At 48.2% G+C, this 132,396-nt stretch overlaps 2 protein-coding genes, 3 long non-coding RNA genes and 1 other non-coding gene across 24 annotated transcripts in view; 4 read left to right on the forward strand and 2 right to left on the reverse strand.

The window, feature by feature from the left end:
* The window catches only part of Cdk18 (cyclin-dependent kinase 18), a 26,152-nt gene extending 22,446 nt beyond the window's left edge, over positions 1-3,706 (reverse strand). For 2 of the 5 annotated variants that reach the window (XR_003953745.1, XR_387152.4), the window contains exon 1: positions 3,418-3,706. The gene's annotated coding sequence lies outside the window, so the exon portion shown is untranslated. The remainder of the gene's footprint in view (positions 1-3,417) is intronic. The other 3 variants (XR_001783189.2, NM_008795.2, XM_011247940.3) reach the window with 3 other exon arrangements.
* A 5,056-nt stretch (positions 3,707-8,762) lies between these two features.
* On the reverse strand, positions 8,763-9,234 carry Gm30153. The gene is made up of 2 exons (XR_387379.2): positions 9,169-9,234; positions 8,763-8,894 (listed from the first exon to the last, which is right to left on the reverse strand). It is a non-coding gene; the product is annotated as a predicted gene, 30153 (long non-coding RNA).
* A 5,368-nt stretch (positions 9,235-14,602) lies between these two features.
* On the forward strand, positions 14,603-18,150 carry Gm30242. Its single transcript, XR_387381.4, has 3 exons — positions 14,603-14,961; positions 17,130-17,333; positions 17,706-18,150. It is a non-coding gene; the product is annotated as a predicted gene, 30242 (long non-coding RNA).
* A 34,078-nt stretch (positions 18,151-52,228) lies between these two features.
* Gm29695 lies at positions 52,229-73,555 on the forward strand. 3 transcript variants are annotated; one of them, XR_387385.4, is made up of 2 exons: positions 52,229-54,624; positions 67,965-73,555. It is a non-coding gene; the product is annotated as a predicted gene, 29695 (long non-coding RNA). The 3 variants fall into 3 exon arrangements; XR_387382.1 differs by lacking the exon at positions 52,229-54,624 and adding an exon at positions 64,415-65,080; XR_387384.2 differs by lacking the exon at positions 52,229-54,624 and adding an exon at positions 65,094-65,561.
* Positions 54,637-121,390, forward strand: Lemd1 (LEM domain containing 1). Of its 13 annotated transcripts, none has more exons than XM_006529349.3 (7): positions 54,637-55,497; positions 84,613-84,763; positions 92,192-92,311; positions 92,922-93,044; positions 96,275-96,345; positions 119,429-119,502; positions 120,705-121,390. In XM_006529349.3, exons 3-7 carry the CDS (start codon positions 92,230-92,232, stop codon positions 120,964-120,966), a joined length of 612 nt encoding a protein of 203 aa, XP_006529412.1. In that variant the 5' UTR covers positions 54,637-55,497; positions 84,613-84,763; positions 92,192-92,229; the 3' UTR covers positions 120,967-121,390. The 13 variants fall into 13 exon arrangements, 11 of the variants coding, with proteins under 11 accessions (XP_006529412.1, XP_006529410.1, XP_006529411.1 ...); XM_006529348.4 differs by lacking the exon at positions 84,613-84,763 and having other exon boundaries at positions 54,694-54,716; positions 55,389-55,497; XM_011247970.2 differs by lacking the exon at positions 54,637-55,497 and adding an exon at positions 84,277-84,406.
* Mir135b (microRNA 135b) lies at positions 62,096-62,192 on the forward strand. Its single transcript, NR_029777.1, has one exon. It is a non-coding gene; the product is annotated as a microRNA 135b (primary transcript).
* Positions 121,391-132,396: the final 11,006 nt, after the last annotated feature.

Here is a 132,396-nt window from a genome sequence, read left to right on the forward strand (position 1 = left end):
TCTTCCCACTTTGCCTGTTCCCAAGGAACACATCAGCTAATGGGGGTAGGGGTGGGGGTGGGGAGAGGACGAGTTCAAATCCCCAGCATCTATGGAAAGGTCAGTGCAGCCCTGTAACCCCATTAATAGGCAGCAGAAACAGGGGAGCCCAAGGACAGGTGGCTGGCCAGTTAGCCTGACCAAAAGGATGAGCTCCAAGCTCAGCAAGAGCCTGTCTCAAGGAAAGATTAAAACACAAAACAAAACAAAACAAAACAAAACAAAACAAAACAAAACAGCCATAAGCATAATTAAGAAGATATCTGACAATACCAACCTCTGGCCTAAACACACATAATTAAAAATAAATAAATAAATAAATAAATAAATAAATAAATAAGAGTCAGCCCAGCATGATGGCACTTGCCTTTAGTCTCCTAGCATTTGGGAGGTAGAGAGCAAGTGGATCTCTGTAAGTTCAAAACCAGCCTGGCCTGCATTCTGAGGACAACCAGGACAACGAGGAGAGACCCTGAGTCAAAAGGAGGGCATGGCATATCCAGGGTGTACATACCCAGAAAGTTTGGGCCAGTGTCTTCCCTGGAAGTGTGTCCTGACTTACCAGGGTCCTGCTTGCTACCAGGCAGCTCTGGGACCCTTTTCAATCCAAAGCCAAACCTCAGACCCTGCCTCCCGATCCCACCCCCTCAGCTGACAGGGCCTTCGGAACATTCTGCACACGGCTCCAGCAGACTGACCAGGCTGAAATGCACCCGGATCCTCTGTCCTTCCCCCTGATACTCTGCCACAGGCCTGCTGGGTCTGGCCTCCAGCCCTATAGTGATATACAGCCTCTGGGTCTAGGTCTGTGTGTGTGTGTGTGTGTGTGTGTGTGTACGTGAGCACACTCAGGTATAGGAGCCAGTGCTAACCTTGGTGTGTTCCTACCCTCTGAGATGGGAAAGTGCCAGCTCAGCAGTGAATGCCTAGAGAGCGAAGGTGAAGGGTCCAGGGAAGAGGAGAGAAAGGGTTACTGGGGGACACACAGCCCAGGGAAAGAAATGTGACTTATTCCCAAAGGAGTGGAGCTAAGCAGGTAGACCTGGAACTCAGCCAGTCAGTCCCTTGTGGACAGCAGAGCAGAACAAGGACTGCAAATAATTAAGTCCCAGGAAAGGGTCCTCTTACCCCAGGCGCAGGGTCCTGCCAAAGTCCTGCAGCCTACCTGACCCACCAGTACCCAGAAGGCTTAGTACCTGGCACAGACTGCTGGCCTTTCCTGACATGTTTCCATTCAGCCCACCCACCCACCCATTTCTTATAGAGAACTCTCCTCTCCAACCAAAAGGGGGGAAACTTCTAGCCAAGGCCTTGGCTTGCCGGGGTTTCATGGTCTTCCGCCCCAGAGTCAGCCACGGGGTATGACTAGGACATCGCCTTTCCCAGGCCTCACCACCACATGATCACCTCGGCTTCCATGTGTTATACAATAACAGCCCTCCCTACCAGGAGCCCCTCTCCAAACAGAACACTGAGCAAGTTCGAGAGTTTGCTGGGAGCCACAAAATCAATAGGAGGATTCTAGAAATGGCTTAGATTTGACCATCCTTTCTCATCTTCAGGTCCCAAACTCAGAGAAGGAAAGATGGAATCAGGAGAGGAGGAGGAAGAAGACGAGGAGGAGGAGGAGGAGGAGGAGGAGGAGGAAGAGGAGGAGGAGGAGGAGGGAGAGGAGGAAGAGAAGGGAGAGGAGGAGAAAGAGGAAGAGGAAGAGGAGGAGGGGCAGAAGAGAAGGCTAGAGTGAGGTAGGAGTCAGAAGACCCAAGCCAGGCTTTTTCCCTATGAAGAGCGGCCTCTTCCCCTGGGAGCAGGATCAATTAACTGACAGAGAACACAGGGTTTGGAGAGAAACACAATCCCATTCCCTCTGGATCTCAGGGCAGCTATCCCCTCCCCGAACAATCCCAGACTAGGAATCCACTTGTTTCTCAGATTATTGTCCCTCTGGTAAAGCCTGGGTCTGCCTGGGGAGCCTGATTACTTAGAGAACTACCCCTGTCCTCCCTGGGAATTCCAGCCCAGGAAGAGCAGGAGTTGGGACCGGGCTTGGGGTCAGATAGATGTAGACCGGATTGAACCCGTTACATCACTCTCACCCACCCCTCCCCCAGTCTGTTCCTTGGCTAGTGCATTAGTGATCATAACACTCATGAACTATCATAACATTATTATGACACCTTGCTTGGCACATTGCAGAGATTGGAGACAGGAGCTGGGGCAGAGGGAGCCTCCGATGCAGCCCAAGTCCACAGGCATAGCTGCCTGTTGGCCACACCCCAGAAGCTATCCCAGGCCCAAGGCATGACAAAGACATGCGTTCTTGAGACACAAGGATTTGGATCCCCACCTACCCCGCCTCACTGTGGGCTATGTGCCTCCATTGAATCTCACATCTGATAGGGTGGGGGCTTTGCGACCCACGGGGCCCAGGCCACACAACACAGCTGGGTAGGCTGGGGAAGATTGCTCAAGGCCGAGCTGGGATGACAAAGAGGGGCAGATGGCAGCAGCCAGAACTCAGAAGGTTCTGAGGACTGCCCCTATCCCACAATTCTACCCCTGCTCCTGGGAAAGCTTAAGAGAAATATATGAGGCCGCTGGAGCCTAGAGGGGTGCTGACCCCTCAGTACAGGGAAAACAACCCCAAGGCCATCAGGGGCCTGTCCCCCAACCGCGTGGAACAGAGCCTCTGACCCACCCCATTTTCAGAGTCCTGTTTGTGACCTCCAAACAGAGCAGTCAAGCCATGCGTTTGAAGAGCGAGCCACCCACCCTCCTTTCCCACACGCTATCAACCGCTGTCCACAGGAGGGGAGGATCATTGCTTCTCTGGACTTAGCCCAAGAGAAGAGACACGTTCCCTAGCGACTCTCCTCACCACGCAGCCAGCGCTCGGGGCTTCACCTGTCCTCAGTTTTCCCCAGGTCTCTGGCCTACCACCCATGGCCTGTGGGGCTGGAAAGTTCACGAAAGCCCAGAAAGCTCTTCGAGGTGGCAATCTGGCCCTACACTCTCCTGAATCCCTTCGTTATCGGGACTCCTGACCCTTGTCCTTCCCATAAGGAAAGCACTTAGCGTCTGGCTTGTGCCTGGGAGGGGAACTTTTGCGTTTGTAGGGTTCCGACGGAGGTCAGGGCCAAAGGGAGTCCGGGATCCAGAGTCCCCGCGGGGCACGCGTTCTGCCTCAGCACCTGGAACTTGGGAGTGGCTTTCCCAGGGCATCCTTCACCCCACACACACACCAAAAAAATAAATAAATAATAAAAAAATAAAACGCAAGCGCGCCTGCCGAGCGCCCATCGCCTATGGCAGCTGGGGAATTCTGCCCAAATCTCCAGCGCAAAGGCAGTCGGCCCCTTTAAGGACCGCCCGGCTTACCTTTGCTCAGCTTGCCCGGCGCGGTGCCCCTCTCTGGCCGCCGCGGCGGACTCTGCGCGTGTCCCGGTCGTGGCGAGCCGGCTCCCGCCCTCCGCGGCCGCGCTGCCAGGCTTAGGTGCCCTGCCCCGCGCCCCGCCGGGGTCCCTACTCGGGACCCTGGCTCTTCCTGGCCCTGGAAAGGTGAGCGGTTTTCCCCCCAAAGAAGCTGTAACCTGAGCTGCGGGAGAAGGGAGAAGGGAGGGGTGCAGGAAGGTGGGTAAGAGGAGGAGGAAGGCAAAAGCCGGGCCCCAGCCAGAGTTTTTCACGTGTACAAGTTGACTCCGCCTTTGTCCGGACCGGCCCTGCCCACAGTCACTGCCAATCCCTTGCTCTCCCTCTGTCCCAGGGCCACCCCTTTCTCCCACTCTGGGAACTAAGGCCTGTGCTTCTTCCTGTTCCCCTCATAAGCTGGCCCTAAACTAAGTACAGGGTGAGGCCCTTTAGCCTGGACCACACCGGACAGGTCTCTGTCTCTACCCAACCTGCTGAGTGCCAATTTCGGGGGGTGGGGGGAGGGTAGTGGGGGCAGCGCCTAGCACCTAAGAGCTAATGTGCGATCTCAGGGCACAGGGCCTCGCCTATTCTCCTCTCTTTTATGGAGTGTGAAATTGTCACTTACCTGATAATATCTCCCTGATCCCTTCCCCCATCTCTGCCTCTCCATGGCCTGGAGGAAGAGTTCCTTCCCACATAGCATCCCTCTTCCACTATGAAGAGGAACAACTCTGTCCTTTTTGGCCAAGTGAATCAACTAAGAAGCTTTGCAGATAGGCAATGCTAAGTCAGGTCTCGGTTTACACAAGGGGAAACTAAGTCTCAGAAAGGAGACTGAAGAAGCCCAAAGTCCTACAAGGCTTAGAACCCAGGTCAAACATCATTCTCCCACACTGTCTAACGTCAGGGGTCAAAAACCACCACCAGGGGCGCTGGAGAGATGGTTAAGCAGTCCTGAGCAGTTACTGCTCTTGCAGAGGACCCCGGTTCCGTTTCCAGCACCCGCATGACTGCTCACAACTGTCTATAGCTCCAGTTCTAGGGAATCTGACACCTTCTGATCCATGGTGCCAAGAACATATGTGTTAGATACACACAGCTGTGGGCGAAATTCGCGCGTGCACACAAGCTAAATATAAATAAACCTTTTGTTTGTTTAAAGCACGCCACAAAAACGCTGGGGTGGGCTGAGGGTCAGCCTTCTTATGCTGGGGCCTTTTTATCCTTGCTTCCGGTGCTCTGCCGGGACTACATCAAAGAGGTCCTTGCCCTCTGTTCTTTTAGCAGATATGGCACATAGCTTCTGCAATCTGGGTGCCCTTGAGAAGGCTGCTTTGAGGAGAATGTGGTGTTGGAAAGAGGACAGTTTTCTTCTAAAAGACAGAGTCCTGAGGTCACAGCCACATGAGAGTGACTTATGGGTGGCTGACATCCCACAAGGGCCTACCAGCTCTTTGCTACCTTCCCTACCAGGGCATGGAGATTTTTCTGGGAATGAGTGTTTTATGCAGCTGTGGCTGCTACAAGCTGAAGGGCTGCAAAGAGTGCCTACAGCCAAGCCTCTGGATTTGGGACAGAGGATACCTGTCCTGTTCCATGAGTAACTAGGAAAACCTAGGCTTAGGCGTGGTGGGGAGGGCCTGCACTCAGGAGGAAGAGGCAGGAGGATCACTATAAGTTCAAGATCAGCCTGGTTTCCCCAATGAATTCTAGGCCAGCCACGGAGTGAGACATGCTCTCTAGAAGAGGAGGAGGAAAAGAAAGGGGGAGGGGGAGGAGAAGGAGGGAGGAGGAGGAGGAAGACAATGACAAAGACAGGGAGCAGGGAGGCTATGTCAATGCCAGGGAAGGTTGGAGGGCTGGACTATGCCTAAGTATTTAGAGGATTAGAGAAGATGGGGCCAAAGGGTAGAATTTCAGAGAGCCAGGGGGTAAGGTCAAAAGGTCTCAATAAACAGTTTCTGAACATCTTCTGCATGTCAAGCAGTAATCAGGTTTCTGAGCCCAGAGGATAAATAACACCCTGGACCCTCCCCTCCAGGAGTTTGTACGGAAGGGAAGCAAATGAGAAAGACGCTTAAGTCTGCTTTCCATTGCTATAACAAGCACCTGAGGTAACCAGCTTATAAAGAGAATGTGGAGGGGGGAAGAGGGAGGAAGGGGGAGGAGAGCATGCTTTTGGAGGGTCCAGTCTGTGAACAAATGACTGTCGCTTTTGGAACTATGGCAGTGTATGTCATGATTGGGAACAGGTGGAAGATTGAAGTCACTCATCTCGGAGCTTGAGAGTCAAAGAGAAGAGAGGGTGGTCTGGGGCCCCACTACCCTCAGGGGTCCATGCTCAGTGACCATCGGACCCTGACTCCAGGGTTTTGCCCCCTGCAGCCACAGGATGGCAACTGAGCCTTCAGAACACGGTCCCGTTGTGCACTAATACAGTGCAGAGGTCAGTGCTGGGTGACCGCCGGGGACAGTCCCCGTGCTCCGTCTGAGCTGAGGGTCACAGGAAGAGAACAGAGGTGATTCACGGTTCAGCAGGGTGACACGGAGCAGCACGGAGCAGCTCAGGAAAGAGATCTCACCAGGTCACCTTAGGGCACCCTCTCCAGCGGCCGGGGTCAAGGTCAGAAGTCAAGCCTGGTGACGAGTGATACAGTCTTAGACTGTGGCACCCCAGTAGCAGAGAGAGGAGGACCTGATTTGAGGGATGGTTAGAACATTCGTAGAACCGTATGCCTGTGCTACCAGAAAAAAAAAGAGTAAAGAGAGTCCAGGCTGGACAGGGCCCTGGGGCTTTAGTGTGCCTTCATACTCAGCTCTCTTTACTACTGTGTGACCTTGGGCAAGTGACCTAACCTTTCTGAGCCTGATTTTACACCCTATAGGACAAAGACACTAAAGTTAATCTCATGCATCTGTGGTGCAAATCAGAGACAATAAATGCTAAAGACCTAGCCCAGGGCTTGGTTCACAGACTTGACAAGCAGTAAAGATGGTTACCGTCATTGGTCCACCCAACAAGCATTTAAGAAGCCCTCGCTGTATACTACTGTCCTAGGTCCTTCTGCTCAAGCCCTGTTCTCATGCAGTTCACTGTCCACGGAGAGAGAGGTGTGAAGAGGGACCGTCATGTGTCAAGGCGACATTGTCCGGAGCAGAGGGCAGAAGCTTTATTCTGTCCCAGCACAGCTTCTCAAAGGACAGGTAACAGTGGAGACAGTATAAGGCCAGCGACCTGGCCCAAGACTGTCAAATCATCCTGTCTCCAGCGTGTATTTGCCCTCAGAATTCTGAGCTCACCTCCCTTTAAAGGCATTGTCTAAGAGGGGCTCATGGCTGTGATTCCAGCTCCTTGGGAGGCAGAGGCAAAACTGTGGAAAGCTCAAGACATATCTGGTCTAGGGATTGAGTCCAAGCTGGATATCTAAAGGATAAAGAGCTAGAGCTGTAATGTAGTTAGAGAGCTTACCCAGCAGTCACAAAGCCCTAGGTTCAAATCCCAGTACCAATAATAAAAAATGATAAAAATGTAAATTGAGGCATTGTCTTAGCTGTGTGGTGGAACACCTGTTATCCCAACTCTAGGAAAACTGAGGCGAGAGGATAGTGAGCTGGGGGCTAACATGGGCTACTTAGAGCTTGTTTCAAAAACAAACAAACAGACAAACAAACATAAAGGCACCAATGGCTTCAGATGGTGGAGCCCAGTCACACAGGGCCTTGGCATTCCCTGACATGTAAGTGGGGAGAAGGGCTAACTAGGTAAGAGTGAGTGTCTGATGTTGGCAGGACTCCAGCTGGGTCACGAGTATGCAGTGGGCACTTCACGCCCATCCGGGCATAGGAAGTGACATGTGGAGCTTGAACCATCATTTCCTGCTGTCTGTCTGCATCCTTCCAAGACTTCCTTTAAAGCTCTCGTGTCCCCCACTCAACCACACCTATCTTCTTGCACATATCTCTTCAGACAGCTCAGTTGTTGGCAGTACTAAACGGTGCCTCCTGCTACTGTGGGACATCTATTCTGCTGCCCTCTGATCAAGACCTCGGGCTGTGAAGCCCCACAGTCTGTGTCACCTTGGTCTGTCCTAGCTCTGGCTTATTTTCTATCTATGGTAACGATCCACCCCCCACGAGGCTGCCGTGAGTTCCGAGATGTAAATATGCCCCCCATCCATACTTCTCCCCTTCTTGCAGACTGTCGACCCCTGTCCTAAGAGCCCCACTCCTCGGGTCCTTCCTTCAGCATCCCCTTCCCTCCTCTTGGGGAGAACTTGAGGACTCGTGGGAGGCCAGGGTGGCCCTTGCAGTGCTGCGATTCTGGCAGACCTGAGCATCACAGGGTCCGAGTGAGGAGCAGGGCAACCCCTCCCTCTTTGTCAGTGCTCTGCAGATTGGATGGCATCCTTAGGTGCCTGAGGGATATATGGGGAATCTGGAAACCGCTCTGCCTCCCAGACTGTGTGGGCAGCACATTTGAATAATTTCTGTAAACCCAAAGTTCAAGCATGTTCCACTTCTTTCCCCAGAAGGCTCACAGCATCCAACAGGGAGAGCTTGGCCAGCTGTAAAGCTCTTCTGGCACACACACATACACACACACACACACATACACACACACACACACACACACACACACACACATGCACACACACGCTCACATACACACATGCTCACACTCACACACACTTGCACTCACATATACATATGCTCACACTCACACATGCTCACACACACACACACACACACACACACACACACACACACACAACTCTAGACTTCAGTGGAATGATAACTGTGTCCCCAGAAGGCTTTAAGTCAGGGTAGACACACCTGCCTTGTTGACCCTGGCAATCATCAAATTAGAACCCCACCCCTGCATTCAGCAGTAGTCCCAACACTTACCACACACAAGAGTATGCTCTCTCTCCCTCTCCCTCTCCACATTGATGCATTGCCATGGCAACAAAGCCATCCCACAGAGCCTGAGTAAATGGGAAGGTGTCCCTTAGCAACAAGACTGGAGCAGTGTTTGGTGAGGATGCTGGTGAGGCCGGCAGGGCAGGCAGGGCACTGAGAGGCTCTCCCGGCAAGATTGGGTAGGACAGTTCTTGAAGGTGGGGCTGGGGCTTGCTCACCCCTGGAATGGGGTCAAAGACTCATCCCTGTATTACTGTGGGTGCTCAGAGCAACCAATCACTTTCCAGCAATGAGGATGGTAGCAATAGGTTATCTTAGAAAACCTTAAGAAATCTGAAACTTGGATAAAAGAGTTCATTGATTGCTAGAAAGATCAAAGACGAACCCTAAAACTCATTGTGTAAGTTCATTGTAGAGCTGGCCTCAAGTCCAGTGGAAAACATCTGCTCAGTGGTTTACTCTGAAGAATCCAGGTATTGTTTCCAGATGTGGTCAGGTGGACTGTGGGGGGCCAGGAGAAGGACCTGGTGAGAACATAGGGACGTGTTCAGGGGAGTATTGGATGGGCCAGGGGACAGGCAGATGGAGGTGACACACTGCCCCAGAGATGCCAAAACCTATTAGCTGTACTTGGAAACTGTCCCCAGCATGCACCTGTCACAGTTCTTGCCTCAGTGGGCCACCAGAGACCATAACCGAAACCAGAGCTCTGACAGAAGGCTCCCCTCCTCCTCCAGTAATTCCCAGCAGAGGCTTTGGAGTCACCAAGCACATCCCTGGAATTTGATGGCCGCTTACCAATATCAAACCCACATATACACAGCTTTCTCTCTTCATTTTCAGTCTGTGGGACTTGTCTGGCTCAAGCAGGGGTTTTGTCATAGAGGCATGACACATCAGGTCCTTTGTGACCTGGTTCTGCCTTCCTCACCAACTCATATTGACTTTTCCCCCTTATGGTACACGTCTGTCACTTGTATTGTATACAGGTCTATGACTCATTCTTAAACTTCCCACACATTCCTCACCCACTAGAGAGGCTTTCTCCTTCACCTCTAGCCTAGTAAACTCCTATTCATACTTCAAAACCCTTGCCAAGTTACTGTCTCCCTGACATACATGGTTCTTGATGCTGTGTAGACAGGCTTGGTCAGTCCTCAGCCTGAAACACTCGTCTTCTACATAGGGTTCTCGTATATCTTCCAAGCACTATGTCTCCGTGTCTGCTCTTTTATTCACTTGTGAGTTTCTTTCTTTTTTTTTTAAAGGTATATTTATTTATTTTATGCATATGAATACACACTGTAGCTGTCTTCAGACACACCAGAAGAGGGCATCAGATCCCATTACAGATGGTTGTGAGCCACCATGTGGTTGCTGGGAATTGAACTCAGGACCTTTGGAAGAGCAGTCAGCGCTCTTCACCGCTCAGCTATCTCTCCAGCCGCCACACTTGTGAGTTTCTAAGACTCACTAGAGACTATGTCTTGGGCCATCACATCCCTGAGGTCCAACACAGAACACACCAGGATTCTCCAGGGTCTGGAGAACCAAGATGGTGGAACTGAAGATCAGAAGCTAACCAGAGGAGAGAGGAGGAAGTGGGAAGATAGAACAGGAGCCAAGAGGAGAAAGAAGGCAGTGAGGGAAAAGGAGTCAGGAGGAGCTGGAGGTCCAGACTGTTAATGACCACAAGGTAGCATTGAACTTGCCAACTTGGAAGCTTTGGGTGGGTGACCCGCTCGCTGTCTCGGTTTGCTCAGCACTTGCCCAACCCTGGAGTGAGATGGGCTTAGTCACCTGACTGGTGGCCTCTTCCAGGGCAGATGTGGAGTAAGGAGCATAAGTGTAAGTCTGAGAGGTGAACGGAGGGTTGCAGAGGAAGTCTGCCAGTGCTGTGGATGCTAAGTTGCTTGTAGCCGGAGGAGGAGGGGCTTGACAGTGTGCCAGCCTCCCAGGCCATCTCCTGCCTTCTACCCTGCAGAGAAAAGCAAACAAAGCAGGAACATCCTGTTCACACTCAATGGCTTCCTCCTTAATGCCAGGCCCCAAGCCTGCTACCTGGGTCACTTGCCTAGTCCTGCCACCACTTCTGTCCCTACAGGACTAGTGTGGCCCTGTGTCTTCTGACACACTGGGCTGGCATCTGTGGGCTTTATTCAGTTGGCACGATGATTCCTGCTTGAATTAAGGCAGTTCTTCTCTGTAGAAGTGTTGTCTAGAATCTTGCTTGGGGGCTGGAGTGTGGCTCAATAGTAGAGCAATTACCTGGCATACGAAAGGCTTTGAGTTCCATCCATCTTCAACACTATGCAAGCACACGTACATCGAATTGTGTGGATGACCAAGCATGAAGGCAAGAAAGGGCCTACCTGCTTCTCTCTCCACCTCCCCTTTCCTTCCCGTCGTAGACACTACAGGCTGCTTATTCGATGGTCAAGATGGCATACCTGAAGAACTTCTCCTGGGGATCCAGACACCTCAACCCTAAGGGTGAGGAGTGTTACATCCCTGAACTGTAGGAGGGTTCCAGATATGACTTCAGCAAACATAGTGTACAAATTCATCCTGTAGACTTAGAAGAGGGAGGGACATATGAAATACAGGGACAAGGGCCGGGCGTGGTGGTGCACGCCTTTAATCCCAGCACTCGGGAGGCAGAGGCAGGCGGATTTCTGAATTCGAGGCCAGCCTGGTCTACAAAGTGAGGTCCAGGACAGCCAGGGCTACACAGAGAAACCCTGTCTCGAAAAACAAAACAAAACAAAAACAAAAACAAAAAAAAAAACAAAAAACAAAAACAAAACAAAAAAAAAAAAAAGAAATACAGGGACAAGAGACTTGTTTACCTAAAGGGAGCTGCATATTTGCATGCCCAAGCAGTCATCTTGCTGGGTGCTAGTCTATCCCTGTGAAAAATTACTACTTTATTCTCAGTCTCTCAGTGTGTAGGATGGGGTCGATTTGTTCTTACGGGGTCACCTGATGGTGGATGGCATATGAAGAATATATAAGTCACTGTCTTCTGGGTCAAACTGAGATCAGCTGTATCTATTTTTGAGAGTCCATCATGTTCAAGGCCTGTAGACCACCGACATTCCCTTCTGTCTTAGTTAGGGTTTATTGCTGGAAAGAGACACCATGACCATGGCAACTCTTAAAAAGAAAAACATTTAATTGCGTCCGGCTTACAGTCTCAGAGGTTTAGTCCATTATCATCATGGCAGGAAGCCTGGCAGCATGCAGACATTGTGCTGGAGAAGGAGCTGAGAGTTCTACTTGAACCTTAGGCAGCAGAAGTGAGCTGCCTGAGACCTTAAAGCCTGCCCCCATGGTGACACATTTCCTCCAACAGGCCACACCTACTCCAACAAGGCCATACCTTCTAATAGTGCCACTCATATGAGCCAAGCATTCACACATGAGTCTCTGGGGGCCATTCCTATTCAAACCACATCTCCTAAAAGGATAAGACCAGTAGTCATTGGGCCAACCACTCCTCCCAGCCAACCATATGTAAATTATGTGCAGTCTTGGGGTCTCAGGTAGGAACAAGAGCGCACAGATTGGGAAAGACTAGAGGAGAGGTGGCCATCTGTGCAGTTATGGGGAAACCATCATCCATGCTGGAGCCAGACCTTCATGTCCAGTTGCTTTGGGTCATCCGTGACCCTGTCAGGAGCTGTCATCTGTGTCCTACAATGAAACCCAATCAACTCATTGGATGAAATGTGGTAGAACTGAGCTTTGGTTTGTCATCAAGACCTTGGGAGGAGGGAGCAGGTGTTGTTCGAATCTCCCCCCCAGGGAAGGAATTTTAGTGACAGGCTAACCAAGATGAATCACTCACTAACTGTTGTCAGGTTTCAGAGAGAAAGTTTCTGTGAGGGTCTCAGAAGGTTGTCAGAGCTTCCTGCCTGCTGTCAGTGACAGACACTCTTGCTGACGGTGGCAGCTTTGAGGCAGGTGCCTATGAAGACTTGGCCTGAGGTGCAGTTGGGGACCTTGACTTTCTTTTCTGCATCGTCTGTCACCAAGCAGCTCAGGACAGTGCCTTACACAGCCACTTTGAACTAGAGGCCACTGGAACTTACCCACCATACCACTGAGATGCTTGCCATGTTGCAACACGTTAGACAGAGACCAGAACTCAGCCCCCCACCCCCACCCCACAACCCTTAGTTGAGTCAGAAAAAGTCAGAGGCGTTTGCCCTGATCAAGTTAAAGGCACTCGCCGCCTCTGCAATCAGGCCCCTAAATTACAGAGCCCACCTGCCAGCTGCCTGGTACCGTCTCATTAGCTGGGTGCGGGGAGAAGGTGTCATATGCCTTATGGGAGCACCTGATAACCAAGTTCTTGCTCCATAATTAAACCCAAAACCCCAACCTCACCCCCACCTACCCCTTCTTAGGGAAAACAGCAAAGTTGAGGCCTTTCCCCTGCCCTGCTCCAGGGAAGGAAAACTAAAGGTGTGAATTATAAGTCTCCAGCCTGGGCCTCTTGTGACTGTGGGATGGAGGGAGACTTAGAGAGGTGCAGTAGAAGGACAGGAGGGAGCCCCAAGTCTTGACACATGGATACCCGGAATCCAGCAAAGCCTGAAGGACAGACTAGCCTCTAGGGGGTTCTGAGGATGGACGTTAGGAAGGGAGGTCCTAGGGAGAGGGATCAGAGGCTGTAGGTTGTGAGATGGCTCAGCAGGTAAAAGGCTTTTCATGTAACTCCATGTCCCCCGAATTGCATCACATAGAAAGGGAGAATCAAGTCAACTCCTGAAAGGTGTCCTCTGACTTTCGAATGTGTGTTATTGTATGGCAGGCACCTTTGTTGTACACATAGCACACCACACACACACACACACACACACACACACACACACACACACACACACATGCGTACTACATAAAAGTAAATTTTAAAGGAAAAGAGGGTGGCGGGTGGGGGAAATCCTGGGACCTAGGACAGGATCACCTACACATAGCCTCCCCCATACCGTCCCCCACTCTCCACTCCACTGAAGGATGGATGGATGCAGGGTGACTGACAGAGTCATCTGTGATACTCCCAGAGCCTTAAAGCCAGAGCTGTGTGAGGTGTTTCTGGCTGACAGGTACACAGAGCACCCTGGCCAGGAGCAAAAGTGTGGTAAGAGAAATAGATTTGCAAGCCTGTGGGAATGCAGGTGACTGTCCCTCGCTAAAGAGGCTCCCCTGAGACAGAATGGGGAACTGGTGTTAGCATTGCTGAATGAGGAAAATCAACCGCAGAGGGGAGGTTAAGTGGACCACAGCTAGCCCATAATTCCTTGCCCTCCCCATATGATGCATAGCCTCTCTTCTGCAACTCTTGTGGGCAAACCTTGAAAAGATGGCTCTGGTGAAAAGGTACCAAGTGGGTTGCTTGCCATGGATACTCCCCTGGCTCCAGCCAGCCATGACTACCAGCCAGGAAATAGAGGAATGGACAACCCAAGCCTCTAGCTCCGATGCGGATTCTGCTGCCTAGAGAAAGGATGGGGCTGGAGGAGAGGAGAAAGGTCAGTGGCCCCGGCCTGTGGAGAGACACCTCTTCCCCATCCTTGCCCCACAGTTCTCTGGTCTGAGCCTGCAGGGTGCCAAGCGCCATGCCCCTGCTCTGGATTTGGAGAGAGCTATAAAAAAAACCAAAACTATCCAGCTGAAGGGAGAAGGTGAATTTACTGGGATAGAAACGATCAGGGCTTCTGGACCTCTGCAGCAGAGATAAAAGATGTGGCTTTGGTTGGTATATAATTGTGTGGCATTTTATATTAAAGCCAAGCCCTTGATTGTGCTCAGTACCCAGCCAGAGCCCAGGAACCTGCCTCTCTCTGCTATCACAGCCAGGAAGTGCCCAGAGCCCTCTCTAGCCCTACCACTCCCCAGGGTGATTGGCTTTGATTGGCACCATGCCAGTGCTGACTTTGTCCCCCACCCCCAATCTGTGGCTGGAGAGAAGAAGATAGCCTATGGCCATGAGTCATGCCTCTGAGGATTAGCACAACCCAGAGAAATGCCTGGGCAGAATGTGCCCCCTTGCTCAAAGTCCCAACTCACGGACATAGCTGAGCTAGGCCAGACTGGACCTAGGGCTAGGGAGGAAGCTACTCTCTGAGGCCCAGCACTAGACCTGCTGATAGCAGGGAGTCCAGTGAACCCAGCCCTGGGGAGATTGTAGCCTTGGAGTCATTGCTGGTTTCCCTAAGTTCCTTTCAGGCCAGTTTCCTGTTTTCTCTAACTCCTGGGAGCCCCTGGGACCCCAGCACAGCCAGGGGTGGCTTGACATAGAAGAGGGAGGGGCACACAAAGGTCAGCATCTGGGGTCACAGTGGATGGGCCCAGGATACTAAAGAGTAAGGAAGAGGAAGGAGTTTAGCTTTATATTCGGCTTCGTCTGGAATGAGTCCTGTGACCTGAGTGCAGTAAGCCACTCGTGTCTCCCAGGAACACAACCCGACTACATGGTGTGACAGATACCAGACCTACTCACTGGAACTCACCTGACCGATCAGCGTGGTTCAGGGACCTTATACCTGAATGATCAGGCATGCCTGAATGTGCGGTCACTGACAGGTGAGTGCCCAGGTGACCAAACGACGGTGGCGTGACCAGGTACAATACCTAAAATACCAGGCTATCCTGAGTTAGACACGTGCCAAATGGCCTGGCAAGAAACCGACCTCTCCAGAGGCCTGCATTCCAAGTGTCCAGCCCAGCCTCACAAGTTGGTGGCATTGGACAGAGGCTCACGTAGCTAGGGGAAGAAAGGGTTTTGTGGCCTGCACTTCCCTGGGGAGCCTGCCCATGGGTCCCCTGGGTGCTGCTATCTCTGAGTACTTCTTCCCACCACTCAGGAGCCCTTACTGACTTTGCTCTTAATTAAACAGCCGGTAAATGAATTTATTCCAATATTTACTCCTGGAGAGACAGAGGGAGCACACGTCATCCAGGTAGCCTGGAGGTGAGTTGGCCAGGCTTCCTCCTCTCCTGGAGTGCCAGGGCAGGCTCAGACGTGAGATAGCTTCCACCTATCCATTTGCCTTCTCTTCCTGGCAGAGCAGGAAGGACCCAGAGGGGATCTTTGTCCCTGAGAAAAACGAAAGCTGAGAAGATGGGAGATTTCAAGGCTCAGCAGAAACACAAACTGCCCTCTTGAGACCAGACCTGGCTCCCCGTGGGAGCCCTCAGAGGAGGCAAGGTGCAAGGCCTTTGTGGTAGAATGGAATAGAGAGCCCTTCATGAGTACCTGAGTCAGCTGCTGCCTGCCTCAGAAGGGAGGTTTGTGGGGACTGTAAGGATCCAGCAATGGCCACTTCCCCCATAGTTATCATTTTTTTTTACTTCCCTGTGGTGTGAGTAGCAGTAACCCTTGAAGTCCAAGGGACACTGGCAGCTGCTCAGGGGAAGCCACCGAGGACCCCTGGCTGGTGCACCTGGGGGAGAGGCAAAGCAGAGAGAACAGATCCTCACTGCTTCAGAGAAAGGCAGGGCGGGGAGCGTGCAGACCCGGAGATGATGGAGGGGAGCAGCCCTTGGAGGCAGTTATTTAGCAGGTCACTTTAACCCAAGGGTTAAACAAATGCTATGACATCATCTTAGAGATAAGAAGACTGGGCTGGCAGAGGTGAGTGACTTGAAATCCAGAGCTGGTGTGCTCTTTGTCTGTGGCTGAGGTCAGGGGAGGCAGCCAGGTTCCACTGCAAGGCAGCCAGGAGCAGGGCAAACTCCAGGATGTGGGGATCTCTGCCACACATCAGGGTGCAGCTCCATTCCCAATGGGACTCTGTGAGTCACAGACCACAGAGCCACTCCAGAGAGAAATGGTGCCTGGCCGTAGGAGGGTCTGGCTTAGATGCTCTCGGGACTCCTGTGGCCTTGGCAGTGGGGTTGATTTCTCCAAAGTCTGCTTTTCATAAAAAAAAAAAAAAAAAAAAAAAAAAAAAAAAAAAAAAAAGTGATCTGACTACTTCTAGGGTTGTGTGGAAGTTCAATGAAATATTGTTTATGAAACGTCTAGCATGGACTGGGGACATGGCTCACAGCTGTGCAGCCACGAGGACCTGAATTCCCAGCACCTACAGTGAAAGTAGTGTAACTGTGCACACACATGCCTCTAACCCTAGTGCGGGGGTGGGGGGTGGGGAGGTTGGGGTGGGGCAGAGACAAGGGAGATTCCCTCAGGCATTCTGGCTAGCTCTGGATTTCAGTGAGAGACACTGTCTCAAAGGAATAAGGTGGTGGTGGTGCACACCTTTAATACCAGCTCTTGGGAGGCAGATGGATTTCTGAGTTCAAGGCCAGCCTGGTCCACAGAGTAAGTTCCAGGACAGCCAGGGCTACACAGAGAAACCCTGTCTCAAAAAACAAACAAACAAACAAACAAACAAACAAACAAACAAACAAACAAAGGAATAAGGTGGAGGTCGATAGAAGACACCAAGCATCTTCCACTGGCCTTGTGTGTGGCTGTCCAGGAACTCACTCTTTAGACCAGGCTGGTCTCAAACTCAGAGATCTGCCAGCCTCTGGCTCCTGAGTGCTGGGACTAACCCCAGCGTCTGACTAAATTCTTCAGACCACTGGACAAAAGTCCCTGCGCTTTCTCTTTCCTGTGTCTCCCCCACAGGACATAGCTCATCCTGGGTCTCACTTTGGGTTCAGTTCCCTGGACCTAGAAGGATTATGGTGTCCAGCTGGAACCAAAGCTCCATCTCTCCCTCTTGTGATGCCCCGAAACACAGGCTCTGCCCTCCTCCAGCATACTTCCGGCTCTTATAAGAAATCAGAGTCAAACAGAAGTGCATCTGCCTTTGGCCATCTGGACTCTGCAGAGTGATGCATCCAAGGAGAGGGACTTCACCCAAAGCTCGAGTCCTGGTACCTGGCCATCAAGAAGGATCTCCCCAAATGCCACCCGCTTGATTAGGGATCAAGCGCCTTTCAGAGTGAGCAGTCTGCGGGTCCCAGGGGACTGTGGCAAGGGCTCCTGGAAGGGCAGACAGAGGAGCTGAAGCATCAGGTCGGGAACCAGTTTGCAGGCCTGCGCACGGGAGGCTAGCCTACCACCGCCTTTCTCGATTTTTACTGCTCCAGGCCTCTGACCTCCTCGGTTGTCGTTTAGTTGTTTTTAGATTTCTGCTCCCAGGGGTTCCTGCAGATGCTAATTTGGCAGTCTGGCCTCCTTATTCTGGAGAAGCCGAACACCCTGACTGCCCCGAGGACCAGGGTGGGGGTGGGGGATGGGATGGTGGTGGGAAGGGCTAGAGTGGGGATGGGGAATGGGACTGGGCCACTTTCCTTTTTAACCAATTTTCTAGGTCTAGGGGACACTGGAACGCCAGCTTTCCCTTTTCCTGGTGCCACCCACTGTGAGGGCTGAGAGAGGAGACAGATGAACAAGTTGCCTCCGGAGAATCTGCAAAGTCAGGCAGAGAGAATCTCAGGACTCCAAGATAGGAAATTCTTGAGCAGGAAGTCACCACTCTCCGAGCTATATCGAGCCTCTCCTCGGGCCAGAGCAAGCTCCGCGTCCTTTTTGCTTGTCTGAATATCTGATGCTGTTGGAAAGCAGCACGTGGGTCAGGAGACCTGGGGGCAGCTTCTAGCTCCAAGGCACAGAATTAGGAAGGAGTAAGATCAAAGAGCATCCCTAAGGGTCTCAAACAGGCTGGTGCTGGGAGGGGGAGGCTGGTGGAGGGGGAGCTGACCCCAGCCAGGCACCGGCCTTATCCCAACCACCCCACCTCACTATCCAAAACTCAAGGCTCCTGGCATGCAACACTGCTGCTTCTGCACTTAGGTGAGTCCCAGGCTTAGATCCTGGGAATGAGGGACCTGAAAGCTCCCATTCAGGAATGATCCTAAAAGATAGTCTTTTTTTTTTTTTTTTTTTTTTTTTTTTTTTTTGAGACAGGGTTTCTCTGTTGTAGCCCTGGCTGTCCTAGAACTCACTCTGTAGACCAGGCTGGCCTCAAACTCAGAAATCCACTTGCCTCTGCCTCCTAAGTGCTGGGATTAAAGGCGTGTGCCACCACTGCCTGGCAAAGATAATCATCTTATGCTGGACCTGGTGGTGCAAGGCAGGAAAGTCACAAGTTCAAGGCCTGCCGAGCTATAAAATGAGTTCCAAGATCAGCTTGGGCAACTGAGACTTTCTCAGCCGGGCGGTGGTGGCACATGTTTTTAATCCCAGCACTTGGGAGGCAGAGGCAGGTGGATTTCTGAGTTCGAGGCCAGCCTGGTCTACAGAGTGAGTTCCAGGACAGCCAGGGCTACACAGAGAAACCCTGTCTCGAAAAACAAAAACCAAAAACCAACAACAACAAAAAAAGTGGAAAAAATTAATTGTTTTAAATGTTTCTAAGCATTCTCCAAGTGTCAGATACTTTCATGTTTACCCACTTCTCAATCCCATGAGCTAATGCCACCAGTGTTGTATTTTATAAAAAGAAAGAAACCAGGGATATGTTTGGTGGAAGTGTGGGAAGGGGGGGGGGGAAGGGGTTCTTCTGCGAGCCCATGCTGAGGCATCCCTTCACCCCGAGGGACCAGCCACGCCACACTATAGTATAGAATAGAGTTTATTCAGGACATAGAGAGGGGAGTTGAGAGAAAGGCAGAGAGAGAGAGAGAGAGAGAGAGAGAGAGAGAGAGAGAGAGAGAGAGAAGAGAGACGAGAAGAGAAGAGAAGAAGAGGAGCAGAGGTCGGTCATGAGCACATGGAGAGAGAGGGGAGTGGGGAAAGAGGGTAAGGAGCGAGAGCAAAGCAAGAGAGAGCAAGAGAGAGGGCTGGAGAGATGGCTCAGCGTTTAAGAGCACTGACTGCTTTTCCCAAGGTCCTGAGTTCAAATCCCAGCAACCACATCATGGCTCACAACCATCTGTAATAGGATCTGATGGCCTTTCTGGTGTGTCTGAAGACAGCTATAGTGTACTTAGACATAATAATAAGTAAATAAATCTTTAAGAAAAAAAAGAGCAAGAGAGAGAGGAGGGGACAAGCAGAGCCCCTTTTATAATGAGTCAGGTAACCGTGGGGGTGGAGCTTAGACTAAATACCAATAATCAGCATTGTCCATATATATATTCAATTGTTCATATATCAGACATATCCATATATTTCATAATTAGTTAATTAATTAGAAATTCTCAGGCTGGCCTATAAACTCAAAATCCTCCTGCTTCTTCAATCTCCCTAGCGTTGGGGTCACCCACATGCTCCACTATGCCTGGCTCTGTCTCTAAGACTGAAACGTGAACACAAGGCTCCATAGCTAGTAGCCCATCCATTTGAGATTTGGACCCAGGGACCTGGATGTGTGTGTGTGTTTGGGGGGGTGGGGGAGGGGAGCCAAGGATTGCGGCTTTGAGATTCTACCTCAGTGTTCTCATCCATATACCAATTGATCCTATCCAGTAAGTTTTTAGTTGAAAAGCACTAGAACAACCACTTCCTTCTGACTTAGTGTCCCCTTTCCTGCCTTGTAGGACACAGTTGCCCGAATAGGAAGTAAACAACAGCATCCCTTCTCAGGCCCGGAGAACGCTGCTCCATGGCCTCTGCTGCCACCTGCTGGTTGTAGAGAGTAAGATCGGTCTTGGGGCATTTTTTTAGAGTTTTCTCTATGTGACGTCATCCTTTCTCCTTAGCTATGGGACCATTTCTGGTGTCATAGGACTATTTGACTCCCAAGCCTCCTTCTCTTCTGAGATCCAGGTTGGTAAATCCCAGTGCAAAAGGCTCTACCCCTTCAGCACCCCATAACTCCCCCCCCACACACACCGTCAAGTAGCATGCTTCTGAGTGTAGACTTGGCCAGGGGGCTGCATATTTATCACACCCAGAGTTCCCCAGAGGGAAATGATACAGACCCTGCTCAGACTGGTGGTGAAGCAGGGTTAAGATCCAAACCAGAGAGGTGATAAAACTGTTGCTTTCTCTAGCATCCTGTGTCGCTCCAGAGACCCCTAAACCAAACAGAGATGGAGGTGAGAGCCCAAGGTTTTCGGAGTAGTTGGGCACAGGCTCTACGGCTGAGGTGTGGCCTGAGGCTCCCAAGAGTGGAAACTAGAAATGAATTAGGTCCCACGAAGAGAAGACAGAGTGGTGGGCAGGACCACGAAGAAACAGAACAACGAAAAGGGACTGAAAAGGAGCAGTCAGACAGGAGCTGAACATGAATGAATTTGGTGGAGACTCCCACATCTTAGAGCAAAGTTTGGGGGTTTCACCCAGCTTCCAGGTTTTTGTTCGCCTGCAAGCTAAGAGCAGTTACACTTTTTCTTTGGGTTCTAAGTGCTCAGCCGCTCCAAAAACCTTGGGCTCTCACTTCCATCTCTGTTTGGTTCAGGGGTCCCTGGAGTGACACAGGATGCAACAGCTTTATCAGATACTTAACAGAACTCACGGCTCTGGACAAAGTTTTTCATTTAAAAAAAAATGCTTGAAAAAGATATAAGAAGCCGGGCATGGTGGTGCACGCCTTTAATCCCAGCACTCAGGAGGCAGAGGCAGGCGGATTTCTGAGTTCAAGGCCAGCCTGGTCTACAAAGTGAGTTCCAGGACAGCCAGGGTTATACAGAGAAACCCTGTCTCGAAAAACCAAAAAAAAAAAAAAAAAGGTATAAGAGATAATTTTTTTTGTAATGACTGAAATAATACGAGGCTCCAATTTCAACGTCAGTTAATAAAGTTTTATTGGCACACAGCCATGCCGTTAGGCTTTGTCCTTGACTAATTCCTGCTACACCGGTGGACAGAGGTGGGTAGTTCCAACACAGGGCTCACAGGTTTAGAGCATTTATTATTTGTCCCCTGACCTCAAAGCTTGCAGTCCTTTACCCTAGAAGAAAAGGGTGGTGGGCCCTGGAAAGAAGGGGGACCTTGAGCTTCTGATGGAGGTGGGGACACAGGAGCAGTGGCCTCTCCAAGAGCCTTCCTAGATTCTGCCACAATAAAAACATTCCCCACTTAAGAACCCGAATCTTCCCAGTCCTGTTTCCCACAGCCTGATCCACCACTACGAAGGCAAGTATATACCTCTAACTCTTAAGATCTCTATCAGCACAGGGAAAGATAATGGCAGACCTTGAAGGTTTGTTGACACTTCTGAAAGATACCAGCAGCTCAGCGGCTTGTGAGGTGAATGTACTTCCAGGCTCGGCCACTAGAGGGCAGGAAGGCCCTGCTGGCTGCTCGGAGGTCTGCAGGATTCCCGACCTGGGAAGAGATGCCCTCCCCTGCTGTTTACAACCGTGCCCTTTGATCAGCTCACAGCCTGCCAAGGACCAGGCTAATGCAGAGCTTCCCACTGCGTCGAGGCAGGTCTCCTTCTTGCCTTTTCTCTGTTTCTGCCTTGCAGAACAGACTGACGGGAACCATGAAGGTAAATGGTCCCTGCACAGGTCTATATCATATAAAGGACGCTTTACTCACACCCCAACACCGGACCGTTTGGCATAAATCTAACTCCATTCTCTCTTCAGAGAATATCCTGCCTCCCTCCCACCAACCCATCCTTGTTGATAGGGCTGTAGGGATCCTGAGGATGACCTGTTGGGCGAGGGAGATCGGCAAGAGGGAGGCAGGCCAGAAGGTGCAGTTCCAGAGGTAGCAGGCACCAGGGCACACAGCTGCCATGAGGAGTAGGCTCTTCTAGACAGCTCGGCATTGTGGTGTAGTGCCTGACTGCTGAGAACACACCGCTGCAAGGCAGCGGGGCTTCCCCACAGGTAGATGCCTGGCATGGCCTGACAGGTAAGGAAAGTAGAGAGAACAGCTCCAGGAACCAGCCACTTTAGCTCAGAGTATACTGAAACACCTCACTGAAACAAGGGCGCCCACTGCGGGGCTGTGATGTTCTGGGCCCTGTGGGCTCTTTGCCATACAGGATGGCGAGCCAGTCAGGAGAGTCTAGGCTATTTGTTCTCAGAGGAAAACTCTCTCAGTTCAAAGTGCTGCCTGTCACATCCCCCACACCCCTCCACCCCAGACTCCACATTCCCAGCTTCCCCTATCCAAGCACCAACATGGGACTTGTCGGTTGGCTGCTTTGCAACTCCTGTTGCAGATCCCCACGGAATCTCCTTCAGCCTGCCGCATGTTCACTCTGGGGCTAGAGTCTCACTCCATGATCTTGTTACATGGAAGAGAATGCATCCCACAGTATCAGAGAAAACCTTGGAAAGCAACATCTTTACTCTGAAGAGCCTCTGAAGAGCTCAGGGGCTGGCAGGAATTTGGTGGAGGGTCTATCTTGCTCCTCCAGAGGAGACACATGTTGCAGGAGGGCGGGGAGGGAGGACGCCACACCAGGAGCAGAGGGTCTGGGAAATTCAGGGTTCTTCAAGAAATGGTGGTTCTGCTGTGAAGGAACAGGGGATGGGGATGGGGGTGGGGGAGGAGAATGAGACAGGGAGGGAGGTACCGGGGAGCATGAGGTAGCATCTCTATTATCTGGGTGACCTACAGGGTAATAATGTCCCAGGCTGAACCCAGTGACCTCCTGAAGACCTTTCTCTGTTCCTGCAGCCTGCCTGGCTGGTGACACACCCTCCTCTAAGCACCCTGCCAGGAACAGGCAAATTCCCCCTCGCCCCTCCCTCTTCCCAGCTCAGCAGTCCCTGCCAGCTCCACAGTTTGCCAAGTTTACCTCTCAGTTTTCTCAAATCCACCCCAGCAGCTCCCCTTGCCTTGCTCTCAGCAAAGGCCTCCTGTCTCCCCTGACTGCTCCTGTCCCTGGGGGATGGCAGGCTAAAGGGATTCTGTCCTTTGCCTTCTGCCTGCCTAGGTAGCACACTGTGGGGTTAGGTGCTAAAGCCAGACGCCTTAGGTTCAAACCCACCCTGCAGATTCATAGCTGGGCAAGCCCACTTCATATCTAGAGAAAGCGAGTCTCATTAGTTGCTGTTCCTCATTAGCAAAATCAGAACTTGACAAAATAGGTCTCAGACCTGCTGGGAGGAATACCGGGCTTTTCTATGTGTGCGTTCCTAGCTCCAGCTTCACTACCTCTCCTGCTTCCTCCTTGCTCTGTGCTCAGTCCTCTTCTTCCTCCCTCCCCTGTCACTCCTCCCTCTATGGACCAGCATGTTCTGTCTCCTTCCTCTGCTCACTGCATACTACTGGCCCCATCATGGTGCCCTGCTTCCCTGGTCAGTGGCCTCTGCATTCTTCTTGCTCTCCCCTCACCCCCTAAGATTGTGTGCCTCAGACCCAGGTCCCCAGAGTTCTCAGTCTTGTCTGCCCTTGCAGCCATTAGGGGATCTTGCAAGTGCAGCTTGCAACCACAGTGCTTGCAAGCACTAAGGGATCTGTGAGCTACAGTCCAGGGATGCTTGCAGCATCGGAGCACCACCTCTCTGTACCTGCTCCACTGCTTAGGGCACTGAGGATGCAGTGAGGACCAAGCAAAAAGGGATTATACACCATGGCCTCCAGGTTCCCCTTGGGGCTTCTGAGCAGAGCAGCCAGCAGTGGGATGGGGCAAAAGGAAAGGAACGCCAATCTGGTGTGGCCAGAGGCTCTGGCTCTGATTTTCCTTTGGCCATGAGAGGGTCCTGAGATCCTTGGGACTGTTCCCACCGTGATGTAACAGTGTTTTCTGAGCTGGTATTAGAGCCAGAACTAAAGCTAAGCCACACAAGCCAGGAGCCCAGAGACGGGTGATGTCTGCTAGACTAGTTGGGGTGGGGGGCAGGGCTATGATTCATTCATTCATGCTTTTCCCTCATCTAACCCATCCTTCAGAAACTTTGTGCATATGTGAATGTGTGTGCACATATGTGTGCTGGTGTGCCATGAACATGGAGACACCAGGCATCAACTTTGGGCATTCTTTTCTCTACCCTGGTAGCAAGCCCGTAGGATCTGCCTGTCTCTCTCTTCTGGGTGGCCGTGCCCTGCCTTTCATTCGAGCGCTAGGAATCCCAACTCAACATCCTCACACTTTTGTGCCATGAACAGCCCAGTAATGTTTATGTTACCATGGCCACCATAATCAGTCCCTTCTGACAATGGAGCCCACAACCCCCTGCTTGCTAGGCAAACATCTCCAGAGATTCATTCCTAGCCTCACGCACTAATTTTATTGCGTCATTATTTGGGGAGCTGGGTATGGCAGCAGGTGCAAGAAAGAGAATATTGGATAATACTCCCTCTGCACTGACACCCCCCCCCCCGCCATGTAAATGTCATGAGGGACAAGTGTCAGGGAAGGAAGCTGCACTGTGCACATCCTAATGGAGTAGGACAGCAGGCTGTTTGCCACTCAGTGGTGATATCATTGCCTAAGACTGTCTCTGTAGTCATCCTGTGACAAGGCTCAATCCTGACCTGCAAGATTTAACTTAAGGTAGCGTGGTGAGGCTGCCAGGCCGCTCCGGCTCTAAGAGTCCAGAGCCAGGATCAAGCTGCTCAAGGTATCTGAAAAGCAAAACCCAAGATCCAGCGTTGCCCAGTTGCCCCCAAGCAGCTGCAACCTCTGCCTCTGTGCCTCTCCCCTGTGTTCACCTAGTACAGATCAAACATTTTATAAACCTTGGCCCAGAAGCTGGACAGCCTGCATTTTAATACCACTTCCACCCTTTACTAACTATGTGACCGTGGACAAACCTCCTAACCTCTCTGAGCTGCGGTATTGCCCAGTAGAGCCTGCCTGTGGGTAACTAGCTCTGTTTAATGGGACCTGCACTTGCTTTTGCTACATTGCATGCTGTGAGTCTTGTCTTCCTGTCTCAAGGCTCTAGAGCATTAGGATATAGTTTGATGTCTTCAATCTTCTTCATGCCCCAGGGAGTGGCATGGAACTTCGCTCAGAGCAGGCTGGCCCGAAATACTTGTTGAATGACTTTAAACGATCAGTATAAGTGTTGGCTGAAGTCATTGCACCCTGGCTCTCCAGGAGTGGGCAGGGGTCCTCTGCAAGTCACAGGGAGCTGGCAAGGGCAATGCCAGGCCATCTGGCAGGGAAGGGCAGGGTAGGTGTATCCTCTGAAGCAGGTGTTCCAGGAAGGAGAGTGGAGCCAGCCTAGAGGATTGACTGGCCCACCACCGAGCTTCTGGACCTGGGACAGAAAAGGGACAATCCGCATGGCCCTTCTCGGAGGAGGGCAGCCTGCCAGTTAAGTACCAAAAAAGGCTACCTTAGGAATTCTGAGGCTTCAGGAAAGACAGGGTACACCTGGTAGTTGCCACAATAAAGAAAAGAGGGTGGTTGTGCCTTGAGGGCAGAATATGGAGTGCTGCAGAGCCGGCCCCCTGAGAGGCAGGGAAGTGGAGAGGCCCTTCAGTGTCCCAGCTGGCTCAGGGCTCAGTCTCCAGTCACACTGTGCTTCTTGGCTTCCTGGAGCACAAAGAGGCTGCCTGCTCTCGGGTCTGGAAGCTCAAGAGATCCTTGGGTAAGCTCGGGTAGGGCAGGGGCTCCTGGTGCACCTCCTGGGAGGATAATAGCACAGTCTCATGGGGACTGTGTTCTGAGTAAGTTGAAAACTAGGTTTCTTCTTGTCTAGTTATGTGTGAGGCCTTGAGTCCTGAGGTCAACTCCAGAACCTAAAAAAGAAAAGAAAACAAAACAAAACAACAACAACAAAAAAAGATAAAGCAGGATACAGGAAGGATCGGAGGGGTTTCTTTGTGAATGGTCAAGAAAGATACGGAGTGTTTGATTTCAAGTGAGGGCAGTTGTTCTCCTGCTCATACCTGCCCATACCTGCTTAGAAAACAGCTAAGGCTAAACCTCTGTTTTCTTCTCTCAGCCTGTAACCACAATAGCTGGAACTGTGGATTGGACCAAAGGACCCCAAGAGGCAGAGACTCACAGGAGCGGCTTGCTCGAGCATGCACCCTTTGTTCATTTTGTTACCCTGTATTAATGTATAAACTCATGGACATCATTTCTACATTTTGATTATTACACATTCTACTCCAGTGACCATGTGTGTGCAACTGCTTGTTTAAACATGTGTTTTCCATGGGAGTGGAAGTGCTGGGTCATAGGCTAACTCCACGTCTTACATTTTAAAGAAATTGCCAAACGGCGTCCATTCCTTATCTATCTATAGACCTATCTATCATCTATCTACCCACCTATCCATCTTTCATCCATCTAACTATCTATCCATCTACCTACATATCTATTTATCTATTTTGAGTTTTTGAGACAGGGTTTTCTCTGTGTAGCCCTGGCTGTCCTGGAACTCACTCTGTAGACCAGGCTGGCCTCAAACTCAGAAATCTTCCTGCCTCTCTGTCTCCCAAGTGCTGGGATTAAAAGCATGCGCTACCACTGCCCAGATAAGGTTTTCCTTCCTTCCTTCCTTCCTTCCTTCCTTCCTTCCTTCCTTCCTTCCTTCCTTTTTAACATTCATTTATTTATTATAAGTATACTGTAGCCGTCTTCAGACACTCCAGAAGAGGGCGCCAGATCTCGTTACGGATGGTTGTGAGTCACCACGTGGTTGGTGGGATTTGAATTTAGGACCTTCGGAAGAGCAGTCAGTGCTCTTAACCGCTGAGCCATCTCTCCAGCCCCCAAATCCCCGCCAAGGTTTTCTTAATTAACCAGTTTGTTTGGGGTTTATTTTAAGTCTTGTTTTTGAGAAAAGGCCTTGCTCCATCTCCCAGGCTGCCCTGGAACTCTCCATCCCCTGCCTTCATCTTCCTAGCACTGGGATTACAGAATGCATCAGTGTGCCCTTGCCGAAGTAAAGTTTTCTTTGTAGAATGTTATTTAAGGAGTGATCCCAGAAAACAAGTAGAAGAGTATGGAAGGAGAGGGGAGGAGAGCCAGTAACAGTTATTGAGTCGTAGAAACACCAGACTACTGCATGACTCTGAAGCCAGCATTGGGAACTTGAATTTCAGCATTGAGAAGCAGTCAGGAGATGGGTACAATGTACCCCGAACTCCACCAGCTCCTGGCTGGGGATGTCTGAATGTGTGTGTGTTCATTTCTGCTAATTCTCTTTTGCTAGATGCATAGGTAAGGAAGCAGGCTCTGCTGGAGAAACCCACCTGGCAAAGAGGCAGCACTGTGTGCAGAGGAAGTGCAAACCTGATTAGTGTGGATAGGCAGAGAGGAGTGGGCACCTTCAGCACCTACAATGTGACAGAACCCAAGTTCTTTCTCATGTGGGGTTTACCTTCTCCTGAGAGAGTCACAGACAAACATATGGGTCAGGAAGCAGCATGGGAAAACAGGTGTGGGCAACGGTGGTCCACGTCTATAACCCCAGCACTCGGGAGTCAAGGGTAGGAGAGTCAGGAGTTCAAGGCTAGCCTTGACTATATAGTGAATTCCAAGTCAACTTGGGCTACTTGAGACCCATTTTCAAAAGAAAAAAAATGCAAGTAGGTAAGTGTGCAGCAGGCAGAGTGGGAGATCACACGAGCTCATGGTGGGTATCCCTGCATTTTGATACCTGAAGAGAGATGTCAGCAAAGACCCCAGTAAGCAATAGACTGCAGGAAGCCCTGTATGTCTGCCTTAGAAACCAGGCAGGGGGAGCAGCAGGAGTGAAAGGCAGATCTGTAGAGTCCCAGCCAGTGTGGCAGAGTGCAGAGGAGCAAACAGACCTGAAGGTGAGGAGAGGGGTGGGGGTGGGGTGGGAGGAGCTCAACTGGGTTGGGGACAAGATTAGATTGGGGAACCCTTTTCTTGAATTGTTTGTTGTTTTTATCTTTGAGACAATATCTCACTACGGAGCCTTGGTTGGCTGCAAGTTCACAGCTATTCTCCTGCCTCAGCCTCCTGAGGGCTTGCATTTCAGGCACCTGCCAACATGACCAGCAATTGTTTGGATTTTGTTCTAAAGGTAACCAGCCACCTGGTAGCTAGGATTGGTCTTGTTTATATATTTGTTTCCTGCTGTTGGATTTCAGAAACTTGGGAACTCCGGGCCCTGTTAGCCTGTTAGGCCCTCGGGCCATAGCAAAACTTGCTCTCCTGCCGGACTCAGCTCTGTTGTCAGGAGCTGGCCCTCAATGTAGGGGGAGAGGGAGGGGGCTGAAGGGTAAAAGACAAGGCAAAAACAAACAACAACAAAAACCCCAGCAAGCTTGTATACCATCACACTCCTGGAAAGCTGTCATGCAGTGTCCAGAGGAGCCTTTGTCCCTCCTCCAGAGAACGTGTCCCTTCCCTTTGTAGCAGAGGGGAAGCCACAGTGGAATCTCCAGAGGTGGCAGGAGACAGGCACTTCAAAGTGAAGGCACAGGTTGGGCTCCTGAGCTGATCCACACACAGCCTTGAAGGGTGAGGGGTTTGTGTGTGAGAGCGGGGACAGGGGAAGGGGGAGGAGAAGGAGGAGAGGAAAAAGTAGGGAGGGATGAAGAGGGGAAAGAGGGAGGAGGAAGGAAGAGAGGGATGAGAGGGGGGAGGAGGGGAAGAACAGGAGGAAGAGAAATGGCAGGAAGGGGAGATGGAAGCGAAGAGGAGGGGAAAGGAAGAAACCAGGGAAGGGAGAAAGAGAAGACAGTGCGGAGGGGAGGGGGAGAGGTGAGAGGCAAGGAGGGCCTTAGGGCTGACAACCACAGGGGAATATTGATGAGCTTTCTGGCAAGAAGTGACAGAGCTGGTCGGGGTAGTGTAATGAAGACAGATGATCATGGGCCAGCCCTGCCAGCTCCCCGTGGTGTAACGGGGAGAGTCACAACTTAGGTTAGGGTGGGTGGGGTGGGCTTGCCAAGAGCCTGCCATGTCCTCTCCTCTGGCAGCTCCAGCTCCTCGCCAGCTGCCCAACTTCAGACTGTGACCCTGCTCTTTCCTCAGCCAGCCTGCTTCTCCTCCCCCACCCCCACAGCTTCCCCCATCGCCCCCAGGATGAGGCAGACTCTACCTCACCTCACAGCCTCCAGACAATTTCAGAAGAGCCTGCTGCTTTCTCTCCGAGGGACCCTAAGTGCCAATTCTCACACCCGAGGGACCCTAAGAGCAGCCAATTCTCACACCTCTCGGCTGTGTATTGATTGTCCCTGGGTGGTGGCACTCGCCCCGCAGCCTATAAACAAGGAGCAAAGAGCCTGGAATTTAGTTTTTCCCTTATCCATTTACTCTTTGTGGTTTTGTGTTTTCCTCTTCTTTTTTGGCAAGTTCCTTCATAGCCTGGTTTGACTGCAATCTCTTGAAGTCCAGGATGACGTTGAATTTCTGAGCTCACTGTTTCCTGTTCCTAAGTGCTGGGATTGTAGGCCTGCACGGCCAAACATTGTATAGGATGCAGGGTTTCGTACACATTAGGCAAGCACTCTACAAACTAAGATACATCCTCAGCCCTTTCCTTGTTTTCTTCTTAAAAAAAAAATTTTTATTTATAGATGGTGCTTGATACATTGGATCTTGCAGCATAGATTATGCTAGCCATGATCTTGCAGAGATCCTCCTGTCTCTGCCTCCCAAGTACTGGCATTACAAATGTGCCACAGTGTCCTAGTCTGTCTGTCTGTTTTTTTGTTTTTCGAGACAGGGTTTCTCTGTATTGCCCTGGCTGTCCTGGAACTCACTCTGTAGACCAGGCTGGCCTTGAACTCAGAAATCTGCCTGCCTCTGCCTCCCTAGTGCTGGGATTAAAGGCTTGAGCCACCACACCCGGCTAAGATTTTTTTTGTTGTTGTTGTTTTAATGTGTATGAGTGCTTTGTCTGCGGATATGGATGCATACCACATGTATGCAGTGCCTGCAGAGGCCAGAAGAGGGCGCAAAATCCCTGGATTTAGAGTTTTAGAGATTAATGAGTGTGTAGGTGCTGGGAACACCAAGTTCCCTTTAGAACTCCCACTAAGAACAGCAAATGCTCCCAATGGCCCAGCCAGCTCCCAGGCCCCCCTTTCCTTTTATTAACTGTGTCACAAATACCTCCTAATATAAAAGGTACTATGTACATTGATGGTGGTTTGCATCCTGAGTGATCTTGAAAGACTCAAAAGCTTGATTGAGGTGGAGCACGGACCACAAAAAACTTCTTTTTATGTATAGGAGTCCACTGTCGCTGTCTTCAGACACACACCAGAAGAGGGCATGGGATCCCATTACAGAGGGTTGTGAGCCACCATGTGGTTGCTGGGAATTGAACTCAGGACCTCTGGGAGAGCAGTCAGTGTTCTTAACCGCTGAGCCATTTTTTCAGCCCCTCAAAAGAAAACTTAATCCCAGATGGTGCCAGTGGGAGGTGGTGTGACCTACTGGGATGTTATTGACAGGGGAGTGTGGCACACCAAGTGTTTCTTTTCTTTCTCTTCCTCCTCCCCCTCTCTTCCTCTTTCTCCTCTTCCTCATCCTCCTCTTGATTTCTGCCTATGAAATGATTGGTTTTGTGTCTATCCCTACCCTGACTTTCCACCATGCTAGTTACTCTCCACAGGCCCAAAGCAATAGGTCAGACAGACAAGTTCCCTCAGAGGTTTGTTGTAGTGAGAGAGGGAGATCTGACTGACAGGACATTGCTGTGCATAATCACCAGTGTGTTTGTCTAACTGTTCGTGTCTAGCTTCCTGTATTTAATATGATATATTAAAAGTTCACCCTTGTTTTAATACATTCAATGCATTATCTTTTTGTCTATCTGAAAAATATTTCACTTCTAGGATTATGCTCTATTTCGTTACCCATCAGTCTATTGGTGGGAAATTGGGTTGTTTTCGGACAGTCAATTTTGAAACATCAACCCAAACACTGAGATTCCCGTACTTATGTGGCCGTGAGTAGCCATGTACCAAGTGTGTGAGTCACACAATCATTCTTATTGCAGAACGCAATGAGACATGCCTTTAATCCCAGCACTCGGGAGGCAGAGGCAGGTGGATCTTTGTGAGTTCAAGGGCAGCCTGATCTACAAGGTGTGTTCCAGGACAGTCAGAGCTACACAGTGAACTCTGTCTTGAAGCAAACACACACACACACACACACACACACACACACCAGTTGAGGAGACAGAATCACACTGTGTAGCACTCCTGGTTTAGACACTAGGCTGCGCTCAGACCAGGGATATTCTTCTTGCCTCTGGTTCCTGAAGACTCTGGGATCACAAGCCTGACTCAGTCTTGACAGCCATCAATAGAACCAAACATACATGTTTAAATCATTGCTATTCTTTAGAGCACAATAGACAATAAACTGAAGCTCACCAACTGGGAAGCTCATCTCGCTCTCTAGACCGTCTTTTCATTTGCTATGGAATCTGGGATCAATATACAAAAAAGGATTCGAAAGCCAAAGACGGCTGAGCCAATATCTACTGCTTTGCCTCTGTCACCTAGATCACCTTAACAGTTCTGAAAAATGTTATTCCCGTATGTGTATGGGTGTTTGCCTGGGTGTGTTTACCAAGAAGGACAGAAGGGTCAGATCCTCTGGGCCTGGAGTTACCGATGGTTGTGAGCCACCATGTGGGTGCTGGGAATCAAATCCCAGGTCTCTGGAAGAGTATCCAGTGGTCTTAGCCACAGAGCCATCTTCAGCCCCTCATGTGATCAGCTTTATCACACCTTGATTTTCAAGCTTTAATATCTTTGAAATAATTGTCACGCAGCTTGGGAATGCTCATTGCTTTCTCAGTGGTTTGATTGTGCTTATTATAGTCACCCGTCTAGGTAAGTGTGATATGCTAGGCGCGGGTCAAGGGAACAAAAGCAGAAGAAGCTGACAGCCTGAGAAAGCATCGCCCCGGTGGGGTTGGGAGCGAGTCCTTCAGCCTGTCTTTCTGGTCTGTGAACTCCCTGCTGAATGAGCTGCGTGAGATGGAAATACTGACTTACTCTAGCTGACAGGATGTCTACCTCATTTTCAAAGCCAAGCGGGCACAGCTCTCAGGCATCAGTGTTTCTAAAGCCTACGTCTGCCTTGGCTGTCACAGCAGAGCAGTGATTCCGTGAGAAATGTGTGTGAGCAGACTTGTGAGCTGAGACTCTCACTGCAAAGGCCAGGACGGCTGTTCACTCATTCCTCTTCCGCAGCCATCCTCCTGCCCCGCCCTCCCAGCCTGCCGTCCTGCCCCGCCCTCCCAGCCTGTCCTCCTGCCCCGCCCTCCCAGCCTTCTCCCACCCCGGAGAAGCAACATACAACCGTGGAATACTTTTTGCCTTCATTAAAATGGGCCAGATATTGTAATTACTTCCCAGGGAGCAAAGGGCTTTGCATAAGGGAGGAAGGGATGTGGCTGAAAGTCAGCACCACATGCAGAATTCATGAGTAGGGCTAATTGGGCTCCACTCTGAAGCTGATCTTAGCTGCTTGGGGGAAGAAGATTACCTGAGCCTGGCTGGCCTGGCCCTGCTCAAACCTCCATTCCTTCCAGAGCCTTCCATGGGCTCAGGGAGCCTCTAAATTTAGAGTCTGGATGCTATGGCAGACCAACAGTCAAACCTTAGCCCTCGGGGCTCCTGGAGTCATTTTTTTGTAACCCACAGGTGTTTACAGGTACACAGAACAGATATGGGGAAAAGTCAGAAAACGGGATGGCTCTCAGTGTCTCCCAGGCCACGTACACAGCCTGCCACTTTGCCTACCTTGGCAAGAAGCAAAATCCCCAGGAATCCACCCAGAAGATGTTGGTTTAAGCAGGAGGAGCAGGCTCCGCTGTTTACCACGTTTCTCAGGAATTATGCTCAGTGAATCAAGAGTTCTGCAGAGGTTGGTCACGGAGCTGGGGGACCTTGGGGTGCTTTTCTTCCCTGATGGCCTATTATGGTCTGGAAATGAAGTGCCCTCCAAAGGATCATGTCTTGCAAGCTTGGTCCCAAGCTGGTGATTGGCTGATGAAGGCTAATTTAGTCAATTCACTGATCATTGATGGATTCATAATCTGGTGGCTTTATGGAGAGGTGAGAGAAAGCAGGAGTTGTGGCCAGGTCGGTTTAGGATCGTTTGAAGGGTGTCTTGCCCCTGGCCCTTTTCTGTCTTCCTGATTCCTGCTGCTGAGAGGTGACCGCGCCCCTCCCCAACACACACACTGCCATATGCCCTCCTCTCCTTCCCCTCCAGCTTCTCTTGGTTTCCTAGTTGTGTTTTTCCTGCGCTGACATCTTCTGGATGACGTCTTCTGTCACCCACTTGACCATGTTTGAACTTAGTGGCAAAGAGGACATGGGATTCTTTGAAGAAAGAATGACCCAGGCCAAGTGATGGTAGCACCTACTCTTAAATCCAGCACTCAGGAGACAGAGGCGTATGGATCTCTGAGTCTGAGGGCAGCCTGGTGTACAGGGTGAGCTCCAGTGTGGCCAGAACTGTACAGAGAAACCACCTTGAAAAAAAATACAAAGAAAGAAAGAAAGAAAGAAAGAAAGAAAGAAAGAAAGAAAGAAAGGAAGAAAGAAAGAAAGAAAGAAAGGAAATAAAAGAAGGCACAATCCAGTTCCTTTACTGTACAAATGACATAACCCAGTCCCTTCTGCTGTCCCTCATGGATTCATCCTGACACTCTACCATCTTCCTTCTCAGCTCCCACAGCAGGAGGGGCCCAGCCTCCAGCCTGTGCCTTCATAGCTCCCTGTTGGGTCCTTAGCTGAGACCCAGGCAGCAGGGGAAGTCTCCAGCACACCAAGGTTAGCTACTCAGGCCCCTCCTGGGGCCCATTGCATGGAGAAAAGTAGATAAAAAGCCAGGCCACTATGCTGACCACATTTTCACTTTCTTCATCCAAATCCAGAATTTCTCCCATGGGCTTGCTGGGAGCAACTCAGAAGAAAAAAAGTGGAAACCACCTCTGGCCAGTCGGGGAGGAGGAAGCCTGTCCTGGTAGTTGAAGAAGCTCTGTTCAGCTGAGCTACTGCAAGGGAGATCAGGCAGGATTTAACATCTCTGAATCTCTAACCTCCAGTCAGTCACCACCTTTGCCTCTCTACTATGGAAACCCTGAGCCCTGCCCAGCCAGGTCAGGGACAGCCAGGTCAGGGACAGCTAGGGCAGGCACAGCCAGGACAGGGACAACCAGGACAGGGACAGCCTGTCCAGGTTACCAAAGTCCATTTTCCAGTAAAAGGAAGGGATCTTGCATAGCTAGCATTCTTTTAAAATAAGGAAAAATGTGTGTGTGTGTGTGCTATATGACACTATGTAGACAGAATGACAGGTCATTGGAAGCAAAATCGCAATTAAATTAATGTAACATCATTAAAATGACATTGGATTGTCTTTCTGTTAGTCTTTTATAGCAGGGATCCCTGGGATTAGAGATCAAGATGTGAGGTTTGTTTCTTTGGGGTCTGCCCTTGTGTAGGGAAGGCATCTGGCAGATCTGATAGGTTGAACTGGACTTCAGGCCAATCTGTCAATCAGGCTGTGCTGGCAGACTGGTCACTGAGCATCCATGAGAAGATAGGCCCCCACCCCCACCCCTGTGACTGAGGGGGCCTTAACGACCCAGTGCAGATGCTGTGCTCCTTGTCTTTATAGACAAGGAAACTGAGCGTCAAAGGAAAAGCAGATGTAAATAAAAATGAGCCCACTCTTACCAGAAGGGCCAACAAGAAGAACGAAAAGAGGAAAGAGGAGGGGCCGCGAGGCTGGGGTCTGATTCCTGGTCTCTGTGAAACAGGAAGCAAGATCATCTCCTGCCATGGGGAGGCAGGAAGTGGCAGGTATGGTGCAGGTCTGAAAGGACTTCTGCAGTTCTGGCACAGGGAGATGTCCTCAGAGACACCATGGTTAAGAGGTGGCTCAGCAGATGGTTTCTCTGTCACATGCGACAAGGAAGGGTCATTGTCATGCTTAGGCAAATACATTCATTTTTGCTGTTTGCTTATCCCTAGTACAGTGCCTGGGGCCCAGTAGCAAACTGATTTTACTCAATATTAAAGTGCTCTTATTCCCGGGCAGTGGTGGTGCATGCCATTAATCCCAGCACTTGGGAGGCAGAGGCAGGCGGACTTCTGAGTTCGAGGCCAGCCTGGTCTACAGAGTGAGTCCCAGGACAGCCAGGGCTACACAGAGAAACCCTGTCTCAAAAAAAAAAAAAAAAAAAAAAAAAAAAAGCTCTTACTACATAAAGAGCTGCTTCGAAAGAGAAGCTGGAATCCAGCAGGAACAAAGGCAGAGGTCTAATACATTATTAGAAGAGTCATATTGTAAACACAGAAAGCAGCAAATGAAGTGATTGCAGGGCAGGTTGTGTATGCAGTGAGACAGAGTAATGGGTAGCCAGTACAGTGAGCATGGGGGTGGGGGCTTTTCCTGGGAATAGCTCTGCAGACTGGAACGGGGAGTGAGGTTCAGGCAGAAGAAACAGAAAACTCGACTCCTTTGGTCAGGAACAACCTGAAATATTCCAGGGAACCAAGAAAGGCTGGGCAGCTGGGGAGGAGAAGGGGGTGGGGTGGGGTGTAGGAAATGAGAGGAGAGGGGTCAGGCCATGTAAAACCTCATAAACCCAGTTAAGAAGCTTGGGTTTTATTCTAATTCCAGTAAGAACTCTTTGGAAGGCATTAAACAGTGGGAGGGCTGTGATCTAATTTATGCCTCATAACATTCATTCTGGCTCTAGGGGGAAAGTGGACCACACAGGGAGGTGGATAGAGGTGGGAGAAGAGGGGGGGGGGCGGGGGGGGGAGGCTGCAGAAGCTCAGGCGAGAGAAGGTTCTAGGCTTCCTGGGTATGGGAGGTAGGGGCTGGATTGGGGGTCAGGTCTTATTGATAGATCCTCTGAAGGATGAAAGAGAGAGATCAGGATGTTCTCTGGCTTTCTGAACAGAGCTGATAGCACTATGAAATGTGATGGGGAAAACAGGGAGAGGAGTGGGCTGGAGGCAAGGGGTGTAGAAACCAGGGATGCTATTACAGACATGCTAGGTTAGACATATACAGTAGACTGTGGTTGTGGGTTCCCTAAGAGCATGTGTTGGAGTCCTAATTCCCAATAACAGTGAATGCAACTGTATTAGTCAGGGTTCTCTAGAGTCACAGAGCTTATGTCTTTATATAGTAAGGGAATTTGTTGTGATGACTTACAGTCTGTAGTCCAACTCCCCAGCAATGGTCAGCTGTGAAAGGGAAGTCCAAGGATCTAGTAGTTGCACACGGCTAGTAGATGCCAACAGATGTGCTGGCAAGTAAATGCAAGCTGGCAAAAAGTGAATCTTCCTTCTTCCAATGTCCTTACATAGGCCTCCAGCAGAAAGTGTGGCCCTGATTAAAGGTGTGTACCACCACGCCTGGATCTGGGACTTGTTTTGTCCCAGGCTGACCTTGAATTCAGAGATCTCTTTGCCTTAGTCTCCTGGGATTCATAGCCACTATGCCTCAAGATCTCCATGCCAAGATCCAAGTCAGAAACTTGTGTCTCCCAGCCTCAAGATTTGGATCACAGGTGAGTCTTCCAATTCTGGATTGTAGTTCATTCCAGATATAGTCAAGTTGACAACCAGGAATAGCCATTACAGAGACTTTACTCAGCAATCATAGAGTTATGTATGTAGCTCAGTTGGTAAGAGTGTCTGTCTAGCATGCATGAAGTCTTGAGTTCCATCCGAATGAACCAGGCAGAGTGGTACATGCCTTTAGTCTCACTATGTAAGAGTTAGAAGCAAGAAGACTACAAGTTCAAAGCCATCCTTGAATACACAAGGAGTTCAGGGCCAGCCTGGGCTACAAGAGACCCTGTCAGTAATAGCGAGTTGGGTTAGAGGAGGGAAAGAAGGAGGAAGGGAGAGAGAAAATAAGATCCTTGTTGGATATAAGTCAGTGTGGGAAGACCTAGAGTGGTCCTGACCTAGAATGTGATAAACATCTTCATAAGAAGAGGAATCTGGGGCTGGTGAGATGGCTCAGTGGGTAAGAGCACCTGACTGCTCTTCCGAAGGTCCAGAGTTCAAATCCCAGCAACCACATGGTGGCTCACAACCATCTGTAACAAGATCTGACGCCCTCTTCTGGAGTGTCTGAAGACAACTACAGTGTACTTACATATAATAAATAAATAAATCTTTAAAAAAAAAAAAAAAAAAAAAGAAGAAGAAGAGGAATCTGGCCCCAGCCACCCACGCAGAGGATGACATGTGAAGATACAGACACAGGGGAATGACCACCATGCCAAACAGAGATGATGAATCGGCATAATGGTACCACACAGAGGAAGAGAAGACTAGGGCCACCCGAAGCTAGAAGAGACAAGGAAGCACTCATCTCTAGAGGTTCAGGGGAGTCAGTCTGTCGGCATGTTGTTTCTGAATTTCTGACTTCCATATCTATAAGACAGTAAATGTCTGTTGTTCCAAGATGATTCATCTGTGCTGTCCTATAACAGAAGCACCAAGAAAATAGCACTGCGTCCTAGCAGAGGTTCAGTGGCCCTGGGATAGTTGAGCCTAGAGCTCAGCGGACACTTGTTTTGTTGTTTGATTTCTAATTATTTTATGTATGCGTTTTGGCGTTTTGGCTGCATATATCTGTGTGAGGGTGTCGGATCCTTTGGAACTGGGGTTGCTGACAGTTGAGAGCTACCACGTGGGTGCTGGGAATAGAAACCGAGTCCTCTAAAAGAGCAGCCAGTGCTCTTAACCACTGAGCCATCTCTCCAGTCCCAACAGTTGGTGTTTAAGGCCACCCAGAGGACTAGATAAAACTATCAGAAGATTGAGTTAGGAAAGCTGGGAAGAAGGTCTGGTGAGGAAGGCATAGGACTGGCCAGAGAGACAGAGCACGAGGACATTTCCAGAAAAAGACAGTTCTTTGTGACACAGAGTGTGTGTGGTTCAAATCAGGTTGCTTTCACCTTCAATTTTGGCAAGATGGAGGGTGATTACACAGAATGATTGCAATGGTGTTGAGGGGAGATGTTAAACTAGAGTAAGCTGAAGAGACAACACAGCAGGGAAATGCCGAGTAACTCTAGAGAACTAGAGTATCGCTGAAAACTTACAAAGAAGAGTTTGGCTCAGTGGCAGAGGTCTTGCCCAGTATGTGGATGGTCTCGGGCTTCATCCTTAGCACTGAAAAGAAAGTTACTTAAAAAAAATCTATTTACTTATTTTACTTATTTATTTGTTTTACACCAGAAGAGGGCATCAGATCCCATTACAGATGGTTATGAGCCACCATGTGGTTGCTGGGAATTGAACTCAGGACCTCTGGAAGAGCAGTCAGTGCTCTTAACCTCTGAGTCATCTCTCCAGCTCCCCCCTCCCCCAAATCTATATATGTTTTGGTGTGCATGTGTTTATGTGTTTTTTTGTGTGTTTGCGTGTGCATGTGTTCATGTGTGCATGTGTGTATGTGTGTACTGTGTGTGTGTGTGTGTGTGTGTGTGTGTGTGTGTGATATAAAATGAGGCTTCACCCGGGAAAAGATGAGGGAGTCAAGGGAAGATAGTTCTTATTTTTCTTTTTCTATTTTTGTTTTGTTTTGTTTTGTTTTGTTTTTCGAGACAGGGTTTCTCTGTATAGTCCTGACTGATCCTGGAACTCACTCTGTAGACCAGGCTGGCCTCGAACTCAGAAATCCACCTGCCTCTGCCTCCTGAGTATTGTGCCACCACACCCGGCTCTTTTTTGTTTGTTTGTTTGTTTGTTTGTTTGTAACAGGTTTGTCTGTTTTTAGTAAATGTGCATGAATGTTTTGCCTGCATGTATGAATCTGCCTGGTGTCTGCAGAGATCAGAAGAAAGTGTTGGATCCTCTGCAACCGTAGTTACATACAGTTATTAGACACAGAATGGTTGTTGGGAACCAAACTTGGTCCTCTACAAGACTGGTAAGTTCTCTTCACTGTGAAGGCATCTCTCCAGCACTCAGAAGATAGTTTTTAGAAGGGGGAAAACTTGACGGCATCATTTTCCATTCATGGCAACGGCCTTGGGATGAAGAAGAGGCTGATGCCTGTGGTGCACAGGAAGCAGAAACAAGAAGCAGAAACGGAAGGATCCAAGGGCACACATGGGGATCAGTCTCAGGACTATAGACTTCAACTTTCATGACTGAAAGAATGTTGCAAATGGAGATCTCTCTGGATGGGGCTAGATTTTGTGGTGGGAAGCTGAGGAAACCCCTTTTGTATGAAGTTTTCTTGTGGAGGATGCTGGAGACTCTAAGAGAGAGGGGTGACAGCAGAGAGAACTCTGTCTGTGGAGAAAGGAAGAACAATACTCTGGGGACCTGTAGGAAGCCGTCTTTAAGATCTAAAATGCTGAGCTCAGAGGGAAACCTCTCAGTCCTACCAAATGAGGGTAAAGACCTTTACCCAAAGACTTTGGTCAAATTAAACAAACTTTATTTTGTGTCAGGTAGGCCTGTGTCCCTAAAGTGGAGTTTGAGAAATTAGCATCAAACACGGAAGACAGTGGAGTTTATATAATCCCCCCAAACTGCAAGACTAGGATGTTTTTAAAGGTTGGGGGATTTCTAAAGGAATTTTGGTTGCAATGGAACACGACAGAACATCTTATCAGGGTGGAAGTCAAGATATAGGAACACGCCAAATTCCAGAAAACAGGTCAAAACCTGGTCAAATCCAAGAAAACAGAAATGAGCTTATTTTTTGACCTTCTAAGAAGATGTTTTTTTTGGGGGGGGGTTTAATTGTACTTTCTCTATCTATCTAGCTCTTGTCAAATTTCTTTCTTTTTTCCTTTCTCTTTCTCTCTCTCTCTCTCTCTCTCTCTCTCTCTCTCTCTCTCTCTCTTTCTCTCTCTCTCTTTCTTTTAAAGATTTATGTATTATTATATCTAAGTTCACTGTAGCTGTCTTCAGATGCACCGGAAGAGGGTGTCAGATCTCATTATGAATGGTTGTGAGCTACCATGTGGTTGCTGGGATTTGAACTCAGGACCTTCAGAAGAGCAGTCAGTGCTCTTAACCACTGAGCCATCTCTCCAGCCCAAGAAGATGTTTTTTTGTTTGTTTGGTTGGTTGGTTGGCTTTTTTTGTTTGTTTGTTTGGTTGGTTGGCTTTTTTTGTTTTGTTTTTTGTTTTTGTTTTTGTTTTGTTTTGTTTGGTTTGGTTTTTCAAGACAGGGTTTTCTGTGTAGTCCTGGCTGTCCGGGAACTTACTCTGTAGACCAGGCTGGCCTCAAACTCAAAAATTCGCCTGCCTCTGCCTCCCAAGTGCTGGGATTAAAGGCATGCGCCACCACGCCCAGCTAAGAAGATGGTTTTTAATCTTAAGATGGAGTCAGGCTGATCCATCATTCTTATCTCATATGTCCCTTTCAAATCCTTGGTAGAAACTGGTCATTTCTATCTGTTGTATGGGTTGATAACGTCAGGGGTGGGGGACAAATTTTTATCATGCTAGCTAGAGCCTCTCTAATTATGTCTGATTGGTTAGCATAGGAAGTATATATTTTTAAACTATCCTCTTTGTTTTGCATAGAGCAGGTCAAGTACCTTATATCTTAGAACCATTTCAGCTAATGAATCTACCTGTTGATAGGTCTTGTTCTATTTTTGTTTTAGCAGGTACCTTTTTGACAACGAGAGAGGCTGGTGTGCCAATAGGCATTATATGTAGCTATTTTGTCCCCTTTGCCAGGACGTTTCTTTTGGATCTAACATTCCAGCTGTTGTTGAGGATAAGGGGCAACATAACTGCTTCCCAGCTAAAGTTATGATGTCCTTGTTAGGGCCCAGGAAAGCTGGAATGTTACCTAAAGACCGGAAGGGGATTCAGACACCAGGGCACTCATTACAAGCATCTGATTTACTGGTCCAGCTGAAAAGACAGAGAGCAATTATGTCAGGGATGGAGTGGTAGGAAATCCAGGGCTCTCTGGTTTGTAGGACAACTTGGGGCTAGTGTCATGTAGATCATCTTTGGAATAATTTATAGTCCATAAATTATTCCAAAGATGATCTACAACTCTGTTGGGACAGATAAAGACTAGGGATAGGAATTAACATTAAGAAACTTAAAGGCAAGCCATATTTGGAGCTTTCCCTCTAGGAATAGGTAATAGGAAGGAAAGCTTAGGTTGTTGATTGACATGACCTTTGATTGACAAGATTGCTCTGGAGTCCATTTGACCTGTGATTGGTGGATTCAGGTTGTGATTCCTTGAAGTTTATATGAATCTTTAAGTTTACAAAAAGAGGATAAAATTTTGAACAATTTTTTGTTTTTGTTTTTTTGAGAAAGGTTTCTCTGTATAGTCCTGGCTGTCCTGGAACTCACTTTGTAGACCAGGCTGGCCTCGAACTCAGAGATCCACCTGCCTCTGCCTCCCAAGTGCTGGGATTAAAGGCGTGAGCCACCACTGCCTGGCAACATACATAAATTTAATACTTCTTCTTCTTCTTCTTTTTTTTTTTTTTTTGAGACAGGGTTTCTCTGTGTAGCCCTGGCTGTCCTGGAACTCACTCTGTAGACCAGGCTGGCCTCGAACTCAGAAATCCACCTGCCTCTGCCTCCCAAGTGCTGGGATTAAAGGCGTGCGCCACCATGCCCGGCTTAATACTTCTTAAAATCCAACCATTTACCACAAGACACAAGTGGTTGGTGACTGAGCACAGTCACTGCAAAGCAAGCTCCTTTAAATAGTTGAAGTTACACACGAAATCTGTTTGTCCATTAATATGAAGCCCGTTAGGAAGGCAAACCTGTCTCTGAGTTTGTCTTTTTCATCAGGTGACCTAATATCTCTATGAGAGTAAAACTTGGTTTTAATATATGAAATGAACTACGAAGATACCTACAGGCTTGGGAAGGGAGCTGGTTGCCTGCCAATGACAAATGGACAGAGCTACAGTTGGCCATCAAAGTCATTAGAGATATGAAAGGAATAAATTATAACAGGAAGAATAAACCAAATGGACTATGTAGCAATTAAAGTGACATAGGCTTACCAGCTACCTGGATGATTACCCTAATAGGCTTCCATGGTCTCAATGGGTTCACTGGGGGTCATAGGTCATAGGTCATGGCTCTCACACAGGACTGCATTGAATCTTTTGTTGCTGCATTGGACAGCATAGGCCTTAGGCTGACAGACATGGAAGGTCTGAGAGATTTTCCTGTGGAGGAGGAACTTGGGAAACCTGGCACACTTTGACTTATGGAGAGTAGGGCAATCAACCAATCTAACAGTGTCCACAGTTTATGTAGGGCCCTGGCAGCAAGCAAGGCATGGGGCAGGTTTTATAGTGATTAGTGTCATCACAATCCAAGTCTGTGCCCCATCTGTCATCTTTGGAGACCTTAGGGTCACCTCTAGGCATTGGAAGTTTTGTCTACTATAGAAAGCTTTTTCCATTAGACTTTTATTTTGACATGATTTTTCTTTGTATCCCTGGCTTTTCTAGAACCAGTTCTATAGACCAGGCTGGCCTCCAACTCACAGAGATCCACCTGCCCCTGCATCCAGAGCACTGGGATTAAAAGAGACACCAGCATCATTAGACATTTTAAAGCCACATTCAGCAGCTCTCTCAAGTTTTAAAGGCCATCTATTTATTAAGTATACCTTATTTTTAAATAAACTTTACTTGGTTTTAGTTCCTGGCTTGAGGTTTAATCTAGAAAAATGATACAGAATCTTCAATAAACTTTACCCCTACAAATGAAATACATTTCTAATTAGCATGACTATAAGTATAATTTTGAGTACATTAAGGATTTTGATCATTTATAAGATTAGCTTATAAGTGGCTAATTTTTTTTCAAGATTTATGTATTTATTATTATATGTAAGTACACTGTAGCTGTCATCAGAAGAGGGTGTCAGATCTCATGATGGGTGGTCGCAAGCCACCATGTGGTTGCTGGGATTTGAACTTAGGACCTATGGAAGAGCAGTCAGTGCTCTCAACCACTGAGCCATCTCACCAGCCCTTATAAATGACTATTAACTTGCATGTCTTAATTTTCTTACAACAAGTTAGTAGCTTTTATAAGATTAGTATTCAAACTCAATTATAAACTTATTAGCATTTTCATTTAACACTAGCTGTGAGAAAGGTTGAACTTGCACTGAGAGTTTTAGACTGGGTGCTCTAAGCACAGTAGAATTTAATAGAAAACAGTAGTGGGCTGGATAGATGGCTCAGTGGTTAAGACCACTGACTGCTCTTCCAGAGGTCCTGAGTTCAATTCCCAGCACCCACATGGTGGCTGACGACCATCTGTAGTGGGATCCAATGCCCTCTTCTGGTGTGTCTAAAGACAGCTATAGTGTACTCATATACATAAAATAAATAAATCTTTAAAAAGAAAAGAAAAGAAAACATAGTAGCTATGGATGCCCTCCTTATACTCAGCAACAAAAGCCATTCCTTAGGTTTTGGACAGTTTGCTACCAATCATGGCGCCTGCACATCAAAGCATCTGTGCTCTCATCTATTACATAGTCCTGCAGCCAGCAACAGGCTTGTGCGCATCACCAGAGTCACCATCTTTGTTTCAAGGCAAAACAAACATTAAGATGTTGTCTTCTCTCTAGAGCTCCCTGTGGGGCCAGCATTTTTAAATTCCTCATTCCCACCTCACTTCCTTCCTTCCTTCCTTCCTTCCTTCCTTCCTTCCTTCCTTCCTTCCTTCCTTTCTTTCTTTCTTTCTTCCTTCCTTCCTTCCTTCCTTCCTTCCTTCCTTCCTTCCTTCCTTCCTTCCTTTCTTTCTGGTTTTTCAAGACGATTTTTCTGTGTAACCTGGCTGTCCTGGAACTCACTTTGTAAATCAGGCTGGCCTTGAACTCAGAAATCCCCCTGCCTCTACCTCCCAAGTGCTGGGATTAAAGGCATATGCCACCACTGCCCTGCTTTATTTATTTATTTATTTTTAAACTCCATCATCTTCCTACTGTTTTGGAGAACTTTTTTAGCCATTTTTCATCTAGATTCTTAGTTTAGGAGCCTGCTTCTATGAGGGACTTTTAAGATATTCATTGGCTCTTCTAATGATGAAAATCGAATGAACATTTGTAGATAGCTAAAGTTACCTAGAAGTGATTTCATGTAATGTTCTGGCAATGTCTGGTGGCAAGAGACCTCCTTTTTAATATGTGTGTAAAAATAACAAGGAGCAATTAACCCATGAGGCAGAGGGAGAAGCTTGCTAGGAACAGTGAGACTTCAATTGGGCCCGTTTGCTTCACCAAAACCAAAATGTCGAAAATATCTTGAGGGTTTTTCGTTGTTGTTGTTCTTTTTGTTTGTTTGTTTGTTTTTAGATTTATTTTATTTTTTATATGTAAGTACACTATAGCTGTCTTCAGACACCAGAAGAGGGAATCAGGTCTTGTTACAGATGGTGAGCCACCATGTGCTTGCTGGAAATTGAACTCAGGACCTCTAGAAGAGCAGTCAGTGCTCTTAACTACTGAGCCATCTCTCCAGCTCCTTTTTTGGTTTTTTTGAGACATGGTTTCTCTGTGTAGCCCTAGCTGTCCTGGAACTCACTCTGTAGACCAGGCTGGCCTCAAACTCAGAAATATGCCTGCCTCTGCTTCCAAAGTGCCAGGATTAAAGGCGTGTGCCACCACTGCCTGGCATACCTTGAGTTTTTGTGTGTATATTTGTGGCCTTCTTTAACTTTTTATTTTTTATCTAGAATAAAATATATTTTTGCTATCTTCCTCTGTCCAAAACCCTGGCCAGATCCTTATCTCATGACATTAAACCTCTGCTGGTCCTTCTAGGTTATAATTTAATCAGAAGACCCAACTAAGGATGCCAGTCCCTGGTAGTAACTGTCAGGTTGGCATCAACGTCTGGGCAGAGAGGCAAGCAGCCCTAAGCCAGGAAGTGGCCGTGGTGCTTTTCCCCATGAGACAGTTTCTTTTCTCTGCTCCCTTAGCTGGTTTTGCTTTTGGTAGCAATTTTGTCTTGACTTTTTTTTTAATGGATATCCCCCCCCCCCCCCCCCGTTTTGCTAACCGTTGACTCAATGAGTTTGAGGACATTTGAGGATAAACATTTTGGCTCAGTCTGTAACATTTGAGGTAAAGTTGACATCCACAAGACCTGTTATTTAATTTCTTTTTAGGCGCTAATAGTTATTGACCATAGTAAACAAAACTTCATTTTTGTTACTTTTAATGTGGAATAAATATTATTAAAGGCTTTTAGTTACATCCTTAACTATTATAGTCTTTTAGTGTTGTTTTGAAAATTTTTTCAAACGAGAGTTGAATCCAAGTCATATATACAGTATGTTGTAGTAAATTAAAATTACCCATGCATAGATTAAATATTAAGCCTTTTTGTTATAAGTTTTTTGGTTTTTGTTTTTGTTTTTTGTTTTTGTTTTTTGGTTTTTTTGAGACAGGGTTTCTCTGTATAGCCCTGGCTGTTCTGGAACTCACTTTGTAGACCAGGCAGGCTTCAAACTCAGAAATCTGCCTACCTCTGCCTCCCGAGTGCTGGGATTAAAGGCGTATGCCACCACACCCAGCTTGTTATAAGTTTTAAGTATACTTTTTGTATAGACTTTATTAATACCTAATAATCATACCCAGTAAATTTATAAATCTTGAGGTACAGAAAGTTCATATAATAGTTTTATAAATCTTGAGATAAACATGTTTTAGCAAAAGTCTCAGAAATTCAAGTGAAGCCATAATCTATTTTTGTTGTGATTTGTTTTGTTTTACTCTCTCTCTTTTTATTTGTCACAAAATCAGGTGTCTCACCTGTCACAGGACAGACAGGAAACTTTTAAGTAAGCATGCCTGGGTCTAGAGAAGGAGGAGCCAGAGCCCAACTCCAGAGTTTTTCAATAAAGCAGAACTGTGTAAAACAATATTTCAATATTATCCATATCTAAAAACCGAATTCTGGGATCATGGAGAGCAACCTGAGAACAGAGGCGGCTCGGGGATAGAAATTCCAAGTCCTACTTATTAAAGCAGCCATGGCAAGCAGCCAAAGCCACCCCCTCCTCAGAGCTCGGTGGTGCTTGGTCTTCTGCGACCAGGTCAGCTCCTCCTCCCCCATCTTTGCGCTTCAGTTTTGTTTTGTTTTGTTTTTCTCTGATTTCTGGCAGCCCTTGAGTGCTTTCTGCTGCTCACCCTTCTGCCTGCCACAGTATGGCATTTTATCCCAGGCACATCCAGCAGCAGACCCAGGAGAGGAAAGCAAAGCAACACAAAAGTTTTCAGTCAGCAGAGGCAGGGCAGTGACCCTCCATAGCAGATTTAAAGAAACAGATACAGGGAAAAAAGAAAAAGGAAGGAAGAAAAGAAGGAAGGGAGGGAGGGAGGGAGGGAGGAAGGAAGGAAGGAGGGAAGGAAGGAAGGAAGGAAGGAAGGAAGGAAGGAAGGAAGGAAGGAAGCTGTAAACACAAAACATTCAAGGGGCAGAGAATCAGCAAAGATGCAGCCAGCAAACAGAATGCAGAACATGCACAGAGTCAAAGAGACCCGTGTAGCCACTTTCATTCATACATTTAGCCGCACTTGGCCACCTTGGTTCTCAGTATCCAAGACAGCGTGCCTTTACACCAGTGCCCTGGGCAGGAGACAAACACAACACAGAACAAAACATGGGACCAAGAACCAGGTGCAAGACAAAAGCAAAACAAAATAAACAAAGACAAACACACAAATAAGAAACAGATGGCCACCAGCAGCAGCTACTGCTGGACAGGGCAACATCTTGCTAGTGCCCTGGACAGGATTTTCAGGGATCTCTCTGTACCCCAGACAGGATCGCAACAGAACCAGGACCAGAAGTCACAGGAGGAGACTAAGCAAGGTTTATTTTCTGTTGGATGGGACTTTTTCCCTAAAGTAGGGTTTACATAACCCTCCAAACTGTAAGATCAGGGGGTTTCAAGGGTTGAGGTATTTCTAGAGGAAATCTGGTTATGTAGGAACTTGGCTGAACATTTCAAAAGTATTTGGCAGAACATTTTATCTTATCAGAGTGGAAGTTAGGGTATAGGGTCAAATTCCAGAAAATGGGCTAAGACCTAGTAAAATCCAAGTTTTACAGAAAACAGGAATGCACTTGGGTTTTGACCTTGTTACAAGATGGCTTTTAATCTTAAGTTGGAGTCAGGCTAGCCCACCAACCAGTCACTCAGAGTGATGGTGAGACTTCCTTCAGTACAGGTGAAGGTTGAGAAGCTTCTGGATTTAACCAAAAGTGGATGTTTGTCCAGCAAATCAATGGAGGAGAGGATGCATGAAAAGGGCAGGGAGTCGGTAAGGGACGAAGTATGGGACTCACAGGAGGCTGAGCTGATGCAGGGAGGGGCTCATGTGGGCGTGGCAAACAGCGAGCTTTATCAATGAATTAGATCCCTGTGAGTTGGAAGGAACATATCGATATCAAGAAAGGTGTTAGGGGAAAGGCAGGAGAATCAGTGACAGATGCCTGGCAAGGATGGCATTGAGGATGTAGAGAACGGTGTTCCTAGATATCAACAAGCCTCTGGTCACATGACGAATGGCCACGAGGGCAGCAAAGCAGGGGTCTAATGCACTCCTATGGGGGGTGCCGCGTTTCTGCAGGAGGAGGTCAGCAAATAGCTCAGATCTGCCTACCTCACTGTTCTCTGCACTACAGCCCTGTCTATGGAAGGAGCGTCTTCTGTCATAAGAATTTGGTTTCTTTATATACAGGAATGTGATAGGCATATGGTTTTGTATTAATCCTGGGGGTGGGAAACAGGACTGGTTTAAATTGTCCACTGCAGCAGACTATGACTTGCCTCATGCTCTAGCAGGGGCGGGCGTGTTGGGTGGTTGGAAGGGATTGAGGTGGAGAAGGGTAGACCATAAAAGGATCTCATAAAAATAGTCAAAAGTCTGTTTACAGTCTTCTGTGGTCAGGCAGGGGTCAGCATGGCAGGACAGAAAAGGGCATGCTAAGGCCAGAGTTTAAGGATATTTCCAGAGGACAAGTTAGGAAGGCTTGAGAAGGCAATGAGAAGCGGGTCATGGGGTTTGATCAGCAGCTCTTACAGAGAGGTGTGTGGCTTCTAGAGCATGATTGTGGAGGACACGGGAGAGGATAGGACATGTGACAAGAGAAGTGGTGGGTCTTCTGACACTGTTGCTGAGCAAGGTGGTTCATTAGTTAAAGCTACATACAGGGGCTACGAAAGTGGTTTGGCCTGCGTCTAATCCTCTGCATAAAAGCTAAAGCACAGGCCAAAGTTAGTTGGCCAGTATGAATGAAGCCTGGTCAGAAAGTTAATGAAACTGATTTCCGTAGCCGTGTGAAGAACTATGTCAGGTACTGTTCCCTAAGCTACGGCTGCATATAGATAGTTATGTTCTCAGTAGAAGAACCAGGGCCAGGCCTCGGTATTGCTGTTGGATCAGGCCCTGGCCCCAGGTGGAGAACACAGCAACTTCACAGAATTCCGTGGGTGATGATAATCTCTAAGTACCTCTGACAGCCTAACATGGAAAAGAATTGTACTTTGTCCCTTCCATGAAAGTCACAAATGTTTTCAAGACTGAAGGCTGGGCTCTAGTTAGATTTTTGCCTTAATTAGGACAAGGTGGGCAAGAAGAAACAAACAAACAAATGAGGAAATGCAGTGTTGAAACTGCAGCACCTTCCGGTCTTCTGACCAAACCCTGGCCCACACTAAAACAGCCCAGCCCTCAACACAGGCATTTTTCTGGGAAATTGCTGAGATAGAAGATTCTTTCTTTCCTTCTCTCTCTCTCTCTTTCTTTCTTTCTTTCTTTCTTTCTTTCTTTCTTTCTTTCTTTCTTTCTTTCTTTCTTTCCTTTTCTCTTTCCTTCTCTCTTTCTTTCTCTCTTTCCTTCTCTCTTTCCTTCTCTCTCTCTTTCTTTCTTTCTTTCTCTCTTTCTTTCTTTCTTTCTTTCTTTCCTTTTCTCTTTCCTTCTCTCTTTCTTTCTCTCTTTCCTTCTCTCTTTCCTTCTCTCTTTCTTTCTTTCTTTCTTTCTTTCTTTCTTTCTTTCTTTCTTTCTTTCTTTCTTTCTTTCTTTCAGATTTATTAACTTTATACACGTGAGTACACTGTTGCTGTCTTCAGCCATAACAGAAGAGGGCATCAGATCCCATTACAGATGGTTGTGAGCCACCATGTGGTTGCTGGAAATTGAACTCATGACCTCTGGAAGAGCAGTCAGTGCTCTTAACCACCAAGCAGTCTCTCCAGCCCAGAAGATGTTTTCTTCACTCTGGAAAACAGCCATTCCAGCCCCAGGCTGCTCACATATTTACTTGTTTGTTTGTTTATTGATCGAGCTGTTAATTTATGTATTCATTTGAGACTCCCTTAGGCCTGTGGTTTTGTTTGTTTGTTTGTTTGAGACAGGGTCTCACTGTGTGGTCCCTGCCTGACTTGTAATTTTCTATGTAAACCAGTCTGGCCTCAGATTCACAGAGATCTGCCTACCTTTAACCCCCTGAATGCTGGAATTAAAATAATATACTGCCACACTTCAACCCTCTCCCTAAAACAAAACAAACAAACAAAAAACAGAGAGAGGGGCTGGAGAGAAGGCTCAGAGTTAAGAGCACTGATTGTTCTTTCAGAGGTCCTGAGTTCAATTCCCAGCAAGCACATGGTGGCTCACAACCATATTATAATATGATCTGATGCTCTCTTCTGGTGTGTCTAAAGACAGTGACAGTGTACTCATATACATAAAATTAATTAATTAATTAATTAATAAAAAAGATAGGGTCTCGTTGTGTAGCCCAGGCCTAGAACTCATGATCTCCCTGCTTCCACCTCTCAAATGGTGTGCTGCACCACCATACTTGGCACTTCTCATTTCTATGGAAGGATTATTCTACTTGATGTGTGTGTGTGTGTGTGTGTGTGTGTGTGTGTGTGTGTGTGTGTTTACAGTGTACACATGTATGGAGGTCAAGGGTCAATGTCAAATGTCTTCCTCTATAGCTTTAGTTTTTCAAACAAGATTTCTTATCAAACCTGAAGCTCTCTAAACTCACTGAAGTCACAGACTGGCCAGACTGAAAGCCCTCAGGACCACAGTGTCTCTGTCTCCCAGGACTAGGGGGAGCATGTTCGTTCTTTCTAAAATGTGGGTAGCTAGGGTCTGAATTCAGGTACTCAGGAGTTACCCACCAAGCCATTTCCTTAGCCTCCTATACTTTTTTTTTTCTGTGTACCCGTGTGTGTGTGTGTGTGTGTGTGTGTGTGTGTGCAGGTGTGGATACCCATGTGTGTACTGAGACCAGAGGGGATGCCTGGGCACCCTGCCTTATCACTCACTACCTTATTAGATGGAGCCTCTCATTGAACCCGGAGATAGGCTGGCAGCCAATGAGCCCAGTAACCATATTGTCTCCACCCACACACAGTTGTAGGCTCAGATTTTTCTCTAAACCTACTTTATTTAGTGTCTTAGATGTTTCAACCTCCCTTCTAGCCGACTATCAGAGGTACGGGAGGAAGAAGGTTAATATGAAAAGGGGGTCATGGATCTGTTTAGTAGTAGTTCTTCAAGGTGATTCAACTTAATGTTGTCAGGATACCAGCAGTCCAGCCCAATAGCACACATCAGACACGAATCAATAGCAGTGGCTTGATCCAGCAGAAACCGCAAGACTCGGCTGAATCTGCACCCGCCAGCTGAAAAGACAAAAACCAGCCAGAATACCACAAGAAGCCTCTTCGGTACATTCCTCTCTATGAAGTGAAGATCAGTGAGTCGTTGCAAAGAGCAGCAAGGCAAGAGTATCCTCTCTCTGTTTGTGGGGGCCCTACTTATACTCTTTGCAAACATCATGTGCCCTCTTAAGCTCCTACTCCAGCAAAACACCCTCTCACGTGTCTGTGTCAGGAAAACATCCCCTCTGAAGACAGCATCCAGAAAAACATCCCAGGACCTCTCATAAGACAGCATCCAGAACCGAGTTTCCAAAGAAACCAGACATTTCCACTTCACACAGTAGTGGGATTACAGGTGTCCCTTTCCACACCTGGATTTTTACATGGGTTATGGGACTTGAACTCGGGGTCCTTAAGAGTGTTTAGCAAGTGCTCTTACCCTATGAACCATCTTTCCAGCTCCCCTGAACTTATTTTAATTTCTACCTTTCTAGTCTCTCCCATCATATCTGCCCTTTTCCTTGGGACCACAGCAGGCTTTTCCTTCTCTAGGGTGCTTCCTTCCTCTTCCAACCCCTCCCCCAGCACCACCAGTTATCAGTCCAATGCTTTCCTCCGGGAGGCCTCTAAGATTCCCACTGATGTTCTGCCAGTGTCTGAGGTGACCTGGCCTGGTCATCATGTAGCTGAGAGACTGTCTCTTTGTGTTGCCCGATGAATAGCTGCCCTGTCCTGGCTCAGGATGCAGTACGTGCAGGTAACAGGAGAAGGTGCCCTCTCTTCTTAGGTTTGCACCTGCTGCTCTCAGCTTTTCTGCAAGCCACAGGCTGCCAGGCAGGAAACTGGATTGCTCAGCTTAAGAAACACAATGCAAGTTTCCAGACCCAAATGTTTCCCATCTGTCTTCTCTGGACATAAGGGCCCACTGGGGTGGGGGCAGGGGAAATGGCTCAGACCTCTGTCTGTTGCACCCTGACCTTTCTGTCCTCTACAGGGATTTGGGTCTCTCAATAACAGCAGCATGCTCCGCAGATACTCTTTTCCTCTGTGACCCAGGGTTTGAACTGCAAAGCTTCTAGGCTAGAAAACATGAGAGCTGGTTAACCATCTCTACCTGTGCCCGGGTTGTGTGCAAATGCCCCGGTGGCATTCACTCTCTAAGAGACGGTGCCCTTCCTCACAGCTCACTTTGGTGTTTAGACTACAAAACGCCACCCAGTTCAACAAAGGTGCATCAAGTGTTGTTGTATTGTTTTACTATCTCATAAAAATGTGGCATTATGCCGGGCGTGGTGGCACACACCTTTAATCTCAGCACTTGGGAGGCAGAGGCAGGTGAATTTCTGAGTTTGAGGCCAGCCTGGTCTACAGAGTGAGTTCCAAGACAGCCAGGACTATACAGAGAAACCCTTTCTCGAAAAACCAAAAGAAAAAAAAATGTGGCATTATTTATTTTGCACAGATAATACAGGCTCAGTCTTGCAACTACTAACCAATACATTTTATATGTAGGCACTGCCCCCTTCCCCAGTCCTTCCCAGCAGTAACTACTGTTTCCGATCAATGGCTTGTGTTTTTCCACAGGTGCTCCACACATTACAACTTTAGTCTTCATGAGAACTTCCCATCGTTGTGAGTACCATTTGGGGGATGAAGGAATGAACCATAGCTCAGAAAGGCAGTAAGCAAATCCAAAGTTCAAGGTTCATCCAGTGTCCCCAGCGACTTGCTCCTAATTTTATTCTTCAATTATCCCTTCTCTTGGAAAACTGGTTGGGGTGAGAAAAGGCGTGTAGAGCCCTGTCCCAGGTGCTGAAGGTTCTGGCAGAGCCAGAGGACCCCTTAGCTCTTGTCCTCCTCAGGATCACTGACAGCAGCAGGGAGGGATGCTGTTTGCTAGTAGAGAAGGCAGAAAGCCACAAACTCCGCTCGAGCATTGAATCTGTGTGTGGCACCAGGCAGCCCGCTTTCTCTTGTTGACTCAGTTTCTCGTTTATCCGCAGGACGGAAACTTAGTCACAGGACTGTTGTGAGAACCCACACTTGACAAAGGCAGAAGTGCTGAGCAAGCTAATTTTCCCAGCTCATGGAAAGGGGTCCAGGCCAGTGCATGGTAGGTTCTCCCACATGATGGCCCAGTGTTACAGATGAAGTGGAGTCTCTCCACTAGGATGTCTGGATTAGCAAACATCCGTTTGGCTCAGTTGTAGCAGACAGCAGCAGGATAGATATGAGCTACTTTAAAAAATGGCAATACAGGAATGATTCTCTGGGTGTTACTTTGCAGAACCTGAAGAATAACTCTAAGGACCACCCCTAATTTCCCCAGGCCTCCCTCCCTCTGTGCACCCTGTCTATTATTTGGACATATGGTTGCTTAAAAACAAGCAGTTTCTAGCAGCCCATGGGCCTACAAATCCCTCTGTTTAGAACTCTCTCTTCCCTCCACATCCCATCTTTCATCCTTTAGCTCTTCCTTTTTTTCAGAGAAACCTTTCTGGGCTCCTCATCTCTATCTCTCTCTCTCTCTCTCTCTCTCAGATACACACATACACAGATACACACTTCCTAATTAGTTCCTATCACACTAGTGTCCATCTTGCCTGTGTGCCCCAGGGGACTGGGTATGTCCTCAATGCTCACCCCAGAACTTGATGTGAAAGACATGCTAAATCATTTATTGTATAAATGACTGAAGGGAAACGATTCATTTCCTGCTTTGGGGTTCAGATCTTTCCGAACAGTAGAGGCGCACCACCTCCCAAGCTGGGGCCTGCTCTCAGTCTTGCTACTTTGCTTGGTACTCCTGATGCCTCCTTAGTCGATGCCACCGCGCAGGATGGTCTAAGTGTTCCTTGCTAAATAAATGAATGGGTTCTTGGCAAGGAGCTCCCAGGGGGCATTTCCTATGCAAGTAGTTTTAAGTTCTCTTCTCTGGAGCGTCAAAGGCAGGTCCAGGAAGTATGCAGAGCGAGCCTGGGTTGGGACTGAACAGGCTAGAGGACAGATAGAGGAATCCTTTCTGTCCTTCTTCTTGTCCGTAGGAATAGAGGCCAGGTTCCGGGTCACTGAAGCAATCCCCTAGTAGGGCCCTCTAAGTCCTCTGGTTGTGATGGCTGAGGCCCAGGTGTTGGTCCTCAGTTATCCAGCACTGTCCTCCTTCGGAGGAGGGGATGTGAAGGAAAGGAGGAGAGGTAACGAGCTCTTGCTCCCCGAGACCCCTAGCCCAGCCCCCCAGTCTCTTGTCACTAGACACACTGGGAAGGGAGTAGGGGTCAGGCTAGGTCGGAGGAGGGGCGGCGTGGCCAGACGACTGGTGTTCTCTGGTGTCTGGAGTCCAGCCCCGGGCTCTCAGCCCCCGCGAAGAGAGGCGAGCCGGAGCTGTGCAGTGAATGCAAAGAGCTGGGCGAGCTCCCAGCCCGGCGCCGCCGACGGCGTCCTCAACCACGGCCCAATGAGAAGACAGCAGATAATTTATTCTCTAATCCCGGTTCGGGTGCCGAGCGCGGGCGAGTGGCGTGGGCTGGGGGGTGGGGTGGTCCCCTCGTCCTCTCTCTCGTTCCCGCGGCCACCCCTCCCCCGCCCGCGGGCTCGGGCCGCGCACACACACATTTCCTGACAATTAGCGAGCACACCTTGGCCGCGCGGCCTCCGGCAGCGCTGCCGCTTTTGTCTCCCGCCCGCCGGGCGCAAAGTTGCCGCCGCGCCGCGCCGCTCCGGCTGCCGGCCGCCCGCCGCCGTCGGGGGGCGTGGAGGGCGGGTGGGCCGGGCGCCGGGCCGGGGCTGGGGGGCTGCAAAAGAGAAGCGGAAGAAAAGTAAGGCAGCGCTGGCCCCTTCCTTTGTTACAGCCTGAGTGTGAGCGGGCGTGAGCGCGCGCGGGAGTGCCGATGCGCGCCGGGCGGTGCGTGTGAGTGTGCGTGTGTGCGCGCGCGTGTGTAAGGGCGCGTGTGTGCATGCGGGTCGGGACCCGAAGGCGCGAGGTGGCAGCGCGGGGCAGAGAGCGGGACCGGCTTCGCGGTCTTTCTCGCCCGCGCAGAACTCGGGCAGGTAGCCGGCCGCCTCCGGCTCCTCCCCAGACGCAGCTAGCGGCTGCTCTTAGATGGAAACCCGACCCGGGCCGGGATCAGGCGGGCTGCGGGACGAGGGCTGGAGGGAGGCGGCCCGCGGGGGTCTGCCCCACCGCAGGGGGCGCCGGAGGTGCGGGGAGTTCCCGGAGGAGCCGGCGATGGCCCCTGCGAGCCCCGGAGGGCGCGAGGCTTTGGAGGTGGTTTGTGCGGCCAGGGAGCAAGCGGGAGAGGGGCGGGGGCGAGGCGAAGTCTGTCTAAATGCCAGTTCCCTGAAGTTCAGCGCGTCGGTTGTCATTTCATCCCTTAATGCATATTTATGCCATGCCGAAATAGGCTTCATAATTAACTCCTGGAGTCATCCGCAGAGGTTAAAGGGACCCCGAAGATTTGTGCATTGATTGGGTACCCAGGCAGTGTGTGTGTGCATGTGTGTGTGTGTGTGTGTGTGTGTGTACGCGCGCGCGCCCCGTGCGAACCCATTGAGAAGAATAATTATTTTTCTCCGCTGGAAGCTACAGCCGAGAATCAGACCGGGAGGGAAGAGAGAGGTTGGAGAGGGAGAGGGAAAGAGGGAGACAAAGGAAGTGAGTGCAAGAGAGGAGCCGGCTCAGCATCCGAACTGTGAGTACAGAGCGGAAACAGGCAGAAAGTGCTGGGAGTCGGCGACCCCTCTGCGGGCCGGGTTGGGGGGCCGGGAACCGCCAAGGACTGGCGTCTCTGCTTTGGGCTGGGCAGGGCTCCTCCAGCTCCGGCAAGCTCACCTGAAAGCCAGATCTGCCCCGCTGCTGCCTGCGCCAACCACTGTCCTGGCTAGGCAAAAACGAAGCCCCCCATCCAGGCTCCACTGCCTTTGTTCCTTCTAAAGGGTTTCACAGCCAGTGCGCTTCAGGAGGGAATGTGAGGGAGCTAGCTCTCTAAAAGCTTGGGTCTACCTCCCCTGGCTTAGTGAAAGCCACTCTGAGTGCTTCCCTCTTTCCTTCGCCGCCTGGTGGAATGAGATGAAGGGGCTCTAACTGAGGCAGGGAACAGGACTTTGTGGCACCTGTGCATTCGGCCCATAGAAGGGAGAAACAGCGGTGTCTGGTACCCCAGGAGCAGAGAGAGGTCCTGGAAGCCCTTGTGCAAGAGGCGGGGAGGAGCCATGACCAGTGCAAAACCACCAACTCCCGCAAATGTGAGGCAAATATATACCCGGGAGGAGGGGTAGACCAGCTTCTTCATTCTCCCTCCAATCCTTTCCAGTCACTGTGGCTTCGGGGTTTGATAGGACCTCTGGGCTTTGAGCTTTCTCCCACCCCTCTTCCCCCTCGGGGGCCCTTGCATACCTAACAAGGTCCGCAGAGAGGCCACCCAGGAGGAGGAACCCTGGCGAGGATAGAGGCCCAGCAAGGCAGCCTTGGCGAAAATAGATACTCCCCCTCTTGAGAAAGGGTCCCTGAACATGGATAGAGTACCCTTAAAGGAAGGCCCCTGCCTCCCCAGAGCTGATCAGGAGAGGGCGCCTGGGGGCTAGAGGGAGAGCCCTTCTTCCCAGCCCACATTCCACAACCTCCCTTTGGAAGCACGGGTGTTCAGCCTTCATTAGCTGACTCTTCTCTCCTGGTCTGATTCAATCTTCCCTGGTGAATTTTCAAAGGTGCTTTCCTCTGCCAGTGAGCAACTTAGCTCAGGGCTAACTTAGCAGCGGAAGTCAGCTCCTTGGTGCCTAGGTTCTCTATTGAGAGAAAAAGGACTGTCCCTCCAAGAAGTCCCCAGGGTGCCAGTTTATCGACCTGTAAGGGTGCCCCATCAGAGGCAGGCCTAAGGCTGGAAACAGTTTTTGCTTTTCAAAAGGTCCAGTTCCATCAAAGCTGTGACAGATACTGGCTCTTCTCCACACCCTCCTCAGACTCTAGACACAGCTTCCTCCGTGGGGTTACTGGGTACCTCCTCCTGCTTCCACTCTCTTGCCATACATAACCGGGTATGATTACCCAGGAGGCAGGCTTCAGAAGCCAGGTCCGTGATGAGGACACAGAGGCCTGAGAGTAGATATGGCTATGTCTAACCCTGTCCCTTGGAGTCATGTCATAAGACTTATGGATGGAGCCCTCCAGCAGTTCTGGCTTACAGTGGTTTGTCCCCCACTGGACTGCCAGCATGAGTCCTATCCCAGGGTCTTGCACAGTGTCTGACCATGAGCTTAATGCAAACTCACTGAAGGGGCAGCTGTCCCTGTCCTCACCATCTTTTGAGGGTTAGGGGACATGGCTGAAAGGGCAGGACTAGGCCTGGGCAGACATGAGAACCTTTTGATTTTATTCATGATATTCTCGGGCAAACTGCATGCAAATTTGCCAGTGGCCCATTATCCTATTTTTCTTTAGCCACATGGTTGACTGAGAACCAGAACTGTAACCTGGGTTCTGTGCTCAGGAAGCCTGAACTCTGGTGACGTAAGCTCCTTGAACTCTTTCTCCTATCAACCAGCCAACAGGCTCAGTAGGGCTTAGAGAGCTGATTGCACTAAGGCCGGAGAGACCTGTCCCTCTGGCTTCCACCCTGCAGTCTCCTCAGGGCTTCTCTACTTTGATTTGCCTAAAACTGTTATCAGTCTGCTGTATCCTCCTCCTCTTCCTCTTCCTCCTCCTCCTCTTTCTCCTCTTTTTCTTCCTTCTCTTCACTCTTCTCTAAGAGCCCAAGGACCTGCCAGGCTAGAAGCTGCCTCTCTTTGCCTGGAAATGTTCAGAAAAGGGCAACTAGAGAAAGAAAGCCCCTGGGCAAAAGAAAATGCATGCCTGACTTCTTTGTGGTTTCCTGCTCCATGGAGCAGCATCTGTCTCCTCCAGGGGATCTCAAGCTGTTTGTTCATGCTTTGGGGGCTTGAAATGGAGGGTGTACAGGGTAGACTCAGACCACGGAGAACGCTACCTAGTGGCTTAGAGAGAGGGAATCCATCCTGTCTTCTGTGGCAAGCGCACTGTTGATCTCATTCTGGTCTGGAAGACAATGTATGGGAGGCTGAACATCCTTCAGGACCTAGCTGTCTGGGTCAGTTACTTAGCCAGGATGTACAAGGATGTGCTCACAGATCAATCCCAAACACATTTCCATATTGGGAGGGTCTATTTGGAGCAGAAGCAACAGATTGAATCGCTTGAGGTTCCTTTGAACCTTCAGCAGCGCCTCCCACCATGGTGGGTGGAGTCAGATTGCCATCCTGCTCTTCACCTCATCACACAGCCTTGGTCCTACAAGCATGCAGGCTGGTGAGAGCAAATACCTTAGCATCTCCCTAATGCCCCATTACTCTGCCACCATGGGCTCAGACAGGTCTGCTGGCCTTGAAGTACCCCCAGAAGACACATAGGTCTAGAAGAACCTCTGAAAATTACTTCTATTGTGGACCCATGAATCTTGACGGAAACATGGGGTTGGTTAATTGAACTTTGAAAGACCTCCACACAAGCCTCCCATTTATTATGGGCCCACTGGGTGTCCCATGTAGATCTGGAGAATGGTTGTGTGCATGGGGCTGTCTCTGGGAACACTGAGCCCCTGGCCCCTGTGTATTCTATGGTTGGGCCAAGCTGAATGTATCCTGACCTTTCTCTGACTCTCCTTTTCTTGTCTTTAGCTTGAACCATTGTCAATCCCAAGACCCAGAAGCATTCCGAAGCTCTTTGAGGAGGTGTTATAAGAGGGAATCCCTAAAAAATGTGTATTTTCCCAGTGACATGGCTTCGATTCTAGCTCAACCTGGGTTCTCCAGTTTGTGCAGAGTTGAAGAAAGAGTGCCCCACCTGCCCTCAGTGTCGGCTTTCCCAATGGGCAGAGGGCCCCTCTGGGAAGGGCTGAAGGTCAGGGACACTGTAGATCTCTATTCTGGGCCCTCTCCCTCCCTCCCTCCCTTCCTCCTCTGCTTCCCTGGCACCCACAAGTGCTACTTCAGCCCAGGGTTCTCAGCACATTCTTGTGCTTTTATGTTTCCCCTCCCCCCACCCCCACTCCACTCCCTTTATTCTCTTCCCCTATCACACTTCCCTCTAGTACAGGGGGTGGGAAAGCCCCAAGAAAGTCTCAGTTTCCTTAGCTGTAACTATGTGTTGACATTACTGGATATAATTAATAGACGCCGGGTACATACACAAGAGTTTCCACTCAGAAAAGATAAGCTCCTTTTACCTATGAGAGATGTTTTAACATTTCCATGTCCCCTCACCTGCATCTCCTTCATTCGTTTCCTCTGGGCATCTCTGCTCTGCCTTGACCTACCATCCTGCCCCTGCATTTGTCCCCCCACCTGCTTTTTCTTCCCTCTCTTTTTTGGCCCCGCATACTCTCCCCCAGCGCCTGCCACGGACCACAGCGTTACCCTGACAAGGGCAGGGCAGGGCAGGGCAGGGCTGATGGCAGTCTCAGCTTCTCATTAGAGGCCCAAGAATGTGTGGAGTCATGAGGACAATGAGAGTCAGCCACAGGAAGAATGGGGCCTCTGTCAAATGAGAAGTTTCCCAAATCCTGGCCTTAGCTGAACGGAACACCTGAGGGTTAAGCAAAGTGTACTCACTCTCCACCTAAGGCGCCGGAGACAGGCAGCCAGAGCTTTTTACAAACCTACGTTTATTTATTTTGTGAGCATGCGTGCTTGTGGGCATATGATCCATAACGCACACGTGGAGGTCAGAGGACAATCTGAGGACCAAAGTCAGGCATCGGGCTTGGTGGCAAACAGCTTTAACCACTGAGCCTTCACACTGCTTCTGGTGTGGCCTCATGAGTCATTTACCCTGGGAATTCTTAGAATTTGGGAGAGACGGGAGCCAGACCTGAGGATGTGTTGAGGCCGGGACAAGGAGTCTATACAGTGGCCTGTGTGTACACAGAATGCATCTTGGGCCACCTGGGCTCAGGCTCCATTCCTAGCAGAGCTGACAGCTTAGGGGTGAACTCAGAGGGAAGAAACAGTGGAAATGGCACCTGTGAGAAAGGTTGAGGCCTTGCATTCTCGCTGAACTGTGTCCTTGTACTGCCTTAGGGACAGAGGAAGCGGCCCCAGGAGGCAGGGTTTTCCTGGCTAAAGGAGGTGGGGCCCATTTGACCTGCCTTCCCTCCCTCAGCCAGGCCCGAACCAGATGCATTGCCATCTCCACCCCACAAGATTTTTGGTCCCAGAAACAGCTTCAGGGACCCCCCCACCCCATTCCCGGGCTTTCTTGGGGCTTGTCAGGTGTGTGCTAGGTCTGGCAGTCAGGACATATTCCAGAAATTAAAAGCCACACTTGAGTTGCCTGAAGAAGGGACAGGACTGAGCAGTGCTGACCTGTGGTTCTGGGACAGGGGAATGACAGGAACAGGGTGTGTGTGTTGGGGGGAGTGAGAAGGGAAAGGGCCTGCAGGGAGCTGCCTCGGGTCTCTTGCCAAAAATTAAACCATTAAAAAAAAAAAAAAACTGGAGGGGAGCGGCAGGGGAAGGAAGGAGAAAAAGGAGATGGGAGAGGAGGGAGGGGACCAAACACCCCCTCCACACCAATAGCCCGGCAGGGAATGTGAGTAATACCCGTCTGGTTCAGAGGGAGTGAGATCAAAAGCTAGTAGATACAAGAGGTTTGTGCTTCACCGACCAGACAGCCAGAGGCTCAATGAGACCTTTGTTAACCCAAGCCCAAGTCAGAATTGAAGGAATACCTGACTACCCACCCGCCCCCACCAGCCTGGTAGGAGGAGAGGCAGGTCATCAGAGAGTCAACGCAAGTTGGGCACAGCTAGGCCTAGCCAAGAGTGGGTGGAGGAGTGGGGAGGCCTGGGTTTGGAGGGAGCTGAGGAGTGAACCGCTGCCAGGGAGGCAGGAAGTGGCTCTTGTGGAATTATAAAGGGAACTTCGGGGGGGGGGGGAAGCGGGGGCTTCACCTGGTGAACCTGCCATCCCAGGCCCTTGGTTTCTTTCAGGGGGACTGGACATTTGGCCTCAAGCACACAGCTTTCTGTAGGTCTGGGATTCTGGGGGCAGAGAAAAGGACAGGCTACAGAAGTAAGGATTGGTGAGCCAAGAGTTCAAGTGTGGAACTGGTGGGTGCTCTCCTGTTTGACATTCAGGTAGGATGAGTCTAGGGTGTGTGTGTGTGTGTTGTACTGTTGGTGTCCAGTGGGAGTTCAATTAGGAGGGTGGTGGCCTCACCATGCTGTTTCAGAGAGCCTCTGGCACACCTGGCACAGGTTGGGGCTAGGACTAAAGTAGGGTGCTAGCTACTTCTTGAAAGAGAAATGTTCTGAGCCGGACCCCGCCCATTGAAGGTCCCTGGGAGAGATGGATCCAGGTTGAGTCTGGAGGTCTGAGTTCCCCTGAGGCTTCCCTGGTTTTAGGTGCTTTGGGGGCACAGATGCTTACAGCTGACCCACAGTAGGAGAGGGGACAGGAAATTCACCTGTATTTAGAATATACTTTCCTTAGGGTCCTGAGACCTTGATGAGTCCTCTCCCCCAGCTCACCAGATGGATTGCTCAAAGGTGGCTGCCCTTAGCTGGTGGGGATTTCAGCCCTGGCAGGCCCTTTCTCAAACTACTAAGTCTAGAGCAGCGTTTCCCAACCTGTGGGTCATAGGTCGCCTATCATACCAGTAGCAAAATTGCAGTTACAAAGTAGTAGTGAAAAATAATTTTATGGTTGGGGGTCACCACAAGAGGGGGAACTGTATTAAAGGGTTTCAGCTTTAGGAAGTTTGAGAACCACTGGTTTAGAAAATGGTGTAACTCCCTGCACCAATTTGGGAAGCTTGGGACACCCAAAACTGGGCGGGGTGTGTGGGGGAGCTCAACTCTGGGTCCTCTAAGCAAAGCATACTGCAGTAATGAAAGGGTTAATTACGCCTTTTGTGCCCTCCCCGCCCCAAGGAGCCCACTATGGGGTCTGGGCGTCTTGAAAGGATTGCCCTTATTTGCTAGAGGAGAGGGCAGTTAGGGACCTGGGAGGGGGCTGGATGCTAATTAGAGGAATCAGAGGAGGTCCTTTATGGCCAGGAAGCCGCACCTCCCTGTACCCACCACGAGGGCCATTGTGTGAGGCCTTTGAAGGACTGGACTGGAAACTCATTACTGCTGTAGCTTTAGTGTTCTTGGGGCCCACCAGGTGGTGGGAGACGGTGAGAGAATGCGTTCCGTGGGGGGAGGCCAGGTCGGGAGGAGGGAGGTGTGAGATTCCCCAGTTTCCTGCTTTTTTAAGATTGCTGCCACTGGACCCCTCCGCTCTGCTGTGGCCTATGGCTTTTCATTCCTATGTGATTGCTGCTCCGAACTCATGTAGGGCTAAAAGCCATGGGCTACAGTGAGGGGCAAGCTCCTGCACAGCTACACATCCCTAAGGACCAGCCACAGAGGGCACCAGAGGGAGGGGCCGCCATTGCTAGGAACTCCTGGTTTGGGGCTAGGCTGTGTGATCTTAGCCACATGTCACTTATCTCTCTGTCAGGTCCCTTCGTTCTGAAGGGTTAGGCTGATGAGCCTACTGGGTGAGATATAAGGTCTTATTTAGGGCTTTTTCCTCTTCCCAAGTTTTTGAGGCCTGGCTTGGAGATGTAGGGCTGGTATCAGCCACGGTGTCTTGGACCTCTCTTCTGTCCAGCCATAATCTGCTTCTTGGTCTTGGTCTTCCTCCTCCCTCTGTGCAGCTCCAGATCCTACTTGCTCTGGTCCACCGGGGCTCTTTCGAGACCGAAATGAGAATTCAGGCCAGCTACGCTGGTGGTGCGGTAGCAGCGGTGTGTTCCAGAATAAATCTAGGAAGACCATAGCTCACCTGGGTACCATGCTGGAGCCCTGAGTCCCAGCTTCCGGCCCTTACCCTGAGGACCTGTGCCTTTCCTGTTCACTCGGGCTGGGACCTCGGCCTTCCCTGCATCTTCCACCAACCTGGTTCTATTCCCACTCTGAAACCGGCATGACTCTGTCCCTTCAATCCTGAAAAACTTCACAGATGGAGATGAAACACGAAGTTTGGCTGGAATGGCAAGGGAATCACCCCACCTACACTGGGCTCCCCCATTCCAGCTCCAGCTTGCCTGACATAGACCACTGAGGGAGCATGGCACGCCGTGTATGTTCTTCAGCATCGGAAGGCAGCTTACTTCCTTGTCTAATTTAGGTGGAGTTTTCCTATCCCCAATTAGCATTTACCAAGTGCCTACCACATACCACAGCTCTAGCCTACTTGCCTAGATTGCCGTTTAGTCTCCAAGACAGCCCTATTTATTATTAGCCCATTTTATTTATGGGAAATCTAAAACACAAGGTCAGCTGGAAAACTGCCCTGGCGCATATGGCTAATAAGATGCGGAGCTGGGAATCGAACCCAGATTCTCCGTGCCAGAACCCACCCCATGGTCCTACGCCGTGCTCTCAGGAATCAAAGCAGTGTGTCGGGAATGCCCAGGGTCTGGGCAGTGCTGTGTGCATGAGGGCTTTTTCCGCAGAGGCCCGTGGGAGGATGCGTTGCCTTGAATTTTACCCAGTTCCACCGCTTGTTAGATATGCCTGATTTTCTTTATCCAAGGTGGGCAGAGGGGTAAGTCAGAACAACAGAAGGAAAGCATATGCCCACACCAGCTGGAGTTTAACTGTGGCTGAGTCAGGCTACTTATCCACGTGGCTAGGTTTGGAAAGAGTCAGGGGTGCCTAGCCCATGACTCAGCCCCCTCTCTGGAGTTGGCCATGGTTTGGTTTTTTTTTTGTTTTTGTTTTGTTTCTTGTTTTTATTCTGCTCTAGGAACCTATTGTTTTCACTTCTCTCTGCCTGCTGCCAGTTTCCTAATTGGAACGCTAGGGCAGAAGACTCACCTCCCCTGCCCCCTGCCTCTGGGCCTGCCTCAGGAATCCTGTTTCACAGTTTGTCCAGGAAAGCCTCAGCATCGAGTAGGGGGACAAGTGAACGTGAATGGGAACGGCTTCAAAGGAAGATTCTACCTCCTGTGAAGGCACTTAGTAGGACTGCACAATAAATCTTAAGGGAAGAAATGGTGACCTGGGGGGGGGGGGAAGGTGAGAGATAGCCCCCTTCTAGCCTGGGGCTAGGGGGTGGGCGCTGTGCTGGGATAGCAGGCTCCTCTGCAGTCCCCGCACCTTGCCATTATGGGTGGGGCTGGCTTGGAGAAGATCCGCAATGGCGCATCTCCCATAATTGTTGAGATCCTCCGAATAGGCAAGCTGGCCTCATGCCCTCTTTCCCTGAGGATTCACAGAGCAGCCCTGCGTCTCTCCTGTGCCTGCCTGCAGACAGCTGAAACCAAAAATATCATAACTGAGCAATCTAGTCTCCTACAGTATCAGCTCGACTCAGCCTGAGGCTCCCCTAGGGAGACGGGTCCGTGTTTAACGACACTGAGAACCGGGCGATTTTCTTTGGTGGTATTTGTCCGTTTCTAGTGGAAATGGAATTTGATGGCTAAGCTTCCTTTCTAAATGCAAAGAAGATTGGAAAGATTGCTGGCTGGTTCCCTCTTTTTAGGGGATAAGACCTTCTACGTCAGGTTCCTGGCTCCTCCTCTCCAGCCAGGAGTCAGCGGTAAGCTCTGCTGACCCCTGACTCGGGGTGCAATGACATTATTGTTATCCTGATCCTTACTCCCAGCTACCATGCCCTCTAAGTCCCTCAGAACAACTCTCTGTCCTTGTAGGGGCCACTTGGCTGTCCTTGTAGTCTTGCGGAGGGGGCTTTTTTTTTTTCAATAAGTAGACAAGCAAGCTATTAGGAGGAGGGAAGGCAGACCAGGTACTGCGGCCTCTACAGGCCAAGGGAGGCAGAGAGGCCTTGGATCCCAGATTCATGGTGCTCCTTCTCTCACAATCTAAGAAAGGGTTAACTTCCAAGGAGAACACGGGCTTCTCCAGAGGAGTGCCCTGTGCCCAGCTTGGCAGATGGCAGCTTTGGGAAGAGGTCTTGGGATCTGTAGTTTGTGCCCCACCCACCCTGGGTCTGCCTGTTTATCAACACTGCCTTGCAGACTACAGTTCCCAGAAACCTGGAGGCCAGGCTTTGGGGGGAAGGGGTGGGTGTGAAGCACGGAGCTGGCTGGGGAGAGGGGAGGGAGGAGGTGGGAGAAAACCCAATTCACCCCCTTCCTTTTGAATTCTTTCTCCTGGTGTGTCTGCTGCACCGCCCGAGCTAATCCCCAAATCCGGTCTCCTAAACTGCAGCTGCTTCCTCTTGCAGGGATGAATAGCTCTGGGAGGGAAGGTGAATTCATATTTTAATTACCGAGGCTTGGGTGTGGAGGGCACAGGGGAGGGGTAGAGGGTTCTGCCATTGTTTGCCCAGGGCCGAGGACACCCCTCCTAACTGACTCACTTCGGCTGGTTACCTGGGGTGGGTCTTGTTGGAAGTACTTCAGCTCCTGCCCTTGGAGGTGTGTGTGTGTGTGTGTGGGGGGGGGGGGTCAGGGTGGGAGAAACAATTGTTAAAGATTCCTGGCTTGTCCCAACATCTGAATATCATAATCCCCTATCCCTCACTTCGGTGGGGGACATTACCAAAATTCTACAGACATTGGGGAATTTTACATCTGCCAGCCTGCAGCCCCTGCCTCTTCTTCACTGGAGAAGTGCTTTCTTGTCCTTGAGTTCCTCCACTCAGCCTCTCCGGACTCCTCACTTTTCCTGGAGTTGGAAGGAAAGAATAGTTAAGAGATATGTGGGGTGAAGGCCAAGAGCAGGCCGGGGTGAGTAGTGAGGCTGGGGACCTATAGGTAGCTCGGGAGGGTGATGCTCTGGGACTTGGCAGAGGGACATCCTGGCCGATAGACCCCAGACCATCCTGAAGTGAGCCAGCGGGGGGAGGGGTACTAGGAGCATTGGCTAGCATCAGCCCCCCTCCTTCACTTTGCAGCTTTCCAGAGCTCTTTGTCTGTTCCCTACCCACTCTTGGACAGTGGCTTGGGTGAGAAGAGTTGGGGGTGAGTGGGCTCCCACTGGAGCACAGATGAGAAGGACTTTTCTAGGCTCTATCTGACCCAGTGGAGGGGTCATGAGATCTTACTTCTCCAGGAGGCCCTCCAGCCTGTGATGGAAGTAAAGATTACTGCCAAATGTGGAGAATGTGATAGGGTAGGGCAGACATTTGGTAGCAGGGCCCTCAGGTCCCTGCTGTGGGGGCCTCTGGAGAGAAGAAATGAGGCCACAGTACTTATGTACACTGACATGGAGTTATTTGCCCTTGCTTTTTCCCCACTTCGGGGACTGAGTCTAGTGACCTTTGTGCCCAGACATCTAGGGCTGGGAGTTGTACCCCCCAATATGAGACCCCTAGCAGGGTGACAAGGAGAAGCCACAGGACTTAAGAGCCAAGAAAGAGCAATTCTTGCTGCCTTTGGGAGCAAAGGGCTCAGGAATCCCACTAAGCAGCCACACAGCAACCCAGCTCCGGAGAGATTTCTTCTAAAGCACCCTTCCTGTGCCAGATAAACCCTTGCTCTTCTTCCACCTGCTCTAACCTACTCCAAGGGGGGAAATGGGCAAACACTTAGTGTTTTCATTACCCTCTAAGGACTCTGGGCAGGAGCAGGCATCAAAGGGGAAGGAGTGTGAAGAGAATCTTGGTGCCCTGTGTCTAAGAGCCTGGGAGACTAGACCTGCTTTGGGGCCAGAATGGCGGAAAATGTTGCAAGAGCAGGTCTCTTCCTTAGGCAGCCTCGTGTCCTTTGTTGTATGTGTCCGTTGCTGGTTTTGATTTCTGACGATTTGAGAGCACTTTCTGGATCATACCCTTCACATACACCCCAGCATGGAGTATGTGCATTACAGATACTGATGACAAGGGACCCCTGCCAGCTCTCCCTCTCCTCCAGATCTAGCTAAGGCTCCCAGTGCCCAAGTATTCCCTTACGTTTGGTCTCTAAATGTCAAGCCTTCACTAGCCTTCTGGTATACAGAAAATAAGAACTGAAGGTCCAGAGAGATATAGCTACTTCCCAGGATGACAGTGTGCCCACCTCAGAGTCAAGAATAGGCCTTGGCATGGACACCATCCTACCTCGGGTTTGTCATGAGAGGGATTCAGAGATTGCCGCGGTAGATAGATCTAGAAATATAGTAGTTGTGTCTCGGTTCTATCTATATATATCCTAGAGACTTCTCTCTGTTCACTATATATACTCCACCAGAGTGGGTGTGTAAGTGGTGCTGGAAAGCAGGTTATTAAATAGCAGCCTGCCTTCCTACCCATGCTGACTCAAGCTGGGCCTCCTGCCCATCCAGCTGGTCACTAGAAATGCAGTCTCCCTATTAATTACAGTGATTGGATGTATTACCCAGGGACTAGGGGTAGATCCCAGCGGGACCAGCTCTATAGCAGACATTCAGCTGTGTAGGAAAAGCACATTGGTCGTGTATCCCGAAGGAGTTCCTCAGGACAGATACTCACCACATGGATCGTGCCGGGTTCCTCAAGAAATGGAGTAGCCACTTCACAGGTGTGCCTTGACTGAGGCGTGGCACTAACTGTGCCCTTTCTGCTGGAGATGGCGGTGCCTTGTTCTTCACTATTCCAAACCCTCTGCCCTAGCTCACCCACTTTCCCCCCATGTTTTTCCTAGACAGAGGAATCATTCACACCATTGCTGGGGTGTTGGTCTGACCTCTGGGTAGGGTGCCTGCCTTCCTGTTCCAAGCTGCCCTGCCTGAGATGACCAGAAGGCATCTCTGTTTTTCTTACAGTAGGATTGCTTAGGGACAGCAAGGACAGAGACGTGCAAGCGGTGGCCATGTAAGATGAAAACCACAAGGAGAATGGGGACGAGTGTCTAAGAGGCATACTTCCCAGACTCCCATGTTCCACCTCAGGCTGACCTCAGCCTCCACCTTCTCCCCAGGGTGAAAAGGTGTTCCATTCTCCCTGCCTTTTATGCAGTACAGAGGCTAAATACAAAGCCCGTTGGCTGAAGACCCTCTCTTTACTACCTGGTTTTTTACATAACCAGGCTGGCTTGAGAGGGACTGTTTGCTACCTTGTTTTTGTCCCTTACAGAGTTCTCTAAGAGGGCCACACAACTTGGGATTGTTGAGGAAGGATGGGGTCTGAGACTCCATTCTAGAGGTCTAAGCAGAGGCTCCCTCTTTCTGTTAAGTCCTGCATCTTGACTGTTGACTGCGGGGCCTCAAGAATCAAGCGGACATTCCGCCCACCCGCACTGGATCCTGGAACCTGCATGAAATGACACGTCCAGGGAGTGTTTTAAGCTTGTTTCCCGTTCTTGAGCCGCTGCTGTGTGCGTCTGAGGTGAGGCAGAAGGCTTGGAACAACACAGGTTTCAGGAAAGGAGAAGCTGAGGTTTGGTGATGGAACCCGTTTACTCCAATGGTAGGACAGGCAGCAGCCTCAGGGAGCCCGGAGGCTTCTGGGAATGATAACCCCAGCTTACTTCTGTCTCTCTCTCTCTCTGCATCTCTCCCATTCTTCTACCCTGTCTTTCCCTACAGACATCTGTTGAGCATTCCCCCGCCCGGCCCAGGGCATGCCCCAGTTCACTTTCGCCTGTTTCTGTGGTCTTCACGGCTTCTGCAAGATGAAGAGGAAGAAGGACGAAGTTCACAGAGAGAGGGAGACAGTGGTGTGAGCAGAACCAGGGCCTCCCTTGTCAGCTCCCCGTGGATCTGAGCCTGAGGCTGCTGTGGTGCTCAGAGCGTGTGTCTTCCATCTTTATTTAACTGGTACCTGACCAACAACCTGAGGACATCCGCCTTCTTGTGCCCACCCCTATTAGCTACCAATCTTTTGTGCTCCTGGAGAGGCCTCAGCTACACAAGGGTTTCCCCAGGATCTGCCACTTGCCTTCTGGAGACTGGACAGCCTCCCTAGGATCAAGGAATGAAACTTTGGGGCTCTTCTCAGGGGACCCCTCCCATGAAGCTTATGCAGCCTTGGGAGAGGAAAGCAGTTGCTAAACAGCAAAGTAACTGTTTTTGCAGACTTTGGAGGGTTTGATGTATGCGACACCACCATCAAACACAAGATGGAGTCTAGGCTGGGGCTCCAGGGTCTTAGCCCTTTCTTTGCATCCTCTTGGGCCAGGTGGGCCAGGACTGAGATGGAGGACCGAATCAGACATTCGAAGGGTCAGACAGTAGAAGGCTCTTCTGTGTGTCTGGCCCTGACCTACCAGTTTCATGAAGCCCTCAGTTCTTTGTCAGCACACAGATGTGGGGAGACCTTTCCTCAGGCACTAAGCCCCTCAGGGACTATCCCTAGAGCTCGGCCACACCACTGATCCCATTTTGTTTACTCACACCCTGCCTCGTTCCCTTCTGTCCTTGGGAAGCTGTTGGCATAGCGCACCTTCTGAGCACAGGGAATTCTAGGACTGTCCTAGACTTTCCCCTTCTTCTTCCCAGTTCCGTGTCACCTCCTTCTTCAGGAGCTTGTGGCCATTTCTAGGAGTTCAGAAGCAAAAGCGTTTCCTTCCTTTCCCTTCCTCCCTCTCTCCTTCCTTCCCTGGCTTTGTCATTGTGCTTGTGTCTCTTAGGTGCTAGAGGAAGAGGTGGAGATTATGAACCAACTCTTAGCAGCAGAGAGCAGCTTCTGGTCTGCTAGCCTGCCGCCCTCCTCACTGGGACAAGCAGTTCTGCACACAAGGGAGATGTCACATTCCCACCACCGTCAGGGTCAAAGATGGAGGAAGGTCTGGACTCAGCGAGAGACTCTGAGCAAACGGGAAAGGGTGTTTCTTGGGCTTTCTGCAGATTTGCTGGGATCAAGGTTGTCTTGGTGGAGCCTGAGCTGCTAGCTTCTCTGCTATTCTCCACTGGCTTTTCGCCTCTGCCTTCCCACCTGAACCACCTACTGTCTGTTATTTGCTTTTATATTCAAAGATTTATAAACAAATCCTTCCCTCAGGGAAATAGCAAGCTTCTGCAGTAAAGGCCAGTGGAGGTCACAAGAATAAAGCAAACTTTCCAGATTCTTTGTCCTCTGAGATGACGGAGGCCTTGGGTGAGGCAGAAATGGCAGAAAAGCTTCAGGGGGCTAACTTTGCTACAGAAACCAGAGATTCCGCCGCCCCCCCCCCCTACTCTCCAGCATTTCTAACTGCAGGCTGCCTTCAAGGCTGCAATCAGAGAAGTCTCTCTGGAACTGGAGGGTGAAATCATATCCCTGTCACTAAGAAGCGTCGGGTGTTATGTCCCAACCACATAGGCTCACCCAGAGGACAGGTCAGATAATGGAGAACTAAGGTCTGGGAGGGGGCAGCAAAGGGCAGCACGCCTGTGCTTACTTCCCAGGCTTTGGCAGGGAGGCCGCCCCAGGGGTTGGCAGGAAGCTGACTCAGGGAGCTGCTTCCCCCACAGGCATGTCCTTGGTATGGTAGAGACACTAGATATCTTGAGCCCTTGCTATAGGAACATGGGAGGTTCAAGGTTTTTTAAGTGTTGGTCCCACCACTGCTTGCAGACCCAATGTCCTTGCTCCCTTCGTCCAGGGTAAGCTGTGTAGCCACACTGCAGCAGGCCTGGCCTGAGCAGGAGGGAGGAACTGCAGCGTTGTCTTGACTGTTGGAGATGGGGATTCTGTTCTCAGCATCTAGGAAGCAGCTGGAAACCTGTTTTCAGTTCTGCATCTGGTGGGTTCAGTCAATTTTGTATTATCTGTTTAAAGTCCCTTCCACTCTGCCTGAGGGAAGCCCAGCCCATGGATCCTTTTAGGATCTATTTCAGTGGCCCTGTACTCTTAGGGTGAGGCAGGTGTGCATACCTTCCATTCTTACAGCTTGACACTCATCCTTAGAGGGTGGAGATCCTGTTCCAACTTAAACAGGGATTCCACCTCTTGGGCTACAGAACTAGTCAGTGAGAGTGGTGTATAGATGGCTTTTGGGGTCACTGGGACTTGAGTGTCTTCTAAGACTCTGGTCCAGGATGCCCAAGGGCTTCTTGTCTCAGGTGAAAGATAGTTAATCAGAATGTCATTTCCTGTCTCTACTCCTAAGGGAGGCAGGCATTTTGAATGTATAGATCCATAGAAATCAATAGGGAAATTGCTATTTTTTTAAGAAGAGAATCTTAAAAAGCAATAATTTAACTGAAGTAGACGTGCAATGTAAGGAACCCTGAGCCAAGAGCAGGTCTCCTGGGTTCGGGCTGTGCTTGAGTGCCAGTGATACTGTGACATTGGATGAGTCAGGCCTCATTTCTGGGACTGGTTTCTTCAGCTATAAAGGGGATTGCACTGGTCTCCACTGAGGCCAGTTCTTTGTGGAATGTCAGGCATCCTATGCCCCAGAGGATGTGTTCTGAGTAACAGGCAGATCTGAAGTGGTAGAATGTGCGGGGAAGCCTAGATCAGAGCTTCTACAATGTTCCTCCAGGGAGGGCTGGGACATCTTCCCTCCCTCCTGGATAGACTCAAGGGGGTCGTCTGTAGCTGGCACTGACTTCAGGCCCTGACAGTTGCCGTCTTTGGAGTCTACTATGGCTCAGTTGCTAAAGAGATTCAGAAGGGCCTGACTCCTGCTTGGGTTCACTTTGTACAGTGGGCCATCGCTAAGATGATGGAACCATTCTCCCCCACTCCTCCAATGGGATTTGTACAGCGGTGACTGCATGGGAGGTGGTGCTGTCTGCATGGGACAGTACAGATTTCCTCTTCCCCTGTCACTCCACCGGCACTGACTCCGATTGACCGAAGAAACTGCTTCCTCTTTCCCAAGGATGGGTCCTACACCTGCCCTCCCTACCCCACGTGAAAGGCACCTTGTGTTGGATGTAGCCAGACATGGCCGAAGCTTAGAGATGGACCCTTGGACCCTTTTTCCCCAACCAAAGAGGCAGGCTTTCACCCAGAAAGGGAGTCTGGACTGCTGCATCCAATAGTCTCGTAGCTGCTGCTCCAGGAGGTCCACCATTCACCCTGAAGGTTGCTGCTGTGCCTGGCAAGTCATTGAGCTGAGTGCACCTCAGGACCCAGAGGTTCCCTTTCTAGGGAAAAACTGCTGCATCTTCAGTACACAAGGAAGACCGGTCATAGCTACCACTTCTGTCACCTGGTCCTGATGCGAGCCTTCAGCGTGCAATATGTGCTGCTAACCAGTCTAACACCAGGATGCCTGGCTTGTCAGAACAAGTCCCCCATAACCACTAGAACCCCCAGACCAGCTAGATTTGGTAGGTACCCACCATGAATGCTAGGGTTACTGCACAGGCCCCTTCTCTAGATTCTTGTGTGAAACCATTGGCTCCTCAACAAGCAGAAAGGGAAGGCAGGAGAGCAGACCATCCACAAGTGGAGTGAGCCAGGAGCTGCTCAAAGCATTTACACCAAAGAAAACATTTCAGAAGCCAGGGACTCTGTAACTCGAGCCCTGGCAGAAGGAGCCTGGGTCTGAAACCCAAGGGGTTTCCTAGTGGGCTTCTGGTCAGCTCCCTTCCCTGCAGGAGCAATCTCCTCCCTCAGTCCATTCCTGCATTCCCTCTGAGGGGCGGGAGGAATGCCAGCAGGGGAGATGGCAGGACCTAGACACATCCTCAGGACTCTCCCAGCCTCCCTTGCCATGGCAACGCTGCTATTTTTATCCTGTTGTTCATGATGCTCAAAGCTCTGACTTTCTCTGTTCCAGAGAGCCCAGCTGCCTTCTGCCCCCATCCCTTAGCATAGCACCTTCTCGAAGAGGCAAAGGGATAAGGAAGAAAGGGGGACACATTTAAGTCATTCCTTCACTAGAGGGACCTCTTTGGTTTGCTGGCTTAAATAACCAGTTTTGTGTTTTCTGAGAGGTCTGAACTATGATCGAGTAGGAAGGGCCACTGCTCGGGGTGCCTTCCCAGGGAGCCCTGACATGCACTTCTGCCTCTTTTGGGAACACCTGAGGTTCTGAGGAATGTCCTGTTGGCATAAGCAATTCATAAAGTACTCTGCTTGGCTAATTAGCAGTCAGATAACTTGATGTTGCTGTGGAATCTAAGCTACTTCTCCTCTATCCCTCTACCAAGAAGCCAGGACATATGCGCTTGCATCTTTGTCCAATCATTCTATCCAAAGCAAGGCAGCATATATATCATCCCCAGGCTAGAAAGCAGACTCCCTCCAGTTTAGCCATATTCCGTTGAGGTCCCACCTCCATACGCCTGCAAGGGGCTAAGGATGAAGCCCAGGGCCACAGAACCACTAGGCAAATGCTCTCCCACTGAGTTCCATCTCTAGCCTGGAGCACATTGTGATTTTGAAGGCTGCAGTTAGTGAAAGGCATTCTTTAGCTGTTCTTTCTGCCACCCTTCCATGGCCCAGCCTTTACCTGTCTTCCTGTGTCCCAACTTCCACTACACTGGCAGGGAATCCCTGAGAATCACTGGTGCTAATGGTCTCCATCTATACTCCCCTTTGTTGATCTGTGGGGTGTGAACTCAGCATGTGGGGTGGCTGGGCTATGGGGTACATTCTATGTATATCCCCAACACCTCTACCCTGGAAGCAGGTCCGGATCTTAACCCAGCAAAACACCAATCTACATCTTGTTAACCTTTGCTTCGGTTGAGTTGGCTCCTGAATGGTTGTTTTCCTAGGGTGGCTGAGACCCATTTACTAAGCCTCGTTGGTTTTATTTTGGCTCTAGCTGCACAGTTTCCGAAATCTATGCATCTGGAGTAAGCATTTTCTGGTCGCCACTGAAAAGCATGCTGGCAGATTCTGCTCTGATAATTGCTGTAATAAACACACTTTATTACGTCCCTTTGCAGCAAGTGAATTATGTTGTCAAGGCGTGTGGGGTATCTGTGTTGATTTCACACTGTAATACATAGCAGAAGCCAAACTCGTTCGTGCCGATCTGAGAAGAGGGAAAATGAAGCTGTGTAGGAAAGTCAGGAGTGTGTGCACAGGCGAGGAGACCTGGGGGACACCGGAGGCCCTGGTACTATGAGCCTCATTTGTACTGTCTATAAACTGAGAAAAGCCAACCTCCTGCCTCCTAGCATCTCAGGAAACTAGTGGGTCTCGAGCTGGAGAGCGGTAATGGTTTAGAACTGCCCTATGGTCTCACGGCTTACAGCTACTTTAATATAAAATAAAGATCTTTACTTGGGCTTCTCAGAACTATTGACAGAATGCGTGATTGTCGGTCTTGCAAGGAAAGAAAGTCTGAGCTGCATTCAGAACAAAGATTACCAGGTGTTATGAATTATATATCATTAGAGCTCTAAAAAGGATGGAGGGGGTAGGGCAGAGATTCTACTTACTGTGAGGAAATGGGGCCCCAAAGAAAGGACAGAGAACCTAAGCCATCAGCCATAGCCTCAAAGCCAGCCTTCTATAAGGAAGGGCTGGTTTAAGGCAAGTCACGTGACAGCTGTACATGAATTGATAAACTATGGTCTTTAGGCAGGATCTTTCTCTATTGCCCAGGCTGGCCTAGGTACTTACTCTGCTACCTGGGGTGGCCTCGGACATCTGATCCTCCTCCTTGAGCTTCCTGAAGGCGGAGGATTACAGATGATGCGCAGTTTTTGTAGACAGCAGTGGACTGACTGGTCATGGTCAGGATGGCTCTCTTCTCCCAGCTGAGCTTCCTTAATGCCTGGCACAAGGTATTCATGAAGGCTTAACCAGGACAGACCTACATCCTATGCTTTTGACTCAACTGTCAGCTTGCATGCTTGCCCGCTGCTATCTGCATCCGTTTTCACCCTGAAGAAATGAGTGCTATTGTTCATTGAATTCATAAAGTCAGTATTGAATCCTGACCCTGAGCAGGACACTGTGGGCGCCACTGAGGAGAAACAGGATGTCAGCGGTGCCCCCACTCCTTAGGAACTCGAGACATGACAGAAAGCAACATGACAAGACTCAAGGATCCTCTAGGCAGAGCTCAAGCAAAGTGCTTCGGGGCTTGAGAGCCAGGAAAAGCTTCTCAGAGGAGATGGGTTCGGAGCTGAGCCTGGCTGTATGCACAGGCGAAAGCCAATATGGTATTACCATGTTGTGGGAGCCTCTTCTGTCACAAGTGAGTCCACTTGTTCCCAAGTTCCTCTCGGCCCCCAGAGTCTGACTCCTGGCATTGCATTAGTGCTTTGACACAAACCTTTGATCCTACAGGGTTAACATTCAGGAGGGAGGAATGCTGTGTGACTAACAGACATTTCCCAGCACCAGCGGCTGCCTCAGAGGTTCTCCTGGGACAGGAAGGGGGAGAAACAAACCCGAGAGCAGGGCTGGGGAGATGGCACAGTGGTTGAGAGCACTGCTCTAGCAGAAGACCCGGGTTCAGTTCCCAACTCTTATATGGAGCAGCTTACAAACTGCTCGTAACTCCAGTTTCAGAGGATCCAGCGCCCTCTTCTGTCCTCCTCAGGTTCCTGCATGTGCATGGTGCTCATAGGGACAAGCAGGCATAGACAAAAACCCATACATGAAGATAAAATGTAAAGTACCCGAGAGCATCAGTGGACACCTAACCAAGGGCACAGGACACTGTCTGGACAGTGAAGGACAGACCACGCTCAGCATGGACTCTGACAAGGTATTCATAAAGGCTTAACCTGGGACAGACCCACATCCAATGCTTTTAGTTCAAAAGTCAGCTTGGAAGCTTGCCCTATCTGCTCTGTCTCAGACCGTGCTGGGTATAAATACCGGAGCATACACTGGTTCACACTCCAACCTTCCTTCCTCTCATTCTTTCACATTTTGTAAGAGATAGTTTGGAAATCTCAAGGACAACGTACACTCTGTCCCTTCCTTCTGTTGTCTGACTAGAAAGACAGAAAGAGCAGGCTGGCACGGACACTCAAAGTGTCCTTGATGGTCCTGGCTTTATCTTAGATGACTCGCTGGTGTCCTGATAGACCTCATTCCCTACCTATAGAGAGGATGACTGCTGCCCTTCCATCACAAGATGGCTTATGGGGACAGGAAGAGACTGAGGTTCCCAGCTCCATGTTCTAATTGTGCTTGCCTACTGAAGCTGCTTCATGTCCCACAGGTCTCTTAGCCACTTGTAAAATGCAGAGAGTAAAACGCCCCTTGAGTTTCTGTGCCGCCTGCGGTGTGGTATGTTGAAAGGGAATTCTTCCGCGCTGAGTAAGGTAACTTTGTTCAGGCGTTCTCCTAGCTTAGTACCTGGCCCTGGGCAGGTAGGTGTTCAAGATACGGTAACTGAGACGCTCGGTTGGAAGCGTTACAAATAGCCAGTCTGCCTTTCGTATCTCTCACATGTTCTACTGTAGCTAGCGCAGTGCTGGGTGTAGAGGAGAGACTTAGTAAATACAGGTCAAACTGAACTGAAGACGGGTAGGTATGGGGTTGTGAGGAGGGCTGCGCACGCCTGTTAATCCCAGCACTGAGAAGGCTGAGACACAGGATTGTGAATTGAAGGGCAGTCTGTGATAAATAGCAAGGTTCATCTCAAAACTGCAAAAACAGGAATGGTGGGTGCGGTGTGGTGTGTTGGAAGGGAATTCTTCCACTGCAGTGTGCTGAGTATCCTGCAGGAGGCGCTCTAGTCATCTCAGCCTCAGCGGAGCCGGGGTGGGGTGGGGTGTAGGATTGGCCCGGGGAATGGGAGAAGCTCGAAGGAAAAACAGCCCCACGCGTCACTCACATATTTACATCGCAACTGTCAAAACAGTTATTTTTAAGTCGAGTTCCGTCTGCCACGAGTTTAAAACCAAGCTGCGCGGGGGCGGCCTAATGCGCGTGCGCGAAGCCTGGGACCAGGGAAGGTGGCGTCAGGAATTTTGAGGGGTGTGTGCTTGCATGTAGCAGCTCTTCTTTTGGCCACTTTACTCTTAGCTCTGGGAGCTGTGTCTTCAAGATGATGGGTCGGCCGTTCCTGTCCTACAGGAATCAATCAAAGTCTGTAAGGACAAGAGGAAACTGTCCAGTTTTCATTTCCTCTGTCCGTGTCCATGTGTCCCGGGACCCTGACAGCCCCCAACCTGTAAGTTTTCTGCACCTATACCCTCCTAGTTACAAGGTGGGTCAATTTCCACTGCCAAGAGAGCCATCAGAGCCTCTATGTGGAAGCCTGAAGTTGACATGACCCACATTCATTGGCCCTATAAGCCATTCCGAGGAGGACACAAACTGAGGAATTCTATGTGGGTTGGTCAGCACTGGGGTGGGCCTAACCCTTGGGTCAGAAAGCAGCAGAAAAAATGACTTGCTCCCCAATGTCAGGCCTGTAGAGAATTCATTTTTCTCTGGAAAGAGAGGGGCCCGTAGATTTGACACTCTCAGGATGCTTCTGTCCCTCTCGCTCCCTGCTCAGGGGCAATGGGATTTGAGACAGACGCTGGCTGGCCCTGCTGCCATCAATATGTGTCCCAGCCCTGTCCAATGTCTGCTCTATAATGAGTAGTGTTTCGGAATGTCACCTCCATTAATGGGGAAGCGACACCTGTGCACAGCCAGAACCACCTCTCTGTCTTCATTAGGCAGTCCACAGCCTAGCTGCAGGCTGCTCTGGCTCTGTGACAGATGACAGGCAGAGGAGCGAGAGCAGCAGGCTCCTGCTGTCCAGGATTCATTCGCAGACAATGACCCCGAATGCCCCCTCCCCCCAACAAACACCAAAATAGACAGCTGAGAAAAATGTCCTTCTGGAGCAAGGCACAGCAAGGACAGTTAATAGCTAGAAAGCAGGCTTAAGGAACAGAGGAGCAAGTTCCTGGGACAAGCGCCTTTTCTTGTCTCTGATCGCCTATTTAGGGTGGGTTATGGGGTCTCTGCCTCTTTAGCATTCCAACTGTCTTCACAGGCCGCGTTTTTTGTTTTTTTTGTTTTTTCCTCTTCTCATAAATCTGTTTGTTTGCTATGCAAGTCACAGAATGAGATTAGAACTGATGTTCTGACTCTAGATTTCTGTCCATCCCGGGCCTGCACGTAGTCTCCCAGTAAACCCCTGTTCCCTTTAATACTTTACCTTCTTGCCCTCCTAACATAATGGGGCAGCCACATGAGCAGAGCCATAGAATGGCTGGAGATATCGACATGGCTTCACAGGACCCCTATTCCTGTAAAATCTGTCCTTTAAAAAAAGGCCAGAATAGCCAGGCAGTGGGGGCGCACACCTTTAATCCCAGCACTTGGGAGGCAGAGGCAGGTGGATCTCTGAGTTTAAGGCCAGTCTGGTTTAGAGAGAGAGAGAGAGAGAGAGAGAGAGAGAGAGAGAGAGAGAGAGAGAGGGAGAGAGAGAGAGAGAGAGAGAGAGAGAGAGAGAGAGAGAGAGAGTTAGTTCCAGGTGAACCAGGGCTACACAGAGAAACTCTGTCTTGAAAAATCAAAACTAAAAGTCTAGCATGACGGGACCTGAAGACAACCGCAGCACCCAGGAGGATGAGCAAGGGAATCAAGAAGTCCAGGTCAGGACTGGAGAGATGACTCAGCTGTTAAGGGCACTGACTGCTCTTCCAGAAGTCCTGGGTTCAATTCCCAGCAACCACATGGTGGCTCACAACCATCTGTAATGGGATCTGATGCCCTCTTCTGGTGTGTCTGAAGACAGCAACTGTGTACTCACACTCATAAACAAGGAGAAGAAGGAGAAGGAGAAGGAGGAGGAGGAGAAGGAGAAGGAGAAGGAGAAGGAGAAGGAGAAGGAGGAGGAGGAGGAGGAGGAGGAGGAGGAGGAGGAGGAGGAGGAGGAGGAGAAGGAGAAGGAGAAGGAGAAGGAGAAGGAGAAGGAGAAGGAGAAGGAGAAGGAGAAGGAGAAGGAGAAGGAGAAGGAGAAGGAGAAGGAGAAGGAGAAGGAGAAGGAGAAGGAGAAGGAGAAGGAGAAGGAGAAGGAAAGAAGAAGAAGAAAGTCATCCAGGTCAGCCTGGGCTATGTGGTGATACCCTGTCTCAAAAAACCAAAGCAAGCCAGGCGTGGTGGCGCACGCCTTTAATCCCAGCACTCGGGAGGCAGAGGCAGGCAGATTTCTGAGTTCGAGGCCAGTCTGGTCTACAAAGTGAGCTCCAGGACAGCCAGGGCTATACAGAGAAACCCTGTCTCGAAAAAACAAAAACAAAACAAAACAAAACAAAAAAACAAAAACAACAAAAAAACCCCAAAACCAAAGCAGAGAGCTGAAGAGAGCAGATTTGGGTCTCAGAACCATAGGTAGCTCAAGTGTCTGTAATTGTAGACATCCAGTTGCAGATGATTGGATGGTTTCTCCTGGTAAGATATACCTACAGGCACAACACCATAAACATAAAATAAAAATAAATTTAAAATTAAAAAAAATAAAGCAAGGCTTGATAGAAGGTTGTGCAAACATAAGAACATGAGTTTGGATCCCTGGCACCATGTAAAAGCTGCATGTCTCCTTTGTCTCAGCACTGGGCTGGCGTAGCCATGAGGATCCTTGGACCCCATTGGCCATCCAGTCTGGCTTCTGGCTGAATTGGTGTGATGAGAGACTGTTTCAAAAACTAAAGTGAATTCGAGACCAGCCTGATCTACAGATTGAGTTCCAGGACAGCCAGGCCTACACAGAGAAACCCTGCCACCAACAGCAAAGTGAAGAGCTGGTTCAGCGGTTTAGAATACTTTACGCTCTCACAGAGGACCTGGATTTGGCTTGCAAGTACCTCATGGCGACAAACGCCCATCCCAAATTCTAGTCCTATCCTCTTTGGCCTCCATGAGACACACATGCAGTACACTTCTGTACATGTAGACAAAACATCCATACACACAAAATAAACATAAATGCATTTTTAAAATAATGTAAAGAGACATAGCTGCTGATAGTATGAGTCTCCCATAACCTCTTTTCCTGGCATGAGGAAAGGCGCCTATGACTATGGCGATATTCAAGCCACACACCTGAGTCCACACATCTCCCCACCCTGCCTTGGATCCACCACCACTTCCTTTTGTCTCTTCTAAATCCCATTACATGGACTGCGTCCATTGGCTATTGCCTGAGACTAAGGATCCTTTCCTGCTGGGCCTCTGCAGGCCCCTCTGTCCCTCACTCTATGCTGCTCTAATCACCCCGACTCTCCATCGACTGTGAACCATGGTCCTCCCGACCCACTCCTCCCCTTCCCATATCCTGTCTCTATATTGCTCTATGAAAGGTCCTAGTTCACTCCATTTGCTTGCTGGTCTGCCTTCTCCTCCTATGCCAACTGGTCCAGGGAACAGGTACCACAGACACTTTACACCCGAATCCCTAGCAACAAGAACGGGGGCAGGGCGCGTAGTCAGACTCAGGAAGCACTTGTTGGACAAATGAATGAATGAACAAATGAATGAGTGGCCTGCTGCAACCTAATGCATCCATGCACCCTGCTCTGCAGCATCCTTATCAGCCTCTCCAGAGGAGCTTGAGGGTCCTTCTCAGATGTAGCTCTCTTGTCACGCACTCCCCTAAGCCCTTTGGTGGCAAGATTGGTGAGATGTTGACACCTATTGCCGGGAGCCCAACAAATGCTACTCATACTGGTTTCATTATATGTGGGTGTCGTTTTACATCCCCAAATGTGCTTAACTTGTTTTTAAAAGTACAGAAACAAACAAAAGCTTTCAGTAGCTCCCACCGTCTCAGAACAAAGCTCTTCAGTGGGCTTCTGAGGCCTTCTGCAGACTGGCCCCTGCCAGTCAGCCTTTCTGGCTGTCCAGCTGCCTCCAACCCTCACAATGCTCAGGAGACATCCCCACCTCATAGTCGTAGGGCAGCTATGGCTCCCTGGAACCAAGGTTTCTGTTCCCCTTGGTGAGTACAGAGTGGATGAGCACAGTCCTGCACTTCTAGAGAACAGAGCCTGGCTGGAGATCCCCCTCAAGCTCCTACAGGTGCACAGACCTCATTCCTTCCTGCGCTTGCTAGTTTCTGGTTTCTTTTGCTTCCACTATTATTGTCTGTCTATGGCTGTGACAATCCTCACTGTAAGTGCCCTTTGCAGTCGCAAGGACAGGAGTAGATGTCCCATAATGCATTCAATATAACATCTTGGTTTGTTTCTTATCAATAGGTGTTGTCTTTCCCAAGTGTTTCTGGGGGCGGTGTGTCTGATATAAGCCCATTCCTCTGGCGTGTTCTCACTCAAATGTCACTGAGAGAAAGCATCTCCCTGGCTAGGCTGGCTTTCATAATAAGGAGGAGCGACTTTGAATTTCCTATGTTGAGGAGAGGGGAGTGGTGTCCTCTCTCACCAGGACACAGTACTCTGGTGCCATGGTGTAGTGAGATGCCTTCCTCCCACCTCCCACTGTGAGCACTTGCAGAATAGTGTGGCAAGCACCCAAATGTGTTATCTCTGTGTGGACTGAGACTGACCCTGAGAGACAAGGTAAGTGTGTGATACAAACAAAGGCATTGCTACAAAAGGTCCGGGTTGTGAATAAGGCAGTGTTGCCCAAGCCTAAGTTCCTAATCTCTCAATTGCTGTATCCTAGGATCTTCCAGTGCCCCTTGCCCATCCCCAGAGGAGACCCTGGCAGTCCAGTGACCTCTTGCAATTCCTCCACTACTGTTCATGGAGTAACGAGAGAAGAGAGAGATGACGGGGGCAGTGGAGTGGAGGGGGACCACAAATATCCCCCTCTGTTTTCTGTCTGTTCTGTCCTGTTGAGTGAAGTCATTGCTCATCTCCAGGTGCCTCCCCTCAGCAGTAGCAGGCCCCATAATAGAAAGACCATAGAAACAGAAGAGGCCTTGGGGCTGCCACCTTTCCCGGAAATCGTTGAGCGTTCTGCCAACTAATCTCAACAGTATCTATTAGCTTCTCTAAAACCAGTCAGATCCTGTCCCCATTTCAAGGGCCAAGCCTGTATTCACAGTGTGCCCTTAGCTAGAATGCTCGTCTCTGCTTGATGCTTTCCTGACCTCCTGTAGAAAGTTATCCTTAATCAGTGCTGATCAGGCTCTGCTTCTTACTGTGTGTGAGCATGCGCTGGAGGACTCGGGACCTCAGAGTGGATGCCATTGCTCAAGCCCCAGGCCCAGAAATGTGACCTTTCACTTATATTTCCCCTTATTTATTTTGAACTTAAAAAAATGTGTTTTAGAGTGTAATCCCTCTGGGCTCTAGAGCCCCATCTTAGATACCTCTCTCCCTCCCTCCCTCCCTCCCTCCCTCCCTCCCTCCCTCCCTCCCTTCCTCCCTCCCTCCCTCCCTCCCCCTCTCTCTTTCTTTCTTCCCTTCCTACCCTCCTTCCTTCCCACCCTCCCTCCCTCTCTCCTTCCCTTTCTTCTTTTTTTTTTTCTTAATTTTTAATTTTTTTTTTTTTTTAATGTGTGAGGATATCAGATCCCCTGGAACCGGAGTCACAGACAGCTTTGAGCTGCCATGTAGGCCCTGGAGGTTGAACCTGAGTCCCCTGAAAGATCTGCCAGCACCCCAACCACTGTTCTCCAGTCCCCTTAGATGCCTTTCTAATGCACAGTTTATCTAAAACTTCCTGCATGTGGATTTGTGCCAGAAGCCTCTGGCCGTGGGCCGTGCGTGAGCCCCCAAGATAGTCACTTGTCAGCATCAGAACCTTGTCTTCAGGACAGGCCTGGAGGCTGGAACCAAGCAGCAGCTTGGGAAGCATAGCATATGGGTAGCATCCTAGCTCTCTGTGGCACTGAAATCTCTCCTTTGAATCTATTATTTCAGTGGGTTCCCAGAAACTCCCCAAGTAATGGAGCCTATTGCTATTGCTCTTGGCTGCCCACCATGCTTGATGGAAAGACCCTATTATTGAAGACACCTCGTACTTTGGTCACAGGAGAAATCAAGTTGGTATTGACCAGGAAGTTTTCTCCCTTTTGGAGAGTGTTCCTAGTACTGAAAGGTGCTATGCAGATTGCGGGTGTGGGGTTCGGGGTTGGTAATCATCTTATTCAATGGTGAATCCTGTGAGCTCCAATAGCAACAGGCCAGGAGTGGGGTAGTGGTATGAATGGTGTGGGAGTAGCCAGCTGCTTTCTGGTTGGATTTCAGAGGCCACTCCACAGAAAGAAACCCATGCCTGGCTCTGTAAATTTGGCCAAGGATTCATGACCAAGGAGCATATTGGTCTCGGGTGAACCTATTGCTATTATTTTACTAAATGCACACAGCATCCAGTTGCCCTCTAACCTCATATCGCTATACCTATAGATTAGTACAACTCTGACATCATCAGAGAACTTTCTTTGTGCACTCACAACTGATTAGAGTGTAAAGAGTGTCTGTCTTAGTTAGGGTTTCCATTGCTGTTAAGAGACACCATGACGGAGGCAAGTCTTATAAAGGATAACATTTAATTGGGGCTGGCTTATCGGTTCAGAGGTTCAGTCCATTAACATCATGGCGGACACGGTGCTGTAGAAGGGGCTGAGAATTCTGCATCTTTTTTGTTTTGTTTTGTTTTGTTTTGTTTTGTTTTGTTTTGTTTTTCGAGACAGGGTTTCTCTGTGTAGCCCTGGCTGTCCTGGAACTAACTCTGTAGACCAGGCTGGCCTCAAACTCAGAAATCCACCTGCCTCTGCCTCCCAAGTGCTGGAATTAAAGGCGTGTGCCACCACCGCCCGGCTTGCATCTTGATCCAACTGCAGCCAGGAGAAACAGACTCTGGCCGGACTTGAGCTTATATATGAGACCTCAAAGCCCACCCTCACAGGGACACACTTCCTCCAATAAGGCCACACCTCCTACCAGTTCCTCTTTCTATGGGCCAAGCATATTCAAACCACCACATTGTCAGTGGAGTGCTCAGCCCCAAGTGGGATGTCTATAGCATCCTTCCTTCCCCCAAAGCTCAGGGCCCATTGTGGAAGACAGGTCAAAACCAGAGGCTGGGGAGGACCGGAAACAAAGTGTGTTCTAGACAGGATGGGACCATTGTACACACAGCAGCCATGGTTGCCTGCAAAGGACTCCATTGATCAGCATCCCAATATAGACGGGAGAGGTTCACAAGCTCCTACCCCCCAGCTGGGGAGTTACTGACAGTAGATGACTTTCTGGGGAAAGAGTCTGTTTTCTTTAAGAGTGTGGCCCATGAGGTCAACCATCCTCTCTGTTTATATGATCCCTACCCCTGTGAACATATAGGCAGCACATGTTAGACTCAGGAGGTTAATGTATATATATGAAGGAGTGAAGGAGTGGGAGCAGAGGATCTAGGAGGAATTTAGGGTGAATATTATCAAAATCAAGAAGAAGAAGAGGAGGAGGAGGAGGAGGTGGCAGAGGGGGAGGGGAGGAGGAAGAAGAAGAAAGAGAGAGAGAGAGAGAGAGAGAGAGAGAGAGAGAGAGAGAGAGATATTAAAGAAAATTACTAGGGAAGTTCACATCTAGTTTCATGTTAGATGAACTTACTAATTTGATTTACTGAAAGAAAAAAAAAGTGTGCCTTTTTTTTAATTAGGTATTTTCCTCATTTACATTTCCAATGCTATCCCAAAAGTCCCCCATACCCTCCCCCAAAAGTGTGCTTTTTAAAAAAAAAATATTTTTTTTAATTTTATTTCTCTTTGTTTTTCCTGGTGCCCTCAGAGGTCAGAATTGAGCATTGGCTCCCCTGGGACCTCAGTTACAGCTGTTTGTGAGTCTCCTCTGCTTTGGTGCTGAGAGGCAAAAGCGGTCTGTCCTCTGCAAGAGCAACACGTGTTAATCACCAGTGAGCCTTCTCTGTAGCCCCAGCAGTGTCTTTGTTACAAGTATACTTGGTGTTTATACAGTGGCCATTGTATCACTTTCTCATTGGTTTACACATCTCTGTTGGGACCTCACCCCCACCCCCACCCCCATGTCTGTTAATGGGAAGCCCCCTCCTGGCCTTCACCATCGTGGTCAATCATTTTTTATTCTGCTTCCCTGGTACAGGTAGCTCCCTGGAAGAAGAAACTTCACCTATTTCCATCTCACCTTCAGCCATATCATGATTCCAGTTGCTTCCCCTGCCTTGAGGTGGGAGTCTGTAACCACAGAGGCCCCTGCCAACACACAGTCCCCAGCACCGCTGTGTTGATCCAAGGTGAATGGCCACTAGCATCGGCCCCTTCCCTTACCTTCCTCTGCTCCTAATCCCAGCCCAGTTGGCATGGGCTCCGAGAGGACTAGTTAATTTTAATGTTAGCCGAAGAAAGATTAATTAGGGAGGCAAATTTGTCTAAAAGGTGTAATTAATCCCTGAGCCAAACAGAAGAGGCCGTGGTTATCTGTGTCGCCGGAGCGGTCGCTGGTGCCTTCAAAGAGAGCGCAATCAAGATTGAGAGACTTGTGCAGACTCGCTTCTGAAGTGTAGGGCTTTGTAGACCACAGTGGGGAGGCTCCATTCTGAGGCAGGGGACAGCCACAGGTGGTGCCTATCCAAGAGAGCAGAAGAGACTTCCCTCAGGTGTCCCGTCTGGGATCATCCTTTCCAAGGCTGCTTTGATAGCCCCTTGAGTAGCTTCTAGACTTTTTAGACATTCGTCCTTCACTGTCAAGCTCTGTTATATCTTAATGGGACGTTAAAGCCACATCCAGCTTTGAAACTTCTAAAATATGCCTAAAGGTGAAAGGTAAAGCCCCTTAATGTCACCCACAAGGTCCCCCAGAGTTTGGCCCTAGGTAACCTGACTGCTTTCTCATTCTCTGCCTTCCTACCTGTCGCCATGGCCCCTTATTACAAAGCACTGTTTCTGGAAGTCTCAGCCTGAATGACACTTGGGGCTTTCCTTGTGACACTTATCTTATTTTCTTTTAATGATCTGTATTTTTTTTTTCCTCCTGTTAACAGAGATGCTGAACTCTTCAATGATACTCTTGCCCTTTTTTTTTTTTTTTTTTTTTTTTTTTCTCCTTGCCCTGGTTTAAGACAAGCATCATGCCAGCTCCACTGTAAGAGGTGGTCGATAACTGTTGAGAGGAACTCTTCAGTTCTGGCTTTCAAAGGTGATGGCAACAGGCTTTGCTCTTTGAAACCCAAGCTCACCCAGCCTCCCCGGAGGAGGGGTGTATCTGAGCTTGGGATACCTGAGGTGGCTGTTGTAACCCCTTTGCCTTGCAGCTGAGGCTCTGAGGCAGGTGGTTTGAGGGACAGAGCAGAGACGGTGAATGGCTCAACCTGAGGCTGACAGCTGCTGGTCTTTGCTTTTGGCTGATTTTCCCCTTTGCAAATGGTTATTGGCAATTGAAACTGCAAAATCTACTATCTGCTCCCCTATGGAAACTGCATTTACATTTAAATTGTATATTCTTCCAAAGGATGGGGTTGGTAAATAACTGGCAGATTAAACTTGAGGTGAGGAAATTGCACCCCTATCAAATCTGAGACTGAAGTGACATCTGGCTCTTACTATTTCCATTATTTTGGTTTAATAACAGCATGTGGCATTAAGGGAAGAGAAATTGGATCTACATTTTAATGAAAGGAGGAAACTCTCAGGATTTAGATACCTTATCATATTGAATACCTAGTCGATTGGCAATTAAACCTGCCTCAAGAATGGGGTGGAAATGCCTTCTCGGCTATGGGGAGAATAGAAACAAAACCAAGCCAAAGCCCAGAACCACACAGATAAGACTGACAGAAAGGCTGTGCACACTGATGCCAAATATTCAGGATTTCACCCAGGAATCCTCCCATGGAACAATGCTGACAATGGCTCCATGCATATGCATGAGGGGAGCTCGGAGGAGAGGAGAGCTTCAGATGCCACGGTCTGTCTGAAGGCAGAGGAGGAAGCTCAACCCACATGTGCTGGGGAAGGCGTGCCCGTTGATCTTTTTTGTAACCCCACTGGTTTCAAATTCCAGGAGTTTGATCAAGAAAAACAAACAAACAAACAAACAAACAAACAAACAAGCACCATGCCTGTCTCATTTTAACAGCCTCCCTGTTTAAAATGGAAGCCATTCCACCTGCTGTCTGATTTTTGTTGCAAGCGATTCTGGACCGTGTAAACAAAATGTTTCCGCATCCTAATAAGGCAAGCCTATCATTTCTTTGCTTTGATTGAAACAAATGTGTCAATTTTCCAAGCCTTTGTCTGGTGAATCCAGTGTTTGGATGTTGATAAATGATCGCATCATATGTTTGGAAACTGCTGCTCTATTCAAAACTTCTCGGAGTCAAAGTCTGGGAGCACTCAGACAGCCTCCCTAGCTATCCACCACAAGATGCTCCAACTCTTTTCCTAGGGCCTGGAAAAGGCTGTTGTTAGAGGGCTACAGAGGAAGTCTAAACTGGATGCAGCTTCTCAGGTGAGGAGATGTTGATACTCTGAGGCCAGGGTGAATAAATAATTAGACTAATGGAAATGTATAGGATTTACCAGGTGATCCGTGCCTCTGGTCAGTTCCTGCTGCCATTGCCACTGCAGATAAAGGGGGGACTTGGTCACCTGCAGCCGGTAAGGGATGGAGCTGAGCTTGGACTCCAGGCAGGTGACCCCCTTGTTGCCTTTAAACCCTTTCAGATGGTCCCCCTTCCCCTGCTGTTTAATGAACACACTGTGTTTCCTCACAGTTACATTTTGTCTTGCATAATTGTTTTGAAAATCACAGCAGTTTTTCTTGAAAGACTCCAGCTACTAGTATGACAGATATTTCCTTAAAATAAAGCTACAAGATCTATGTTTTGCAATGTAGTGATATAGGTCTCAGCTGTCTTGAGCATATCCAGAGAATGGAACGAGTCGTGACCATGTTTTAAAGAGGCCCAAATCATGAGACTTCTGTATGGTCGGGACATGCCCTTCATCCTGATTCTTCTTTTAATTAAAAACAAAACAAAAAACAAACCTAAAAACATCTATCTATTGTATATGTATGTGTGGTATGTGTGGACACTTGTGTGCCACAGCATGGGTGTGGAGGTTGGAGGACTGACAACTTTTTTTTTTTTAATTTAAATATTTTTTTTATTACGTATTTTCCTCAATTACATTTCCAATGCTATCCCAATAGTCCCCCATACCCTCCCCCCCTCCCCTACCCACCCATTCCCACTTTTGGCCCTGGCGTTCCCCTGTACTGGGGCATATAACGTTTGCATGCCCAATGGGCCTCTCTTTCCAGTGATGGCCGACTAGGTCATCTTTTGATACATATGCAGCTAGAGTCAAGAGCTCCGGGGTACTGGTTAGTTCATAATGTTGTTGCACTTACAGGGTTCCAGATCTCTTTAGCTCCTTGGATACTTTCTCTAGCTCCTCCATTGGGGGCCCTGTGATCCATCCAATAGCTGACTGTGAGCATCCACTTATGTGTTTGCTAGGCCCCGGCCTAGTCTCACAAGAGACAGCTATATCAGGGTCCTTTCAGCAAACTCTTGCTAGTGTATGCAATGGTGTCATCGTATGGAGGCTGGTTATGGGATGGATCCCTGGATATGGCAGTCTCTAGATAGTCCATCCTTTTGTCTCAGCTCCAAACTTTGTCTCTGTAACTCCTTCCATGGGTGATTGTTCCCAATTCTAAGAAGGGGCAAAGTGTCCACACTTTGGTCTTTGTTCTTCTTCAGTTTCATGTGTTTTGCAAATTGTATCTTATATCTCGGGTATACTAAGTTTCTGGGCTAATATCCACTTATCAGTGAGTACATATCATTTGAGTTCTTTTGTGATTGTGTTACCTCACTCAGGATCATGCCCTTCAGGTCCAACCATTTGCCTAGGAATCTCATAAATTCATTCCTTTTAATAGCTGAGTAGTACTCCATTGTGTAAATGTACCACATTTTTTGTATCCATTCCTCTGTTGAGGGGCATCTGGGTTCTTTCCAGCTTCTGGCTATTATAAATAAGGCTGCTATGAACATAGTGGAGCATGTGTCCTTCTTACCAGTTGGAACATCTTCTGGATATACGCCCAGAAGAGGTATTGCGGGATCCTCAGGTAGTACTATGTCCAATTTTCTGAGGAACCGCCAGACTGATTTCCAGAGTGGTTGTACAAGCTTGCAATCCCACCAACAATGGGACAACTTTCAAGTATTGGTTCTTTCTACCATGTGAGCCCTAAGGAATGGAACTCAAGTCTTCAGGTTTAGTGGCAAATGTCTTTACCCACTGCACTACTTGCTGAGTCATGTTGCCAGCCTGATTCTTCTTTTCTTTTCTTTTCTTTTCTTTTCTTTTCTTTTCTTTTCTTTTCTTTTCTTTTCATTTTGTTTCATTGTGTCTTTGTTTTTAAAAAATTATTTATTTATTTTATGTATATGAGTACACTGTAGCTGTCTTCAGACACACCGAAGAGGGCATCAGATCCTGTTACAGATAGTTGTGAGTCACCATGTGGTTGCTGGGATTTGAACTCAGGACCTCCGGAAGAGCAGCCAGTGCTTTTTTTTTTTTTTTTTTTTTTAAAAGATTTATTTATGGGCTGGTAAGATGGCTCAGCAGGTAAGAGCACCTGACTGCTCTTCCGAAAGTCCTAAGTTCAAATCCCAGCAACCACATGCTGGCTCACAACCATCCATAACGAGATCTGACTCTCTCTTCTGGAGTGTCTGAAGACAGCTAAAAAAATTTTTTTAAAAATTATTTATTATTATAAGTACACTGTAGCTGTCTTCAAATGTACCAGAAGAGGGCGTCAGATCTCATTATGGATGGTTGTGAGCCACCATGTGGTTGCTGGGATTTGAATTTAGGACCTTTGGAAAAGCAGTAGGTGCTCTTAACCACTTAGCCATCTCTCCAGACTGTTTTTATTTTTATTTTTTGAGACAGGGTTTCTGTTTGTAACCTTAGTTGTCCTGGAACTTGCTCTGTAGACCAGGCTGGCCTCAAACTCACAGAGATCCACTTGCCTCTACCTCCGGGATTGAAGGAGTGTACAGCCCCCACCCCACTCCACCCTCACCTGATTTTTATTTTTGTTTTCTTCTTTCTTTCTTCCTTTCTTCCTTTCTTCCTTCCTTTCTTTCTTTCTTTCTTTCTTTCTTTCTTTCTTTCTTTCTTTCTTCCTTCCTTCCTTCCTTCCTTCCTTCCTTCCTTCCTTTCTTTCTTTCTTTCTTTCTTTCTTTCTTTCTTTCTTTCTTTCTTTCTTTCTTTTGTTTTTTGTTTTTTTTTGAGTCAGGGTTTCTCTGTATAGCCCTGGCTGTCCTGGAACTCACTTTGTAGACCAGGCTGGCCTTGAACTCAGAAATCCTCTTGCCTCTGCCTCCTAAGTGCTGGGATTAAAGGCGTGCGCCACCACTGCCTGGTGATTCTTATTTTCTTAATGGAAAAACTTTTGATGTGGATCCAACTCTCTTCTGCTTTCCTGTTTCCCCGTGGGTCTTGGTTGGTGGCTTGGATGCTGCCATTTGCTTTCTGTCTCTTTTCTCCTCTCCATTTCTTGGCACTGCGTAGTCTCATGCAGCTCCTTGCTCCCTGTGCTCAGTGGTACCTTGTACCCTCATGTTTTCTCCTCGGCGGTCCACCTCCGGAGCTGGCCAGCGCCTCCTTCTGTTTGAGTTTAGCTTAAATCCATCATCTGGTTTTCTCATCAGTGTTGCTGGGGTGAAGGTATGGTGCTGATGTCACACTGTCAGTATTATGATTATCATAATATCTAACAGTTGGAGAAGGGGCAGTTGTTCATGGTAACCCTCGGGTGAGACTCACCTAGCTAAAGTAACCAGACTGATTGCATAGACTTCAGACAACCATGTGAAGGGGTGAGTGGGTTCATCATCCAGTTGGATTCCATTTGAATATCTGTCTTCCATATGTGTGTTCCCTCTAGGCAATTGTCTAATGTCACTTGAATTGATGAGAGCTCTTTGGAAGGTTATTTTGGGGAAGCAAGGGAAACAACAGACAGCTGTTCTCTGGAACAAATGTCGGCCGGATCTGCCTAAGTGTGCCTCCAGTACAAAAAAAAAAAAAAAAAAAAAAAAAAAAAAAGATCCGAGCTGCTGAGCCTTTTACCTTTCCAGGGTTAGACTTCTGTATTCTGGAAAGGTCCATCTAGCTTCCCAGGCACACGGAGGAGGAGGAGGAGGAGGAGGAGGAGGAGGAGGAGGAGGAGGAGGAGGAGGAGGAGGAGGAGGAGGAGGAGGAGGAGGAGGAGGAAGTTAACAACCAGGACTACGTTTTTGAAAAGAAGCCTAGTTTGAAGCACAAAATTGCCCAAGCGCGTGTTCCTGAGCATTCTGTCCTAGGTCACAACTCCTGTTTTCTTCCAGCTTGTTTATGACGAGCTTCCTAATAGGACATTGATCGAGCACCAATAAAAAGTCATCGGAACGGAGCCCGATCTTCCTGTGCTGAGCACTTAGCTTGTTTTTACTGCAATATTGAAATTCCTTGAAACCTGTTAGAAATGGGATGCAATAAACCAGTTCTGTATGGCAGAGCCTTCAAAAAGGCTCTGTGGATGAGTGATCCCACCCTCTCTCCCAACTTTATTAAATGGGTGACGGGGGTCAGTTTTGGGGCTAGGAATCAAGAGATAAAGGGGATAAAACTAATTGAGCTGAGGCTCTACAGATTTAGACAGACCAAGGCTTCATAGACCTATGTGACTCAATATGTGGTAAGAATTAAGTGTTGGCCCAGTTTACTGACCACACTGTTTTCTAGTGGCCTGATTGAAGGCCACCACGACCACATAGCTCAATCAGTAAATGCCCTTGCCTGCCCATCCATACGGTGACAGAAGAAAACTGATTCCACAAGTTGTCTGCTGACCTCCACACGTGCACTCTGGTACCCACCCATCTACATGTATGCATATGCACACACACACAAAATACTCATAATTGGAAACTTTTTAAAAAAGATTTATTTATTTATTATATGTAAGTACACTGTAGCTGTCTTCAGACACTCCAGAAGATCTCGTTACGGATGGTTGTGAGCCACCATGTGGTTGCTGGGATTTGAACTCCGGACCTTTGGAAGAGCAGTCGGGTGCTCTTACCCACTGAGCCATCTCACCAGCCCAATTGGAAACTTTTTAATCCTTAAAAAAACAAAAAACAAAACAAACAAACAAAAAAAAAACCAACTGCATCTCATTGTGCTCAGTGCACAAGTGAAACCTGCTTCATCCTGTAATCCTGGACTGCTCTAAGCCCTGGGTAGCCTCAGGAAAAAAGAGGACAGCAATAAATAACTCTTCTAGCTCACAGAAAACAAATCTCTCTCACCTCATTCACATTTAATTAACGGCTATCTTCGGGGCGTTTGAGTCCTGAGCAGAGTTCCAGAGCAGTTGTGGAAATATCATTTTATCCAGGTGAGTTTTCTTACCTTCAATGAGCAGAAAAGTTTGAAATCACTGATCCTCAAGAACCTGGAATAGTGTGGAAGTCTGTCGAGTTGTTCACCAAGGCTACCAGTGCCACAGGAGCCTCTGGCAGACAGAAGGGGCAATGAGTGCCCTAGCCCTGCTAGTCCGGCGGGGGGATGCAGGTGTGAGTCTAGCGGTAGTATTTATTTGTGAAACGACGACCTTAATGGATTTAATATTTTCCTGTTTCAAGGACTCCACTGCCAGAGAAGAGGCCACGTTTTGATCACCATGGTGGATGTGAAGTGTCTGAGTGACTATGAGTTGCACAAGCATCTTATGAAGCTTGGATTCACACCTGGCCCAATACTACGTATGTCTGCAGTTAATACTGGGGACAGGGGTGGTGTGTGTGTGTGTGTGTGTGTGTGTGTGTGTGTGTGTGTGTGTGATTCATTTGCTGCTTACGAGCTAATTCCAAAATTTAAAGCAGAGAAGTAGAAGGAACATATGTAGTAAAAGCCACTGAAAATAGAGAGGAAAACAGTCATATGGAGGGAAGAGGTAGCAGACAGTCTAGGCCCTTACAGACAGGAGATACAAGGCCAGGGAGGGGGAGGGCTTGTTGTCATTTTTTATTTCTTAATGCTAAAAGTCCAATTTTAAAAAAATTATCATATTAGCCCTCTTGGGTTTTTATATGTGCCCTCTATTTCCATTATCTCTATCCCTCATAGACAACTTTGTCCCAGTTGCTCTCAGAGAGACTCAGTACCTGGTTATTGATACTCTGCAGATATTATCTGTTTATATAATGGGAAGAATGAGTTGAGCGTCTGGCTGTGGGGAGCCATCTCGTTTTTTAAGAGCCAGCCATACGTAGCCAATCATGTAAGGTCCTAGAAGAGAGGGCTGGGCTATAAAACAGCTCGAACCCTGTATATGCAACCCAGAACGGCTTAGTTCCCTGTGGTGTCCCTCAGCTTCCACCAGAAAGACCTACGAGAAGAAGCTGGTGCAGCTTCTGGCCTCGCCTCCCTGGAAACCGCCTGTCATGAAGAGACCCACAAGGCCGCACGGCTCTGAGGACAGCGATGACAGTGAAGGTACCGTTGTCGGTGGCGCTGCCAGATGGCAGCTTCACGTTTATTAATACCCTGTCCAGCATGACTTACACCCTGTAAACGATGTGCACGCCGACCTGTGAAACAGCCACGCGGCCTCTGCGCACAGAGCCCACCAAAGAAGCCCCCGGGCTGCAAAATCATCTGTACGTCGAAGTCTGTCTTCATATCAAAGACACGGCTGGGTGGGATACTGAGGGAAGGACCGGCCAGTGTGCACATCCTTTACCTAAACCAGAGTCAGATCGCGTATTCGGAGTCCTTAAAATTAGCGAGGTTCCGGCCTTCCGTGAGGAGTCGAGGTTCCGGCCTTCCGTGAGGTCCCGAGCTCTGCTTTGCCTCAAACTGATACATTTCACTATGATTTTCTTTGGATTAGGTGATTTCATGCCCAGACAAAACAGATGAACCAGCTTGTACTTCTCTGAGCTTCTCACACATGCACTGCTGATAGCAGCTTTGGAGACCAGTGGGTGGGTGGGGAGTGGTGGCCCCTGAAATTCTTTGACTTTGCTTACAGTGGCCATGGCCCCAGCAAGCACACTACATAAAGCAGCATAAATCATACACATGCAGTTGTCTCTGTCCCCAGAACTCTTTGAGGATGGCCTTGGAGAGCCCCATAATATATCTCACGAACATCTCCTGGGAGTCCCCTGGGAGCCCAGGGAAACAGCACCTAATGAGGGCCACCCGTGTCTTCTGGACAGAATGTGAACCAAGCCCTTTAACCCTCACAATACTTAGCAAGAGTGACTAGCCCAAAAATCACATCACTGAGGCGTGGCTCTAGAAGATAAACATATATTGGGATATGTCATGATGAGCCTAACACCCATCTTCAACATCACTCTCTGTCCAGCATCACAGAGCAGGAGTTCAGTGTATGTTTGAGGGTAAAGAGCAGAGCAGGCAGGGCTGGAGGTATAGTTCAATGAAAGGCACTTGACTAGTGTGACCAAGGCCCTGAGGACCACCTGGACACACAGGCACATGCACACACCCACATGCACACATAAATAGTGACAAAAGTAAGACCTGAACTCAGGACTGACTGCCTCTTAAGCTTGTGTTTACTGTCTCATAGCCTGTACTCGATGAATGTTGTGTTTTGGACCATGTGTGATCTATAAAAAAAAAGACAGGCCGGGCAGTGGGGAGGCACACCTTTCATCCCAGCACTTGGGAGGTAGAGACCCGCGGATTTCTGAGTTCGAGGCCAGCCTGGTCTACAAAGTGAGTTCCAGGACAGCCAGGACTATACAGAGAAACCCTGTCTCGAAAAAACAAACAAACAAACAAACAAACAAAAAAACAACAAAACAAACAAACCAAAAGACAGTTTCCCATACTTATTAACAATTCAACTAAACAGCCCAAATGGTCTGGAAAAAAAAAATCTTGATATTGAATGGACACAGAGATTTCCCTAATTGTCACAGTGAAGTTATTTGGAAGGGACAGCAGGATCTAGGGATAGACCCCACTGTAACCTTGGGACAAGTGGCTGGGCTGTCTCAGACTTCTCCATTTCCTGCCTGGGGAAGAGGCTTAGGGGACTGGTCCATACATAGAAACTGTTCAGGGCTGCCAAGGAAGCCAAAGCTACAGAAGCTACACTGTAGCCAGCTCAAGCTGGTTCTGGCCATAAGTCCCCTCCTCGCTGCCCATGGGGTTCTCAGGACACAACCTCCACAAAGGTGTGTTTCTGCTGAGGCTAAAGAAGGTTGTTTTCCATTGCTGATCTTGACTGCTTCCACTGGGTCTCCCGGAGGCCAACTTCCAGGGCAGAGTGCAGGCTCAGCTCACCCACTGAACACTTGGGTAAAGCCCTGGACTGTCACCCACCAGTGCTTGCTCCAATCATAGAACCGTCCTCCAGAGGAGGTCTGAATTGTGTATTTAAGGTCGGGTTTGTCACCGGAAGCATTTTAGTGCACTGGGATGGAGGGTTGGACCATTTCCACTCCAGGGTGTGGAATGGAGACTTTAACCTGGGATCATCCTATGAAGGTCAGCCTGGACCCAGCCCGTTACAAAAACACTTGCTGGGGTGAGCGGTGGGACCAGAGGGGAGCAGGGACAGAAAGCCCCTCAATCTCACAAACAACCAGGAATTTGATTTTCTCACTTTCAGTCACTGTTCTGGGCAGTGGAGGCTTTGGTTTAATTGTTCGACCCCTTTTGTTTTATTGAAGGGGAGGGTGGGAGATAGGTTTTTATACTGTGTGGCCCTAACGGGTCTGGACTTCACTACATAGAACAGGGTGGTCTTGAACTTGTAGTGATCCTCCTGCTTTAGCCTCACTAGTGATGAAATTACGGGTGTGTGCCTCCACACCTGCTCAGCAACCTCTTCTCAAACTTCTCAGATGGCAGATAGCCTGCTGTGGTGGGGTGTGTCTACAATCCCATCCCTGGGGAGGCTGAGACAGGAGGGCCTCAGCTGAGAGGTTGAGCCTGAACATGTAGTGAAACCTTGCTTCAAAACATCAAAAGCAAAATAAAGTGGCTTCATGAGCATCTAGCCTGAATGCACACTAGCACAGAGTGCTCCCCACATCCCAGCACTGAGTCCCCCCACATCCCAGCACAGAGTCCTCCCTAGATCCCAGCACTGAGTCTCCCCACATCCTAGCCCAGAGGCCTCCCTACATGCCAGCAGTGAGTTTCCTCCCATCCCCTACATCCCAGCGCAGAGTCCTCCCTAGATCCCAGCACTGAGTCCTCCCTACATGCCAGCACTGAGCCCCCCCCCCCAACACACACATCCCAGCACTGAATCCTCCCCCCACTATGGGCTGCTTTCTACTGATGGCTGTCCTGCCACTCAGAAAGCTACTGGCTTCCCCTTCTTCAGGGTGCTGTTCTAGATAGGAGTCCTTCCTATTCTGGCATTTGGGGACACACAGAGCTCACAGCTGGCTTTTCAGGGACAATGCTAAACTGAGAACAGCAGCTCTCAGAGAGCCTGCTAGTTTATGTCTCTCTGAGGCGTGCAAACAGGACAGCCAGCCACGTCCCCACAGGGGGCCTAAGCATGTCTCTCCGAGGCTCCCGCAGCTCCTGAGGAAGGCGCTTTTCTCTGTAAAGGGCACTGTGAATTTTCTTACCCTAGTGGAAGCGCCTGTGGCTGAGAGAAAGCACTTGGTGTTTTTTTTCTCCTGCTGCCTCATCTGCTCTCCTGGCCTGTTCTCCTTTTGTTTCCCCAGATCCAGCCATAAAAATCATTTTGAAAGGAAATATCAAATTCTCAAAAAACAAAGGCAAGGAAGGCAAGAAGGTATGAATAATTCTAATGCATGAATACTTCTACATGTATGTTAAAAATAAAAATGAGCACTCTCAGACATATAAAGAAATACTACATTCTGCTATACCTAAACTATCCTAGTCTAGACTTGATCTTTTAATGAAAAAAAAAAATCCACCTTTTGAAATGGCTTTTGTGTTCTAGCTAGGACCCAGAGTATCACTGTCCCTTTTGCCCCACAATGAAAGCGTTACCACGGGCCCACCAGCTTCACCTGACCCTGTGCCACCTCCTCAGCCTTCACATATCGAACTCGGTTCTAGGCCCACTTAGGAACATAGGAGAAATGTGTGTGTCTCTAAGCGTGTCCCTTTGTCAGTTAGTGTGTGCAGCAGCATCCAACAGGCTCTGCCTGTTGTCAAGCAAAGACACTAGGCACTGAGCACTGCGAGGCATTGGTAACTGAGGAATTCTCACACTGGACTCTCTCTCCCGCCTTCTTTTTCTGACCTCTGTCCATTACTATGTTGAGGCATCTCCTTGGTGCCTCTGATTTTTGGCTTCTTGGCTTCCCCACTCCAAGCAAGGGGCTGTTGCTTCTTGACTGCTGTCTTGCTCGCTAAATAAATGTCCTCATGCTCGAGACCTCCGGCTTTAGCCATCTTTTTTTCATTTTTTTTTATGTGGCTTCTTCCTCTTGTTACCTCCTCCTGTGCTAACCCCTCCAAGACCCTCCTCAGGTATAGGCCTGTGTCAAGTTGATTTATTCCTTCATAGTCTCCAACCTTCCCTCCGCACTGCATCCACTCAACAAAAGGCCCCCTCACGGGCATGAGTACTTTGGAGATTGGAGGGATGCGTTTACACCTTGCTACGTGGCTGTCCCCTGCTACTGAGTACAGGATAGACATCAGGAGCAAACACATCCCCATGCCGATCTGGCCACACAGATGACCGTCGCTGCCCAGGCCCAAAGCCCCAGACCTCTTGTGGAATACCCACTTCTCAGAGCAGTGTATACATAGAGGTTTATATATTCTTAAGATTAGAATTCTGACGTAAACCTATTCCAGGCAGAGTTAGGTGGTCTGTACCTTTAATCTCAGTGCTCAGGAGGCTGAAGCAGGAGAATAGTGAGGTCTGTATTAGCCTGGGCTTCACAGCAAGACCCTATCTTACCAAACCAACCAAACACCAGAGGCTAAGGATGTAACTCACAGCAAACACTTGACTTGTGTATGCAAGCCTGGGTCCCATCCCCAGCCTCCACCCAACAGAAACCTCTCTTCTGCGCTCACGGGTATCCCAGTCCAACCCGGTTTGTTTTTTGTTTGTTTGTTTGTTTGTTTTTAACAATAGCAAAATCTTCCAGATTGGTTTTTGCCCCTGACTTCCCAGTCCTACCTAGCATAGTCCTATCAGCAGAGGCTTAGCCACGCCCACCCGCTCACTTGCTCCACCCTCCGGAGATGCTCCGTACTTCCCACGGCTTTCCTCCCTCCTCGCCCAGTGGATGCACCTGGTAGTTCCTACCTTGTCTCCTCAGCCTCCATGGCAGCTGCTTCTCAGGCCCGGAGCTCTCTCCATTCTTCTCATTTCCGGCTTTCTTTTCCTCCCACTGTTAAAATCCTGCGATTTTTGTAAGAAATGCTTCAAAGGCCACTCATATGAATCCCTTTGAAATGATACCTTACCTCTTTCGATAGCTGAACCCTCAAAGGGTCCTGTGTCTGACAGGAGCCTAAAATGTACTCCGCTAAGCCTATCACACACGGTTTTACCAACAAATAGGTTAGTTGCAACTGGATTCTAGCATTTAAACTACCTGAAGAACTTAAGGAAACAAAAAGAAACCCCAGGTAAACACGCTGATAGCGACTCCCATTCAAAGACAGCTCGCATTTGATGAAGTGATTCTGAGCAAGCACGGCATTTTCTAAAAGGATTAAAAAAAAAGTCTACTAAATGGCTCACTAAAGGAACCCTTTCTATTCACGAAACCCCAGGTCCTCAGAAACCCTTTTGTCTAGATCTCACAGAGATGGATACAGTAGGGAAAGCAACCTGCAGACTTAAAACACCTCATTTTGGAAGAAGCGGCCTGCAGTCCTTGCTTTTACATAAACCTGAGACAAAGCTGCATTGGTATTTTCAACTGGTGATAGAATGAAATAGGAAGTGGTGATGACACAGACTCCTTTAATGTGAAGAATTTATATAAGCCGTTTGGACTCTTCAAAGGGCCCCATGACATCTGCTCCACTTTAAATCTGGAGGTGCAGGTATGTAAGCGTCAGGGTCGCCACGTAAAGATGGCAGCGAGTATGTTTACTTAGATATTTGTATTTGGACCACTATTCAGAACTGTGGTCGGCACCAGATAAACTTGTCAATGTCTAGGAAGGGGGGGTTTGCGTTTGTTCAAACCATTCCTTCACTTTAGAGGGGTCTGTAGTGAAGTACAGCTATCCTGAGACTCAGACTCTGACACTTTGCACACCTTCTTAGCATAGTGAGCGTGTAGTTTTGTCAACGCACTTACATAGCCTGCTGATTTAGCCATTAAAACCACTCAAAAAAGCCAGGTCAGGGCTGGGGCGCAGCTCAGTAGCTAGCGCATGCCTAGTGAAGAGCACAAGCGAGCCTGGTCCCTGTGTAGAAGTCAGCAGTGCCGTTCCTCTGACAGGGACTGGAAACAGCTCATCTCTCTACTGCTGGGGGAGAGCTAGGTTTGTAGTTATAACTCAGGCTCCCTGTCTCCTCTTTCAAAGGAATTTACAGTCGACCGAGAAGTAACAGCCTCCACTGGCAGCTTGTATAAAGTGGGATTTGAGTACAGTACCTTGTGATTTATCACCCAAACAAGGATGAAGAATAAAAGGGAGTCACTAGTCAGGGAGACTGGAACAACAAGAATAAGGCAGGACGGTCTAGGTCAGAAGAGGACACATGGTCATCTGGGTTTAAGGCCAGTTCCCAGGACTGAAGTATTTGTGTGTGCACGCCTCACTTTGAGAGTGAGGCTGTAGGTAAAAGCCAGAGGACAGCCAGGGAGCTCCTGGGTGTGGGCGTGAGGTGGGGGTGTCTTTCTGTCTGTCTCTCTCTGTCTCTCCCTGTCTCTCTCTGTCTCTCTCTGACAGAGCCTCCATACCCCCTGTGGGGAGGAGGATCCGTTCATTTGCCACCTTTCCTAAACCACCATACCCAGCTATGAAAAAAAAACAAAACAAACCTTTAAAATGTGCTCTAAACACAAAAAGGCGCTTCAAAAATATGGGCGCTAGAGACAGACACCCTGGGCTCAATCTCAGCTCTGCCACTCGCTTCAATAAGTCCCCACCCTTGCTTTGTCTGAGCTTACCACCCGAAAGTGGGTTAATAACGACAGCCTCTGCCTTGTAGTGAGTCTCGGAGCTTGAGTTTAAGCTTATAAATCAGACTGGGGATGTAGCTTGGAACAGAGTAGTGATGACATCTAATAAAAGGTACTTAGCTACAAGTAAAAGCTATTGTTTTTGTTAGTAGGATTGTTCTATAAAAAGTACACTATTTAATTATCTGCAATGCACAACAACATAGTTAGTGAAAAAAAAATAAGGAAATGGAAATAAGATCTTCAGTACTGGGCTCTGAATGATGCAGAATATGACTTACCAGAGTGCCCAGAGGTATATTTATATAAGTAATTATTCAGGCATAATTAAAGGCTGCTTTCTGCATGTAACCAAGCAGGCTGAACTTTTAAAGCCCCATGTGTATAATAAGCAAGGCATGGTGGCACATACCTGTAATCCTAGCACCTAAGACATTATGGCAGAAGCACTCCAAGTTCCAGGCTAGCCTGAGCTACATAAGGAGAACTCTGGCTCAGAAAAATAAAATAAAATAAAATAACAACCAGAAAAGCTTATGTGCCCCCTGGATTTGAGGAAACTTTATATCTATATCCTTTTCTGTTTGCTTAAACATTTTTTAGATGTATTTATTTAATGTATATGATTACACTGTAGCTCTTTTCAGACACACCAGAAGAGGGCATCAGATCCCGTTAAAGATGGTTATGAGCCACCATGTGGTTTCTGGGAATTGAACTCAGGACCTCTGGAAGAGCAGTCAGTGCTCTTAACCCCTGAGCCATCTCTCCAGCCCCCTTCTTTGAACATTTTAAAAATTAAGTTAGTTTGCACTAATTTCACAGGTACATAGTGGCAAGGGTAGTATAGAGAATTCTGTGCTCTTTTACCAGGCGCGGTTGTTACTGTGTATCAGTTTTGCTGTTCCCTGGGTTGTGTCTCTGAGCCCTCGTGAGAGCAAACTGCACAAGAAGCCCCCAGCCCTCAGACAGGTGCTCTGCTGTCCTGCTCCAGAGCTCCACCTAGAGCCAATTGCACCCCCAAAGCACAGACCCCACCAGGCTTCAACTACTGTTTCAACAATATCCTTTTGCTTCCTGGTCAGCCACCAATTCAGAAACAACTGTCACGTCTAGATCTCTGGTCTCTTCAGTGTCCTACATCCTGGCACAGTGGTGCCTCAGTTTCTTCCTATAACTCATGCCCTGGTCAGTTTTAGAGATCAGTGCTTCCATTCTGTTGGGTTAATATGCCCTACTTCAATTACAAACTATTCTTGATATCAAATGCGTGTGTGTGTGTGTGTGTGTGTGTGTGTGTGTGTGTGAGTGCGTGCACGTGTGCATGTGCATGTGAGAGAGACCTATATTCCAGAAAGAAATGGACAATTCAATTCAATTTTGATAGCTGCCTGCAGTTAGCACCAGCTCCCACAGGTTGAGAGCTCAGTCTCCTAAACCGTGTCATTGTAGGTGACAATCCCAGTCCTTGGCTCTGCTGTGCTTCTGATGAACCAGCTATCTCCGTTTCTATGACCCCTCTCATAGACCTGATAATCTGTGAGAATGACTCACAGATCTCGGGAAGAGTTGCTGGATAGTTTTATGTCAGCTTGACCCGTGCTAAAGTCATCTAAGAAGAGGGAACCTCAATTGGGAACTGGAATCCAATAAGATTGGGCTGTGGGGGCGTTTTCTTAATTAGCGATTGACTTTACTATCATTTCCTTCCTGAGAACATACATCTATCGTCATTTTATCAAAGGGAATTTCCTGCTGTCCTTCCCATAGGACATTCATGGGACAGCGTCATGGGCAGTAGACACCATTCATCATAACTCATGAGCCTAGGCATGATTTATTGGAGATGATTATTGATCGTGGGATTTCTTCCCTGGAAAAGCTTCTTGGCTCTCCTTATAGATGAGGAAATGTACAGGAAGGAGGTGATGGGCCCACGAACACAGAGAAAGCCGGAAGAAAAACTGGAATAGAATTTCTATTTCCAATCTTCATCCAGTTCTATTAAATGACTGAAGGGGAGGAAAGGTGGCCTTCGTGATGAAATTGCTCCCCCTGCTGTCTGTTTTTAGGCACTGCAGGAGGATTTGGGCCAGGTGTTTACCAGGGCAGCAAAGACCTCTTTCCTTTGATTGGTGGGTTTTTCCAATTGCACACCAAGGCTACGGATCACAAGTCAATGTATCTAAATATGCAAATGAATGGATGGAATTTGCCTAACCAAAGAGTAAAAAAGTTGAGTTCCACTAAGCTGGGTGTGGTGGCCCACGCCATCAATCCAGCTCTTGGGAGGCAGAGATGACCTGGTGTATGAGGCCTGTTCAAAGACAGCCAGAGCTACCTACATAGTGAGACCTTGTCTCAAGCAAGCCAACAACGAAATTTAGCATTGCTAGATTTAATTTCATTTAACTTTTAGTTTTTTGGGATAGGGTTTCTCTGTGTAGCCCTGGCTGTCCTGGAACTAGCTCTGTAGACCAGGCTGGTCTTGAACCAGAGTTCTTGGTCTCAAGAGTTCTGGGATTAAAAATGTGTGTGCGCATGCTCTCTCTCTCTCTCTCTCTCTCTCTCTCTCTGACACACACACACACACACACAACCAGACACACACAGAGCTAGATTTAGTTTTTTATCCATGTGGTGGTGGTCTGTGGACGTGTTATTCATGACTGTAAATGGAATTTCTCTTGTTAATTTCTGATAAGATTGAGCATCTTTTCTTATATTAATTTTTCATTTGTACTTTGACATTTATGAAATGCCTGTTCATGTCTCTTGCCTTTTTTAGTAGACTGTTTACCTTATTGGTTTATGGGTGTGACTTAGATACTGTGGCTATCAGTTGTTTCTTGGCGATGGATGTAGCAATACCCTTTAGTTGCCTTGGTTTGTCTTTTCACTCTTCTCTTGCCTTTCAAAAATGTTTTGTTTTTAAATTACTTTAAATTAGTTTATAGACAGCTCCCAAAAAGAATGTCTATATGGTCCTTATCCAGCTACATAGTTTTGTTTATTTGTGATGTAATGTGATGTGTGACCAGCCAGTTGCTGTTGGGTGATGTTGGGTGTTTTTCTCAGTTGCTCTGGGCTTTATTTTTTGAGGCAGGGTCTCTTTGAGCCTGGAGCTCACCATCTGACTACAGTTGCTGCCCAGGAGCCCATGAATCTGCCTGTCTCTCTGCCCCCTCTGTGCGAAGCTTACAGACAGCCATCGCACCTGGCTTTTACATGGATGCTAGGGATCTGAGTTCGGACCTTGTGCGTGCATGGCTGACGCTTTGCCTAGTGTGGTGGTTTGAATGGGTCTCCCCATAGGTTCCTATGATTGCATACATGCCCCCAGTTGGTGAAACTGTTTGGAAAGGCTCCAGAGATGTGGCCTTGTTGGGGATAGTGTGCCACTGGAGACAGGCTTTGAGGATTCAAAAGCTCCTGCCATTTCCAGTCTTTCTCTACCTTATCCTTGTGAATGAGATGTAGCTCTCAGCTAACTGCTCCAGCGCCTTGCCTGCCTGCCTGCCTGCCTGCCTGCCTGCCTGCCTTCCTGCCTTCCTGCCTTCCTACCTCTCTTTCTGCTTGCCTGCCTTCCTGCCTCTCTGCCTGCCTGCCTGCCTGCCTGCTTGCTGTCATGCTTCCTACCATGATGGTCATGAATTCTAACCTGTTAAACCATAAGACCCAAATAAATGGTTCTATAAGCTGCCCTGGTCACGGCATCTTATCACAGCAATAGAAAAGTAATCAAGACACTCACAGAGCATCTCCGCAGCCCCCAAACGGGAATGTTTTATTATGATGAAACTCAACACAAAACCAAAGGCTTCACAGCACACAGTTCATAGGCGATTAATGCCCTCAGAATGTGGAACCAATGCCTTGATCTAAAATACCTCCCACCCCATCTCCATGCAGTCCTATGGTTACGGTAGAAAAAACAAACTTCAGACTTAAAACACCCAAGGCTGGCAATCAGGGCAGTCTGAACTCCCCAGTCTCCTCAGCCACACACCTGCCTTGTGTTCCCGTGGTGTTGTCTCTTCTGGATATTTCAAATACATTAAACCCTTCAGTGTGTGATGCTTTTTAACCTTATACAGGGTTTCTGAGCTTCATCCACATGGTTACATACATTTCTCTCAGCACCACCTTGCTTGGAATATTCTGTTACACGTATAAGCCACACTTTTATTGTTCAACACCTCTTCAGGGACATTTGGGTGTCTTGATGTTTGGGGTATTGCGAATTGTGGTGCTATGAATGTTCTTGCTCAAGCGTTTGAGTGCATGACTGCAGTGCACTGGAACCTGGCAGAGGACTCGCTAGGCCACATGGTAGCTGTGTGTTTAACTCTCAGGGGAGTCACCAAGCTCCTTTCTTGAGCTGCTGCCGTAGGTCACGTTCCCACCAGTAACATGTAAACTACCGATGACCCCACTTCTTTGCCAACACCTGTTGTTGTTTTCCTCTCTATTGTTCATATTATCTTATAATCGCCCATGTATATTAATTGTCCGATTCCCTGGGTTCTATTGTGGTATTTCCATACACATGTACAGTGCATGTTGATAGTATCTGTCTCCTTTCTTTCTATCTTCTCTCTTCTTTTCCTTTGAATGTCCTTGTGGTTTCTGGTTGGTTTGTTTTGTTTTCAGAGACAGGGTCTCATACTGTAGTCCAGGCTGTCCTCAAACTCGTGAAAGCTTCCTGCCTCAGCCTCTCGAGTGCTTATTGCAGGTGTGTGCTACCACACCTAATCCATCTTCATTTCTTGTGTTGTTATCTGTTTGTTTGCTTGCTTGCTTGCTTGCTTGCTTGTTTTTAAAGATAGAGTCTTAAGTGGCTAAGACTGGCCTGTTACTGGCTATATAGGTGAGGAGGTCCATCTCCATCCCTGAGTGCTGGGATTACAGATATGTACTACCATGCCTAGTTTTGAATTGAGCCCAACTCTGTGTATGCAAGATAAGTACTCCTAATGATGAGGTCATTTGATTTGGATTTCCCTTATGATTAGTGATATTGAATATATCTTCATGGGCTTTTTGTCTGTTTCAGTATCTCCCAAATACTGAATATTTTCTTTCTTCAAAAGGAAGACAGTTTTTCTAAATCCTTTGCTTATTTTGAAAAGGGGATTTTATTTTTTATGTTGTTGGGATGTCAAAACTCTTTATATATTGTAAGTCTTTTTCAGAATATGACTTGAGTGTTCTTTCTCATTCTAAAACCTGCCACCTCACGATCTCCGTGATGCCCTTTGGTGCAGAAATCACGTGATGATTCATAACTGGATTTATCCAGGTACCTCCCCTCTGTGAATCCCTCAGCTTCTTATATCAAGATGTCTTTTTATCAAGTTTGGATTATTTTCAGCCATTAGTTCTTCAAATATTCCTTTCAGGCTCACTCCACCCTTCTCTTTCGGGGATTCTGATGGGATGGATGGGTGTGAGATATTTGCTTTAGGCTCCCTGTGACTCTGGGACCCAGCTAATGTCTCTTGGTCTGCTCTGTTGTTGGGTGATTTCTTTTTCTCTGTCTTAGAATTCGTTGATTCATCTAGTGGGGCTTTTTTTTTCTTTTCTTTTAATTAATTTCTAGAGTCCACACCTGGCTGCTTCCCATAGATTGGGTTTCTGTGTGGAGAGTCTTTCTGTTTGGCTGGGACATGTTCAATGAAGCACGTTATGATGGCGGCTTCAAACCCCTGGTGAGATAATTGCGGTGTCTGTACTATCCTGCTGCTGATGGCTACTTAGTCAGTGTTTTAGGGTTTTGAAGCTCACACCAGGAGCTCTCAGTTCTCCTGCTGAGCACCTACCTGCTTGACTCTCAGTCCCATACAAGCCTTCTGTCTTGGCAGACCTCTCTGACTCCTTGAGGTGGCTGGTCTGCCAGGTATGGATAAAAGTTCAGATTCAACCCTCAGGAGAGCCATTGTGTGTGCATGTGTGCATGTGTGAGTGTGCATGTGGGTATGTATAGAAGGTCCCACACACAGACATGCCATGCCAGGCTCTGTTCACTGTGACTAATAGTCTCGTTGGCTGGGATGTGGCAATTACTATCAGAACATTTCCTGTCTTACTAGCCTGTCCCTTTCTTCATAGCTTTTCTGAGGGCAATTTTGGGTGACCTGCATCAGTTGCTGTCTCTAACAAGACAATTTTCCCATTATGCCCTCCTGGATATCCGAGGTAAAGACGCCCACAGATTGCCAGTGCTCTGCTCCTGCTGTCTACCTCCTTACACCTTTTCTCCATAGGAACGTTTGTATGCCTGCTTCACGCATAATACCTGGAGATGAGGGCTGTCCCTGCCCAAGACATCCATCCATTCCACCATGGAACATTCCATCCTTTTCCGTCTTTAGTATTGCACCTGACACACGTCAGTTTTCCATAGATACTCTTGTTAGTCTGATTGCCTTGGCAGGTTTATAACTTGGATACTCAGTATTAATTCTCTCTCTTTTTTTTAAAGATTTATTTATTGATTATATGTAAGTACACTGTAGCTGTCTTCAGACACTCCAGAAGAGGGAGTCAGATCTCTTTACGGATGGTTGTGAGCCACCATGTGGTTGCTGGGATTTGAACTCTGGACCTTCGGAAGAGCAGTCCGGTGCTCTTACCCACTGAGCCATCTCACCAGCCCAGTATTAATTCTCAACCACACTGACGATAGATTTTTGACCATGGTAGCAGGTCACCACAGTGTAGCGCTTGTTTGGTGAACTCCCATCCTCTTGATAGTTGTTCGATAAATGTTCGCAGGTATGGTATGACATGGGACATTATTTCTTTGTCCCAGACAGCTTTTGCTGAGCTTGGTATGGACACACCATTCGGAAACTCTGTATCTTTCATGGAGGATGACTGGATATCTTCAGTGCTGGGGGTGGGGGGTGGTGTCACACTTCTGGAAGCTCACTCCATGGACATTCTCACATCACCATCACATCGATGGCAGAACGGCTTTTCCCTTCATGAGTCATTGGTCCAAGCCACAGTTAGAAAGCTGGCTTTTGGTTTTCTAAGATGAGATCTGAACATGTAGACTAAACTGACTTTATTGATGTTATCCTGTTTCTACATCGAATTCTGGGATTTCGGGCATGCACCATAGAGCCCTGCTACGTATGTGTTTGGTTTCGAGGACACAGGGTCTTACCAGCCCAGGATAGCTTTGAACTTGCTATACACACAAGGCTGGCCTTGAACTGCTGACCCTCCTGCTACATCTCCTAAGTACTAGAACTACAAGCTCGTGCTACCGCATCTGGTTGGTTGCTACATAGTTATTTTTACATTACTCTTATTTATTGATTTATTTATTTTGAGGGTGGGTGGGTGGGGGTGCAGTGTGTGTAGGATTGCGCACAGGTCTCACACGGAGGGGAGGTGCCAGATGCCCTCCTCTATTACTTTCTGCTGTGTTTCCTTGAGGCAAGCTCTCTCCCTGAAGCTGGGGCTTGAGTTCTTTTGGCTGGCTGTATGGCAGTAAGCCCCAGCAATCCTCCTGTCTCACTTGCCTCAGTTACGCTCATGTGTGGGACCAAGCCTGGCTTCTTATTATGTGGATTCTGGGATCCAAACTCTTTCCCTGGCTGGCATCAGCCTTGCTATGTAGCCCACCTTGGCTTTGAGCTCATCCTCTCGCTTCTACCTTCCCCACGCTGCCATTACAAGCGTGGATTTATCTTCTAAATGGAGCTTGCTTTTAAGAAGGTTCAGGTAAACCCAGTGAAGTAAAGGTGTGGCGTGATTATGGGAACTTTGGCTCTAATCATGTTAGTAAATCAGGGATTTGGGGTGAACCCATTTTTTTTATTCATTTGTTTTGTTTTTGAGACAGGGTCTCACTATGTAGCTCTGGCTACCCCGCAACTCACCATGTAGACCAGGTTGGCTCAAATTCATAGAGACTGACCTTCCCCTACCTCCCCATCATGCTCTCCTGGATATCTGAGGTAAAGAAGTCCACAGATTTTAAAGAGCTCCAAATTAGAAGGGCATTTTGTTGTTGTTCTCTCTAAGAGCTGGTCAGAACTTCAGGTGTGCTACATCATCTATGAAAGTGTCCGATTCTACATATAAGTCATATACATGTACAGCATTAGTGAAGGGGTGGGGGGCAGGATCCATGTGATGTTTCAGTTGGAGAGACTGCTGTGTCCAAGTCCTAGAGCATTCTGGTTCTCCCAAGAGCAAGGGCAAAAAAAAAAAAAAAAAAACAGGCACCAGAGAGGGCAAGAATTTGTCCAGCTCCTTTCTTCACATTTCTAACAGGAGGTGCCAGCCTGCACAATGTTGACTGGCTCTGTGTCCAAGGTATAACAAGCATTTGAAAATGCAGTCTTGTGCTTCTCTGTAGACAGTCAGTGATGGCTTTAGTCAAGTTAGACCATTTTTTAAAAAAATCAAGTGTAATCTAGATCTGATGGCCCACGTCTTTGATCCCAGCACTTGGGAGGCAGAGATAGGCAGATGACTTTGAGGCCCGCCTGGTCTACATAGCAAGTGCCAAGAGAGCCAGCATCATATAGAGAGGCCCCGTATCAAGAAAAAAACAAAATCAAGTGCAATTCTTTAATAAGAGATGACGGGGGTGGGGGTGGGGTTGTGTGTGGATTCTATGGAGTCCAGAGACTTTGGCTCCCCTGGAGCCGGAGTTAACAATAGTTTGTGACACAGGTGCTGGGAATCAAACACCCTCTGGTAGAGAATCAATAAAAGCTTTTTTATTGATTCTTTGTGAATTTTTTATCATATACCCTAATCCCACTCATCTCCACATCCCTTCCATATCTGTTCTCCCCACTTATAACTTCCCAACAAAACAACAACAAATTCTTGCATGGAAGTTGCAGAGTGTATACACCTTTGCCCAAACAGGCTTACTTGCAAATGTTCATTGCAAAGAGTCGTTGGTCTGGTTGGAGGTCTCTGGCTTCTGCTACACTATCAACACTGGAACCTCACCGAGACTCCTTTCAGATATCCAGTTGTTGCCCTGTGTCACGGAGATCCTGCAGCTTTGGTTCTGCAGGGCTGGCCCCTTAACATGCTAGAGTACTTCATAGATGGCTTTGATGTTGGGGTGAGCCAACTCAAGACCCTGGATCTGGGGTTGAGTGGTAGCTCTGGTGATCACCCCGCCAGCTTTCCTGCTCCACACCACCAGGGCCAGCTCTCCCACTCTGCCCAGGTGAGGGGTGGGCCAGCTCTCCTGCCTGTTGCAGCTGGTGAGGGGTAGGGCTGACTCTCCTATGCTGGAGCCACTGGGGCCAGCTCTCCCGCACCCACACTACCAGTGCCAGCTCTCCCCCACTGCCCTGGCAAGTGGTGGGGCCAGCCTTTGGACATCAACGTGGCCCAGACCAAGGATGTCTGAATGACCATGTTGGTGGTAACATGGGCCATGACATCAACACAAACCCCTGCTGCTGCAGGGCCATGGACCCAATATGGCCCTTGGTAGCAGCCCAGGCTGGGATATCACCATGCCTTCCGGTGGCAGCACAGGCTACTCACACCACGTTGTTCCTCACTGCCTTCACGTTTCCAGTTCTGCCTCTCTTCATGGTGCATGCTCCTCTTTCTCTCTTATCTCTCAACCACTCACTTGTTCACCCTAGTGACGCCCTCCCTGCCTGTACCTTTTGACAGTGGCAGCTGGTGGCCTCTCAATTTCTACTCTCAGTCACAAATGTAACTCTTAGTGCAAAACGACTTTAATGAGACCGCAGGCTGATTGTTATTGTTCATTCTGGCCCTAGATGCCAGCCCAGTGTTTTGTAGTTAATGAGAATATAACACAGTGTGACTCAGTGTCTTATAAACAATCTACTTTCAGAGTCAATATGATATATTTAAGTGTGCAGAATTAGTACAAAATAGTCCACTTGGAAAAATCTTAAGAAAAAGGCTATTTCTCAGAAATTCCAGAAATGCCCAGGAACAGAACTAAAGGCTGCATATAGTGCTTCCACAGGAAAATAATCATTTGATAATTTATTAATTAATGGAAAGTTTTTAAATGTTTTGATGTGTTTTCAATGACAGATTTTTCTAATAGGGAAAAAAAAACTTTAAAGGTTTGAAGCCATAATATCTGGGTTTAAGATGGAAGTGTCAGACCTTGGCTGCTGAGCTCAGTCAGAAATTTTTTTCCCAGCCTGTTCGAGGCTATGACTTCTATGCTTAGTGCCACAAAAACAACAACAACAAAAACAAACAAACAAGAAGGAGAGAACAAAGCCAGACTCCACAATCTACCTCGCCCTTTATTGGCCTTGCTAAGTGCAGATCACTTAATGTCTTGAGTTTCTATTTCTTCATCTACAAAATAGTGTCCATAATTAGTTCCTGGGACCCTAGAAGGACTAAGGGGATTGAGGCACACTGCATACCCAGGATAATAGATGTTGGGAACAAACTGTGTCTAACTGCCTGATGGAGCTGCGCTGTCACATTGCCTGGTACAGTGAGGCCTAGCAAGGACTCAGCTGCACAGCCTGGGCTGCCTCCTGGCATGGTCCCCTCACCAGCTACGTCACCAGAACAAACTGCTGACATGCTCTGTGTTTCTGCTTCCTTCTCCGTGGGCAAGCTTAATAGAAGCCCCTCCTCATAGCCTAGTCTCGAGACTGTGTTTATTTCCGTAGCTAGTGTTACACAGACAGCACGTGGCTTATTGTACCAGCACAGCTCTGACTTCTTGTATTTATCATGACAGCTGTGGTCAGCACTGGGCTCCTGATAAGCAGGATTCTCTTGCCTTGCATGCAGGGGGTGTAGGGAAGAGAGCAGAGAAGCAGGGGAGACCACACATTTCCCCCTACTCTGCACTTCTCTTTTTGTTTGTTCTCCAGCAAGGTGGTAGCTCACAATTTTCATCCCGGTAGAGGCAGTGGCAGGTGGATATCTGTAAGTTATAGAACAAGTTCTAGGGCAGCCAGGGCTACATAAAGAGATCCTGACTTAAAAAAAAAAAAACAGTTCTCCATATACAGTCTGGCATGGCCTTTACCTTAAAGGGATACTCTTGCCTCAGCCTCTCATGTACTGCCATTCTTCCATTCCAAGTATGCTTCACTCTGCCCAGGGCTTCTCTGGACTTTGATTGTTTTATTGCCACACCCACTCCTGTAGTGACTCTCATGACAGGCCTAAAAACTTGGATGCAGTCCTGAGGCAAAAAGTTCACAGAAACTTAGTCTCCTGGAACCGTGGCATCCCGTATAACAAATGTTCCGAACTTGTCCTTGCTTTAGTTGGTGAATGGATCTGTGTGCTTTCTTTCAGCATTGTTTTATTATAGGTGCCTCCAAGCAACGACTTGCTAATACCTAAGCAAAATTGAACTTTGCTTCCTGGCCTTCACCAATGCCCTAGGTAGTCCTTGAGCAGACCCTGGGCTTGGAATTCAGTAAGAATGTTACCTATTCAGTGACATTCAGAATTGCCTCTAGTATTGTAAGAGAGATAGTGAAAGAAATCAGGTATTACTATCTACTACATAGAGTTAGAAATCTCAGGGTAAGCTTAGCAAAGTAAGTTTAGAATTCTTTTTTTTTTTTTAAAGATTTATTTATTCATTATATGTTAGTACACTGTAGGTGTCTTCAGCCACCACAGAAGAGGGCGTCAGATCTCATTACGGATGGTTGTGAGCCACCATGTGGTAGCTGGGATTTGAACTCAGGACCGTCAGTAGAGCAGTCAGTGCTCTTAACCTCTGAGCCACCTCTCCAGCCCCAAGTTTAGAATTGTTATAGTTATGTATGGCAGACTACATTACTTATTAGTAGAAAGTCCCCCCACACTATCACTTAGAATAAAAGCCAAGTCACGGGCTGGTGAGATGGCTCAGTGGGTAAGAACACCCGACTGTTTTTCCGAAGGTCAGGAGTTCAAATCCCAGCAACCACATGGTGGCTCACAATCATCCATAACGAGATCTGACTCCCTCTTCTGGAGTGTCTGAGGACAGCTACAGTGTACTTACATATAATAAAAAAAAAAAAAAAAAAAAGTCAAGTCACTCCCATATACAGGAATTTACAGTGGTTTAGGAAGTAGATCTGGCTGTGGGTTAAGGAGAAACTAGAGTATTGCATTATTCATGAGAAGGCTAGTTAGAGTGGAACTCCCTAATTTGAACTATTGCTTGGGTGTGAAAGCCCTTGCTCTGGGGGTGTAAAGACCTCACACCTGGTGTACTGGCTAGTTTTGTGTCAACTTGACACAGCTGGAGTTATCACAGGAAAAGGAGCTTCAGTTGAGGAAATGCCTCCATGAGATACAACTGTAAGGCATTTTCTCAATTAGTGATCAAGGGGGAAAGGCCCCTTGTGGGTGGGACCATCTCTGGGCTGATAATCTTGGTTCTATAAGAGAGCAGGCTAAGCAAGCCAGTAAGGAACATCCCTCCATGGCCTCTGCATCAGCTCCAGCTTACTGACCTGCTTGAGTTCCAGTCCTGACTTCCTTGCTGATGAACAGCAGTATGGAAGTGTAAGCTGAAAAGTCCCTTTCCTCCCCAACTTGCTTCTTAGTCATGATGTTTGTGCAGGAGTAGAAACCCTGACTAAGACACCTGGCTTCTAAGAATATGCTGGGCAGAGTGGTGCATGCCTTTAATTGCAGCAGTCTATGAGTTCGAGGCCAGCCGACTCTACCTAATGTGTTCTAGGTCAGCTGCAGATATGTAGTGGGACCTCATCTCAAATAAAAATAAAAATTGAAAAGGAAGCAAAAACATTCTATCTCCCCAGGGTCTCTACCCTGGCTCAGTCATTATTATAATGAACTTCGGTATATTTTTGTTACATTGTAAATGGTGTTTATGGTGGAGCTCCACATATAACATTAAAAGGAATTTTTTTTAAAGATGAAATATAGGGCTGGAGGGATGGCTTGGTAGTTAAGAGAACTGACTACTCTTCCAGAGGTCCTGAGTTCAATTCCCAGCAACCACATGGTGGCTCACAACCATCTGAAATGGGATCTGGTGCCCTCTTCTGGTGTGTCTGAAGACAACTACAGTGTACTCACATACATAAAATAAATGAGTAATTCTTTTAAAAAAAGATGAAATACAAAATTGTGAGGGGGTAGTGATGTCTTTAATCTCAGCACTTGAGAGGCAGAGGCAGGCAGATTTCTTTGCTCCAGGACAGCCTTGTCTACAGAATGAGTTCCAGACAGCCAGGGCTAAATCCTGTCTCAAAGGAAAGAGAGAGAGAGAGAGAGAGAGAGAGAGAGAGAGAGAGAGAGAGAGAGAGGGAGAGAGAGAGAGAGAAACAGCTAGTAGTGTAGACAGCAATTGTTGCAAAACCTGGTTTGGTTTTGGTTTTGTTATTTCTGTCTAGATTTATTTGTGTAGCAATTCAGTGTATGGACAGCTGACACTGCTGTTTGTATTAGATTTTTCTACTGTTCGCCAGTTGACATATGGGTGACTCTTTTCCTAAGATACAACTTTATAACTTTATTCGTAGATTAGTAGTAGTTCTGAATGCTACACAGTCACATGGACAGGTGATAACTACTTTATATTGAAAAAATGTTCACCCTTTACATACTATAGAAGAACTCTATATATGTATGTATGTCTGTATGTATACATATATGTGTGTATGTATGTATGTGTGTGTGTACATATATACAATTTATTTAAAAATAGGGTAGACCAGCACTTGGGAGGCAGAGACAGGAGGATTTCCATGAATTCAAGGCCAACCTAGTCTACATGGCAAGTATACATGGAACTTTCCAGGACAACCCAGGCTAGATAGGGAGACCCTGTCTTAAAACAAACAAAAAATAGGATAGGCTAGCATAGTGTCCCACACCTGTAGCCCAGCTTGTTAGGAGATGTTAAGGCTCAGGGATGCTTGAGTCCCGGGATTCAGGCCTTCCTGGGCAACACTGCAAATGTCATCTTAACACAAAGGGAAGGAAAGGAACAAAAGAGCTAAAACCACTTAGGGCAGGAAGAGAAGGAGGGGGAATTTGATGGCCTAAGAGCTGTGAAATCCTATAATTTTATTTTGCAATAGACTTTTACTGTAAGTGCTTTATTAAACATTCCTATTTCTAACCTCAAGAGAAAACGTGTTGTGCGATAAATGTGTGGAGGCTACTTTACACCATTGTCTACTTTTGTGTATGTAAATTTCTTCTCTAAACCAAAGACTTTTAAAACTGGAATTTTCTCAATAAAGAGATTTTCCAGCACCCTTGGGAACAGCACAAAATACTTCTCTCTGAACATGCATAGCCGAGGGGACCTTGAAGGAGAACTGTCCCTGGGAAGCTTTGTTTGGGAGGTGGCTGAGCCAGCAGGCCCATGTGGAGAGAGGGACACAGCTGTAGGCTCTGTTTGGGCATCTGCGCTATTGGTAAGAGCTCTTCTCTGGGAAGGACAGAGAAGATGTGACAGACAGACTGCAGCCTTCCCATGGCTGTGGTCAGAACTAGGTGGGGTTCACACACTCCCAGCTCCAGCCTCTTGGTCTTGTGGTTGGATGTCCACTTGGTTGGCCTTGAATGATTGTTCTGTTGAGGTAGCCAGTCTCCTTCTTCAATTAGTGACTGGCTGCTTGCTCCGGGCCTCAGATGGCACAATAGTGGTACAAGGCCTACTCTTGTTCAAGTCCCAGGATTTCCAGGGGACAAGTGAAACAGGACATAGTGTTGCTGTAAAAGCCAATGGACCAAGGTCCAACGAATGGAGTGCTTACACAGTGTCTTTCCCTGCTTAGCTGTCTGTGGTTTGGAGAGTCCGGTCGTCTCAGCATCTGCAGACCCCGGCATGTCAGCGAAACACAATAAATCAATTTGAAGAGATGGCTCAGTGATTAAGAACACTTGCTTTTCTTCCAAGGGGCCTGGATTTGTCTCCCAGCACCCACACAGTGGCTCACAACTGTCTCTAGTTCCAGGGGATCTAACATCTTCTGGCCTCTTTAGGCAAGGCACAAACATGGTGTACACACACACACACACACACACACACACACACACACACACACAGACTAAGTAAATAAGTAAAAAAATCTTTTTAAAACATCCACATGTTTTCTAAGTAGGCAAATGAAAGTGCTCCTTAAGCAGGCTCTAACACTCATAGGTTAAGGCCTCAGAACACAGAGAGAGGAGCAGCATGCATGGACAAGCGTGATAAAGATTCCTATAGAAGTCGGTCTTAGAAGCTGAGCAGTACAGAGGAGGCTGCTTCCACGTCCGAGTACAGGATTCTCCACTGATGACCCCATATGACTCCAACCAGGGTTCCTAACCTTTCTGTGTCTCAGTTCATCTCCAAAATGGACTAACAGCTTTTTCAGAAAAAGGGAGCATATCCATCAGGCAGATCTCTGAGTCTGGGGTGCACAGGACCTGTGCTGGGTGGATGGGAGTTAACAAGCAGGTGATGGTGGTACAGGCCTCTGGTCCCAGCACTTAGGGGGCAGAGGCAAATGGATCCCTGAGTTTGAGCCCAACCTGGTCTACAGATCGAGTTCCAGCACAGCCAGGGCTACACAGAAAAACTCTGTCTTAAAATATAACAAAACAAGAACAAAGGCTGGAGAGATGGCTCATTGGTTAAGAACACTGACTACTCTTTCAGAGGTCCTAGGTATTCCCAGCAACTACATGGTGGCTCACAACCATCTGTAATGAGATCCGGTGCCCTCTTCTGATCTGCAGGCATACATGCAGGCAGAATACTGTATATATAATAAATGTTTTAAAAGTCCCAAACAATATACCCAGTGCATTAGTTAGGGTTCTCTAGAGTCACAGAACTTATGTATAGTCTCTATATAGTAAAGGAATTTATTGATGACTTACAGTCTGCAGTCCAAGTCCCAACAATGGTTCAGTAGTAGCTGTGAATGGAAGTCCAAGGATCTAGCAGTTACTCAGTCCCACACGGCAAGCAGGCGAGGGGGCAAGAGCGAGACTCCCTTCTTCCAATGTCCTTATATGGTCTCCAGCAGAAGGTGTAGCCCAGACTGAAGGTGTGTTCCACCACACCTTTAATCCCAGATGACCTTGAACTCAGAGATTCAATCTTCTGGAATCCATAGCCACTATGCCTCAAGATCTTCACACCAAGATCCAGATCAGAAACTTGTATCTCCCAGCCTCCAGATAAGGGTTACTGGTGAGCCTTCCAATTCTGGATTGTAGTTCATTCCAAATATAGTCAAGTTGACAACCAGGAATAGCCACTATACCCAGGCATCCTTTGAAGGTTGAATTATAACTATGGACGGAAGGGAAGACTTGATCCCAAGCCCCACAATATGGAGGAAGAAAAAAACAGTAACTTGAAATTACTACAGTAAAAACTGGTGTTATCGTTTAAAAAGTCAGTTTGGAAACACAAGGGATGAGAAATAAGAAAGGCTTGCAGCCAGGTGTGGGGTAACTTAGGTGACCAGGAGGCAGAAGGCCAGAGCTCTGTCCAAAGCCTGTATCTGCAGGCCACCAACAACCATGATGACCCACAGGAAACACATGTAGGCATCTGTTGCCTTTTCTACATATTCTAAATTGCAGGCAAAAACCAGCTAGTGGAAAGCTTCCACCTATTCCCAAAAGGAGGCCACCCTGGATCCCTAGACAAGGAGCCAAATATGAGCTTACCAAGAGCTGCAGCTACATCTCAGCTGCAGTTGGCAGACCAGCCAAGGTCCATACCTACCGAGCAGGGACTTCAAAGCTCGGCCACTCTCCTAACTTGGTGAGCAGTGAGTGAGCGGCCCAACCTTGCTGGTTGGGTGAGGGAGCAGGGCACAGAAGGAACCCCCACCCCCACATTCAGGGGCAGAAGGAACCCCCACCCCCACCCCCATCCTTCAGAGGCTCCTCCCACAGGATGCTAATCTGACCTTCCAGGCACCCTCTTTTGAAGGCCTCTTTCTGCAATAAATTCTTTTAAAATTTTGCTCTTTTACTTTTTTTTTTTTTCGAGACAGGGTTTCTCTGTGTAGCCCTGGCTGTCCTGGGACTCACTCTGTAGACCAGGCTAGCCTTGAACTCAGAAATCTGCCTGCCTCTGCATCCCAAGTGCTGGGATTAAAGCTCATTTACTTTTTAAATTAAAATCTAATTATAGCACTTTCTCTTTCCCTTCCCTTCCTCCATCCCCTCTCCAGTCTTTTCTGTCCAGCTCCTGCCATGTCTGTCTTCCCACCACTCTCAAATCATCTTCCCTGATAATTACTGTTACACGAGTAACTATGTATATGTATGCAAAAATGAATGACTACAACCTGCTGAGCTCGTTTTGTCGTTTGTGTGTGTATGGCTTGAAGGCTCTCTTTGTATTGGATTACCAATTAGGGGGCTCACCCATCAGCTAGTAACTCCTCCTCTCCCCGCAGTCCTCTCTCTCTCTGTTGTCTGTAGCTCCTTGTCCAGGGGTGTGACCCTGCGGGATGTCCCCCTTTTTGTGTGTTAGTCTATTATGTTGCTATGGCTTACATGTTGTTTGTGCAGCCATTTCTGTGAGAGACTTTCATAGCAGACTTCCTGGTAACCTGACTCTTATTAGCTTTTCATCCCTCTCTTCTGAGATGTCCCTCAGCAATGGACGCAGGAGTCGTGATGTAGATTTATCTGTTGGAGCCGGGCTCCCACAATCTGTTCATCTCTGCACTGTGTCCAGCTGTGGCTTTCGGTGATGGTCTCTATTTGTTGTGACGATCTCTTGTTTGATGAGGGGTGGCAGCCACACTTATCTGTGGGTATAAAGATAAGATTTAGGATGTGGTAAGGGATTATGCTATTCTCTAAGCTTTCTGTATAATAAAGGGTTTTTTTTTTTTTAGAAATTCACCCTTCATTGTCCCAAATTTCACTCTTAGAATTTTCTAGACAAGGCCCTGGAGCCTGCCTCAGTGGGGGACTTTAGTGACCAGCAAACTAGAAATTCCAGCCCCTGAGTTATACAAAGCTGAGGTGAGAATGTCTCTGTTGCTCCAAGGACCTCCGTGTATTTCTGCTTCAGAATTAACAATAACGAACGCAGTTGTTACTATCAATATTTATTGAATATTTATTCCACACCAGGATCTGTTTTAGTTGACTGTGTATGTAATGCCTGAATCTTGACAAACCTGTCTCATAAACAAGGAACAAGAGGCCACTGCTTTTCATTTTATTGGAAAATATGGGCTGGAAAGATGGCTTAGTGGGTAAAGTACTTGCCATGCAAGTGTGGGTCAGGGGTCAGAGGTTAGAGGTCAGAGGTCAGGCACCCACATAGATAGTAAATGCTGGGAGTATATGATGGCACATACCTGAAACCCCAGCACTTGGGGAGCAGAGACAGGTGATCCCTGGAGCAAACTGGCTAGCCAGACTGGCTGAATCCATGAGCTGTGGGTTCACAGGAGACTGTGCCTCAACACACATGGGGCAGGGATGGGGGTGGGGGTGGGGGGTAGGGGTGGAGAGCAAGTGAGAAAGGCAGCGGGTGTCAGCCTCTGGTGGCACCAACTGTTAGTGCAGTTTGCACAGGCACCCCACCCATGCATCCAGGTGTATCAATACGTGAATTTACACCATGCACACATCTACACAAAAAATATAGTGCCATAAAGGGTATATCTTTAATTTTAAAAATATTTACTTTTTTAAAGTGTGTGTGTGTGTGTGTGTGTCTGTGTGTCTGTGTGTGTCTGTGTGTGTGTTTGTGTGAGTTTATATGCACCTGATGTAGGTGCTAGAAACCTAACCCAGGTCCTCTGTAAGAACAGTAAATGTTCTTCATTGTTGAGCCAGCTCTCTAGTCCCCACAAAGATTTTTCTTTTAATTAGGAAAGAAAAGAAAATAAGGGGGGGGGGCAGGGAAAGGCACGGGTTGGGCAGATGACTTGTCATTTAAGAATGTAACCTGCTCTCAGGGACCTGAGGACAGTTCCAAGAACTCTTATAGTTCACAGAAGTGCACAGCAGTTCACGCTAGCTCCAGGGCCTCTGGCACCCTCTTTTGGCCTCCTTAGGTACCTGCACACACACACCTCTCTCTCTCTCTCTCTCTCTCTCTCTCTCTCTCTCTCTCTCTCTCACACACACACACACACACACACACACAGACACACACACACACACACACGCGCGCATACGTGCACACACACTCACACACAAATAGAAATAAGATAAATCTTTGAAAAAGAAAACACAGTTGTCCCAAGTCATTCTCTTAAAGAGAGATAGCTCAATAGCTCTTTTCTTACGTCGCTTTCAGTACTTATTCACAACTTTTTTCAATAACTTTATTAACTACATGAAAATGACATGCTTTCAAATTGTATTTATTATTTGTTTGTTTATTCATTTATTTATATTTTTGACACCACACGTTTTAAAAGTGGAACAAAGAAAAAGAAAACAATCTCAAAGCCACAAAGTAGTAAAAAGAGACAGAACATGGCCTTAGTGCTTAGTAACAGTAGCTGTTTTGCCATGTGACCTTAGACACCCTGGTGTCTATTGTCCTCCTGTGAGTCACTGAAGTAAAATATCACCTCATGATACTGGGTGCTTCTTCTGACCACTGAGGAAAGACAAATTCACCGAGTATCCCACTACCTGGTATGCCTGAAACTTGGGCTGGTTTTCAGATTGCTTTTTTTTTTTTTCTAGTGTAACAACTAAATTACAAGACATTGCAAATAAATTCTTGTTGGCATTTCTTTCTGCTTATGTCAGAGACTTGAGGCTTCTACTAATAAAAGAAGAATCTTAGACATCTACCTGAGCCAGAAGCCCACAAAGAAAGTCAGGTAAAGGCTGATATTTCTGTGTCCTAGGGCCTTGGACATGCTAGCTAAGAGCTCTGTCCTGAAGCCCATTCCCAGCCTCAAGTAAAATCTTATGTGGTATAAAAATACATAGGTATTTATTAGGGGTAAAATTCATTATTCAGATGTCTGTGAAGACCCTGAACCTGGGGAGATCCTGCTAGAAAGAAGACAGGCTTGTAATACCAAATAATGCCAAAGTCAAAGTCTATATCTTCTATTGTTCATAGTTGGAGATAAGAAAACAGGGGTTGGAAAGGGGAGGGTGTTGAGGAGATATAAAAAGTCTCCAGGGACGCAGACCAGAACCCAAATCCTCATTGGGAGTCATCTGGAAAGAGTTGCTGCTGTTTGTGTTTTGGAGGCTGGATAAGAGTTCATTTTTAAAAGGGCCATAGCTCTGATAAAAGCTAGATGACAGGTGACTTCATTACTCACACGTGGGGTCTAAGGTGTAAGTCATGGGTAGAGCATGAGGACCTAGGTTCAATCTCCAAATACCAACCTGTGACTCAACCCAACAACAACCCCTAATGTCCTAGAAAGTTCCATAACTCCTGTTTTTTGGGGGGTTGTTTAAAACGGGGTCACATGTAACCCAGGGTGCCTTGAACTTGCTCTTGAGCTAAGGATGCCTTTGAACTTCTGATCCTGCTGCCTTCCCTGGCCAAGGTTCTCTAACTTCTGAAGGAACTTCAGCTGGTCTTGCAGGATTCGGGAAGTGGGGGCATAAGATCAAAGGTCACAGGGACGATTCAGCAGATACCCAGCGAGTGAGTGAGCAAGTGAGCACTAATCCTCCTCCTAGTCTTTTAAATGTCAGTTTTAAGGAGGATGGAAAAGCACTTCCCCGACCACCCAGGAAGGCTGTGCTGAGCCTGTGCAGACAGAAAGACGGGGTCTGTTATGAATCCTCCCTATCCCTTGTACAACTTTCCACTGGGGACCCAGAGACCTTAAGTTTCTGGAGCCGGACTTTGCCAGCACTGAGTGTTTCAAAGGCAGGTAACAGTGGACAGAAATACTCCGCAGCACTGAGACCCCTCCCACGCCCTGATATGAGTGCATAGCTATGGACACTAACATGTTTTCAGTGGAGGCCTCTGCGTTCCATACATTTACCCTCAGAGATGATCAGGAAACAGCTGACTACAATTCTAAGAGCCTCTGACATGTTTCCCCAGGTATGCTGCAAGACCAAGTCCAAGGATTAAGCGGAGATGTGTCTCTGAAGAAGACTACTCTCGATGCAACAAGAGATCCAAGAGCAGCTCCCCATACCAGAACCCCAGGAACAACTTTCCATGCCAGAACCCTGAGGACAGCTTTCTGTGGGAGAGCTCCGAGAACAACGTCCCATGGAGCTTGAAGCTGGCCGTCCTTGGGATTTTCTTCATTGTGTTGTTTGTCTACATAATTGTGGAAAAGAAGCCACTCTTGGGTTAAACCCTTCAGGAGCATAGCGGCGTCTGCTGTGTCCCGACCTTTAACAGGAACCTTAGAGCTGTGCAGAAGGTCCATGGCTACAACCAGGCAACTTCTCCCCGCCCTATACTGGCTTCTCCTGGCTGTTTCTGGGTTCAGCCGGGTGGAGGAGCAAGGGCAGAACCAGGCAGCATGGTGGTGCATGATGGTCTGTAAGCCAAGGAAGCCATCATTAAAGATGCTAATACATCAGCACGCTCTTCTGTAAGGGAAACTGCCTGAGCCTCCTACCCTCTGCCCTCCGGTTTCCTCCTGTCCGTTTTCTTCCCCAGCCGAAAAGGCTTCACATTCTTACGACTGAGACTACTTGCATACTACAGAGCATAGAAACAAGGAGAAAATTATGTTCTTAATAAAATATGTCTAAGTGTCCAGGTAGTGGTGACATTTGCAGTTTGGCATGCTGATGACAGTGACTTTGATACAGCGTAAATCTGCCTCCGAAGCAGACTCAGATGGGCCCTTCTGCAGTCATTGAACCTAACTTTATCTCTGGCTCTGATCTTTCTGTTTCCTGGTGGCAGCTGGTGACTCTTCCTGAGAACATGTACACAAATGTCTCCCCCAGACAGGACACAGGGGACAGACCTTGAAAACAAAACCTAAGACTCCAGTCTAGGTTAGTGAATCTGGCTCGTTGTGATTATTTACAGGAGCCCGAGTTAAGAGTCCTTTCCCCAGCACGGGTAAGAAGTTGTGGTGAAAACTGGCTTTCAGAGTTCCCAAAGAGTGTACAGGCAGCTCCTCCAGAGAGTCTCTTCTCTCTGGAAGTTGTTTACAGTTCTATGAGCTCAGAGAGGGACCTCACGAGCCTTGTATGATTCCTGTGAATTATTGAAAATGTCTTATGGGTTTTATGAGCCTTCCTCCCATCTCAGGAATGTTTCAATCTGGAGACAGAGGTAGCTATACCATGTTTTCTTGACCAGGAATCATTTGACCCCCAAAATTTACAAGAACACCGCAAAGGACAGAGGTGAGTCATGTAATGATGGAGAATGAGGATCGGACAGAGATCACACTTAGGCACTGTTGGGGCAGAGCCACCACGGAGCCACCATGGGAAAGGCTGCCTCAGCCATTAACAGTAGAGGCTGGCTGGGGCTGGGGGTCAGAGGTTGAGCCCTACCAAGCAAGTGTGAGGTCTGGATTCCAGTCAGGCTCAGAAGAGGAAGAGGTCCTATAGCAATTTCTATGGCAGATAAAACAAGCCCTATACAAAGGTACAATACTGGGGGCTAGTCTAAACAGGAACATTGCCTCTTAGAGATGAAGGCGTAACTAAAACATTAACACCCAGATTATCGTAGAAAGCACTTTGCTGGAGCTTTCTTTAAACTTACTTTATACATAACAGTGTCTGCTTGAATGCATACATGTGTACCGTGTGATGCCTAGGTGCCAGTGGGAGTCAGAAGGGGGCATCAGATTTCCTACACTGGTGTCATAGATGATTGTGAGCCACCATGTGTCTCCTGGGAACCAAGCCTGGGTCCTTTACAAGAGCAACAAGCGCTTAACTCCTAAGCCATCTCTCTAGCCCCAACATGCTTTTTTTTTTTATGGTAATCAAAAAGGGCAGATGTGTGCTATATTATCATAATGTCACAATAGGAGAGGAAAAACACAGCATGATTTAAAGATTTCTACAAACACAATGTATTAATTTGCTAATGAGAAAAATATAACTTAAAAGCTATACTCTGTGTGTATGTGTGTGTGTGTGTGTGTGTGTGTGTGTGTGTGTGTGTGTAGGGGGTGGTACTTGGGAAACTGAAGCAGGAGATCTCAGGAGCTCAGGAGCTCAGGAGTTCTAGGCTAGCCTGGGCTACATAGTGAAATGCTGCCCCTGTCTTAGTTTACTTTCTACTTGCTGTGATGAAACACTAAACAAAATCATCTCAGGGAGGAAAGGGTTAATTTGGCACACCATTTCCCATCACGATCCATTACTGAGGGAAGTCAGGGCAGGAACTGAAGCAGAGACCATGGAGGAGTGCTGCTTGTTGGCTTGCTTGCCATGGCTTGCCCAGTCTGCTTTATTTAACCTAGGGCCATCTATGTAGGGGTGGCTCCGCCCACACTGTTCTGTGCCCTTCCACATCAGTCATTAGCCAAGAAAATGTCCCATAGGCCAATCTGATGGAGGCAGTTCCTCAGCAGAGGTTCCTGATTCACAGAGGATTCTAGTTTGTGTCAAGTTGACAAAAAACTAACCAGCACACACCCCACAAAAAAAAAATTATCACATACTTCACATACTGTATATTTCAAGGAACACACAGTTCTACTAAGACTTTCCTACACAAACAGTTTTGTTCTTAATCATGAAAAGTCGAGAGCTTAAAATGTGTTATATTATCTAAAACAAGTAAAACAGAATCGTATTCAGGTGAACCAACTGTAGAAAATACTGTTGTTCTCTTCCCCTTTGCTCTGCTTAGAGAGAGAGATCTTGGGTAGATGGGAAGAAAGCTGCTCACATGCTGGCTCCTAGAAGCTGTGTCTTCTCCAGCAGCAGCTGGTGTGCCAGCCTCAAGTATCAGGTCCCTTGGTTCTGGGCCACAGCTAGCGTTGTCTCTTCTACATTTTTTGCCACCTCTCTTCCACTCCTTCCTTTCTTTTCTTGGCCACTGTTGAGCCTTCGGCTGCTTCTTTAGTTGCCCATGGCTGCCAGCAGGATGGAAAACTGAGGGTACTTGCTTTTGTCAGGACAGCATTTGGAAGCCAGATACCTAGAGGGTGGTCCTTAGCAACTGGGCTTCGGGTGTAGCTAGGATCACTCAGACATAGACATCGGCTCCTCCCAGAGGTAGGATGACTTTGAGATGATGGGCTCTCTGAATGGATCAGCAGGACATCCTGGGTCACACTGCCAGATGGGTCCTAGGCTTCTGCAGGCAAGCACCTCTTTAGCTGTCAAGTGGTCTTGTCAAGGCCTCCCCTTCTTCCACAGTTAAGTGGACATTTCTGGCTCTGAAGCCAGTGCCCAGAGCTCCAGAATCAGGATCTCATAGTAAGCAGGTTGTTTCCAAGCCTACTGGTCAATATCAGAAACAGCTGCTAGCCACCATGGCTGCTTTAAGGCAGCCAGACTTTGTCAAGCTGTCCAGTAGCTGTACCTGGAAGTCTAGAACTCAGTGCTAGGTGACATCGACTCATACAGCACCAGGCCCTTGCTGGACCTTCCGCTTCTAAGCCACTGAATGGTGCTTATGATGTCCAGGAGATCAGGCTGGCGAAGGCTTTGGGATCAAGCCACTGTCCCAGGGTGGGAGTGGCTGATGCTTCTTAGTGTCACATTGGATCCTTACTGCTACTGTGCCCTGCTGCTGCTTCATGTCCAGTGTGGCCTGCACTTCTGAAACTAGGCAGGGAAAGACCACTTTGGATTAGTCTCTGTTTCATCTCTACTGCAACACTAGGTGTGATGTAAGACTTACATGGGGGACTGATGACAGACCGTTGTAACAATGACAAAACCCAGCTTGGTTAAACATTATGTTTGTTGGGATTACCTACAGGAACAGGGTGACTCAAAGACAGCTGCACCAATGACAAGCTCACCCCATTATGAGAGACAGCTCCTGAACAACTCCAGCATCTGAAGGACATCACAGCTTGATAGGTCATGATCTTCCAGACAGCTCCTCCTCCTCTTTCTACCTATGATGGTCCTCTTCTTCTTGCTGCTCCTCCTTCCTCCTCCTCCTCCTCTTTGTTTTTTTTCAAGGCAGGGTTTCTCTGTATAGCCTTGACTGTCCTGACACTCACTCTACAGATCAGGCTGGCCTTGAACTCAGAAATCCTCCTGCCTCTGCCTGCTGAGTGCTGGGATTAAAGGCATGTGCCACCACTGCCTGACTCATCTTACTGCTTCTATGTCTTGAACCTTGTGAGTTATAGTTTTCTCAGACAATGAAGTTTATATACTCCTGAGTCTCATATGAATCTCCTGGTTCCTTCCCAAAGGGAGCTTTCAACTTAGGACTTCCTGAATCTTAAGGAGCCTCCCTCCAGGACGATGTTTTATTTCCAGGAAACTGCTATACAAGGAGAGGCAACATAGGAAAATGTCTCCCAGTTAGTATGCTAGGTGAGTTTATGTAACCTGCTTACATATCCAGAGATGGCTTGCTTAGACCAATCATGGCAGACTTCGTTCATAGCTTGTCCTGCAGCACCAACCAGTCTTTACGGCTTTGTTTTGGAACCAATCATGAGTGTCTCAGTCATATCAGTCCCTCTGCTGGATAAATGCGCCTCCCTGTGGCCAAGTTAGGAATGGCTCTTTCAGGCTTGTGATTGCACACACCTGACACAAACAGTCCAAACCGTGACTGAGACCCCCCCCCTCAGCTGCTGTCATTTGCAGACTTGTCTTGAGACATCTATGGAGTGCTCGTGTGGGTATCTGTCAGATGGACAGATCTATTGCTCAAGGCAGCTTGGCACTAAGAGAAAGTTCAGCTGCTAATTAGTAAGTCACACCTCCAACATGAAAATAAACATAATATAAAGCTATAGAACTTATTATTAATGAGAACAGTAAGCCGGAAGTGGTGGCGCATGCCTTAATCCCAGCACTTGGGAGGCAGAGGCAGGCGGATTTCTGAGTTCGAGGCCAGCCTGGTCTACAAAGTGAGTTCCAGGACATCCAGGGCTTTACAGAGAAGCCCTGTCTCGAAAAACAAAAAAACAAAAAAAACCAAACAAACAATAAAAAAAAGAGAGAACAGTAATTTTAACAATTTTCCAGCAATCCTTTATCTAGTGCCCTGGAGACATATCTCTTTGTGACTAAGAAAATCTGAGGGCCTGGAGAGATAGTTCAGTGGTTAAGAGAACTTAACGGCTCTTCCAGAGATTCAGTTTTCAATACCCCACACCCAACATGGTAGCTAATCTGTAACTCCAGTCCTAAGGAGATCCAATACCATCTTATTGTCCTGTGGGCACTGTACATACATGGCACATAGACATTCATGCAAACAACACACGTGAGTAAATCTCAAAAGAATCATTTGAAAATAGCTACATTATTGGAAATCTTGAGAGACGTTGGATCTCACTGAGCTGCATCCACTATTCTATGTCATAGACCTTTTGAGACTCTGAAAGAAGCCTCAGTTTCAAGAGCAAACCAGCTACTCTTCCAGAGGACTCGGGGTTGACTTCCAGCACCCACACGGTGGCTCACAATTGGCTGCAACTCCAGTTTCAGATATGATGCCTTTCTCTGGTCTCCATGGGCACCTCATGCATATGGTACACAAATATACATGCAGGCAAAACACTCTACACAATTAAAAAAAACATTTAAAAAGAAGAGAAAGCCAGGCATGGTGGTGCACACCTTTAATCCCAGCACTAGAAAGTCAGAGGTAGGAGGATCTCTAAGTTTAAAGCCAGTTTGGTCTACAGAGTGAGTTCCACAACAGCCAGGGTTACAGAGAGACCCTGTCTTGGACAAAGAAGAAGAAGAGAAGGAGGAGGAAAAGGAGGGACAGGAGAGGAGGAAGAAGAGAGGAGGAGGAAGAAGAGGAGAAAGGCTGACCCACATTGTCCTGATACCTTACTACTGCTGCAACAAGTTCTGCTCAGGCTACGAGACCAGCATGTAATTAAGACAGGACAACAAGGGTTCCCTGCTGCCCCTGGCTCTGTGTTGTATGTTTAATCTTGAGCATCAAGGGAGATTGGGGAAAGAGCTTTTGGCTTTAACAGCCTCTATATTACACCAACAAGGGAGAAGAACACCGGACAAGAAATAAAAAGAATCCACATAACACCTATGCATACTCAGTGAAGGAAACACCCCTAAGAAGCTGTGTGTGTGTGTGTGTGCATGTGTTCATGTGCGTGTGCGTGTGCACAACTGGTACTTAAAGGTCAGAAGCCTGAAATCAGTTGAAGGGAAGTACACCCAACTTAGTTTCATGACCTGTCACTGTGTCAATGGGCTGTGTCAATGACCAGCAGCAGCTCAGCTCAGCTTAGCTCAGCTCAACCTGCTCACTGTTGTTTTGAGATAATATCACACACTGATGGCCAGCTATCCTGAGGGTTCAAAAAAAAAAAAATCAGGTTCAGTCATTTGCCTAAATGCAAAATAATTAGTACACATAGTGTTGTGCCAGGAAAATATTAGTAAGCCAATCTGATGCAACTCACAGCAGGGTCTTTATTCTATTCGAGCTAGCTTGCTCCCCCAACCTCCAATGCACCACCATCACACAGGATGGTTTTGGTGGTGGGAGAGCCCCGAATGTCTATCAGGGCAAGGCTTTATAGTGAGCAGCAAGCAGGGAATACTTGTGCAAACATCTAATTGGAAAGCTCCTGTGGCCTTTAACATAATTGGCTGGTGCTGGGAGTCCTAACATAAACTTAACTTCTGCTCCCCTCTTCATTGGTGGTCATTAGGCAAGGGGTGGGCTTGTAACCTGGGGTGCAGGTTTGTTGGGGGGATAACCAAGAGACACTGGTCTTGTTGGGGATTAGCCTAGAGACTGGAGCTAGGCTCAGGTTTTGTTGGGGGGGGGGGGCGGCAACTTGGAAACTAGTGCTGGATACCAGCCTGTTAGTCTACCTGAGTTCAAACTTAGGTCAGGTTCTCTAAAATGGAGTCTGAATTTAAAAGCTTTGGCATCTCAATAGCAAGTTGCAAGGCAGTCATGGCTCCAGAGTGAGACCCTTATTTGAATAATAATAATAAAAAGCCAAATGAGAAGAATTGGTGAAGGGATTCGAATCACATGAGACAGACCCAGGACAAAAGGCCTCAGTCAGAGTGGGGTCTAGCTGATTATTATCAGAGTTAGTCAAGTGGGCCTTGGTGAAAGAAGGCAGTGGTAGATTCCATTCCAGTCACAGATGTTTCTCAGCCCTGTTGTTCCTGGAGGTGACTGCAGAACAGAAATACCCAGAGCGAAGAAGACAGCTGCAAAATGGCGACAGGGATACCGTTCCTTTCCAATAATAGGTCAACAGCAGGCCCAAGGGAGGAGTTGGCAAAGAACGGCCTGCAAATCCCTGCTTCTGAGCCAGATTGGTCAGAGCACAGGATGTATGGTATCTCCAGACCTCAGGAGAGGTCATATTTGGACGGAGCCCTCACCTGAGGGGTCTTTCCCTCTCTTCAGGAGGCAGTGTCAGAACTGAACTAGGGGACAATCAGCTGGTGTCTGCTGGGGAGTGTGGCATCAGAATTGCTCAGTATGTGAGGAGGAAACTCATTTATCAGGTGTCAGAAGAGGCACGGTTTGTGACAGTAGAAAAAGACACCTTGGGTTTTCCCATCTTCAATAGACGCTGAGAGGACTCGGGCTAGAGGGAGGTGGGGGATAAGTTTCTCAGGAGCGGAGTATGGTGAGACTGCTTCCCAAGGAGAGAACCTGTCTGTGCAGGACACCCAGAGATACAAATTCAACAACTAATTTGCAATCCTGTGCTCTTGTGATAAAGTGGCAAACAATACCAACAGCAGACACAGCTCCTGCTCTTTTTTTCCCCCCTTGGTTTTTGTTTTTTTTGAGACAGGGTTTCTCTGTATAGCTCTGGCTGTCCTGGAACTCACTTTGTAGACCAGGCTGGCCTCAAACTCAGAAATCCGCCTGCCTTTGCCTCCCAAGTGCTGGGATTAAAGGCATGCGCCACCACCCCCGGCTCACAGCTCCTGCTCTTAAGGAACACAGCCCGGTGCTGGGATGGAGAGGTCAAGAGTCAGTTACAGATGCTGAGTCATGTCCTTTGAAGATGGCACAGGCTGTCTGGAGATAGTTACCACAGACACTGGGTGTGGGAACTTCTTGAAAATGACGTCATGGTTAAGGCAAAGGATGAGTAAGAGTCGGTTCAAAGAATGGGGAGACCATGGGTGAGGTTATAAGAGAACTCAGCCTGGTGCAGCATTGCTATAGCCCTACCAGTGACACAATGGCGACTGAAGGATCAGAGGGTAGAGTGACAGAGTCCTAAGCAATATGGCTATCAGGAAAGATTCTGCTCTAGGAGTCTTAAAGGTCATTGTGGTCTACATCAGGGTAAATTGGAACTTGCCAAGGCATTAAAAAAAAACTTTCTAGAATCAACTGTACCAGGTAACACTCAGCAAGGCTCTGAGAACCCAAGAGCAGAGGCAGGAGGATTGCAGTGAACCCAAGGACATCCGGGGTTATGGTGCCTGTCTCTCTCGGGTTGTCTTCCTGTTAGTTTCTACTGCCACCCATGTAGCTTGAGAAAGGAGGCTTCTAAAAAGGGGCAATCCCAGGAGCTGTAGCTGAAAGTCTGAGGGATTTGGGGAGCACGAGTCAGTTCTTAGAGTGTGGGGCTCTGACAGTTGCCAGGATCCAGGAGCTGCCCATTCAGCGTGTGTGAGAGGCAGCACTGTATGCAGAGAGGCCTCAAGGGATCCTACCCAGTGGCTGTGACGACTGCTGAACAGGCGGTAGTCAGATCCGGGGGATCCCAGAGCCAGCAGCAGCATTGTGGCAACTGAGTAGTATGTACAGGGAGGTGGACAGTGCATCCCTGTAACTCCTCAGCAGAGGGAACGCTAAGAATGGCTCTGTCTTGGATATTTACAAGGTGCCCATGTCTTTTACAGCCCTCCTTTTCAGGCTCTGTGTGATGGTTTGCATATGCTTGGCCCAGGGAGCAGCACTATTAGGAGGTGTGGCCTTGTGGAGTAGGTGTGGCCTTGTTGGAGTAGGTGTTGAAAGGAAATAAAACTCGAGACCTGTGATTTATGTAATGTATGTCAAATAGCCCAAAGAGTTGTTTGTGAGCTTTGAAACCTGGGGCTGAGAACATAGCAGAACAGACCAGGACATGCCCGGGCAAGCCCATCACCTCCCTATCTCCCACCCCTCTGACCTAAGTTAAATGTTACAGGCTCCTGATGTTTAAATGGACCAATCATGTGAAACCGCGCCAATTCCTCCCCCAGCCCCACTCCTTTTCTATAAAAACCCCTAGCTTCCAAGCCTCGTGGTCGAATCCACTGTCTCCCGTGTTAGATACATTTCCACCCGGAGCTCCGCCATTAAAATACCTCGTGTTGTTACATCAAGGTGTTGTGTTCTATTCGTGATTCTTGGGTGCAAGCCGAATCGGGAGCTGAGTGGGGGTTTCACCACTAGGTTCTTTCAGTGTGACCTTGTTAGAGTAGGTGTGTCACATTGGACATGGGCTTTAAGACCCTTGTCCTAGCTGCTTGGAAGCAAGTCTTCTCCTAGCTGCCTTTAGAACAAGAGGTGGAACTCTCAGCTTGTCCAGCCCCGTGTCTGCCTGGACACTGCCATGTTCTCACCTATCAGTCCATGATAATGGACTGAACTTCCGAACCTGTAAGCCAGCCCCAATTAAATATTTCCTTTATAAGAGTTGCCTTGGTCATGTTGTCTGTTCACAACAGTAAAACCCTAACTAAGACACTCTTTTTTTCCCTATTGATTGGACAAAATATGCAGGTATAGAGCATACTGATACCCTAGAATCTAGTTCTTCATCCCAGATGCCACCAGGCTAATGCAGAGAAGACCACTTTCTCCACTGCTGTCCTGTCTCCATGCTATAACAATACAAGCTACACTTGTGGAAGTTGTTCACTTGTTTGATCTTTTGAAAGGAAGAGAAAGTTCAAATAGGGAGGTGGGGTGGGGGAGAACCATACACTAGATGCTGAATAGGTCATGCCTAGAATTCTAGGCAGAGGAAAAGTCTAACCTCGGTCAAAAGGGTCCCCTCCCAGATGCATAGCTGCCACCAGCCTCACTTTCCTGTCATGGGGGATCTTCTGGAGGACACTACTTTCAGAGTGACTCTTTAAAGTCACGCCCTTCTGAGGACAGTGTCTCAGACTCCTGGTGCAGCCCTATAAGAAAGAGGCATTTGCCTCATCTCAAACAACACAGCACACAGAGCTTCCTCCTGCTTCTCAGCTGGGCAGTGTGTGTTTCTAACTATGTTCCCCACCCCGCTGCATGCCTGGAGTCCAGTTGCACAACAAACAGGACTTAAGTGCCTCTTGATTCCAGAGAGTCACCAACCCTGCCTTCTCACCTTTCAGCTACGCAATGACCCTGAAGAAGCCTCGGCATTGAGATCTTGAACTTTGGCCAAATAAAATACCAAGGCAAGGCTTCTCCCTGGCTGTTCCGTATGGAGAAGTCTGTTTTCTTAAAAACAAAACAAAGTGAAAAACAAACAAACAAACGGAATGTGCTTTCATTTTAATCCCAGGTGCAGGGACTGCTCAGAGCAGCTGACTAAGGCTTGCCTTGTGATTTTTGCCAGCTGTAGATAGTTTCTGCAATTGTGTGATGTTTGGAATTCTGGGAACTTTTCAGAGGGTATGTAAGTGCTAGTCCTCCCCCCACCCCCACCTGCACCCTCATCCCCCACCCTCTGCCCTCCCGAGGTGGAGTTGGTGATTGGTGATTGGTGGTTTTTTGTCAGTGGTTGCTGGTTGGTCATGGTTTGTTAAGTAGTCATGCAGAAAGAAGAAACAACAAGAAATTAGATATCCCGATAGCAGGAAGTAGTCTTATGATAACATTGCCCCCTTTCTCCTCTGTCCTTGTTTCTCTCCTATCTAGTGTCAAGGGACTGAAAGGTGGAAAGTGGCGGAGAAGGGTGGAAGAAACAAGCACCTACAAAGTAGCAAAAGGCAGCTACAATGTTCTCAGTAATAGGGAAAAATCAGCACTCCGGTTTCTTCTCTCCTTACTCAGCAAACTCCTAAGTATGAAGGGCTTTTATTTTTATTTTTCCAGTTTTGACTGCCCCACTGTGTCCTTGCAAACCTGGCTCCTTGGGTGGAAAACTCTCTCAATAGTTACTCATCTCTTTTCAAGCCTGGCTCTGCATTCACTCTGGAAAGCACCTGCTTACTTCTGAGCACGTCCCAACGCAAACAGACATTTGAAGCCTCAAGACTATGACCCAGATCTTGCCTCTTATTTGTTCCTTTGAAGAGAAGTCCCTAAAATGAACAAAAGGCTTGCAAGACATTCTGGTGGCCTCCATCCTGCAGCCTTAGCTTGGGACAGGCTGTCATCCCCAGGGCCTTGGTTGTGTTCATGTCTGTAAAGGTCACTGCTTCTGCCTATCTCAGGGCCACAACTGCCACTCAGTGATTTCCAGGATTGGTAACAGGTGCAGGGTATACTGGCTGAAGTAGCAGAATCCAGTTCATTGCACGTCACACGGGAACCCTGGGCTGTGTTCTCTATATAGAGCAGGAGGCCTGTTCTACAGTGGGCTGTACTGTTTACATCTTTATTCAGCCAGTGTGCATGCAGGATGCCAGATGGAAGAAATTCTTAAAGGCTCTATTTTTGTTGTTTTCTTTTGACATTCACAGAAATGCTGTGCTACCAACTTTTT

This window comes from Mus musculus, chromosome 1 (genome assembly GCF_000001635.26).
Source record: "Mus musculus strain C57BL/6J chromosome 1, GRCm38.p6 C57BL/6J".
Lineage (NCBI taxonomy): Eukaryota > Metazoa > Chordata > Mammalia > Rodentia > Muridae > Mus > Mus musculus.

Coding starts and splice junctions, on each gene's coding strand:
- Lemd1 (XM_006529349.3), top strand. CDS start 92,230: ATGGTGGATGTGAAGTGTCTGAGTGACTATGAGTTGCACAAGCATCTT. Junction 93,045..96,274: donor GGACAGCGATGACAGTGAAG/GTACCGTTGTCG, acceptor TTGTTTCCCCAG/ATCCAGCCATAAAAATCATT. Junction 119,503..120,704: donor AAGCCCACAAAGAAAGTCAG/GTAAAGGCTGAT, acceptor ATGTTTCCCCAG/GTATGCTGCAAGACCAAGTC.